The sequence below is a fragment of the Notolepis coatsorum genome (assembly GCF_963971535.1).
Source record: "Notolepis coatsorum genome assembly, chromosome: 3".
Taxonomy (NCBI): Eukaryota; Metazoa; Chordata; class Actinopteri; order Aulopiformes; family Paralepididae; genus Notolepis; species Notolepis coatsorum.
This window is the reverse complement of record NC_140167.1, coordinates 77120095-77264273: the sequence shown is the minus strand read 5'-3', so window position 1 is coordinate 77264273 and position 144179 is coordinate 77120095. Positions and strand designations below refer to the sequence as shown.

The 144179-nt window shown below is 43.0% G+C and overlaps 1 protein-coding gene across 1 annotated transcript; it reads right to left on the bottom strand.

Annotated features, from left to right (window-relative positions):
* Nucleotides 1–31232: 31232 nt before the first annotated feature.
* On the bottom strand, nucleotides 31233–132900 carry stxbp3 (syntaxin binding protein 3). The gene is made up of 19 exons (XM_084310932.1): nucleotides 132832–132900; nucleotides 130913–130962; nucleotides 126768–126849; nucleotides 120262–120338; nucleotides 98225–98297; nucleotides 90299–90399; nucleotides 84751–84896; nucleotides 84333–84426; nucleotides 75959–76083; nucleotides 74907–75005; nucleotides 74349–74406; nucleotides 66646–66711; nucleotides 65284–65364; nucleotides 62027–62162; nucleotides 58406–58512; nucleotides 55593–55691; nucleotides 41354–41439; nucleotides 34143–34291; nucleotides 31233–32969 (listed from the first exon to the last, which is right to left on the bottom strand). The coding sequence occupies exons 1-19, from the start codon at nucleotides 132875–132877 to the stop codon at nucleotides 32866–32868; spliced, it is 1779 nt and encodes a 592-aa protein (XP_084167058.1). The 5' UTR covers nucleotides 132878–132900; the 3' UTR covers nucleotides 31233–32865.
* Between the last annotated feature and the right edge of the window lie 11279 nt (nucleotides 132901–144179).

Genomic DNA, 144179 nt, shown 5'->3' with positions numbered 1-144179 from the left:
GCAAGCCACAGCGCCGCTGTCCCAGCTGAAACGTATAAAAGGGAACCTGTGTTGAAAAACCATTGTGCTCCCCAGAGAACATTTTATGCCCCCCCACTAATTTGTTTCTGCAGCCTGGTCTGAATGGTCCGCTGTCATGGAGAATCCCTTGGACTTCACCGAAGAGCAGATCTCTGCCTTTACATCTAATGGTTTGCACTGCTTTCATCTCAATGTGCGTAGCTTACTACCAAAGATGGATGAGGTACGAGTGCTGGCAAGCAAAACAAATGCCAGCATTTTGTGCTTTACTGAATCTCGGCCTGACTCTTCCATCAGAGATTCGGAACTGGAAATTGAAAACTTCTCAATTGTCCGTAAGGACAGAAACAGACGAGGAGGAGGAATTTGTTTTTGAATAATGACAACCTTGAAGCTGTTTGGATCGATATTTTACTTTCTAAAAGCAAACCGATTTTGATTGGCATTTTATATAGACCTCCCGACGAAAATAACTTTGTGGAAATTCTGGAAAATGTGTGCAAAAGCCGCCATAATTTTTAAAATAATGAAGTAATTTTGATGGAGGACGTGAATATTGATGTATTAAATCATAACGGTTTATAAAGCTGTATCTAATTTTCTGAAGATGCTGGGTCTTACACAATTGATAAATGAACCCACACGCATTACTGAGCATAGTCAAACCACTATCGATATCATTATGGTGTCTGATGAATCTAAAATATCTAAAAGTGGTGTCATCCCATATGGAATCAGTGATAATTTCTTAACATACTGTACAAGGAAAGTCAGGAGGTCCCCTGTAAATTCCCATAATTCTGTTAAATGCAGAAGCCTCAGAAGGTACAATATTGATAACTTCGAGGTTATGCTCAGGAATATTGAGTGGTATGTTAGATAGTTGTGATGTTGATGTAGGATGGAATTACTTCCAGAGAAATTTTCTCCAGGTGCTAGATAAAATAGCTCCGCTAACAGAGGTTAGGATCAAACAGAGAACTCAACCCTGGATGAACACTGAAATCCTGGACACCAAACATTTTAGAAATAAAGCACTGAGTAATTTTAGGAGAAGCAATGTACCAGACCTTTTTTTAGAATACAAAGTCTTAACTCATTGGACGCCAACCACGAGTAAAGTCGGGTTAACTCACCGACGCTTGAGCGCCAAACCCGAGAAAAGTCTGGTTTTCATTGTTATTTCTTTTATTCAATATTTCCATTCATTATCCATCCAGGGAGCCTGGTGTTATCATAGGGAGTGAGTCTGAGATCGCAAAAGTGCAATACCGGCCGCATCCTACCAGGAGGCACCCTTTGAAACTTTGTGTATTGGGCTGTGGGTCGATTATATGGGTCTGGGTCGGTAATTTTTCTCCGGGCAGGACGAGCAGTTATAACGCTCGGATTGAGAAGAATCAAATACTCCCAATCCATGTTTTGTGGTGGATTATGTTGGCGACACGATGGACATCAATACTTGGAATGGTGATCAGATAATCGGAATATTCTTTTTGTGGTACATCCTAGTCAAGGTAAGGGCTATATGATATCAATCTTGCGTTGATCCAAGAATGTCTTCATTACGATCCGAGCATATGTGTGTAACGTTAGTCCATAACGTATTCCATTGGTGAGGATCAAAGCATCAAATTTTTTTTTTTTATTGTAGCATGTGTAGGGAAGAAACGCCAATGCATTTAGTATAATGCACGTTGCAGGCTATTACCAGCCTCCCAGGAATGACCCTAGACCGCTCTAAAACCATACTTATATTCACCACGGTATAAAACGGGCATGTATGGATGAAAAAACTATTTCTTTTTCACATATTGAACGATAGATACTCGATGTCAAATGGGCCACAGTATTGTATCCATAGCTATAATATAGAATATAGTTATAGCCCTGCAAACACTGCCACATATTCGTATACTTTAGAATGCTGGCTTTTTAACCACACGCATATCGCTCCGGCGCTGATTGAGTTAAAGGGGAACTATCTTACTATTTCTTTCACTATTTGGGCAATTTTAGACAATTCTAAGTCTATGGAACACATCTGTAACATTTAAAAAAAAAAATCTAATCAAGTACTGTAGAGCAGCATTTTCTGCCCTTCAAGATTCCAAGCTGTTTTTGGCTGGGCTCCGCCCATACTCGCAATGCGCTTTGAGTGACAGTCACCCACAGTCTGCACTGCAATGCACTGGCAGATACCTTTAGGGGGAGAGAGAGAGATAGAGAGGGACTAATTAATTTCGCCGCAGGGGGCATAATCCCACGGGACAATGCATTGGTAACTTGTTTCAAATTACAATATATACCCCTGTGAATATTATTGCACAGATCGGAATACGCGCGGGAGTGTGCGCTATGATATTTTGCAACAGGTTGACATGACGCGAGAGCTGATACGAGAGAGAGCGAGAGAGAGAGAGCGAGTGAGAGAGAGAGATAGAGAGAGGGAGAGAGAGAGAGAGGGAGAGACAGATAGAGAGAGGGAGAGAGAGAGGGAGAGAGAGAGAGAGGGGAGAGATCGCTCCGAGAGCACGCGTGTGTTTCCCCCCACACACACGCAGTCGCGAGTGTGTGTAAATGCTCCGAGACGAGTCACACCTTATGAGCGCATCTCTCTCCCTCTCTCTATCTGTCTGTCTGTCTCTCCCTCTCTCTCTCTCTTTTGAGGAAGTGTCAGTGACAGGGAAACCGCTATCGCATTATTTCCACTCGCTCCGTTGTTGAGCGAATTGTTGATTGTGGGCGGTGGCTACAACCACAGAAGGAGCTGAGGTATGCAGATCAGAATCCTTACACGTCACAGGTACGCTAAATTCAGAATTTCTTAGTTCACTGGGGGAGAACCTTGTCTCATCTGAACTGGAGGAATGCGCACAAATGAGAATTTGAGACATAAACAGTGTTGATACAACCCCACAAATCTCGTTAGTTCATGCCATGCGTTGAGTGCCATCCGACGAGAAATCTCATTTTTAATTGTTATTTTTTATTGTTATCGATTTCCATTCATTTTTCATCAATCTAGCCTCACGTTACCAGTGGGGATCTGTCTGAGCTCGAACAGGGAAAATGCCGCCCCCTATCGTCTCTCCGGATTGGATTGGACTGAATGAAACGCATGGGATTTTTTTTTTCCGGATTCCACATTTTACTTGTCAGGCATGTAATCCGAGCCGATCCCATTCATTGCCCACCATCAGAACAGCGTGGAATATGTCTTTCGACCACCCAGCGTTGGATCAATAAACGCGATCAAGATTTGGAATGGCGATCAGGAATTGGAATAATCTTTTTGGAGAACATCTGATCTGAGGTAAGGAATCTATTTGACCAGTCTTGGGATAATCAGAGCTGTTTTCACCTATATATCAACGTGTCCCATATGTGTGTGTGTGGCTGTGAGTGTGTGTGTGCTGATCAGGAAATAAGATAATAGATTTTTCAGCCCGCTTCTATAGCGTGCATAAGTACACATATACTATCGATAATCTAGTGTTTATTTGAAAACGATTCATAAATAGGCTGAAAAATGACAACGTGTTTTGTGTATTACAGTAAAGCGTGATTCCTGCAGAATCTTTTGGTTTTTCTGAAAGTTTCAAAAAACGAGCGTTTTTCAAAATGGTATCAAACGGAAATGAACCGATTAAAAAACTATCCGTTTTGACAATGTTGACTGCAGACAAGTCATTGATAAGCGACGGGCATATTAGACACATAGCCATAATTTAAGATATAGTTTATGCGTTCGCAAATATGATCGCCCTCCATTGACTACAGCATTGGCACTCAAGCGCCTATTTCTGGCCCTGCTGGCACGGAAAGTGTTAAGAAATAAAGTACAAATAATGGTAGAGGAGGCCAAGAAGCTTTATTTTAAATTGAAGATAGAGGAACACAAAAGTGACTCTAAAATTCTGTGGTCAACCCTGAAACCGTTAGGGACTAAGGAAAAGCCTAAAAACAAAGAAAATAAGGTAGGTCTAAATATCAATGGCTCTATAAGCTACAGTATGATAAAGCTGAGGTTGCGGAGAGCTTTAATGAGTTCTTCACAACCATAGACAGTGACTTAGTTAAACAGCTTCCTGCTGGTACTGGTGAGTTTGGGGAATTGCAGGTGAAAAGGTTTTATGAGTCTAAGGGAATGGAGGAGGGGCCGTTCTCTTTTACTCATATAGCTAATGAAACCACCATTAAATGTCTCAGGGGCCTGGACCCAGGAAAGCCACTGGCTTGGATGCTATCCCAGCTAGGTTTTTGTGGGATGCAGCAGAGGTCATCGGACCTTATGTCACACACATCATCAACCTGTCAATCTCCCAGCCAAGAGTCCCAGAGGAACCTAAAAAGGCCAGAGTTACAACTGTCCATCGTGTCCCCAACATAATCCGGCACAACACATGCATCGGGGGCATTGGACACGTTTCAATGTGATTGGGTGAACCGCTAGACTCCCCTGACCCAAAATACTGCACCCGGAGGGAATTAAATGTAACACCTGCCACCTAGCAGGATGCGGCTGCCGGCTGGTATTGCCCTCAGCGATCTCAGAATGATTCCCTATGGTAACCCAGAGGTCCGTGTGCCTGAAATGAATTTAAAAAAATCGGAAAAAGAAATAACGATCCAAAAATGTATATATACGTTTATGGCGCTGAGTGGTTGGCGAGCAAACCCGTATATATATACGTGGTTGGCTGGGAATGAGTTAAGATGATGTTTTTTATGTTATTTATATTATTATTGTAATTGTTATGGTTAATTGAGTAGGTGTGTGATTGACTCTGGGTTGTCAAGTAGGAGGAATAGCATACTGTGCATGTCCCTCTTTTTGCTCTCCCTGCCTTATCCTGGGACCGGAATGGAAATAAGTCTAAGGACTTTCTTGCGCTATCCTGATATATTTTTATACTGTATGCACCTGTGTATTGTATTTTATTATGTCAAATAAAATCAATCAATCAATCAACAGCATTAACATCACTCACACTAACATCACTAACACCAACATCACTGATACTAACATCACTAACACTAACATAACTAACATCACTGACACTAACATCATTAACAGCATTAACATCACTAACACTAACATCATTACCATCACTCATACTAAAATCATTAACACCGACACCAATAACATCATAACACTAACATCATTAACACTAACATCATTAACACTAACATCAATAACATCACTCACACTGACATCACTCACACTAACATCATTAACATCACTCACACTGAGATCACTAACACTAACATCACTAACATCATCAACACTAACATAATTAACACTAACATCACTAACACTGACAGCACTACACTAACATCACTAACATAATTAACATCACTCACACTAACATCATTAACATCACTCACACTAACATCACTATCACTAACATCTCTAACATCACTAACATCACTAACACTAACATCTCTAACATCTCTAACATCACTAACACTGACATCATTAACACTAACATCACTAACACTAACATAACTAACACTAACATCACTGACACTAACATCAATGACACTAACATCACTAACACTAATCACTGACATCATTAACACGAACATAACTAACACTAACACCACTAACACTAACACCACAAACACTAACATCACTTTATACAACGGCATGCAAATTTTTCGATTCTGATTTGCTGAAACAGTCAACTTGCACGTGGGTATTTTTTATAACCCAACGCTCTTGGTCCCAGGACCCGCCCACAACCGCATCACTATCAATGCGCGTTCGTGGTTTTAGGAATTAAAGCAAGATGGCGGACAAGCCGGACAGGAAACATTACGAAAGGATAATGGTGATAGGGTCATAAAGACTAAATGAAAAACGATTCTGTCACGGCGAATGTCTTAGTTGCTTAAACAATGTTGGATGATGTAATTGATGGGTCATGAGTCATTGTGGAACAAAATACAAATCGCGTGAATTGATTGATTGATTGATTAATTGCAAATTTTATTTTATAAAAAATTTGTACCTACTTTCTATAGAAGCAGCCTTGTTTCCAACTGGTTAAGTTTAGGCCCTCTTTCGAAGTTGGTTAAGGTTAGAGTTTGTCTTTAGAGCAGGGCGATAGACCACCAGCCCTGATTCCAAACTCTAACCTTAACCAACTTCGAAAGAGGGCCTAAACTTAACCAGTTGGAAACAGCTAATTTTATTACTGTCCGCCTTGTTTACAACTGGTTAAGTTTAGGCCCTCTTTCGAAGTTGGTTAAGGTTAGAGTTTGTCTTTAGAGCAGGGCGATAGACCACCAGCCCTGATTCCAAACTCTAACCTTAACCAACTTCGAAAGAGGACATAAACTTAACTAGTTGGAAACAGCAAATTGTATTACTGTCCGTGTAACTGAGGGGTTACAAAACCCTGACTGTATTAAAGATTGTGATAGATTAAACCACTGCTAATTATGTACTTAGTATTACTTGCCAGACAGTACAACTAATTATGGCAGACACTCATAATAACACGGCACGGTGACAAAGAAATATCATTGAGGGTATTTATTATTATGCAGCAAATTGTACAGATATGAGAATTAAGGTCGCGCTTGTATGGCGAAGAATATGCATAAGTCAGTCAGTAGCAAAAGTCAGTGGGAATAGAATAATTCCTACGATGGGGTACTAGGCTAACGCCGCCTGGCGTAGGATGGCAATTATAGGGGGAAACGCTGGTACCGCTGGAGACAAGGGGTTTCCTCCCAGAGATGTGAGCTCTGGAGGGAAGAAGAATGTTCGGATACTCAGTCTGTTCAATTGAAGAAGAAGGGGGTTCACGTACAGAATCCAGTCCTTGTAATCCAAATGCTCAGCAACAAAGCAATAACTGTAATCCAATTGCACGATAGCAATGATGATAGCCAGCTAGCTTCGGTCCACGAAGCCAGCCCGAAGTAGATCCTCACGGTGGTTAAATCCAAACGACAGTGGGTATTAACGATGCTCTTCTCCAAGGGTAGTACGTTCCACAATCACTATAATCCAACCAATACTGGTTCTGCAATCGCCGCCGTCGGTTCCGATATGCACATGTCCAGTAGGTTCTCCGACTAGGCCCTCCTCGTGTACTGGCACCAATGTATTTAGTCCACGCACACTGGCTAAGGTTCCACTAGCTAAACGAACGAACTGCTGGGTAATGCTGCACACGAACGAACTGCTGTTGGCACGATGCACAATAATTAACAACTCTTTACATCACATTAAGCTAAGTCGAACTTGACGTTATTGCATTAAATCTGACACTTTTACTATTCACTTCGCACGTGGTTCTCAACGCTCTGTTAGACGAACTGCTTCTCACTACATTAGAATCACACTGAACTTGATGAACAGCTACTGTTCGCACCTGCCGCGATATATATACTTAAGTGGCTTTCTAGTGCCAAACCTCAGTTCTCGTCTCGAATCAATGCGCCGTCTCCAGGCATGTTCCAACATGCCTGGACTCGCCTTTGAACCTGACTTTGGGGGCTCGCCGCCTGGCACCGAGAACGTTATCCAATGAGGAAAGTGAATATTACTGGGATTCAAACGCAGGCTTAAAGGGATATAACGTGTATATATAAATAATATACAAGGTATATAAAACAACAAATGTAGATTCTCAGCTTTTAATCTGGCCCTTCACAACAGTCCGCCTTGTTTACAACTGGTTAAGTTTAGGCCCTCTTTCGAAGTTGGTTAAGGTTAGAGTTTGTCTTTAGAGCAGGGCGATAGACCACCAGCCCTGATTCCAAACTCTAACCTTAACCAACTTCGAAAGAGGGCCTAAACTTAACCAGTTGGAAACAAGGCGGTCAGTAATAAAATTTGCAATCAATCAATCAATCAATCAATTCAATAAACCACGCTCACTTAAAACAGCGCACCTCCCAGCTTCTTCTATAGAAAGTAGGTTTAAAAAAATTAAATAAAAAAAAACTCTTATAGGGCAAAGAACACTTTTTTCCCCTATAGGGCAAAGAAAACTTTTTTTAATTAGTTTTACCTACTTTCTATAGAAGCATCTAAGAATGAAGTTCTATAGAAAGTAGGTTAAAAACTAAAGAAAAGTTGGATGTGTTAGTTTGCTGGATGTCTAGTTGAAAGACAGTTGGATGTCTTAGTTTGTTGGATGTCTAGGTGAAAGACAGTTGGATGTCTTAGTTTGTTGGATGCCTAGTTGAAAGACAGTTGGATGTCTTAGTTTGTTGGATGTCTTAGTTGAGAGACAGTTGGATGTGTTAGTTTGTTGGATGTCCTACTGAGAACAGTTGGATGCACTTCCGAGCTGCTTCCACATGGAGGCAACTTCTCTTTTTTTTTTTGGGAACTACTTTTTCTGGCGGATGGTTTTTTCAATAAATCTTCAATTAATGTGTGTTTATTGTATAGCAATAAGGTTGGATGAATGTGCCAGTTGTATAAAAGCCATTACACCACACGCAGTCGTGGGTTGTGACAATCAGACCATGCCTAGGGGGGTCTAACAACCCTCGGCTGCGCCTCGGGCCTAACGACCACCCCTAGGCATGGTCTAATTGTCACAACCCACTCCTACACGTGATGTAATGCTTAAAACACTAACATCAATGACACTAACATCACTAACACTGACATCACTAACATAATGAACACTAACACCATTAACACTAACATTGCTAACATCCCTAACACTAACATCACTAACACAAACATCATTAAAACTAACATCATTAATACTGACATCACTAACACTAACATCACTAGTATCACTAAACTAACATCACTAATACTAACAGAATTAACATCACTAACACTAACACCGAGATAAATAACACTGACATCATTAACATGTGTGTATGTGTGATTGGTGAACTTAGATATTTTATTATATAATATTTTATGTGTTATTTATTGAGGTGTATTGTATTGTTTTATTGTATTGTATTGTATTGTATTGATTTTATTGTATTGTATTGATTTGTATGGACCCCAGTAATAGTAGCATAGCCTGTGGCAATGGCTAATGGGGATCCGAATAAACTAACACTAACATCACTATCTATTAGCCTCACTAGAGGCTAATCTCTCCTGTGACAAAATGGCATCCAATGTAATAAAAAAAGTCAACCAACGAACTCGATTCTTGTACCGGATCTCCTCTCTGGTAAACAAGAATACCCTGAAGACTCTGGCAGGAGCACTCATTCAGGGGTACTACGACTATGCTTGCACCTCATGGTACCAAAGCACCTCAAAGGCGCTAAAAACAAAATTACAAACATCTCAAAACAAACTGGTCAGACTACTGCTTGACCTTACTCCTAGAACCCACCTCACCCCTGCCCACTTTGACAACCTAGGATGGCTTAGAGTAGACGACAGAGTACAGCAACTTGCAATGGGCCTGGTCTACAAGATACACTACACGACCAAGGTACCCATGTACATGTCAAAATACTTCCCAAAGGTCAGTGAATACCACGATCACAACACCAGAGGGAGCTCCACAAATCATGTTAAACCCAGATTCGGCTCAAATAAGGGACTAAACACGTTTCGCAATTATGCCACATCAATGTGGAACGCCCTACCCAAAGCTGTAAAGGAATGTGGATCACTACCCACTTTCAAAACCTCTCTCAAGGGACACCTACGGGAGACTGCAATTCAACACTGGCCCCTGTAAATATCCTAACCCAACCCCCTCCAATGTACAGTCATTTACCTAGTATGGTTTTGTCAATAGTCCAATGTACAATTTTGTTTGTTTGTACAGTGTCTCCTCCCCCCCCTCAATGTACAGTTTTGCTTGTTTATACAGTGTGCCCCCCCCCCCCCCCCCAACCACCTCCAATGTAAATTACCCAGTATGGTTGTCAATATCCCAATGTACCCAACCCCCCCCCACCCAACCTCCTCCAATGTACAGTTTCTACGTCAAATGTATATACTCCCTTTTCTTGACTCCTTCTGTATCACAAACAGTACTGTATTTGCAAATCTGGTATGTCATAAATGTATAGATGTAGCAGTACTGACTATCTGTATGTCATGTATGTCATATATGTCCTGATGAATTGAAAATGGGGGACCCTGATATAAACAAGACGAAAGTCTTTCTCTGGTCTGCATCCCCTTAACAATTGTGTGTATTGAGCTGTACTGTACCCATTCTGCAATCTGTTAATAAAGTTTTCAATCAATCAATCAATCAATCACTAACATCACTAATACTAACATAATTAACATCACTAACATCAATAACACAAACATCACTATCACTAACACTGAGATAAATAACACTGACATCATTAACACTAACATCACTAACACTGACATCACTACCACTAACATCACTAATAATAATAATAATAATAATAATAATAATAATAATAATAATAATAATAATAATAATAATAATAATAATAATAATAATAATAATAATAATAATAATAATAATAATAATAATAATATATTTGATTTGTATAGCGCTTTATAATTTTGGAGCAAATCTCAAAGTGCTACATTGTAAAATAACAAAAGCTAGCAAGAGAGTAAAAAAAAGTATATAAAATAAGCAAGACTAAAACTAGTAAGGATTAAAAAGAACGCTAAAACTAGTAAAAGAGTAAAATAAAAAACATAAAATAAGAAGGGCTAAAACTGGTAAAAGAACATAGAATGTGTGGAGCTAAAACTAGATAAAAATCAACAAAAGGCTCTATTAAAAAGATGAGTTTTGAGGCCCTTTTTAAAAGCATCCACAGTCTGTGGTGCTCTCTGGTGGTCAGGGAGAGCATTCCACAGACTGGGGTGAGCCAGATCTCCCATGGTGCAGAGTTTGGTCCTTGGGCGCTGGAGGAGGTTTGCCTGGCCGGAGCGGAGATGTCGTGAGGAGGAGAGAGGGGTGATGAGTACTTTAATGTAGGGGGGGGGGCGTTTCCGTGGAGGCACTGGTGAGTGAGTAGGGAGACTTCGTACTCTATCCTGAGTGAGACAGGGAGCCAGTGAAGGGACTTGAGGATGGGTGTGATATGGTGGTATTTCCTCACTCCCATCAGGATCCTAGCAGCGCTATTCTGGCACTAACACTGAGATAAATAACACTAACATCAATAACACTGAAATCATTAACACTAACATCACTAACACTGACATCACTAACACCACTAACATTAACTCAATCTGCGCCATCCACGTTTATATACGTGTTTGGCCGACAACCGTTGAACGCCAACCGTATATATACGTTATTTGATCGTTTTTCCTTTTTTCAATATTTTTATTCATTATTCATCCGGGGACCTCAGTGTTACCATAGGGAATGAGTCTGAGTTTGCCAAAGTGCAATACCGGCCGCATCCAGCTAGACGGCGGTATCGAGCACCCTTTGAAACCTTGTATCTTGGCCTGTGGAAGGGCCAAATGTCTCCGGTTTCACTTTTCCTTGTCGGTCGAGTGGAACGGTTCTCCCGGTTCCATTGAAGCGCGTCAAATATCCCGATCCATATGTTGTGGTGGGTTATGCCGTGGACCAAATGGACATTTGATGTACCAGATGGCGATCAAACAATTGGAATATTATTTTTGGAATACTCCCGATCACAGGTAAGGACTATCTGACGTCAATTTTAGCTTGATCCTGCAATGCGTTTATACCGATCGGGCTGATAAGCGTTTTTTAGTGTTCAATACGAATGCCGTTACCGACAATCAAATAATCAGAAACGAAACACTAACATCACTAACTCTAACATCACTAACACTAACATCACTAACACTTACATAATTACCACTAACAGCATTAACACTAACATCATTAATACTAACGTCATTAACACTAACACCATTAAGAATAACAGCACTAACACCATTAACACTAAAATAATGAACACTAACATAATTAACACTAACACCATTAACACTAACATTACTAACACAAACATCATTCAAACTAACATTAATACTGACATCACTAACATCACTAGTATCACTAACACTGACATCACTAACACTGACATCACAAATATCACTGACACAAAAATCTTGCCTCTACTGAAAATCTGCGCCCGGAGACCTTTCAGTGTAACACAGGGTCTGGAACGATACTGCCACCTGGGAGAATCATTAACACCAACGTCACTCACACCAACATCACTAACACTAACATCACTAACACTGACATCACTAACATCATTAACACTAACATGATTAACACTAACATGAATAACCTCTTGAGCCATAGCCCTATTTTCTGAAAATCTGCCTAAAAATACATACCTAAGTAAAATAAAAAATAAAATACTATACAGAAACATAAAATACTATACAGAAACTTTAAATACTATACAATAAGACAATGTTACATTGTCAGCACCCTCATGAAGTGAAGTCTCTGCTGGGCCTTCTTGAAGACTGCAGTTGTATTTGCGATCCAGGAGAGGTCAGCAGATATGAGGGTACCGAGGAACTTGAAGGAGCTAACTCTCCACATCCTCACCATGCAGAGGGGGGGTGGGGTCTGCACTGTTCTTCCTGAAGTCAAAGATGAATTCCTTGGTTTTTGTGGTGTTCAGTGCTACTGTAGGTTATTCACCGAACACCACAATGTTAGTTTCAGGACCTCATCTCTGCAGACTCATCCCCCCCTGCAATAAGTCCAACCACCATCATGTCGTCAGCAAATTTGACGATGATGTTCTCAGGGTGGGCTGGAAGATGATTAAACAGAAGTTTTGTAGATACAGTACTGAAGTCTGCCATCCGGACACATGCAATTTGAAATATGATTATAGAATATAGAATATCAGGCCTATAAATTACCTTATTATAGCCAAGTCAATATATAATATATAATATAGCCAGAGTTCAATCTGGATTTAGTATCAACAGGTGTGCAGCAAACACCGTGAATGAAATCTATTGTAAGTACAGTTACTTGTTTATAATGTAGATTTTTACGCCATTTTTCATCAGATTGCAACAGTGTTTTTTTCTAGACGTTCACAGAAAGGTAGAGAAACAAACTGTGTAATTCATACCAATAATGTTCAGGTTTGTGGGAGATAATCCCGAAAAATAAGATAAATAAAAAAGTAAATCCACAAGTCAGATGATTGACAGGAGCTGGCTTGAGCTGGGTAGTGTAGTTTTTCAAAATTCCAAAGCCAATCGAAAGCCTTGGGTCTTACTTACACACACACACACACGCACGCATGCACGCACGCACGTACGCACGCACACACACACACACACACACACACAGTTGTAGGAGAGTTGTAGCAGGAGAGGCGTTGTATGCGAGGTGGTAGGAGAGTGGTAGTGAGGAGTTTGAGATGACTGGGAAACGGTCCAACAAGACCACCCGCAAGAAGCCGGGTCCAAAGCCAGGTCCGTTCCAGCGCACGTTGTTTGAGACGATGCCCGTTGCTCCGCCGCCAGTGTGCAAGGACGAGACGGAATCTGAAGTGACCTGACTCCTAGAACCCACCTCACCCCTGCCCACTTTGACAACCTAGGATGGCTTAGAGTAGACGACAGAGTACAGCAACTTGCAATGGGCCTGGTCTACAAGATACACTACACGACCAAGGTACCCATGTACATGTCAAAATACTTCCCAAAGGTCAGTGAATACCACAATCACAACACCAGAGGGAGCTCCACAAATCACGTTAAACCCAGATTCAGCTCAAACAAGGGACTAAACACGTTTCGCAATTATGCCACATCAATGTGGAATGCCCTACCCACAGCTGTAAAGGAATGTGAATCACTACCCACTTTCAAAAACACTCTCAAAGAACACCTACGGGAGACTGCAATTCGAAACTGGACCCTGCAAACTTCCTAACCCAACCCCCTCCAATGTACAGTAAATGACCATGACCAATGATGGCTTTGTCAATATTCCAATGTACAGTGTACATATATGTTATGATGAATTGAAAATGAATTGAAAATGGGGGACCCTGATGTAAACAAGACGAAAGTCTTTCTCTGGTCTGCATCCACTTAACAATTGTATGTATTGAGCCGTACTGTACTGTACCCATTCTGCAATCTGTTAATAAAGTTTTCAATCAATCAATCGAACTCTGGTCAGACTTACAATTTAAATACCAGCTGGGAATGACAAATGAAAACAAAGATGAGAAAATGAAAACAAAATATGTTTAAACAGAGCTATGAACATGCCCAGTAAACTGTACAAATTATGTAATAGGATGAAACATACTATTTTCCACCACATTCCAACCTCTTGATCAAAATAAATAGAAATGTTATCACTACAAATGGCTAAATGCTGTTAACCCTTTCACTGCCACACTACCAAACAGTTCTGTATCGTTAGTGGCTTAGCTTGGCATCACACTGCACTATCTCGCGTACGTGCACGCGTACTGAATAAACCACAAATGTACCTCTAATACCAGTATTAGTCTGACCACACCCCTCATCAGCTTACCTTCATAAGCAGGTGTGTGGTCACCTGCTCTCCTCCTTCTCGCTTTCACCACAAGGAAGAAGTGCCTCGGTAGATCCCCACACTTGACACCATGATGGAAGAAATTGGATTAGGAACAGCTTTGGGAAACAAGGATACGTTGACATCATATCTTTATTTTCTCTCTCACTATTTTTCGAGAAAATACGGCGATATTGTCTTCGTACTGGAGTGTCTAGAAGATGATGATCATTCTAAAAACCCTCCACCGGTTTTCGTATTGGGAGCACGCCGCTGCATGCTTCTCAACTGCAGTTCCTTGCTGTGTTTGTTGGGGTGAAACCTGTCAGGCCACAGCTGAACTGTCGGACATGCCGCTGTTGTGAGAAGCGGTGCGTTCCAGGTTGGGTGAGTAGTGTTTGCTGGCGGGCTCCACTTGTCTGTTAGTGCTATGGGGGCTACTTGACAAAGTTTATGGAAACCGGCCCCAGGCTAGGGTCCTTTGTTCAGCCACCTAGGCGACAGAAGGCCTTGGTCTGGAGACCATTATAGTTTTAACTAGTGGGCCGCGACCATTGACACTGGTGATCCCTGTGTGTTCTGGACGAGTGGATTCTCTCTGTCACCGTGTTAAGGCCCCATCTTTCATATCCAAATGAGAGTATTCCTTCACGAGGGGATATGTGCATGTAATGTGCGATAGCGGCAGATTCATGTTCAAAGTCAGCTACACAGGCCAGTTGGTACTGTGCTGATTTCCGTCGGATGTGGTAAAGTCACCGTTGTGAAGCGGTGTTGACATCTTGTTTTCTCTTTTCTCTTAAAAAGTGAGGAGAGGTTCAGAACGGCGGCCTGTCTGGGTGAGTGTTATGTCATTGTTTACATGTTCATAGCTTACGGTTAGCCAGTCAGCTGTTAACTGCTGCGTTAGCCTGCTGGATCGCTGCATGGCCTGCTTAGGGCCTACCATTAGCCAGTCAGCTGTTAGCTGCAGGGCTAGCATGTCGTGGTCGCTAGGTAACGTTAGCTTGCTGCTATGATAATAATAATAATAATGGATTGGATTTATATAGCGCTCTTTGTGACACCCCAGAGACCCCAGAGCGCTTACAGAGTCCATTATTCGTTCATACACAGTCATACCGGTGGTGGTAAGCTACAATTGCAGCCAGAGCTGCCTTGAGGCAGACTCACGGAAGCGTGGCGAATAATCAACGCCTACGGCCCCTCCGACCACCACCAACATTCATTCACATGCATACACATTCATACGAGGCAAGTAGGTTAAGTGTCTTGCCCAAGGACACAACGGCAGTGGGATGGACATGGGCTTGAGCGGGATTCGAACCACCAACCCTTCGATCATTGGACGACCCGCTCTACCCCTGAGCCACGCCGCCCCATGGCCTATGGCCATGGCCTGGCGCGGGGTAGCTTAGCTTCTCGCGCGCCGCCGTGGGCTCGCTTCTGATCGTTAGCTTGATGCTGTTCTGTTGAACGTGCTTTGATTTTAACATGTTTTACACTCTTGACCACGACGTCATCCTTGACAGGGGATGTTTTCGTCGACCCTGCCCTGAGCCAGGACGGCAAGGATTGCATCAACAAAGGGACCGTTGCGACGGGTAGAGCGGCGACGCTGCCCGGATCGAACAACACAGGACGGCTGTGTTTCTACGGTGTCTTGAGACTGCACTTCGCTGATCTGCGTTCCGGGTAGGAACGGGGTTGACCAGACCTCATAACACGTCTTCTGGTTTTACTTTGCTAAATGTATTGTGAATAACGGTGTTTTTCCCAAAACGTGTGTTGCTACAATGCATTTAGGATACGTTGCGGGTTATGTGTGAGCTGTTTTTGTCACTGGCAGTTAGCTTCTCCGTGCAAACGGGATGTAATGATCTGGTTGTTGTGTGAGTAACACGGCCGTGTACTCACAACTAAGGTAACTAACCTATGAAGCTATGCTTGGTGACAAGTGAGTAAAAGAATGTTCTTTCTCAGACTGTAATGACAATGAACAGTGTGTTCACACATTAACAGGTTTTCCTGTTTTAACTGGCCGTATTGAGGGTAAAATAGGAGGATTGTGTTTTCCCCCCCCGGTTCCCTGGGGACTTTATCACCTCCTATCAGACATGTTGTGCATTAATTGTGTCTTTTGTGTGGTAGGGATACGATGTAACTCTTAGCTTGATTGCTGAGGTTGTGCTAAATCTGCTGGAGAAACTTATTTCCTAAAGGGAAATTGGTTTGGTTGCTGTCATGTGTGCTTAGCAAGGCCTGTGGTCGATACTAATCAAGAATGATGTATTCTCTCATTGTGAAAAAAACGGCGTTCCTCTGTTGAGTGTTTTTGCCATTTTTTGTAGGTGATGATGGGTTGTGTGTGTCATGTGACCTACAACTGGGTTGTACTGGCCACAGAAGCACATGTGTATGTTGGACCGGGGTTCTTAGAGCCCTCTCTATTCTGTGTTTTTCCTTAGTAAAAATCAGATAGCAGGTTAGCTCATGCGCTGTGTGGAGCTGTGAAACGCTTCATAGAGCTGACTATGACTGTGTCATATTCTCTTTTTGTCGTTACGTCGTATCATGGGTGTGGGGTCGTAAAGGGGTGAACTGGTAACCTTTCCTCTCCCCATTGTTCTGTCGGTGGGGAGAGGGGGGGGGGGGGGGGGGGGGGGGGGGAGGGAGTTCCTGGTCCCACGGCCTGGTATATTGGGCGTGTGCACCGCAGGAATTCCCCCGCCATAGAGTACGTCACCGTGCGCGTCTCTGTTGGTAGGACTTCCGTGTGCTGTTCAGGTCCATGTGATGGATCTGTTTTCAGGGGGGGTGGTCAGGGCTCCTCCTCACCAAGCGCCTATTCAGGCCTTCTGTGAGTTCGGACTCCTTCTTCCATGTGAGGAAGCCTCCATCAGAGTACAGAGCCTTCCTCCTCAGATTGTCAAAGTGAGTGGACCCTCTAGAAGGGTCCTTTTCTATTGTATGTATATTCGATTCAATTCGTTTATTGAGTGTGTATGGGTTCAGTGCCTCTTCCCCGGAGGCCCTAAAACCAGTTTTTTACATGGCTCAAGGTGCAATATATTCTTTTCAATCTGTACAGCTCGCGTGGGAAGTCTCTCTGGGGATCCCCGTCTCTTTCCTATGGGAGGGTGGTGGGATGTAAAAATGTGAACATTTTTTACCCCGGCTGTGTAGACTGGGATACATACTGTTGATGCTTCCTTCTTTCTATTCCAGAAGTGTTGGAGTTAGGGAGTGTCACACCCCTCTTGTCGTTCCCCTGGGCGCCTTGGGGATTCAATGACAGGTCTAAATAGCCTGTTCATTGATGGGGGTGTGTCCCGACGCACGTATAGTGCTAGCTCGCTGTAAACAGGCGATTGACTGGCACGCCTTGGTTGCTTGTGGTTGAAACAGCGTTTTTATAAAGCAACTGAGATGGGGGTTTTTCCTCTTCCGACGACCACATCCCATGACCTGGGTGGGTTGTCGACGGATTCTCGTTCATGTCTGGGGGATGATGACGGGATGGATCTGAACATATGTAGTGGGGTCTCACGCCCTTGGGGTGGGCCACCAGGCGCGGTTCGTCCGAACGTCTGGGTGGCGCCTTCTTTTCATGTTAAGATCAACACGCATATCTGCCCTTCTCCTGGAGTAGGCATGTCGGCGTGGTTAGGGCACGGGACTGGTTCTGGTCACGCTGGTCCAGATCAGTTGAACCCGTTGTCCGCCGGGGATGCAGATCTGCTGTTCTGGTACCCTGAGGGACTTGGGCTTTTTTCAGGGGGAAAAATGCCAGGTCGGTCTGGGTGTCACAGGGTTAAGCGCTATGGAGACCCTGGTTGGGTATGTTTTTACTCAGCACTGTCGTCATGGCTTACAGCCATGCCATTCTGTACGCGCTCGATCTCGTCGGATCTCGGCCGCTACACAGGTTGGTCCTGGTTAGTACTTGGTTGGGAGACCGCCTGGGAATACCAGGTACGGTGTGCTTAGGGGCTGGTTCTCCATTATTTTTCGCTCCTCTCTCACGCATGGCGAAGAGGGGCCTGTGGGGGTGGTTTTTTGACCTCCTCTGGTGACCCTGTGCTTCCCGTACCGCCAGGCCCGGTCCGAAGTGATGTTTGCGACCCGTAGGCCTGGGTTAACCCTTTTTGGAAACTGAAACACTTGTACTGCGGTATAGCCGGTGTATACCCGCAGGTGTGTTTTGGAGTTTTTTCTTGAGGGGTTATAGGAACAACCACCGCATTGGGTAACACCGAGGTGGTTGATTCCCTGGTGTGTTGGAGCAGTGTCAACTCCCGGGTTCACCGTTTGAGGGTGCCCCTGCACGTTCATGACGTCTGCCAATCGTGTCAGCCTTCTCTGCCTCGACCCCTCTGGGTGGGGGTTTTTAAATGGAGGCTTGGTCATGCAACACCGCCAGCTTACGCTCCTTCCGCCGGGGCGGCTGTGTTCAGCTGTCCCCTCTGGCGCCTGTCTCGTCCGCAGTCTCCAGGCTAGGGTTAACAGCCTGTTGCCTGGTTTTTCCCCGGTGCGCTGCCTGCTTCCGTTGGTTAACCTTTTTTGTGTGCTTACGGCCATGCTGACTGTCTGTTCTGCAGGGTTAGTGTGCCAGGCGGTGTACTGTTGGGGGGACGGGGCCCGCTCGGTTTACGGCCATACCGACCTGAACACGCCCGATCTCGTCCGATCTCGGAAGCTAAGCAGGTTCTGGCCTGGTTAGTACTTGGGATACCGCCTGGGATTACCAGGTGCAGTAACTGGGGGGCCTTTGTCCGAATACGCTGGCGATGTGGGGGGCGGGGCACTACGTGCCCACCTGGTGGGGTCTTGATGCTGGCATCATGGACTTCTCCGGGCCCCCATTCCAGGGAGTCCAGTCCTTTTGGTGGGTCTGGGTCTTCCTTCGCGCTCCGCTGCTACGGCCTTGCCACGGGGTTGGGTTTGCCCTTGACCCCGTGATTCTGGGGGCAGTAACGAGGTTGTTCCTCCGTTCGTTCCCGGGTGGCATGCGGGTTGTGCGTGTGTGTAGTCGTGGGGTCAAGCCACGGTCTGCTCACCCTGTGCGTTAAGTTGCTTGAGTGCCTCTTCGCACGGTCGGGTCCGTCGCCTTCCCGTGAAGCCTCTAATAGGGGGGATACCCTCCATTAGGGGGGGTCGGGGGGGCTCGGCCCTCCCTGTTCTGATGGTTTTGGGGGGCTGTCAGCGGGGTGTATTTGTCAGCCAGTGGCTCCGCTTGGCCTCCCTTGTGCAGTGTGATGCCAAGCTAAGCCACTAACGATACAGAACGATAGGTTATGACTATAACCAAGTTCTGTTAGTTAGGGGCGATGCTTGGCATCAGACGGCCGCTGCAGCCCTTGACCTCACCTTGTGGTGAAAGCTTGGGAAGGAGGAGAGCAGGTGACCACACACCTGCTTATGAAGGTAAGCTGATGAGGGGTGTGGTCAGACTAATACTGGTATTAGAGGTACATTTGTGGTTTATTCAGTACGCGTGCACGTACGCGAGATAGTGCAGTGTGATGCCAAGCATCGCCCCTAACTAACAGAACTTGGTTATAGTCATAACCTATCGTTAAGTCTTTCACTGCGACAACACACAGAAGGTTAACCCTTTCACTGCCACACGACAGCAGGTTAACCCTTTCACTGCCACACTACAGAAGGTTAACCTTTTACTAACACTACCGACGGGCAGTGAAAGGGTTAAACACCACTCTAAAAAAATTTAAAACAAGAAAACCTTAAAACCTGAAATAACAAATTTAAATGTAAAATACTGATAAAACGCTGTTTAGAAGGTAATCACTGCGTACCATGCCCACAAAACACAACACTTTATTAACATCAAACAGTCAAAAGGCATAGTATGTTACGTGTGGTAATCTTAGGATGAGGAAAGAACAGAGCACTAGTTCCTAACTAGGGGCACTAGAGGGAGATCTCTGTGTGTTCAAGGTGGAACATTCCCCCCCAGGTGTCTCCTCAAGTCTGTAAGACAAATTAACAGAAAAACAGGCCAGTATCTTAAAAAATATAATTTCCAGTGTGTTTGCTTACATCACTTTGAATGTTGAATTGACATTATTACTAAAGTTAGAATTTTCACTTTGAATCTCAATAGTACTTTGATGTGTTCCTGGTTGAACTAAAATTCAAATAGAGCTGTTTGAATGACTAATAGTATTTAATTTTAACTGAGAACAGGATCTCAGAGATGTTAGTTGGAGAACTCTAATTTGCTTGGCATAGCTGCACAGCCAAGCTGTCCTCTCCTCAGAGCGGAGAGATAAGGCAAAACAAAACAATCTATAATAATTTAATAATAATATAATAATTTTGAGAGCCAAAGCTAAGAGAATAATCAAAGACGTTTTACTGTATGAAACACAATCTCAGGAGGGTCATACATAACCAAGCTTTTCATTGTAATGTACATGTGCCTTACATATGACAAAATAAAACAAAAATTGAAACTTGGCTGCATGCTATAGGCCTCTCTAATATACAATCCATCATAGTGACAAGTGCCAAGTATTACGTATAGTATTACTACTACTTATACAACGGCATGCAAATTTCTCGATTCTGATTGGCCATTAACACGTCTTTATTGGCAACAATCCACGCTGCTGGCCCAGGACCCGCCCACAACCGACCCACATCACATCACTCCGCCGGATCACAAGAAGGTGGCCAATAATCTTTACAAATGGATATGTTAATGGCGACTAAACGACTAAATATCAAGCGATTCTGTCACAGCGAATGTCTTAGTCGTTTAAACAATGTTGGATGATGTAATTGATGGGTCTTGAATCATTCTGTAACAAAAGAAAAATCGCGGATTGATTGATGGATTAATTAGCGATTTTTTTTTCAATTTCTTTTTCCTTTCGACTGTCAGCGCTCGCTCTAGTCTCCACCCACCGCCACACACCCCCCCCACACACACACACACACACACACACGCACACACACACACGCACGCACACGCACACACACACACACACTCTGCCTGCAACGCGGGGGATAGTCAGAGAGCTGGGTGCTGCGCTGTTCTAAGTGAGCATGGCCTATTGAGTTGATTGATTGATTGATTGCTAATTTTATTACTGTACGCTTGGTTTCCAACTGGTTAAGTTTAGGCCCTCTACAGTAGGTTTAAAAAAATAAATAAAAGAATAGGGCGAAGAAAACGTTTTTTTCCTATAGGGCAAAGAAGACTTTTTAATTTGTTTTACCTACTTTATATAGAAGCATCTAAGAATGAAGTTCTATGGAAAGTAGGTCTGCATTCCCTTAACAATTGTGTGTATTGAGCCGTACTGTATTGTACCCATTCTGCATCTGGTAATACAATTTTCAATCAATCATTCCAATAATACACAGTTGGATGTGTTAGTTGGTTGGATGCACTTCAAGCTGCTTCCACATGAGGCAACTTCTCTCAATCATTCCAATAATACACAGTTGGATGTGTTAGTTTGGTTGGATGCACTTCAAGCTGCTTCCACATGGAGGCAACTTGTCTTTTTTGTAGTTGTGGGAACTACTTTTTCTGGCGGATGGTTTTTTCAATAAATCTTCGATTAATGTGTGTTTATTGTATAGAAATAAGGTTGGATGAATCTGGCAGTTGTATAAAAGCTTTATACAACGGCATGCAAATTTCTCGATTCTGATTGGCTGAAACAGTCATTTTACACGTCTTTATTGGCAACAATCCACGCTGCTGGCCCAGGACCCGCCCACAACCGACCCACATCACATCACTCCGCCGGATCACAAGAAGGTGGCCAATAATCTTTACAAATGGATATGTTAATGGCGACTAAACGACTAAATATCAAGCGATTCTGTCACAGCGAATGTCTTAGTCGTTTAAACAATGTTGGATGATGTAATTGATGGGTCTTGAATCATTCTGTAACAAAAGAAAAATCGCGGATTGATTGATGGATTAATTTGCGATTTTTTTTTCAATTTCTTTTTCCTTTCGACTGTCAGCGCTCGCTCTAGTCTCCACCCACCGCCACACACCCCCCCCACACACATACACACACACACACACACACACACGCACACACACACACGCACGCACACGCACGCACACACACACACACACTCTGCCTGCAACGCGGGGGATAGTCAGAGAGCTGGGTGCTGCGCTGTTCTAAGTGAGCATGGCCTATTGAGTTGATTGATTGATTGATTGATTGCTAATTTTATTACTGTACGCTTGGTTTCCAACTGGTTAAGTTTAGGCCCTCTACAGTAGGTTTAAAAAAATAAATAAAAGAATAGGGCGAAGAAAACGTTTTTTTCCTATAGGGCAAAGAAGACTTTTTAATTTGTTTTACCTACTTTATATAGAAGCATCTAAGAATGAAGTTCTATGGAAAGTAGGTCTGCATTCCCTTAACAATTGTGTGTATTGAGCCGTACTGTATTGTACCCATTCTGCATCTGGTAATACAATTTTCAATCAATCATTCCAATAATACACAGTTGGATGTGTTAGTTGGTTGGATGCACTTCAAGCTGCTTCCACATGAGGCAACTTCTCTCAATCATTCCAATAATACACAGTTGGATGTGTTAGTTTGGTTGGATGCACTTCAAGCTGCTTCCACATGGAGGCAACTTGTCTTTTTTGTAGTTGTGGGAACTACTTTTTCTGGCGGATGGTTTTTTCAATAAATCTTCGATTAATGTGTGTTTATTGTATAGAAATAAGGTTGGATGAATCTAGCAGTTGTATAAAAGCTTTACATCACTTGCAGTCGTGATTTGTGACCAATAAACCATGCCTAGGGGGGTCTAACGACCCTCGGCTGCGCCTCGGGCCTAACGACCACCCCTAGGCATGGTTTATTGGTCACAAACCACTCCTGCGCGTGATGTAATGCTTAATTTTATTATATAGTATCAAAATAGTATTATATATTTATTATATGAAAAGGGCACTTTTGGCCTTCCCACATGCAGATATAGATTATAATAGCACTTTTTTTTTTGATCCACTTTTTCTCCTTATTTTCTATTTTTCTCCCATCCCAATTTCGTATCGCCAATTATTTTCCCGTTCAATTCTCCCATCCCCTATCTTGAACGTTGCTAGACTATGCCTCCCACTGGTCGGCTGTAGTGAGGATAGAAGCCTTGCATCACGTACGCCCTCCGCGTGTAGCTGTTTCGCAACAGTAAGTGACTTCCGGGGTAGGCCTGATTGGCCCCGACAGGCACGTGACGCGCAACTTTCTCTGCCGCGCGGCACGCTCCGCGGAGCCCTTACGGAATTACGTAACCGTCCAAATACGCCATGACTCTCATTCGGCGCTATAGCTCACCTCGCAGAGCAGCGGTCCTGCGATCCTGCGGTCCGTTGTTGGTGAGTTCGAATCCCATCAAATCTTTTTTTTTTAACGTGATTTTTTTTTTAACGTGTATTCTTTCGCCGGTTAAGGTTAGGCATGGTTAAGGTTAAGGTTAAGGTTAGGCATTGTTTCGGAGTTGGTTAAGGTTAGAACGGTTAAGTTTAGGCGCTGTTAAGGAGCTGGTTAAGGTTAGAGTTTGTGTTAGAGAATGGCAATATTCTTTCTATGGTTAAGGTTAGGCATGGTTAAGGTTAAGGTTAGGCATTGTTTCGGAGTTGGTTAAGGTTAGAACGGTTAAGTTTAGGCGCTGTTAAGGAGCTGGTTAAGGTTAGAGTTTGTGTTAGAGAATGGCAATAGACAGCCTATTTCCGCGCGACAGCTCTCAGCAGCCTCGTTGCGCGTCCTGAGTTTGCCGCGTCACGTGCCTGTCGGGGCCAATCAGGCCTACCCGGAAGTCACTTACTGTTGCGGAACCGGTACACGCGTCCCCTCCGGTACACGAGGAGGCAGCCTGTCGCATATTTTCACCAGACAGCGCGGCCTCTCAGTGGTGAGGAGTAACGCGTGGGAGGCTCACGCTGCCCCCGATACTTCCTGACTCTGCTGTACAGGTGTCACCCAACCGACCTGTAGGAGTCGCTGTCCACAACATCCAATCCCCACCCATCGACTTTCCACCCGCTACCTCTGCCAATTGAGATAGTATGACGACTGGCCCAAGCCGCAGGCAATGCTGACTCCGGGAGTCGAGACCGCAGCCTCTTGCATTGGTGACGAGCGCAATCTCCGCTACGCCACCCAGCCGCTTATAATAGCACTTCTGATGTAAAAACACAGAAATATTCCCAGTAAGCACAACCACGGTGTACCTAAATCCGTGGTTCGAGGCACTAAGAACACAAACAATGAAATGCACACCAAGACAGTCTCTGAACACAATGGTGTCTGTACATCTTTGTTCGACTATTGTTAACACACAAATTATTTTGGTATTTTTACTTGAATACAAAATATTTGGACTCAGGTCTGATTGTTATTATTCTTATTACAACCATAATAGCACTTGGCTCCTGATTTTTTTAATGTTTTAAAAAACTCTCCAATCACTAATCCAATCGGGATGTGCTGGGTTCGTTCAGTGTGCTGGGTGTCATGGAAGGGAACCTGTCTCTGGAAGGGGTTGGAACACTAACAGCTTGCCTGGAGTACTCTGCCTCGTTCGACTTAAGGATGGGTCCCTTCACTTTTCCTTTGGGAAAGTGGCAGGTGCAGATCCGTGACTGATCACTTGGTGATTTGTCAGCTCGTCTGAAACGGGGTAAACATTTTTTTGTGGTAACGGCATAATCAGTTACGCTGGGACTGTTTATGCATGGAAAACGGGGTCAGTGGTGTATTAATGTAACGTTGTAGAAATTCACAAATGCTATAGAATAATGAATCATATATAGAATACTGAACCATATAGGATAATGAATCATATATATAGAATAATGAACCATATAGGATAATGAATCATATATATAGAATAATGAACCATATAGAATAATGAATCATGTATATAGAATACTGAACCACAGAAATAGAATAATTAATCATATATATAGAATACTGAACCTTATACAACGGCATGCAAATTTCTCGATTCTGATTGGCCATTAACACGTCTTTATTGGCAACAATCCACGCTGCTGGCCCAGGACCCGCCCACAACCGACCCACATCACATCACTCCGCCGGATCACAAGAAGGTGGCCAATAATCTTTACAAATGGATATGTTAATGCGACTAAACGACTAAATATCAAGCGATTCTGTCACAGCGAATGTCTTAGTCGTTTAAACAATGTTGGATGATGTAATTGATGGGTCTTGAATCATTCTGTAACAAAAGAAAAATCGCGGATTGATTGATGGATTAATTTGCGGTTTTTTTTTCAATTTCTTTTTCCTTTCGACTGCCAGCGCTCGCTCTAGTCTCCACCCACCGCCACACACCCCCCCCACACACATACACACACACACACACGCACACACACACACGCACGCACACGCACGCACACACACACACACACTCTGCCTGCAACGCGGGGGATAGTCAGAGAGCTGGGTGCTGCGCTGTTCTAAGTGAGCATGGCCTATTGAGTTGATTGATTGATTGATTGCTAATTTTATTACTGTACGCTTGGTTTCCAACTGGTTAAGTTTAGGCCCTCTACAGTAGGTTTAAAAAAATAAATAAAAGAATAGGGCGAAGAAAACGTTTTTTTCCTATAGGGCAAAGAAGACTTTTTAATTTGTTTTACCTACTTTATATAGAAGCATCTAAGAATGAAGTTCTATGGAAAGTAGGTCTGCATTCCCTTAACAATTGTGTGTATTGAGCCGTACTGTATTGTACCCATTCTGCATCTGGTAATAAAATTTTCAATCAATCATTCCAATAATACACAGTTGGATGTGTTAGTTGGTTGGATGCACTTCAAGCTGCTTCCACATGAGGCAACTTCTCTCAATCATTCCAATAATACACAGTTGGATGTGTTAGTTTGGTTGGATGCACTTCAAGCTGCTTCCACATGGAGGCAACTTGTCTTTTTTGTAGTTGTGGGAACTACTTTTTCTGGCGGATGGTTTTTTCAATAAATCTTCGATTAATGTGTGTTTATTGTATAGAAATAAGGTTGGATGAATCTAGCAGTTGTATAACGGCTGCGCCTCGGGCCTAACGACCACCCCTAGGCATGGTTTATTGGTCACAAACCACTCCTGCGCGTGATGTAATGCTTAATTATAGATACTGACAAACGCATCGTGAGAATGATCACAACACTCCACCAGGATGAGATGCAAACCATTCTGGTGAAGCAGAAAGGCCACAGAGAGAAAGTGCCACAAGAGAAGCCATCTTGTGTGGTTGAATACAACCAGTCCATGAATGGAGTTGACAGGCTGGACCAAAACATAAGTTACTATCCTTTTTGTCAGGATTCAGGAAGTCAGCTAAGTGGACCAACACATTTGTAGTGTATCCGTTTCAGATCTGTCTATTCAATTCGTTCACCATTTACAAAGCAAAGAACCCAGATGGCAACTGTAAATGTATGTACTCATTCATTCTAAGTGTAGTCAAGTCCTGGACCACTTTGAGACGTGCCCCAGAGGAAGCAAGTGATGTCCCACCTGGCACCACACAATACCGTCCCTCAGAGCAGGCTGAATGGCAATGTTGCAGCCCATGAACTTGTCCCGATCCCGCCCCAAATGAACCGAGCAAAGACATGCAGGGTTTGTGCCCGAAAGGGGAAGCGCAGTGAGAAGAGGCTCCAGTGTAAGAGCTGTGGGGTCCCCTTATCCACTTTTCTTTTATAATTTTGTATTATGATAAAGTATTATGCTCTGAGCCAGCCAACAGTTAGCAGTAAATATGCTGCTAATTCCTGTATTTGTACTTATTATTTGATCTATTATAACTTTGAAAAGTTAAACTGAGTTTGAAATTAGCTGAACTACTGTAAGCTTGCACAAGTTGCACTTTTCTCTAATCATTTTGTATTATGATAAAGTATTATGCTCTGAGCCAGCCAACAGCAGTAAATATGCTGCTATTTCCTTATTTTGTACTTATTATTTGATCTATTATAACTTTGAAAAGTTACATTGAGTTTGAAATGAGCTGAACTAAGCTTGCACAAGTTGCACTTGAATGTGAAAAACCAATGTAAAAAAGTATGTTCAAAAGCACTTTCTCTGTCTTGTGCAGATGTCTGATGTCAGTGATGTGTCACTGAAGGCAAAAATAAAAGGGTCAAATCACCTTTATGACAGTTTTGTTTCACAAATATGTGTTCTTCCGTTTCCGTTCCGAGACAGCCGTTTTTGGTGAAAACAACCTATATTCAACTACTAATTACGAAAGAACGGAAACTGGTAGACACTCACCTTTTTTCCACTGATGAAAGTAGAGATCCTAATCTGTCTTTTGAGATATTTCATGTGTTCATAGTCATATCACAGAATATTCTGTGCGTCTTGAAAGATTAGCCAGAATTAGGGTGATTCAAATGATCCAAATGCAGGACAGCATGTCGATTTTGCGGGACAGTTGTTGAAATTGCGGGACACTAATGAATACATATGCAAGAATCATGTTTACATAATGTATTCATAATTTTGATCAAAATATAAGCATTTAATGTATTAAACACAATATTGTTGCTCTTAATTACTTACTATTATATAGAATTATATAGAAGACCATACCATGCAATCCAACATGCTGTTAAATAACCTACCGACAGCGATGGTACTGACTCTTAGAGGTTCCCGAGTCATATGGCTATAGTTAAGACGTTATGTACCCTGTGATCTCTCTTGTAAGGTGATACTTAAGTGCATACATTGTCTACACTGGCTTCCTTGATTCTAAACCGGTCCAGAACACTACAAAGTTAACATTCTTCATTCAATGATAATCTGACAAAATTGTACAATTATTAAAATGATAATACTTTTAATACTTTCTTATCATATATACATTTGATTTTTTTTTTACTTTAATTAACATGTTAAATGTAAATATATCACAGGTATATACAGGATGAATATAATAACATGAGTAGCATGAGTAGGCCTACAAAGAGTGTTATCCTGCATAAGTGAAATACATACATAAACAAATTAAAACAGCAGTGAACAATAGGAAACAACTATTAAAAAATTTGCCTATGGGGAACAGTAGGCTAAGCAAATGGCTGTAACACTAGAAATGTGCCTTTGCATTGTGCCTCCAAACACTATAAATGCGCCTCCAAGGTTTCAGCACCTTGGAGAGCACCATAGTGCACATACAGGTAGTTAGTGTTTGAGGAATCTATATATATTACTGGACCGTGCAGCTTCAAGTAGAGCCTTCTGACCAAGAGCATATTTATAAAAATCTTGACATGTTAGAGAGAAATTCGCTTTGACTTCAATTTCACTCTTCAGTTACATCAATGTCGACATTCAGCCTCGCCTGCATGATGCGCGCAGTTGTGAATGATGTGGGCCAGACAGTTTGCCTTCACAATGCTGTCATGGTCGTCGTGAAGCTTTCTGTACACATATTTGTGTTTTCCATAGTTAACACTAGCATTATCCGCCGCATATGCAGATATGCGGTCTAAGCCCAGACCATTTTGACGAAGCCTGCTCGTGATCTGGCTGTGGATTGCGTCTGCCGTTTCATTAGTCCAAGCTCGGGAGTCCAATAGCGCACGGCGAGTGGGAAGTTTGGTCGCCCCGTGATTATTAGACGCATCAGATGCGATGAAATAGAATGGCACTGGTAGGCCTAGGCATAACATAAACAGCTCGCGCCAGGTGCTATGTATAGTATATGTGCTCGCACTGGTTAGACTAGGCTTAATGAGAGGACAAAAACAATAATGATTCATATATTTTAAATAGTTTATTGAAATGCGGGACATTTTTATTGTTGCGGCATGCAGGACAGAGGGCTAAATTGCGGGACTGTCCCGCACAAATCGGGACGTTTGGTCACCCTAGCCAGAATGCTCAAAAACCCTGGCAGAGGCTGCAGACTGTTCTATAGAAACTCTGGCGGTCAATGTGTTAACCTGGGACATGTTGGATAGGGTTATCCTATCCTTAACCTGGGACATGTTGGATAGGGTGATCCTATCCTTAACCTGGGACATGTTGGATAGGGTTATCCTATCCTTAACCTGGGACATGTTGGATAGGGTGATCCTATCCTTAACCTGGGACATGTTGGATAGGGTGATCCTATCCTTAACCTAGGACATGTTGGATAGGGTGATCCTATCCTTAACCTGGGACATGTTGGATAGGGTGATCCTATCCTTAACCTGCGCCAGAGGACCAAACACTGAAACAGGAAGTAAACATGGTGTATTTAGAATGTCTCCAGGTTGAACGTGTCTCTTGTCACATAGTAACTAGTTAAGACTGTGAACTCGTCTAAACGAGAAGGGGAGAGGAGGGGATGAGAGAAGAGGAGAGGAGGTTCAGGCATTACTCCTACAGTGAAGGTCTCCGGAGGCTTTCTGCTCAGAGACTGGATGTCGTCCAGAAGGCTGGTGGGCGTGACCATGTGGGAGGAGCCTGGAGACACAGGATGAATAGGGTTATGACTGGAAGGACAGCCAATCAAAAGTCAGGGTGCAGCTTCACACAAATCCGATAACAAATCTACTTTTCCTGAATCCTGTAAAGTCTGGAGATGCAATGTATTCAGCTTCACAGCAGCAGTCACCATGGAATCATAGAATCTGTATCCAAATGTCAGCTGAGGGGCAGGGACACTAACCACCAGGTCAGCTGAGGGGCAGGGACACTAACCACCAGGTCAGCTGAGGGGCAGGGACACTAGACCTCAAGTCAGCAAGAGGTACATTATGGGTATATGAGGAAAAACTACTTTTAGAACTCATTCTGTATATAAACAGACTACTTTCAGAACTCATTCTGTATATAAACAGACTACTTTTAGAACTCATTCTGTATATAACCAGGCTGCTGTTAAGTGTGTGTGTGTGTACAGGTTCACTGATGTGGAAATGGCAGCTGGAGAAGAGCTCATAGGGGCGACAGTGGCTCGGAAGCTAGAGCAGTCGTCTGGTAATCCGGAGGTTCCTGGTTCGATTCCCGCTCCTCCCGGGCAGCGTGTTGATGTGTCCTTGAGCAAGACACCTGACCAGGGCTTGACATTAACTTTTTGGCTCACTAGCCACTGTGGCTAGTGGTTTTCCAAAGTCACTAGCCACTCAGCATTTTCACCAGCCAAAAATCACCACACTAAATAATTTTTTCATCAATACGTTCCCATTTTATAGCGTGATGATGAATAGGTTTAAAATCAAAATGCATATGATCGGTATCATGTTCCACCATGAATGCATGGCCGGTAATGCACTTTTCCGAATTGTTGTGAGAGTTGTAGTATTATGTAGTATCACTTGGATTGACTTAATTATTGCCGATGCCTTTTGTAGACTACAATGTTTTTTTTTCATCGAAAAAAAAACCGGACACTGTGGCCGGTAGAATGACAGAGTTACCGGCCACAGCCGAATTCGACCAGCATTTGGCCGGTGGTCAGGTGTTAATGTCAAGCCCTGCACCTGACCCCTAATTTCTCCCGATGAGCAGGTTGGCACCTTGCATGGCTCCGCCGTCGGTGAGTGAATGGGTAAAATGTGAGGAACAAATTGTAAAGCACTTTGGATAAAAGCTGTTATATAAATGCAGCCATTTACAATTTTAAATGATTCCCATCCGTATCTAGTCTGATATGAAACAACCACACAAGACTGAACCACTTCATTTGTTTATTAGTCTGTTGTTCAATTAGAGAGTAGGTAAAAATACTTGTGATAATACTAGAATATAAAGACAATATGAACAGTAGTAAGTAAGGTTTAGCTACAAGCTGTATGTACATCACATTCATGCCACGCGCTCCTAAGACATGTTTCCACATCAACATCCATGAAACCAGACCAAACATCTAGTTTAACCTTCACATCATCATCATCATCATCATCATCATCCATGAAACCAGACCAAACATCTAGGTTAACCTTCACATCATCATCATCATCATCATCATCATCAATGAAACCAGACCAAACATCTAGGTTAACCTTCGGTTCCTTGTGGAAGGTTGACATGGCAGATTTCAAATGGGTCTCCTCACATGACCTGATATCTGAGACCTGATATCTGAATGAAGTCTCACCTCTACAGCCAGACCTTATGCCTCTCTAATCCCAGGCAGGTTCAGGGTAAAACCATGCAGTGCATTGTCATGTAGAGATGCGTTTCTTTCCTTTTTATAAATATATTATATATTTACCAATTTCTACATATTGTGGTCCCCAAAAAGTAGTGGAATTATATCAATTTGGTGTTTGGCTGCAGAGCTGAGACTCAAATGAGTCCAGTAATATCCCTGTGTGATGATTGGCTGATGAGGAGTGGTTTGGTCTGACAGCTAAGTCGAGGAGAGACTGACCTGAGGTGAGATCTACGAGAAGAAACAGCCATGAGATTCACTGAACCATGAGAACGACTGAAGGTTAGATTTTATTACATTATTATTAAAGTGTATATTTATCTTCATATCCTGACCATGGAACCAAAACAACAAACAGGATCAGATGTTTACACGTCTCAGTGTCTCAGATAATATCAGCATCATATCATATGAGCTCATTTCCGCTGTTGCAAACACAATGGTGTTGACATGACATGAAGAATACTAGAGTATGCTGAATGATATCACAATATTAGACATACAGAACAGTAGTATTAGAAACAGGCTGTGGTTAAAAAGCTAAAACTCTAGTTGAAATCCTGTTGGCTTGTGTTCCTGAGACTAACCCTAACACTATAGCAGGGACTCAACCCCAGACTGGGTCTTTAAAACACACACTATAGCAGGGACTCAAACCCAGACTGGGTCTTTAAAACACACACTATAGCAGGGACTCAAACCCAGACTGGGTCTTTAAACACACTATAGCAGGGAATCAAACCCAGACATTTATGACCCACTGAGTTAAATTTAAAAAGGCTTAAGAGTTGTAACAGACTCATACAACTGTTGGTTTCATAGGTTGAGATCAGCCCCAGAGACAGAAGACTGACAGGATCGTTATATCTGAGCCAAGCAGCTACACTACATACAGTTCACTTCAGACCTCCTGGAGGAGAGTGCACTGTGTTGGGGGAGGTAAAGTCTCCATGGGATAACGAGGAGAGAGGAGAAAGAGGAGAGGAGAGGGAGGACAGAAGAGAAGAAAAGAGGAGGAGGAGAGGATGAGAGAGAGGAGAGGAGCAGAGGAGGAGAGGAGATGATGAGAGAGAGGAGAGGATGAAAGAGGAGTGGAGATGGAGGAGAAGAAACGAGAAGAGGAGAGGAGGAGAGGAGTGGATGAGAGAAGAGGAGAGGAGGTTCAGGCATTACTCCTCTCATCTACAGTGAAGGTCTCCGGAGGCTTTCTGCTCAGAGACTGGATGTCGTCCAGAAGGCTGGTGGGCGTGACCATGTGGGAGGAGCCTGGAGACACAGGATGAATAGGGTTATGACTGGAAGGACAGCAAATCAAAAGTCAGGGTGCAGCTTCACACAAACAATCCGATAACAAATCTGCTTTTCCTGAATCCTGTAAAGTCTGGAGATGCAATGTATTCAGCTTCACAGCAGCAGTCACCATGGAATCATAGAATCTGTATCCAAATGTCAGCTGAGGGGCAGGGACACTAACCACCAGGTCAGCTGAGGGGCAGGGACACTAGACCTCAAGTCAGCAAGAGGTACATTATGGGTATATGAGGAAAAACTACTTTTAGAACTCATTCTGTATATAAACAAACTACTTTTAGAACTCATTCTGTATATAAACAGACTACTTTCAGAACTCATTCTGTATATAAACAGACTACTTTTAGAACTCATTCTGTATATAACCAGGCTGCTGTTAAGTGTGTGTGTGTGTGTGTGTACAGGGCCCGAAATTAGAGCCCGCCACCCGCCATTGGCGGGCAGATTTTAGGTTTGGCGAGTGACATTGAGAGGTCTGTCCGCCATGTGGCGGGTAACAAAATAGTCATGTAAAATAATTAAAACTGCAGTGTGTTTTGGTCATACGACAGGCCTAATTTGTGGCTTGTTTACCGACGTCACATCCGCTACTCTTCTGTCCTGACTGCCTGTGGTGCCTGCTTGCACTGTAGGGAGCTAACGTTATGTCTGCCTGCTATAACGATTAGAGTTGTTCCGTGTGCCGCAAGTATGTCAAAAAGAAAAACAGAAACAACACGTTTGTCATCGGTAGTAAATCAATAAAGCTGGAATCCATTCGTGACCATGAACAGAGCCAGTGTCACATTGGCTGCATGTCTGTGTCCCGGATTCAATCGGAGTCTCTACTCTCAAGACGCTCTGTGGCTAGGCTAACAGCCATGTCAGAGCAGAGGTGGAAACTGAGCTACACATTCTAACAACCTGCCCACTGTACCAAGATATCAGAGACATATACTTCCCATGAATTGCAAACACCCAAAGAGAGTTTGAAAACATGACAAATAATGTGTATATATGTGTGTGTGTGCGTGTGTGTATATATTTATATGTGTGTGTGTGTGTGTGTGTGTGTGTGTGTGTGTGTGTGTGTGTGTGTGTGTGTGTGTGTGTGTGTGTGTGTGTGTGTGTGTGTGTGTGTGGACCCACCTATGATGACCTCACAGGACTTGAGGCTCTGGGTCACCTGGTAGGCACAGCGCATCTCAGAGAAACTCACTCCTCCTATGATGAAGATGAGGAGGCGAGCGCCACTACGACGTTCATCTTGACAACTAGCCTTGTGCTTCTGACGAGCACTGGAGAGAGAGAGAGAGCGAGAGAGAAAGAGGGGGGGGGAAGAGAGTAAGAGACCGATAGATAATACAGAGAGAGACAGACTGCCAGCCAGCCAGACATAAAAACGACTTTGACTGCCGAGAAATTCTCCACAACAGAGATCAGCTGTCTCTTTAAAGGAAAACTCCAACATTTTGGGAAATTAGCTTATTTGGCATCTACCCTGGAGTTAGACAAGAAGATACATACCCCTTTTCTTCTCTGTGCATGCAGTAAGAGTAGGAAGACACGCACCGTTAGCCTAGCTTAGCGTCAGTCACTGGAAGTAGGTTCCTCCATTAGCCTAGTTCCAAACGTCTTCCTACTCCTACTGCATGCACAGAGAAGAAAAAGGTATGCATCTTCTTGTCTAACTCCAGGGTTCCCAAAATGTTGGAGTGTTAAGATACATACCTTTTTCTTCTCTGTGCATGCAGTACAAGACACGCACCGTTAGCCTAGCTTAGCGTCAGTCACTGGAAGTAGGTTCCTCCATTAGCCTAGTTCCCAACGTCTTCCTACTCCTACTGCATGCACAGAGAAGAAAAAGGTATGCATCTTCTTGTCTAACTCCAGGGTAGATGGCAAATAAGCTAATTTCCCAAAATGTTGGAGTTTTCCTTTAACACATTGGACGGCAGACCCGACATAAGTCAGGTTAACTCGCCGAACGTTGGGCGCCAAACCCAAGAAAAGTCGGGTTTTCATCGTTATTTCTTTTATTCAATATTTCCCTTCATAATCCATCCATCCAGCCTGATGTTATCATTGGGAATGGGTCTGAGATCGCAAACGTCAATACCGCCACCCAACGCCTTGCGGCCGGTATTGCACATAATTGGAAAGCCTCTGGCTTGGGCTGTACGTCGGCCTAAGAAGTCCGGTCCAGGTTTTCCTTCTCGGCATGAGTAACGTTATAACACATGGATTGGGGACATTCGAGCACCGCCGGTTCATGTGTTTTGGTGGATTATCTTGGCAACACGACAGACATCAATACTTGGAATGGCGATCAGATAATTGGAATATTCTTTTTGCAGTACATCATAGACAAGGTAAGGGCTATATGCTATCAATCTTGCGTTGATCCGATAATCCCTTCCCCGCAATTGGAGCGTGTGTCTGTAATGTACTGTGTAGCGTATTCCGTTGGTGACGATCGAAGCATAGAAACCCCCTCCCCCACCCTTCCATGCATGCATGATGAAACATAATACCGATAAACGCTGTTTAGTGGCGTTTCCTGGGATTACACAGAATTACTCTAAAATCAAATCAAATCAAATGTATTTGTAAGGCCCGACAACACACGTTAATGTCCCCATGGGCCGTACACGTCTTCTTTAAACAAGTCAAGAAGAAACATAACAATAAGTCAAGAACAGAACAAGAACACCATAAGGTCCAACACATTTTAAATAAATGAACGAATGCAAGCACTCCCAGACATACCCTACGCGAAGGTAAGGAAAAACTCACTAAAACCTAACAATAGGGAAAAATGCTCCACAGGCAGTGTGGAGGAGAGAAACCTTAGAAGGGCCATTCAAGGGGGGATCTCCCTTCTTAGATGTCGGTGATAGTAGTGTTGCAGACTAACACTAAAACTATACTCATATTCACCATGGTATAAAACGGGAATGTATTGATGAAAGAAATTATCTGTTTTTTGCATCTTGACCGAAAGAAACTCAATGACAATCGACTATATTATTAGATCAATAGCTATAATATTTAATATAGTTTTAGCACTGCAAACACCGGCATGTACCCCCATTCATTACAGTGCTGGCACACACGGCCATACGCCCACAGCAACCTCTGGCGCTGAACCTGTTAATGTAGGACAAGTATGACAGGTATTGTAGGACAGGTATTGTTAAAGTGCACATTCAGGACACACCCAAAAGAGACAGGAAGTCACTGTCAACAGTCCCCGTTTAACCTCTACCTAGGGTTGCAAATGGTTGGAAACTTTCCAGTACATTTCCAGAAATCTTCCAATTTTGGAAAGGAGGAGGTGACCATTACTGACAGTTGACCACTAGGAGCTGACCATTACCAACACTGTTGACCACTAGGAGCTGCCCAGTATAACCAGTCTGACACCGTTGAACACTAGGAGCTGCCCAGGGCCAGTACAACCACAGTCTGACACTGTTGACCACTAGGAGCTGCCCAGTACAACCACAGTCCGACACTGTTGACCACTAGCTGGCAGAGGAGCTGAACTCCTTCGCACGATTCGAAGCGAGGCCGACGAAAACATCCACACTGCACATCAACGCCACCCCAGAGGCGGTGCCGACAGAAGCAGCCTCACCACACTCACCAGCAGCATCATCCTCACGGAGCACGAGGTGAGACGCACACTGAAGGGAGTGAACCCTAGGAAAGCGGCGGGGCTGGACGGTGTCGTGGGACGGGTGCTGAAAGACTGCGCTGACCAGCTGACGGGGGTCTTCACTAAGATCTTCAACCAGTCCCTGTCCCAAGGCATCATCCCACCCTGCCTGAAAACCTCCATAATCATCCCGGTACCAAAGAAGAACTCAATCAGTTGCCTGAACGACTACCGTCCAGTCGCACTCACCTGCCTACCCATGAAGGTCTTTGAAAAGACACTCAAGCCCCACATCATCTCTAGCCTCCCACCCGGACTAGACCCCCACCAGTTTGCATACAGAGCCAACAGGTCCACGGAGGATGCCATCGCCACAACTCTCCCCTCTACCCGGTCCCATCTGGAGAGGGGGGGGCTACGCACGGCTGCTCTTCGTGGACTTTAGCTCTGCATTCAATACATCCTGCCTGACAGACTAGTGCCCAAACTCATGGATCTTGGACTAAACCATCCCCTCTGCCGGTGGTCCAAAAACGTCCTGTCTGACCGCCCCCAGAGGGTCAGGATAGGCCCCCACACCTCCACAGCCATCAGCCTCAGCACCGGATCCCCCCAGGGCTGCGTGCTGAGTCCCCTTTTTTACTCTATTTACACCCACGACTTCACCGCAGTCCACCCCAGCAACACCACCATCAAGTTCGCTGACGACACCACCGTGGTGGGCTGCATCTCAAAAGGCGACGAGACCGCGTACCGCGATGAGGTAGAGCAGCTGTCAGCCCTGTGCAAAATTAACAACCTGCAGCTGAATAAGCTAAAAACCCAGGAGATGATCGTGGACTACAGGAGGAAGAAGACCGACATACAGCCCCTGTACATCGACGGGGGATGCGTGGAGAGAGTCTCTGTCATCAAATTCCTGGGCGTCCACCTGGAGGATGACCTGACCTGGAGAACCAACACCAAGGCGATCGTGAAAAAGGCACAACAGAGACTCTACTTCCTGAGAATACTCAGGAATTACCACCTCAGACAAGTGGTTCCTCAGCTGCACAGCCGCAGAGAGGAGGGCGCTCCAGAGGGTCGTCAATTCGGCCCAGAAAATCATCGGCTCCCCTCTCCCCTCACTGGAATAACTATACAACTCCCGCTGTCTTATGAAGGCAGTCAAAATACTGAAAGACCCACACCACCCGGGCAACAAACACCTCATACGGCAGGCGTTTCAGCGTCATGCCCACCCGGACTAACAGACTGAAGTTTAGTTTTTATCCCTGGGCCATATGTGCACTAAACTCAGCTAAAATTTTAAACAACAATCTCCCCTGCACCAAACCCCCCCCCCCCCCCCCACGCACACACACAACACTAAGGGATAGTGCAATTATCTTTTACACCCCCCCCCCCCTGTTAATGTTATGTCTATTTATGCCTTACTCTTGTTTTTATATTTAATACTGTGTTTAGGGCTGTGTTTTTATGATCTAGGACTGTGTGACGGCTAGCACCTAGGGCTGCATTAAAAGTTTCGTTGTAACACTGTAACAATGACAATAAAGATCATTCTATTCTATTCTATTCATTCTAGGAGCTGCCCAGTACAACCAACACACGATGTAGACCTACCCAACGGCTCCAGATACACACTAACCTGATGTAGACCTACCCAACGGCTCCAGATACACACTAACCTGATGTAGACCTACCCAACGGCTCCAGAGACATCCTAACTGACATCCACTCCCTGTCTCTCTGAGTGGATGTCTCGTGGTGATGGCCATTGATTGATTGATTGATTGATTGGAAACTTTATTAACAGATTGCAGAATGGGTACAGTACAGTACAGCTCAATACATACAATTGTTAAGGGAATGCAGACCAGAGAAAGACTTTCGTCTCGTTTACATCAGGGTCCCCCATTTTCAATTCATCATAACATATATGACACACACGACATACAGATAGACAGTACTGCTACATCTATACATTTATGACATACCAGATTTGCAAATACAGTACTGTTTGTGATACAAAAAGAGTCCAGAAAAGAGAGAGTATATATATTTGACGTAGAAACTGTACATTGGAGGAGGTTGGGTAGGTGGGGTGGGGTTGGGTGGGTGGGGAGACTGTACATTGGAGGTGGTTGGGTGGGGGGTGGGTAGGAGGGGTGGGTGGGGGACACTGTACAAGCAAAACTGTACATTGGAATATTGACAAAACCATACATGGTCATTTACTGTACATTGGATGGGGTTGGGTTAGGACATTTACAAGGGCCAGTTTCGATTGCAGTCTCCTGTAGGTGTTCTTTGAGAGTATTTTTGAAAGTGGGTAGTGATTCACATTCCTTTACAGCTTTGGGTAGGGCGTTCCACATTGATGTGGCATAATTGCGAAACGTGTTTAGTCCCTTGTTTGAGCCGAATCTGGGTTTAACATGATTTGTGGAGCTCCCTCTGGTGTTGTGATCGTGGTATTCACTGACCTTTGGGAAGTATTTTGACAGTACTTGCCAAGGTGGTGGATGTCTCATGGTGATGGCCAAGGTGGTGCCATCTTCTCTACGTCGCCCCCTTACTTCAAATGGATCAGAGTGGAATACATACACGCATACTTTCATCCAAATGGAATATGAGCTCCGAGCCTCGACATTTAACCTTTATCTTATTGGCATACTAGCGCTCGTTTCCCTATGCCTTTTCTTTTGTTGTTGTTGTTCTTAGCTCTATTCTATTTAAATCTTTCAAAAATGTTCCTATGTACCCCAGTTGCTATTGCATGTACATATGTGTTTTATTACATGTATATGTACATACATACCAACTATTCGCCTGTTTTAGTCTCCACCCATCGACCATCCATAGCAACACTCTATTATCACCGACACCCAAACTGGAGGATCCCCTTTGAATGGCCCATCTAAGGTTTCTAAAAGCCTGTGGTGCTTTTTTCCTATTGCTAGGTTTTTAGTGAGTTTTTTCTTGGGGGTATGTCTGGGAGTGTTGCATATTTGGATTTTATGGTGGGTTTTGTTCTTGATTTATTGTGATGTTTCTTCTTGACTTGTTTAAAGAAGACTTGTACAGCCTATGGGGGCATTACCTTGGAATTTCGGGCTTTACAAATATATTTGATTTGATTAACCTGATGTTGACCTACCTGCCATGGTGTAGATCTACCTAACATTATGTAGACCTACCTGACATGATGTAGACCTACCTGACATGATGTAGACCTACCTAACATGGTATAGACCTACCTAACATGGTGTAGACCAACCTGACATGATGTAGACCTACCTGACATGATGTAGACATACCTGACATGATGTAGACCTACCTAACATGGTGTAGACCTACCTAACATTATGTAGACCTACCTGACATGATGTAGACCTACCTGACATGATGTAGACCTACCTAACATGGTGTAGACCTACCTGACATGATGTAGACCTACCTGACATGATGTAGACCTACCTAACATGGTGTAGACCTACCTAACATGGTGTAGAGCTACCTAACATTATGTAGACCTACCTGACATGATGTAGACCTACCTAACATGATGTAGACCTACCTAACATGGTGTAGACCTACCTAACATTATGTAGACCTACCTGACATGATGTAGACCTACCTAACATGGTGTAGACCTACCTAACATGGTGTAGACCTACCTAATATTATGTAGACCTACCTGACATGGTGTAGACCTACCTGACATGGTGTAGACCTACCTGACATGGTGTAGACCTACCTAACATTATGCAGACCTACCTAATATTATGTAGACCTACCTGACATGATGTAGACCTACCTGACATGGTGTAGACCTACCTGACATGGTGTAGACCTACCTGACATGGTGTAGACCAACCTAACATGATGCAGACCTACCTGACATGATGTAGACCTACCTGACATGGTGTAGACCTACCTGACATGATGTAGACCTACCTAACATGATGTAGACCTACCTGACATGGTGTAGACCTACCTGACATGATGTAGACCTACCTAACATTATGTAGACCTACCTGACATGGTGTAGACCTACCTGACATGGTGTAGACCTACCTAACATGGTGTAGACCTACCTAACATGGTGTAGACCTACCTAACATGATGTAGACCTACCTGACATGGTGTAGACCTACCTGACATGGTGTAGACCTACCTAACATGATGTAGACCTACCTGACATGGTGTAGACCAAACTGACATGATGTAGACCTACCTGACATGGTGTAGACCTACCTGACATGGTGTAGACCTACCTGACATGGTGTAGACCTACCTAATATTATGTAGACCTACCTAACATGATGTAGACCTACCTAACATGGTGTAGACCTACCTAACATGATGTAGACCTACCTAACATGGTGTAGACCTACCTAACATGGTGTAGACCTACCTAACATGGTGTAGACCTACCTAACATGATGTAGACCTACCTAACATGGTGTAGACCTACCTAACATGGTGTAGACCTACCATGATGTAGACCTACCTGACATGATGTAGACCTACCTAACATGATGTAGACCTACCTAACATGATGTAGACCTACCTAACATGGTGTAGACCTACCTGACATGGTGTAGACCTACCTAACATGGTGTAGACCTACCTAACATGATGTAGACCTACCTAACATGGTGTAGACCTACCTAACATGATGTAGACCTACCTGACGGCTCCAGACCCGTTCCACGCTGCAGGACACTCCGACTGATGAGGCCACTCCCTGCTGTCCAACCTGTTCTCCACCGCATCCTGGGAGCCAAGGACACAAACGTACACATTATTCATTCAGTCAGTTGAATTCATGGTCCTCATTCCACATATATTCAGTCAACGTTTCAGTCAGGGGCCTTCAGGAGGACATGGTAGTGTGATGGTGGTGTGGGTTCTTTTGATTCTGTTCTATATTATTTTAAACTAGTGCCGTCAGGCGATTAAAAAAATTTATCTAATTAATTACAGGATTTGTAATTAATTAATCTAATTAATCGCATTTTAATCACATAACCATTTTATGCCTGATATTCTATATTCTATAATCATATTTCAAATTGCATGTGTCCGGATGGCAGAATTCAGTACTGTATCTACAAAACCTTCTGTTTAATCATCTTCCATCTATTAATTTGCTTAGATTTTTCAGGTCTGGTCAATTTGAGCATGGTGTTATTCACAGTCAAAGATTAAAAAAAATGTATTGATATTCTTATTTGGTTCATTACAATTTACTCAAAATAAAATATTCATTCAATCAATCACCGCGCAGATTGATTGATTGAATGAAAATGTTATTAATAGATTGCAGAATGGGTACAATACAGTACGGCTCAATACACACAATTGTTAAGTGGATGCAGACCAGAGAAAGACTTTCATCTTGTTTACATCAGGGTCCCCCATTTTCAATTCATAATGAATTGTAAGTAAGGGTGCAACTTGCAGTGCAATCCATTCTTTGTGGATCTAGCCCACAGTATTTCTGACACTAGGAATACATTACCTGAGATTAGAATCAGATACCAAGAACATGCAAATGGACCATATTAAAAAAGAAAGTCTGTAAATGTGTATTCTACATTCTTATGGAATGAATGATACAAAAAAATATTTAATTATTTTTTTAATGAATTTTTAGTTAATTTTCATAACGTGATAATTTGCTGTGTAATTAATTAATCTAATTAACGCGATAAACTGACAGCCCTATTTTAAACACAATGAACGCCCCTTTCTTCTTCTTCTTCTTTCTTTTCTTGTGTTGAGTGTTGTTTCTGTTTGCATGTTTTGTATTGAAAAAGAAAAAAATAGGAGTATACAAGTATGTTGAATAGTTGAATACATCATATTGAATAAAGAGTTTAACACCATGTTGAGTAAAGTTTAACATGTTGAATCAAATGTTTAAGATCATATTGAATAAAGAGTTAAAAAGTTGAATAGAGTTTACGATCATGTTGAATAAAGAGTTTACAATCATGTTGAATAAAGAGTTTAACAAGTTGAATAAAGAGTTTATGATCATGTTGAATAAAGAGTTTGTGATCATGTTGAATAAAGAGTTTATCATCATGTTGAATAAAGAGTTTAACATCATGACATGTTTACAATCATGTTGAATAGTTTATGATCATGTTGAATAAAGAGTTTATGATCATGTTGAATAAAGAGTTTATGATCATGTTGAATAAAGAGTTTATCATCATGTTGAATAAAGAGTTTGTGATCATGTTGAATAAAGAGTTTATCATCATGTTGAATAAAGAGTTTAACATCATGACATGATGTTTACAATCATGTTGAATAGTTTATGATCATGTTGAATAAAGAGTTTATCATCGTGTTGAATAAAGAGTTTAAGATCATATTGAATAAAGAGTTTACGATCATATTGAATAAAGAGTTTACGATCATGTTGAATAAAGAGTTTACGGTCATGTTGAATAGAGTTTAATATCATGTTGAATAAAGTTTAACATCATGTTGAATAAATAGTTTAATATCATGTTGAATAAAGTTTAACATCATGTTGAATAAAGAGTTTAATATCATGTTGAATAAAGAGTTTAATATGTTGAATAAAGAGTTTACGATCATGTTGAATAAAGAGTTTACGATCATGTTGAATAAAGAGTTTAACATCATTTTGAATAAAGAGTTTAACATCATATTGAATAAATATGCTAGGTGTTAGTTAACACATCTAATGCTAGGTGTTTGTAACACATCGAATGCTAGGTGTAGACTGAATGACAGAGAAAGGGAGTTTGTAATTTCTTTGAAATACTTTCATAAGGGGATTCACTCCCAGCAGCACTAACTGTTTAGAAAGTGTACATGTCCATTGCTTCTTGTTCCACATATACATATTCTATGTTGTTTCACATTCCTAGGTCACTGTTTAAAATAATCAGGGGGCTTGAAGGGTGACTTTGAAAAATAAAACATCCTACTAAACTATCAAGGTTTACTGGGGGATGTTTAGTCATAATGTCTGACCCCATGACTCCACCTTGTGGAACAACAGAGTAACAACAATAACTAGGAAAACATTATTCATCTGAATGTGTAGTGATCACACACAGTGACCAGTCTAGCCACTGAGAAGGCAAACAGAAAAACATGGTTACCAAGAGACAAAATAACATGCAGTCACTGTACGACAGGTGAGGTTGAGAACCAGGTGCACTTTCTCCTACATTGTGAAAACATGAACAACATTCGTGAGTCATTCATTTGAAAAGTTACTATATAATCCCAAACGTTTCTCTATTAAGGGAAAACGAACAAATACAAGTTCTCCTTGAGGAGCCACTGCTGGACTATCTCCCTGTATGTGTCAGTATGTGAGCCTGAGAGACAGTGGTGTGACTTCATGTCATAGCCTGAGAGACAGTGGTGTGACTTCATGTCATAGCCTGAGAGACAGTGTTGTGACTTCATGTCATAGCCTGAGAGACAGTGATGTGACTTCATGTCATAGCCTGAGAGACAGTGATGTGACTTCATGTCATAGCCTGAGAGACAGTGGTGTGACTTCATGTCATAGCCTGAGAGACAGTGGTGTGACTTCATGTCATAGCCTGAGAGACAGTGGTGTGACTTCATGTCATAGCCTGAGAGACAGTGGTGTGACTTCATGTCATAGCCTGAGAGACAGTGGTGTGACTTCATGTCATAGCCTGAGAGACAGTGGTGTGACTTCATGTAGTAGTAATAATAATAATAATAATAATAATAATAATAATAATAATAATAATAATAATTAATTACATTTATATAGCGCTTTTCTAGACACTCAAAGCGCTCCCCACAATCTAGGGTGGAAATTGCCTCCTTCACCACCACTAGTATCACCCAACCTTGGGCTACGCCGGCTCAATGGCTGCCATACACTGGCACCAGGCACACATCACACTACACAATGGCTGAACGGCTCAGGAGACAGGGATTGATATCGGCCAATTAAGGGGAAGGGATGATTAGGTGAACTAAATTTCTGGCCAGGAAAGCACATTTATTAGACCCTGAAAGTCTTCGCATTCTGGCAAATTCTTGTTTCTTGTTGCTTCAACTATGCTATCTGTTCTTGGTATGGAGGTCTGACCAAAGTTTTAAAAGATAAGTTACAGGTTTCCCAGAACAAACTCATCCGATTAACTCTAGGACTAGCCTCTAGAGCAGTGGTTCCCAAAGTGGGGGTCACGACAGGGGTGCAGTCGTAATATCAGCAGTGCCTGTACTCTGTTTAAATGACGCCACGTGCACGTGCGCTCCCGCGCACGCATACGTGTTCCCTCACGTGCAAACAGAACAGATGATTATTATGCATAAATAGTAGGAAACATGTTTGTATAGGAAATTACTAGTTTTAGTTCAGTTTTTGTAAATCTGAAAAAGGTAGCAGGATGTAGCATTCAATATATAAAGAAATTATATTGTCAACAGATATGGTTAAAAAACAAATGTTTTAAATGTAATTGTAGATACAATATTGTAGTTACAATTTCTTTAATTGAATTAACTTAAACTAGAAAAGTAAATACAAACTAAATCAACAATGTAACTTACAGTTTATAGAAGGACAGTTTCCTTCTGAAGCACAACTTAATGTCTCTCCAGTCAGGACCATTTGTCACATAGTGAACGCTCCACAGCTCAAGCAAACCCCCACAGGGCTTGTATTTTGGTTTTGCACTTCTCGTTCTTTGTTATGCTATTGGTATCCTATTATTATGCAAAGACTAGGTGATAGATAAGTGTCGGTACTTGGCGCACGGCGCGACGAGTCGAGTGAAAGTTGTGAACGCATTTTTGTGCACGTACTTCTGCTCGTAAAAGTGCTGGGACGGCGTGGTCGTGAGCCGTCGCGGGGGGGGGGGGGGGGGGGGGTCGCCAGATGATTTCCCAATTATTTTATTTTTTTAAATGATTAAAAATATATATATATTCGCACTATATTTCCTGGCCTGAATGATTTCCCCAGTCTGGCCCTGGTTAAAAGCCTCCAATGCTTATTAGTGTGTGTGCGTTTGAACGATTGCATGTTTCAACCATACATTTCCATTTATAAAAAAAAAATTACGTTTTTTCCCCCTCCTATAATAGTGGGGGTCGCGGCTCTCTGACACCGTTATTTTGGGAGTCGTGGCCTGAAAACTTTGGGAACCACTGCTCTAGAGCACATGTGGGCAAACAACACTTCCAGTTGCTGGGCTGGCTCCCTCTGGAAGACAGGTCCGTTCAATTTCAGCTCAACATAGTTCACAACAGTTATAATAATAGGGCCCCCACTTTTCTTACAAATGCATACCCATAACACCAGAGCCAGCATTGCTGACCTGCGTATTCCAAGGTTCAAAACAAATATGGGCAAATGTTCTTTTAAATTCTGGGGAGCCACAAATTGGAATTTGCTACCTTCACAGCTAAAATGCATCAGTAGCAGACAATTTTAAGGAAAAAGTTAAATCATGGCTCCTCGAAAATGTCAAAAACTAGATTTAAAAATGCATGAAAATGTTGTCTGATACATTGTTGTCTGTGGCTACGTTTGTACTGCATTTAAAATGTTCATGTCTATGTAGTTTGTTAAATTGTTATTTATGGTCATGTCTTGTATTGCTCGTCTGTCTGAGACCAAGGAACACAATGGAAATAAGTCTTGACTTTTTTGTGTAGCACCCTTTTCTGGAATCTTGTATTTTTTTTTTAAATGTCTAATAAAATCAAATGTGGCCTTGATGTCAGAGACCTGATTGGGAATTTGGCCAGGAACGTCGGGGAACACCCTACGGCACGGTGGTGTAGTGGTTAACACTGTCGCCTCACAGCAAGAAGGTCCAGGGTTCGATTCCCGCTTGGGGACCAGGTTTCCATGATGTCAGGTACCCAGGTGGGGTATCTCCCAGGCCTTTCTGTGTGGAGTTTGCAAGTTCTCCCCGTGCTCGCAAGGGTTTCCCCCCCGATAAGATAAACCCAATGGAAAAACATGCACAACAACAGATCGCTAACGCTGTGGCGTCCTTGACGAAGACGGACAGGAGCACTTGGATTGGTCCCCTGGCGCGGCTCACGTTGACGCCTGTCTGCTCCCGGCTGCCCTTGGGGGGGAAGGACGACGGGATGGGTTAATCGCAGAGACGAATCGCATCGGCGATCCTAAAGAGACAATGCATGCGTGTGTGTTCCGGTGTGTGTGCTAAACTAACCGCTGTGTGTACCGCTAAAAACATTGAGTGTCGTTGCATGCCAAATAAAGACCTCTGCAACAGGTCCTGCATTATTATTATATACCGTAATTCCTCTAATAGTAACCGGGTCTCAAATACAAGCCGGGTCTCTATTAATGGCCGGGTGCGCTCTTGAGCTAAGCAATTATAAGCCGGCCTCCTAATACAAGCCGGGTTACTAATATACTGAGCTGCATACTGAGCTAGTTACTTGATTTCACTTTGAAAATGTTGAAATGACCAGTGACCACCTGTAATTGCACTGTTTACTATTTCATACAGTACTTTGTTTCAATAAATGAACCCAGTACATTTTACTGGGTTCAAACTGACACAAAATGTTGATTTATTCATTATGATCCGTTTGAAAATTTGAAATATAGGCCTCCCTCTTATACAGGCCTCCTCCTAATACAAGCCTGGTACCCGCTACAGTTGAAACAAATACAAGCCGGGGTTACTATTAGAGGAATTACGGTATTATATTACTCTTTGCGATAAGCGCCCTGGGTTCTTTAACGACCGAATTCAGTCAGGACCTCGGTTTAACTTCTCATCCGAAGGACAGCACTCGCAGCTGTACAGTGTCCCTATCACTGCAACAGGGGCATTGTTACGGACTAGTCCAGAGTGCCCCATGTAAGCATGGCATAGCCTGAGGGACAGTGTTGTGACTTCATGTCAGCATGGCATAGCCTGAGGGACAGTGTTGTGACTTCATGTGAGCATGGCATATTGGCATAGCCTGAGGGACAGTGTTGTGACTTCATGTGAGCATGGCATATTGGCATAGCCTGAGGGACAGTGTTGTGACTTCATGTGAGCATGGCATATTGGCATAGCCTGAGAGACAGTGTTGTGACTTCATGTCAAATTCAAGATTCAAGATTGTTTATTGTCATGTTTTACAATTTAAATACAATCAAGTGCCAAAAATAAGGTACAAATATATATTTTTATTTACATTTTTTAAAGTTATAGATATATACAGGGCACTGTGAGTAACATTGCATGTTCCGTGATTGAGCTGGTAGGGACACTCTCAACCGTACTTCTATAGACATTTTAAAATTCTATAGTCTTCTTAGGAAGTACAGTCGTTGCTGTGATTTTTTGATGATCTGTTGGGTGGTCCTCGCTGATTCTGAGGAATTTAAATGTTTTCACCCTGTCCACCTCTGTCTCCGAGTATAGAGGTGTGTACTGTACACTCCTCCTCCGTGGGTCAATAATCATACCCTTGGTCTTGTTTGCGTTCAAGTCGAGATTATTGTCCTGACACCAGGCCACCAGTTCATCCGCAAACTTGATGATACTGATGTTGTTCTGGGAGGCCAGTCCACACAGTCATGTGTGAAGAGGGTGGACAGTAGGGGGCTCAGCACACCGCCCTGGGGGGTCCCTGTGCTTGGAACTTTTGTGCCTGATGTCCGGTTGCCGACTCTGACTGACTGGGGCCGGTTTGTGAGAAAGTTCACCACCCAGTTACAGAGAGCCGGTGTCAGACCCACAGTGAGGAGTTTAGCAGAGAGTTTGTGTGGGATGACCGTGTTAAATGCAGAGCTATAGTCGATGAATAATAGTCTGGCATATGTGTCCTTGCCCTCTAAGTGGGTGAGGGTGGTGTGGATGACGGTGTTGACTGCATCCTCAGTGGACCGGTTCTGACGGTAGGCAAACTACAGAGGGTCCAGTGTGTCTGGGATGGTCTCCTTGATGTGCGACATGACTATCCTCTCGAAACACTTCATCACTATTGGGGTGAGTGCAACGGGACGATAGTCATTCAGACAGGTCAGTGTTTTTCTTTTGGCAGGGGCACGATGGTGGTGGTCTTGAACCAGGTGGGCACAACAGCCTGTGCTAGTGACAAGTTGTAAATGTCAGCAAGTACGTCAGCCAGCTCTGATGAACAGACCCTGAGGGCACAGCCGGGGATGTTGTCTGGGCCGGCTGCCTTCCGTTGTCAGTGAGTGGTGAGTCATGTGTGCGCTCTGTGGTCAGAACCCCTCTCTGTTGGTTGGTGTTGGGGACCTCGAAGAACTCGTTCAGCTCATCTGGCAGTGAGGGTTGGCTGTTTGTGACCCCCCTTACTCCCCTGCTTGTAGTCTGTGATGTGTTGCAGGCCTTGCCACATGCGCCGGGAATCTGTGGTGGTGTAGAATCCCTCCCGCTTTTGTCTGTATTGTCCCTTGGCCTCGCTGATGGATCTACGCAGGTCGTATCTGGCCTTCTTGTAGTCCTCAGCGTTGCCTGAGACAAATGCAGTGGAGCAGGCACGTAGCTTGGACTGAACATCAGTTAATCAAGGGTTTTTGGTTTGGGTATGTCCTGTATCGTTTTGTAATCTGAAGGTCCCTGGTTAGATTCCGGCTCCTCCCGGCAGCGTGTCGAAGTGTCCTTGAGCAAAGAAACTTAACCCCTAACTGCTCCAGATGAGCAGGTCGGCACCTTGCGTGGTCGCCTCCGCTGTCTGTGTGTGAATGTGTGAGTGAATGGGTGAATGTGAGGCAAGTTGTGAAGCACTTTAGATAAAAGCACCATTCAGCACAATAAACCCCTATGGAACCACCACTGAGCCGACATCTGACCCTGATCTGAAACGACGTGGTCTCTTATTGTCAAACCTTCACACATGGAAAACATTGAACACAATAAAACACACAGGAAGAGGGTGGGATGTTTAGTCTCTACCCCCCGGTGTCAAACACCATACAGTCCTATAGAACATCACACATACAGATCAGATTACCTCTGAGCCCCAGAGGGTCTGACACCAGGTACACCGTACAGGCTATAGAACATCACACATACAGATCACATTATCTGGATACAACTACCTTTCAGCGCCGGGACTCATCTTTCTCACGGCTGCCATTGAGCTGGAGCCCCAGAGCTGCGTGACCCAGATCAGGGCTGTAGGGATCTGACTGACTGACCCAGATCAGGGCTGTAGGGATCTGACTGACGGGAATGTGTTTCATTATCCAACGTCTGTCTGAAGAGTTGAATGGGGACAGGGGAGGGCAGGGGAGGACAGGGGGGGACAGGGGAGGGGTTGCTGCTGCTGGCAACGCCTTGAGACTCCAAGAGGGGAGACATTCACACTGTACCACGGTGTCTGTCCCCCCTAACGTGTTAACTCTGAACCCCACAATGCCTATACTGTAGACCAGGGCTCTTTAGCCACTCTGTTGTGGCTCCCTGTTGCTTAAAAAAAAAGGAAATAAATGATGGCTATTTTTAAACGCCTCTTATTTTGGAGATTGAGGCGATACTGCGACACTGAAATAAAAAAATATTTCTTCAACTAAAGTATACGTCACACCTCTCCCTGCCGTCTGCAGGTGGCTAATCTTGCATTTACGACCCCCCAGTAAGCTAACCATGGATAAATCCAAAAAAAGGAAAGTAGAGGGTTTAATTCAGCGTGGACAGATTAATTTGCTTTCACGACTAACGATGCAGGCTTACCTGTATGCCCGACATGTGGTGAGAAATTTGCGAAGAACAAAAATTTTTATGTTGTGAAAGACATTTCCAGAATAAACACACAGCATTTGCTGAAAAGTACCAAACTGGAGATGAAAGGAAAAGAGCGATTTCGGAACTGCTGCGAAAGCTGAGCAGAGCAAACTTACTTTTAAGAAGTGGATCAAGTCTCGAAACACAACTACTGCTGCTAGTTTTGCGGCATCTCAGGAGATAATAAGGCGTGGGAAGCCGTTCACAGATGGGGAATAAATGAAGGAATCATTCATAAAAATATCTGAACATCTATTCTCGGACAAAAATAAAAGTGAAATTGTTCAGAACATTTTAGATGTGCCTCTCTCTGCAAAGAACGTCAAGGACAGGGCCATTAACACTTTGAGTGCCACGGACGCGTTTTGTCGTTAGTTCATGCCGACTGTTAAATGCCACCAACGCTATATAGCGTTTGTTTGTCGTATTTTTTTTTATTAGCGATTTGAATTCATATTTCATCAATCGAGCCTCACGCTAGTGCTGCAGACTCTCTCTGAGCTCCATTGGGAAAATACCGCCCCCTATCGTCTTTCCCTGTGGTACTGCACCCCACTGGATTAGGCTGATGGGGGGGGTCCAGTTTCCTCATTTTACTTTTCAGTCAAGCCAACTGAAGGATCGAAGTGATCGCAGAGCCGCAGAACAGCGTGGAATACATATTTACAGTCCCCTGGCGCTGAATCAATAAACACGATCGATATTTGGAATGGCGATCAGGAATTGGAATCATCTTTTTGGAGAACATCTGATCTGAGGTAAGCAATTTATTTTACCAGTCTTGGGGTAATCGGATCCGTTTCCACCTATATATCAGCGTTTGCCCCATGTGTGTGTGTGTGTGTGTGTGTGTGCGCGCTGATCAGGAAATGAGAATATATTTTTCAGCCCGCTTCTCTAGCGTGCATAAGTACACATACTATCGATAATCTAGCGTTTATTTGAAAACGATTCATAAATAGGCAGAAAAATTACAACGTTTGTGTATTCCAGAATATTCCAGTAAATGCCGTTTATCACGGAATCTATATATTTTCCTGAAACTTTCAAGAAAACGAGGGATTTTCAAAATGCTATAAAACGGAAATGAACCGATTAAAAAACAATCCGTTTCGACAATGTTGACTGCAAAGTCATTGATAAGCGACGGGCAGATACGTTTTCTATCAGTTAATTCCCCCAAAAATGTTGAATACACAAATGTAGCTGGGGGAACTCATTCACTCAGCATGAATGGACTATAGGTCAATAGAAATAATACACAAAACAAACAAACAAACTAATAAAAGAAAATGTTTTTTTTTTAAATTACCGTACTTTTCGCACTATAAGCCGCACCTGAATATAAGCCGCAGCAGCTAAATTGAATGATGTGTACATATATAAGCCGCACTGGACTATAAGCCGCAGGTGTTTTAATGTTTAATTACCATATGTAATTAGCATTGGGACACAATACTGTCGGACAAATAACAAGAATTAACTCATTTACAAGTTGTATTAAGTTTAGCAAATAAGGGAACAGATAAATAACATTTCAATGCAGTCAAAAAAGCAATATTTAGATTTTTACATTTTCGGCTTTGGTCACGTCGAGTCACATAAGCCGCACCGTTATATAAGCCGCAGGGTCAAAAAATGGGGGAAAAAGCCGCGGCTTATAGTCCGAAAAGGTATTTAGATTCTAACATTTTCAAATCGATGCAGTTGAATCGTCACATTAGGATCGATGCATTTCGATGCATCATTACACCCCTAATTCGGCCCAGTACTTTGTTGGCAGTGTGAAAATATGCAGAGAAACATTCATATCTTTGGAACTTTGTGTTAAATTGTATCTTTTTTAATTTTTTTGTTATCTTTTTCCCCCTTCTTTTTCCGTTTTTCTCCCCTCCCAATGTTAGTCGTTATGCCAATTCCCAATTCCCAATCCCCTTCCTGGTCGTTGCGCACTCTACCCCCTACCGTCGGTCTGGGAGGGCGGAGAGTATCACATAAATCAAATCAAATCAAATTTATTTGTAAGGCCCGACAACACATGTTAATGTCCCCATGGGCCGGACACATCTTCTTTAAACAAGTCAAGAAGAAATATCACAATAAGTCAAGAAACAAAACAAGAACACCATAAGGTCCAACCAATTTAAAATAAATGCAAAATAAATTAATGCAATGCAAACACTCCCAGACATACCCCACGCGAAGGTAAGGAAAAACTCACTAAAACCTAGCAATAGGAAAAAATGCACCACAGGCAATGTGGAAGAGAGAAACCTTAGAAGGGCCATTCAAGGGGGGATCTCCCTTCTTAGATGTCGGTGATAGTAGTGTTGCAGATGGACAGTTGGTAAGCATGCACTCATGTGTGTAGTGAAACACAGATGAGTGCATGCAATAGCAACTGAACATTTAGAAACATTTAAGATAGAGCTGATAGCGATAGCAACTGAACATTTTGAAAAATTAAAGATAGAGCTCATAGCGGATCTATTTGAGGCGCAGGGGCGGCGCAAAGAGGGTCGCATCCTCCCCGTCTTAATCACGGGACATGCTTCCTCCGACACATGTGTACCCAGCCCACCACTTCTTTTCACCTGGCAGCGCGGACTCTCACTGGGAGAGTGTAACGTGTGGAAGGTCACACTACCTCCCTCCAGATCCTTCCCTCTCTGTGCAGGCGCCCCGACCGAACTGTAGGAGTCGCTGTTTACAACGACCCGGACCCACCCACCGGCTTCCCTCCCGCTGACTCTGCCAATCGAGCCAGTATGACGGCCGGCCAAGCCGGAGGCAACGCTGACAGCCGGATTCGATACCAGTGGTGTCTCTTGCGTTGGTGACGAGCGCTTAGTCCGCTGCGCCACCCAGCCGCTTATGTTAAATTGCATCTGAATCGGGAGATGATCTTCTCTCCGTTGCACAAAAGCTGGCTGGCAGACGCATTGAATAATCTACTCCAGTACGCACTCCCGAAAGTCTGTAAACTTGCGCATAACGGAGTATAGAGAGAAGGATTTATAGCAGAGGTCCCCAACCATCGGGTCGCGGACCGGTACCTGGCCGTGGATAATTTGGTAGCGGGCCGCAAAGAATTTTTTTTTTTGTCCACTTTTTTCTCCTTATTTTCAATTTTTCTCCCATCCCAATTTCATATTGCCAATTCTCCCCTCCCCTGTCTTGAACGTTGCTAGACTATGCCCCACACTGGTCGGTTGTAGTGAGGATAAAAGCCTTGCATCACGTGTCCCCTCCGGTACACAAGGAGGCAGCCTGTCGCATCTTTTCACCAGACAGCGCGGACTCTCAGTGGCGAGGAGTAACGCGTGGGAGGCTCACGCTGCCCCCGATACTTCCTGTCTCTGCTGTGCAGGCGTCCCCCAACCGACCTGTAGGAGTCACTGTCCACAACGTCCAATCCCCACCCATCGACTTCCACCCACTACCTCTGCCAATTGAGATAGTATGACGACTGGCCCAAGCCGCAGGCAATGCTGACACCGGGATTCGAGACCGGAGTCTCTTGCATTGGTGACGAGTGCAATCTCCGCTACGCCACCTAGCCGCCCCTAAAGAATTAAGTTTTTTTTTAAAGAAATGTATTTTATTTTCATTGGTCTTCCGGGTATTTTACTTTGAAAAATGGCCACTTCCTGCCTGTGCCTCACTCTTTTTCGTAAAATAAGTATCCTGCCATAATGCTCCCCTTCGCGTAATTCACTAACAGCTTGCGCTGTGGTTGAGACTAAGTGAGACATGATTATAATCCAGTTTTTATGCACAGAGTCTCCCGAACACATAGACAGCGTACATACGCTGAGCTATGGTAACTTTCACACACTGTAAGCCTCTTTTATGTCATCATCACTAGGCCAATGAGAATGCTTCTTCAGAAATAGCAGCAGTATACACAAGACCAAATAAGAAATAGGTATCGGTCACATAGTTAGGGTTACTTGGATTACAGCTGAGCTCAACACAGACTCCGTTGTATAGGTCCACAAGAATGTATGACATTCCCTGCATGAACACACATCAGAATACAGGGCCAACACAGTAAATAACAGTTGATTGTACACAATTGTTTAAAGGCGACATGCATTATAAATGTCATTTTTCAGTCTCTAGCATTGTATTATAGTAATAGGAGTTAGTATCAATGTGTTTTAGTGTCTAAATAAAACATATTGGCGGATTGCTCTGATTCAGCTCAGATAATTTCCTGCTCCAGTAAATTAGGCCATCCTGATTTGAAGGCCTGAATGACGTTACTCAGGCTCTGGGTAGCAGACAGTGATGTGATTGGCTCTGTGGTTGTAGCTAATGCCCGCCCACAATCTACCTAGACTGACTGTACACAGCGAGTGGAAACCACTTCCTCATACTCTGCATGCACTCTGGAGGGAGAGAGAGAGAGAGAGAGAGAGAGAGAGAGAGATAGAGAGCACTTGGGGGGGGGGGGGGGGGGACCTGCCGTGCGGCATGCAATCTGCAGGGAGAGAGAGAGAGAGAGAGATAGAGAGCACTTGGGGGGGGGGGGGGGGGGGAACTGCCGCGCGGCACACACCCCCAAACGAGAGATTGAAAGAAAGAAAAAAAGGAAGAGAGGGAGGAAGGGAGGCCCCCCCCACAAGCTGCCGTGGCACACCCGAGAGGGAGAGAAAGGAAGAGAGGGGGCTTATCAGACAATAACGGTCTCTCTCTCTCTCTCTCTCTCTCTCTCTCTCTCTCTCATGGAATTATAGATAGATATGGTAGAATTTATAGATACTGTAGATACTTTTATGGATAGTCTTATTAGCAAAAAACCTGCTAAATCCTGACAGCACCTACCCCCTACCAGTGAATGCTTCTCACCTGCAAAAGGTGTTAGGTGGGGGAGGGGATAGGTGGCAATGGCCAGTGGGTATTTGTAGCTCTGCATGAGGCTCTGTAGCTCAAAACGGGCTATTGTGTTATCAACTTTGTTAATAAGACATATTGAAAAGTATCCGCCCGATTTGTACAAGTGATGGCTTATTTTGTAGGTAAGAACTTGTACTTTGATATAATGTAAAAAAAAATTGGAAGCTTTAGGTGGGAGTTGTTTATATTTAGGTGGGAGTTGTAGTTTATATTTAGGGGAGAGTTGTAGTTTATTTGTCAGACACTGACCTCCATGATGTCTTTGATGACTGGGGTCCACCTGGACAGGTTGTATGTTTCTTCCTGGGAACGATCTCGTCTGGGCGGCTTACGGGAAAACAGGCTCGGCTAAAAACATGAAGGCAAACAGTGACTAAATATATAATATACAGTATATAAATATAAACACACATGAAAATATTAATCATATCAAACACTGACTAAATATTAGGGGTGGGACGATACATAGATCCAGATCGATATATCGATCTATTATCAATGATCCAATAGGATCGATGCAACGTAAAAAGATCGGTTCATATTGCGATACTCTTATTTTGAAAATCCTGTGGAGTCGTATCCGCTCAACAGCACAGCAGTAGCATCTGAAACGCGTGTAGACATTACATTCAGAGCAAGGCTACATAGTGTGCCTATTTTGCTACCCAAAACAAGTCCCTGCTGTTTTATTCTGCAACGGGTCAAATGCATCTAACATGCTTTGCAATCCTCGCCATTCCCGACTCTTGGGGCTCTAGTTCCGTCAATCATTTGGCGATCTTGAAAATGATTGGACAGGGTTGTAGCCAATGAGTGTGGCTTTCCAATGATATCCTAGCCGGGGATGTACGAATCAGGAATATGGGTGAAAAGTTACGAGAGAAAACAGGACGAGAAAAAACGCAGAATGAATTTAAGTCTATGAGAAAACTGAGCTTTTCTTTTGTACACAGTTTACCAAAATCACTCCTAATCACTCATTTCTGAACGAATCTTTCTGAAATTTGGACATGTACTACATAAGACTTCAGGCTATGGATCTCGGGAGGTTTTAAGCCATATGAATGTCTGGGGAAATACTACTTCTGGACTACTAACTACTACAGAAAAACTTGAGTAACAAAGTTTTTCTACAACTCATGTTCAGACCTATGTTACTCTATTTCATTAGCACTAAAAGTGATCTTTCTTTATTGTATCATAAACTTCAGAATGTTATCTTTCAAAAGAGACTTATGCATGTGCTATAAGTATAAAGTATAGTATTTTGGTTTGCAAAAAAGGTATGCAGTCCTCAAAAACAAAAACAAAAATGGCCACTTTTCTGCCCGCATGTTAAGAGGTTTAAAGACCGAAATTAACGTTACGTTAGCTAACAAGCTAACCCTGATCAGAGCCATAGAGAGAACAGCAGAGTGGGGACTGGGGAAGGGCATTCTCCATGTGTGTGTGTGTGTGTGTGTGTGTGTGTGTGTGTGTGTGTGTGTGTGTGTGCGTGTGTGTGTGTGTGTGTGTGTGCGTGCGTGCGTGCGTGCGTGCATGCATGCGTGCATGCATGCATTTGTAAAGACCAGATGAAGTCAGACGAGTACCGTAATTCCTCTAATAGTGACCCGGGCTTGTATTTGCTTAAACTGTAGCGGGTACCAGGCTTTTATTAGGAGGAGGCATGTATAAGAGAGAGGCCTATATTTCTAATTTTCAAACAGATCATAATGAATAAATCAACATTTTGTGTCAGTTTGAACCCAGTAAAATGTACTGGGTTCATTTATTGAAACCAAGTACTGTATGAAATAGTAAACAGTGCAATTACAGGTGGTCACTGGTCATTTCAACGTTTTCAAAGTGAAATCAAGTAACTAGCTCAGTATGCAGCTCAGTATATTAGTAACCCGGCTTGTATTAGGAGGTCGGCTTATAATTGCTTAGCTCAAGAGCGCACCCGGCCATTAATAGAGACCCGGCTTGTATTTGAATACCGGTCACCATTAGAGGAATTCCGGTATATTATATTGATAGTACATTTACTGAGGATGGACAGATAATGTTGATATTTAAACAAAGAATTAGGGATGCTCGATATTGGCTTTTTTACCGATACCGATATACTGATATTGTCCAACTCTTAATTTCCGATACCTTATTCATGATCATCATGCAACATAAAACAATTATAGGAACAGTTTGGGAGAGGAAGGGGTTTTAGGTTGCGTGTTGTGAGTTGTGAGTTCCAAAAGAATTTACTTAAAGTTGAAAGCTCAATATATTAAAACGTGGCACTTTACAGTGAACAGGAGGTCTATTTGTATTAAAAACAATAGATTGTTTTTAATTTAAATGTCTGGAAGAGTTCACAAATAAAAATGTCAAATGATATTTCCGTTGCCTTTTTTGAGTTGATCTAAATGTTACCGATTGTGTTAAATGGGCATATAATAACGTCTCATATCGATCGCAGGCACCTGAATCGAATAGTATCGTATCGTGGCAGACTGTGTGATATCGGCAAATATTGTATCGTTGTCCAAAGAATCGATATCGTATCGTGATGATTTCCACCCCTACTAAATATATATAAACACACAGGAAAATATGTATCATATCTAACAGTGACTAAATATATAATATATATAAATACACACATGTGAAAATATGTATCATATCAAACAGTGACTAAATATATAATATATATAAATAAACACATGTGAAAATATGGATCATATCAAACAGTGACTTAAATATATAATATATATGTATATATATATGTATATATATAAACAACACACATGAAAATATGTATCATATAAAACAATGAGATGAATATAAACACAGATGAAAATATGTATCATACAGTTGATATGATGGGCAGATTAGTTAATGTATTCATTGATAATGGATCATACCATTGATATGATGGGGAGATTAGTTAATGTATTCATTGATAATGGATCATACCATTGATATGATGGGGAGATTAGTTCATGTATTCATTGATAATGGATCATACCATTGATATGATGGGGAGATTAGTTCATGTATTCATTGATAATGGATCATACCGTTGATATGATGGGGACACCCAGTTCCTTCCAGTTCAGAATAAACTCTCTGTCATCTTCGATCTTCACATGTTGAATCAACTTATTCAGATTCTCTTCTGTCGTTCCTATTAACAAACACACAGTTATAAATACCATTATAGTTATATTATACCAAATTAGGGCTGCAACGATGAGTTGACCATTGAATTGTGTAATTAATGTTTTCCTGGTAAATTAATCATTTTAGATGAATCGACTAATAGATTAAATGATCGACAGATTAATCAATAACAAAATCATCGTTAGTTGCAGCCCTACATCAAATACTCCACTTGAGTCTATCTAAGCAAGTATATCTAAGCAAGTCAAGTCTCTAGTCTTTGAACATAGAGTCCAAGTCAAGTCTCAGATCACAAATCAAATCTCAAGTCTCTTTTTGGAATAATAAGAGTTTAATCTGCTGTGCATCAGGATTTTTTTTCTCAGGCTAGCTGCTCCATTAATTACAGAGCAAATAACACATATGTACCGGTATGTATTCTTTCATTGTCAACCGGCATAGTTCCTAGTACCTGGAAAAGAGGTCAGGTAACCAGACCGTGCTCCCAGATTTCACCAGCATGGCACAAGATATTACACCTTGTTTACTTGTATCCTGTACAATACGGTTTCTATATGAAGCCATTGTTGGAGATCTTGCCCCTTATATCACTGCATTATTAGACTGGACCTCTGGACCTCACAATCGCTCCCATGATCATCTTACACCTCAGACCCCCAGAGTCTACACTGAACTAGAAGACATCCGCTTTCAGCTTCTGTGCCTCTGACATGTGGAACATCTTGTACCTTAAAACTCAACGTATTAGTATCCTTTTTGTTCTTTTACTTTTTATTTGTTAAATTGATTTACTTTCTCATTGTTTTGTATTTAGTTTGTGCTGCATTTCTCAACATCATCTGAAATTAGATGCATTCTATGATTTCCGAGACTAAATAAATAGGGATGCCCCGATCACGTTTTTTGCCACCGATACCGATCACCGATCGTCGTGAGCCATATCGGCCGATACCGATCGTTTTTGATTAAAAACAAATTAAAAGTTATTTTATATAATTTTATTTTTATAAAATATATATATTATATAATTAGACTTGTACTTGTATTATCTGCGAGACATCGCCACCACGCAACAAGCTCCACTGTCTGTGTGTACTCGAGTAGCCTCCAGCTACTGCCAGGATTCTCCGGAGCTGCACCTGGGCCCTATACTCGAGTAGCCTCGAGCTACGGCAAGGATTCTCCTGCGCTGCAGATGGACCCTATTGATATAACGTTACTGTGCTTTGGTCATATCACATTCAACATGCCCTCAGCTCGAATACGCGTCGAATCAGTGTTATAAAACATTGATATCAGGAGCTATCTGTAGCTACTGCTAGCCGGATATATAACGTTAATATTTAGTATATTTTAGTTCAATGGGACATTTCGTTTTGAACAGTGAACTAACTTGCGCTAACGAGAGCTAACAGGTATCATACACGTACCAGACTATTGCTGGAGCATTTGTTGATATCAGGAGCTATCGGTAGCTAGCCGGCTAGATACCGTTCGGTTAGACAATGCCTCATCATGTATTAAACTAAAAGTGAATAGTTGACTGGGTCATTTTGTAACGTTAGCTCAGGGAGACGCCGTCCTCCCGTCCCACTAGACTAGACTAGACCCGTGTTTACATGCGTGCGGGAGGGGCTGGAGGGATGAGCAGACGCCGCACCACCCGGTGTCCGAGACAGAACTGAGACAGCGAGTGAGATCGGTTTTGACGATCGGCGAAAATAAAGCATTATCACCGATCACTGATCGCATATTTATACTGATTATCGGCCGATAACGATCGGTGGCCGATCGAGCGGGGCATCCCTATAAATAAAGGTTGAATGAATGAATGAATGAACATGCACATACCTGACCTTGTGTGGTAACCCCACCCATCCGTTACTCTAAGCCAGCGGTTCCCAAACTTTTTTGGCCGTGCACCCCCTGTCACCTCCCGACCTAGCTTGCGCACCCCCAAATGGGTTTCTGTTAGAAAAAATTGTTGCTGGTCTCCGTGCACAGATTAAATTTTTAATTTTATCTCTTCCCACGGCGACTATGGATAGGGAATTTCTTTATTTAATTAAAATGTTCACGACAATACTCTGCCAGCATGTTTAATATCCATAATACTAAAGGTTTGACTAAGATTTGTATGACATTTTATTGTAATTTTTTATTTATTTTTTTAACCACCATTAGCCTTTTCATGTCACGCACCACCTAGAGGGCACTCGCGCACCCCTTGGGAACCACTGCTCTAAGCAGCATAAAACAAGCACGTATTGACTAGGCGTGTAACAATGCATCCTAAGGTGATATTTCAACTGCATGGATTTGAAAATGTTAGAATCAATTAGAATCACAATTTTAATGTGTGCAGTAAGCAGTTTGGCCAAAATAAAATATGCTTCTCTCCAGTATGCAGTCCGCTTCCATTCATTGTGCTAAGCTAGGCTAACGTGCAGCCAGATAGCCTTCTACTGAACACACAGAGAGGAAACTGGTATCTATCTTCTTGTCTCTCTCTGGAGAAGACGGTAAGCAAATGTCCCAAAATGTTGGCGTTGTAGTGCTGAAGGATAGAAGTCTGAGGCAGGGTGTCGAAAGACAACGCTAAACGTTTATTTTGCACGAGTAACAACAACACACTGTCTCGTTTACTAGCTAACGGACTAGTTTGCAGACAGGAAAGCAACATTCAATAACGTCCGGGCGGAACCCCTATTCCCAACAACAGTTCCGTGGGTGAATTATGTCTAACCACCACACAAGCCCCCCCCAGAATTCACCCATAGTCAAAATCCCCACGGAATTACAGTATTTCAATAGGCAACCCTGAAAGGATTATTTTTCTAGAAGAGCAACACTAGCCAAAACATAGGCATTGTATGCATAAAAGGGGCAAAAGCTAAAGTTAAGTGACTGTTACTTTTGTAGCAGTAGTTCAATGTCACTGCCTTTTTTATTAGGCCTAGTTGTTGGCTACAACTTTGCTACAGTAGGCATTAATCAGGTAATACATAAAATGTCTGAAATCTAAAATCTGGCACTTTTTGGGAATAAAATATCCTATTAACTTAAAGCTTTGTGTATTGTTTTTATTGACCTATAATCCATTCATGCTGAGTGAATCAGTTCCCCCAGCCACATTTGCGTATAAATTTTTTTGGGGGAATTAACCGATAGAAAATGTATCGAATCGTGGTCAAATGGAGATTTCATGATGCATTGAACCGTTGCCTGAAGAATCGTAATCGAATCGTTACACCCCTACTTATTGGCTATCTGACCCAACTCTGATGTAAAGTAAAGGGCCAATGTATGTAATTAGTACTTTCATCATTCTATACATATCCAACTGGTTTAAGGATCAAACCAAATCTCAAAACACACATGGAATCAATATGTGTGTCTGTATCACATCAACCGATGCCACTGACACAGTGAGATGACGTGGAAACACTAGTTCAGTGTTTAGAACAAGTACTTTCAGTGTAATAAATGGTTGTGGAGGGGTTGGCTTGGAGGCCTACCGTTGAGGCTGAATATGTAGAGCAGGACAGCTCGGATCTTGTCGTAGGTGCTGTAGGGGTGGAGCAGCACAGGCAGCAGCGTGCGCATCGGGTCCTTCACCTTCTGCCCGTCCACGTCTGAGCCCACTGCCAGATCCTATAGGACAACACGCAGGATTACACATTAACTACTGCATTGCCAGATCCTATAGGACAACACGCAGGATTACACATTAACTACTGCATTACCAGATCCTATAGGACAACACGCTGGATTACACATTAACTACTGCATTACCAGATCCTATAGGACAACACGCAGGATTACACATTAACTACTGCATTGCCAGATCCTATAGGACAACATGCTGGATTACACATTAACTACTGCATTACCAGATCCTATAGGACAACACACGGGATTACACATTAACTACTGCATTACCAGATCCTATAGGACAACACGCAGGATTACACATTAACTACTGCATTACCAGATCCTATAGGACAACACACGGGATTACACATTAACTACTGCATTGCCAGATCCTATAGGACAACACGCGGGATTATACATTAACTACTGCATTACCAGATCCTATAGGACAACACGCAGGATTACACATTAACTACTGCATTGCCAGATCCTATAGGACAACACGCGGGATTACACATTAACTACTGCATTGCCAGATCCTATAGGACAACACGCGGGATTACACATTAACTACTGCATTGCCAGATCCTATAGGACAACACGCGGGATTACACATTAACTACTGCATTACCAGATCCTATAGGACAACACGCGGGATTACACATTAACTACTGCATTACCAGATCCTATAGGACAACACGCGGGATTACACATTAACTACTGCATTACCAGATCCTATAGGACAACACACTGGATTACAGATTAACTACTGCATTACCAGATCCTATAGGACAACATGCTGGATTACACATTAACTACTGCATTACCAGATCCTATAGGACAACACGCAGGATTACACATTAACTACTGCATTACCAGATCCTATAGGACAACACGCGGGATTACACATTAACTACTGCATTACCAGATCCTATAGGACAACACACTGGATTACACATTAACTACTGCATTACCAGATCCTATAGGACAACACGCAGGATTACACATTAACTACTGCATTACCAGATCCTATAGGACAACATGCTGGATTACACATTAACTACTGCATTGCCAGATCCTATAGGACAACATGCTGGATTACAGATTAACTACTGCGGGAGGGTCATCAAAGAGAAGTCGCCTATTCTCAGTCCTTGCCCCACAATGGTGGAATGAACTACCCACCCCAGTTAGGACAGCCGAAACACGTCCAATCTTTCGCCGTCGACTAAAGACTCACTTCTTCAACCATTATCTGAATTAAAAAAAAAAAAAAAAAAAAAAAAAAAAAATCTAACCCTAACTAACCATACTGTCATGCACTTGTCCTAATAAACTAACCTACACTGTAGCACTCAACACTTTGATGAACATTGTTACTCAGCTGATAGAGTTGTGCTCTTCCTGATGGCTTGTCGTACAGAACTTGTAAGTCGCTTTACAACATGCTGGATTACACATTAACTACTGCATTACCAGATCCTATAGGACAACACGCTGGATTAGAGATTAACTACTGCATTACCAGATCCTATAGGACAGGGGTGTCAAACTCATTTTCACAGAGGGCCACATCAGCATTATGGTTGCCCTCAAAGGGCCAAAGACCGTATAAATGTTAATGTAATGTAAAATAAATGTAGCTACACATTTACATATTGTTAAACATGGTGTTTCTGTATTTATTACTTATTCAAGTTATACATATTGCATATTCATTTGCATAAATGTAAAAATATATGTTAGCTTATGTTATTTTAACAAATAATTTTAGTTTATCAGTACCCCATATTACTCCATCAATCAATGATCAAACCATTCAAGTAAATAACAAAGAAGAATATCATCAAATACAAGCTATGACATTAAGTTTGTTCAACACCTTTTTGTCACAGTCAAGAGGGGCAGAACTAACAACTGTGAGCTGCAAAGAACACGTGGGACAGATGTAGCAGATGTTACAAAAACAAATGGCTGCACACAACCTTGCAGAGGCCATACAGTACATCCAACTAATGGAAGATAGTTTAATTAACTTTAATTAACAGATTGCAGAATGGGTACAGTACAGTACAGCTCAATACACACAATTGTTAAGGGGATGCAGACCAGAGAAAGACTTTCGACTTGTTTACATCAGGGTCCCCCATTTTCAATTCGTAATGAAATTGCTATTATGTGTCTGCATGAACACACAACTGTAACTGTACTCAAAAATAACAAAATAAGGGTTGTCTCAGTTCACAACTATATTGGTCAAGTTTTGGGTGGGACTTGTTTGCGTCCCTACAGCTTCTTATTCAATTGAGCGAGATGCTCGGTTATGTCACACAGCCAGTTTGCATCTGACAGTTCAGACAATATTTCTTCAACCCTTTGTTACCTATTCCGCCTGGATCTTTTTTGTATTTTGGGCTGTAAAATTGTCAAAGAATGTCTGAGGAGTAAGTGCTTTTGGCTTTTTTCCTTTGTTACCTTTGTTTTTTTTTTACCTGAGCTCTTGGGGGGCCACATCAAATGACGTGGCGGGCCGGATTTGGCCCGCGGGCCGTGAGTTTGACACCTATGCTATAGGACAACACACTGGATTACAGATTAACTACTGCATTACCAGATCCTATAGGACAACACGCTGGATTACAGATTAACTATTGCATTACCAGATCCTATAGGACAACACGCTGGATTACAGATTAACTATTGCATTACCAGATCCTATAGGACAACACGCTGGATTACAGATTAACTATTGCATTACCAGATCCTATAGGACAACACATTGGATTACAGATTAACTATTGCATTACCAGATCCTATAGGACAACACGCTGGATTACACATTAACTATTGCAGAGGTGAATTACCACATTACCAGGTCCTATAGGATTAGGTGAACTACCACATTACCAGGTCCTATAGGATTAGAGGTGAACTACCACATTGCCAGGTCCTATAGGATTAGAGGTGAACTACCACATTGCCAGGTCCTATAGGATTAGAGGTGAACTACCACATTGCCAGGTCCTATAGGATTAGAGGTGAACTACCACATTGCCAGGTCCTATAGGATTAGAGGTGAACTACCACATTGCCAGGTCCTATAGGATGTATACCACTCTACCTGTTCAGCTTTACACAGCTTCTCCACATTCTTCTGGAAGTGGTTCATACAGTCCTCTGTTAGGTTCAGGTGGACCGTTTTCTGGAGGGGGAGGAGGAACTTTATTATTTCATACATGTAACCCTAACCCTAACTCTAACCCTAACTCTAACCCTCTAACACAGGGCTGTACATAAACTTTTTTTGCACATAGCACTGGTGCTACAGAGGTTGATAGTTTTGTAGCACAGGCCAAAATCTTGTAGCACAAGTATAAAACGTCTCTAAAATCTCTCAAAACAACCACAAGTAGTGCAGTTCATCACTTAAATAGGTATGTGACTGTCAAAGGACATGACTCTTGCATACAGGGCACATAAAATCCAAACCTTAACAAGAAATGTTTTCAGACAATCGATTCACTTCACAGGCACATTTCCCCCCTCACACATAGGCTATCGCACAGGTGCTACTGCAGTAAATTCATTCATCGCACAGACTGATGTTTTTGTAGCATGTGCAACATATATATTGCACTGTACAGCCCTGCTCCAACACCACCCATCTAACCATAACCCTCTAACCCCAACCCTCTAAACCTCTAAACCTAACCATCCAACATCACCCAACTAACCATAACCCTCTAACCCCAACCCTCTAAACCTCTAACCCTAACCATCTAACATCACCCAACTAACCATAACCCTGAAACCCCAACGATCTAAACCTCTAACCCTAACAACCCTACTACTATTCTCCTCACTACTAGTTACTACTATTCTCCTCACTACTAGTTACTACTATTCTCCTCACTACTAGTTACTACTATTCTCCTCACTACTAGTTACTACTAGTCTAGTCTCCTCACTACTAGTTAATACTAGTCTCCTCACTACTCGTTAATACTAGTCTCCTCACTACTAGTTAATATTAGTCTCCTCACTACTAGTTAATATTAGTCTCCTCACTACTAGTTAATACTAGTCTCCTCACTACTAGTTAATACTAGTCTCCTCACTACTAGTTAATATTAGTCTCCTCACTACTAGTTAATATTAGTCTCCTCACTACTAGTTACTACTAGTCTCCTCACTACTAGTCTAGTCTCCTCACTACTAGTTAATATTAGTCTCCTCACTACTAGTCTCCTCACTCCTAGTTACTACTAGTATAGTCTCCTCACTACTAGTCTCCTCACTACTAGTCTAGTCTCCTCACTACTAGTTAATATTAGTCTCTTCACTACTAGTCTCCTCACTCCTAGTTACTACTAGTATAGTCTCCTCACTACTAGTATAGTCTCCTCACTACTAGTCTCCTCACTCCTAGTTACTACTAGTATAGTCTCCTCACTACTAGTATAGTCTCCTCACTACTAGTTACCTGATCCAGCTGCTTTCTGAATGAAGGCATCTTCTTCATCAGCTGTGAAAGCCCACTGATGGATATCTGCAACAGAGAAACAGAGACTGTGATCAAGCATATTAGTCATAACCTACTAGACAGACTAGTCAACGGTCATAAACACAAGACAACAGACTAGTCAACGGTCATAAACACAAGACAACAGACTAGTCAACGGTCATAAACACAAGACAACAGACTAGTCAACAGTCATAAACACAAGACAACAGACTAGTCAACGGTCATAAACACAAGACAACAGACTAGTCAACGGTCATAAACACAAGACAACAGACTAGTCAACAGTCATAAACACAAGACAACAGACTAGTCAACTGTCCCTTTCAGCATGGCTGCCTGTAAACATTGATAAAACATTTTAATATTGATCAATTATATTACTGTTCCACTGTGACTTGTCCACATGATCCAGAAATAAGACATACATATATCATATATCAACACATAGCAACCATTTGTTCTTCCAACATAGAGGACAAACAGGCATTCTAAGAATTCTGTGAAAAGCCTCGGTTGTCAAATTCCACGAGTGAAGCCTATTGGTAACAAACCTCCCCATCTGGCTGCTTCTTATTAGAAATATATTCCATGACTGAAACCCATTAGAATTATAATAAAACACAAGATACTTGTGGCCTAGCAGAACAGATGGCTAACGCTGTCCCTGACGAAGACGGACAGGAGCACTTGGATTGGTCCCGGGGCGCGGCTCACGCTGCAGCCCATGTCTGCTCACGGCTGCCCTTGGGGGGGAAGGACGACGGGATGGGAAAAGTGCAGAGACACATTTCATCTGCGACTCAGTGCATGTGTGTGTTCCTGTGGGTCACCCATCTTGCATGTGTTAATCTGCGTGACAATTAAAGACTTCTTCCCTAATGATAAGGATAAACTCTCAATGAAGAAACCCAATGTGATTTAATGCTCTTCTATTTTGCTGCTATCTATTTTATGCTTGTTGTATATGTCTGCACTTTATGCATTGATCTGCCAATTTTATGCCCGTCTTTTTTTTACTGCTGTGAAGCACTTTGAGCTGCAATTCTTGTATGAAAGGTGCCATACAAATACCGGTAGTTATTATTATTGCCTCTTGCTTTGAAGCTTTGAGCTGCCCTCCCTTTCCTTGACTGAACATTCCTAGGGGACATGCATTGCTATTCCTTGCACTATTTTGGGCAACTTTACACAATTCCTGAGAGTCTATGGAAGACATCTGTAAGTAAAAAAAAAAAAAAAAAAAAATTCATTGTTTTATATTTCTAAAGTATAGTATTCAAAAGCATACATTTTCAGCCTCAGAATTTCAGGCTGTTATTGGATGGGCTCCGCCCATAAGCGCTTTGACAGTCACCCACACAGCGTGATACATACGAGAGAGAGAACGAGCAAGCGAGAAAGGAGAGATGCGTCCCCGACGCTTGAAGCCTTTTTACAACGCATCCGCGTTTCCGGGTTCCCGTTTTGCGCTCTGATTGGCCAGGTCATGTGACATGAGCGCCAATCGTGGGACGGCAAGTTTCTACACTGGTTAAGCTTAGGCACTCTTCGAAGTTGGTTAAGGTTAGAGTTTGTCTTAGAGCGTGATGGCAAGTTCTTTCGCCGGTTAAGCTTAGGCACTCTTTCGAAGTTGGTTAAGGTTAGACTTTGTCTTAGAGCATGGCGATAGAACGCCAGGTAGTTTGCAGGCTGTTCGACACGGAAATGGGCAAACACGCTATTGGGCGCACATGTCACATGACCTGGCCAATCAGAGCGCCGGAAACGCGGATGCGTTGTAAAAAGGCTACACGCGTCCCAGACACACACACAAGTCAAGTTTGTGTGTAAATGCTCCTCCGACGAGGGAGAGAGAGAGGAGAGATGCGTCCCGACACACACGCAGTCAATTTTGTGTGTAAATGAGGGAGAGATGGCGCACACACATTTGTACACACACTTCTGCACGGTCCCGCCGGTCCCTCTCGCTCTCTCCCTCCCTCGCTCATTCTCTGCCTCTGTCAAAACCTGTTTGAGGAAGTGTCGGGTTACACTATGCGCTACAACCATAGAGGGGGGCGTTACTGCAGATCAGCTACTTGCTACGTCGCATTGCGAGTCAAATCAGAACAGCTTAGTTGAGTGAGGGAAGATCTCATGAACTCGAGACTAGACTGATGAGTAAATATGATAATTAACGACAGACCACATTGATATAATCCCCAATTGCTAGGAAACAATGCTAAACACTGGAAAAGGCCATTTATAATGCATGGGACCTTTAACACACGTATATGGATCTTATAAAATGCTGTGCTGACTCTCTCCTTTCTCTTCCTCCTAAGTTGTTCTGCCCTCCTGAGTTCTGCTAACCGACTTCTTAGCTCTTCCTGCAAAACATGAATTCACTCTCTCATCTACTGATGCCTTTCTCCACTGCTTTCTTAGCCGTCTCCTCTAATTCATTAAATTCTCCATTTCATTCTGCAATCTGGACCAAACTGACTGCAATCTCTCCAACCTTTTTCTGTCAATGATTCCAAATCTTTTAGCACATATTCATAAATAATGTCTTCCATCGTCTCTAATGTATTTACTTACCACTGTTCTTTTAGGGATGCACCGAATGGGAAATTCGGCCGAAACCGAATACCGAAAATAGGAAACAGTTGGCCGAAAACTGAAAGGCTGAATATGATTAATATAATTAAAATATATATATATAATGTATCTTTTTTTTACCAAAGTTGTTCAGCTACCCGATTATGGCAAAATACATGATAATGGCAAAACGTAACTTAAATAAATAATATTAATAATCACTATTATGGGTCCATAAAACATTTATTCAGCACTTTTTAATGGATACATTAATTCCAGACTGACTGCTGAAAGATTGTACAATTTAAACATTTTCTCTTTGCATACAACAAAATGTGCATTCAAGTCAAGTGCATTTTCTTTTCATTGTAGGATAACTACAACAAAGTGCATTCAGAACAAAGCAAAGGTGCTTTAAAACTGCATAAAGATCTAGGCCAGTAGATTATAGAAAATAATATCTCTTTTCAAGTCTTACTGGACAAAATAAATAACAAAAAAAATATGAATTAATGTTCTAAATAATACCCCTTCTGCATTAGAAAATCCAGCATTAAAAAAGATATATTTTCAATGTAATGTGTTATGTATTGGGTTAGGTTTGTCCCAGTGCTATTGCCATACTCACCTCGAGTTGGCACGTTGCGATTGCGCACCTGTCAGGGCTCTACAGTGCGACCATATTGCTCGCATATGCCCCTAGAAATATGTGTGTGCGAACCGGAAAAATCAATTACTTATTATTAGAAGATTACAGCCTCAGTCGTGCTTTTTTTTTCTCCGCTGATAAATTGTTAAAAAACTACAAGTCCCACATTGCACTCAAGCCAACGGTCCAATCACAGTAGAGTGACGTGACTGGTTTCAAGGGAAAGAAAGGAAATGACCAATCGGAATCTCTCATTTGCTTGTTTACTTCCTGAAAGTCCGCCATTGCGCTATGCGAGACTTTCCCGAGACAGTAACATTAAGTTTTATGTAACTTATTCTAGTCTTACCAATAGCAATAGATTTTAGAACACCTAGATTTATCGATAGCAATAGTAATATAACGTTAATGCAACAAAACGAATGCCTTGCTTTGTTAATCATAACGTTGATGCAGTAGCGTATGTCATTGTGTTGGCTGTAATCGACCGTCAATCAATGGTCTACCTGACACGCAAACTCATAAACAATGTTTCTGTACTGGAGGTGTACAGTATTTCAATAGGCAACCCTGAAAGGATAATTTTTCTAGAAGAGCAACACTAGCCAAAACATAGGCATTGTATGCATAAAAGGGGCAAAAGCTAAAGTTAAGTGACTGTTACTTTTGTAGCAGTAGTTTGATTTGATAGTTTATTTGATAGGGACAGCACACTTGCCTCAACGACTACCGCCCTGTAGCCCTCACCTCCATAGCCATGAAGTGCTTTGAGAAGCTAGTGAAGGGCTACATCTGTTCCTCCCTCTCCATCAACCTGGACCCTCTGCAATTTGCATATCGCCCCAACAGGTCCACGGAGGACGCCATAGCCCATGTGCTGCACACAGCAGCATCACACCTGGACAAGAGGCAGGGGAACTATGTGAGAATGCTGTTCATCGACTACAGCTCAGCATTCAATACCATAGTCCCCTCCAAACTCATAGCCAAGCTCAGGGACCTGGGCTTGAACTATGACCTCTGCCAGTGGGTCTTGGACTTCCTGACGGGCAGACCCCAGGTGGTAAGAGCCGGCAACTGCACCTCCTCATCCATCACGCTCAACATAGGGGCCCCCCAGGGCTGTGTTCTGAGCCCCCTCCTCTACTCCCTGTACACACATGACTGCGTAGCACAGCGGAACAACAACACCATCATCAAATTTGCTGATGACAGTAGTGGTGGGCCTGATCTCTGCCAACGACGAAAGGGCCTACCTGGAAGAGGTAGAGAACCTGTCACAGTGGTGTCAGGAGAACTGCCTCTCCCTGAACGTCAGCAAAACAAAAGAGATGATTGTGGACTTCAGGAGGTCGGGGGTCAAGGACTACAGCCCCCTCAGCATCGACGGGGCACCGGTTGAGAGAGTGAACAGTTTCAAGTACCTCGGAGCCCACATATCCGAGGACTTGACATGGACCACACACATTGACAGTGTTGTGAAGAAGGCACGACAACGCCTCTACTTCCTCAGGCGCCTAAGGAAGTTCCAAGTCAGTCAGAAGATCCTTAGGAACTTCTACTCATGTACAATAGAGAGCATCCTGACCGGCAACATCACCTCCTGGTTTGGGAATAGCACTGCACAAGACCGTAGCAGACTACAAAGAGTGACACGTTCAGCCGAACGCACAATTGGAGGGGGGCTTCCCACCCTCCAGAACATTTACAACAAGCGGTGCAAGGGGAAGGCTAAGAGAATTATTAAGGACTCGAGCCACCCGAACAACTGCCTCTTTGAACTGCTGCGGTCAGGCAAGCGATACCGGAGTCTTAAGGCGAGCACAGAAAGACTCAGAAGAAGCTTCTATCCCCAGGCCATCAGGCTGCTAAACGAACAATAATCACTATGCAACAACCATCAAATGCACACAGCACACACACCCACACGCACACACTCACTCACTCAAACAAACAACACACTGCAGCACCCACTCTCCACACTTTAGATCACATAAACACACTTACACTTTATATTTATTGATAAAGGATTTGCACTACAACTCGTACACCTACTGTGAATTGTACCTAAATTGCACCTCGTCCCATTTCTCCATTTCTGCCTTGCACTATATAGTATTGTATATTAGTACACTGCACAGTATTGTATATTGTATGGTAACTACGTCTATTCTGCATCGAACATTGTACATATGTCTAAACTGAACACTGTGACCTCATTTTTTTTACTTCTAATTTTACTATGTTATTTTATTTCATACTTATCTTGTCTTGCACAGTCTCTGGAGCGCAACAGTAAGAAGCATTTTGTATAAAAGTATTCTGTACTTCTGTATGACAACTATTAAAGAAACTTGAACTTGAAACTTAATGAACATCAAGTACAAAATACAAAATGTAAACATGCAGGGTTGTAGCAAGAGCTAATTTACACCAGGAGACAGCAAAACTCTTTCAATAAATAAATAGCCTGCTTAGGGTAAAAGCATTGTGACAATCAATGATAAAAACAACAATAAAAACAATACATAAACTAAATCAGATTAAAAATGATCACAGTTCTGGTTTGCCTTAAGATGCAGTTTAAGATGGGTCTTGAACATAGAGTATGTGGGGCACTCTCTAATCACAACTGGTAGGCTATTCCAGTAGTTATCACCTTTAACAGAGAACACAGTTTTAGCAAATGTAGTATACCGAAAAGGCACCTTACAGTCCCCTCTACTGATGGCCCTGGTGGTAATGCCAGTGTCTCCTTTTTGTTTAATGTCCCTGCCTTTTTTATTAGGCCTAGTTGTTGGCTACAACTTAGCCACAGTAGGCATTAATCACTTAATAGTTCAAATGTCTGTGTCCCATTCCCGTTTGCACACACAGATACACACACACAGTGGGCCAGTGACTTTGGTGGTATGTGCTATTGCACAGATGTGTGTCCCGTTCGCGTTTTCCTTAATGCCAAGCAAGCAGTGCAAAAATGCTTCCGCATTCGTCACCGCACGCTAGTGCGGTAAAGCGCCCTTCTTTTCAGACAAATGCTACCGTGCGTGCACCGGCGGCGGCGTGCTCGCTCAGGTGCGTGCGTGCGCCGGCGTGCTCGCGCGAGGTGCCCGCGCATGCGCATGAGATCCCGCCTTGGTTCGACACGAGCGGAGCTCAATATATATAAGTCACCGCCCCTTATTCAGTATCTAGCAATAGCTCAATTGGCAAGGCCACATGGCTGTGGATCCTATGGCTCGTTTGCTGGCGAGTTCGAATCCCATCGAAAATATTTTTTAACGTGATTTTTTTTAACGTGTATTCTTTCGCCGGTTAAGGTTAGGCATGGTTAAGGTTAAGGTTAAGGTTAGGCATTGTTTCGGAGTTGGTTAAGGTTAGAACGGTTAAGTTTAGGCGCTGTTAAGGAGCTGGTTAAGGTTAGAGTTTGTCAAAGAGAATGGCAATATAATTTCTATGGTTAAGGTTAGGCATGGTTAAGGTTAAGGTTAAGGTTAGGCATTGTTTCGGAGTTGGTTAAGGTTAGAACGGTTAAGTTTAGGCGCTGTTAAGGAGCTGGTTAAGGTTAGAGTTTGTCAAAGAGAATGGCAATATAATTTCTATGGTTAAGGTTAGGCATGGTTAAGGTTAAGGTTAAGGTTAGGCATTGTTTCGGAGTTGGTTAAGGTTAGAACGGTTAAGTTTAGGCGTTGTTAAGGAGCTGGTTAAGGTTAGAGTTTGTCAAAGAGAATGGCAATAGACAGCCTATTTCCGCGCGACCTGGGCGCTGGGCGGCGGAAAATGAAAGGCGCATTACTGCACGCCACTACGGTAAATTTTTGCACTGCTTGCTTGGCATAAAGCTACACGCGTCCCGTTCCCGTTTGCACATGCACGCACAGTACAAATATACATTTATTTTTGAAATACTTGAATATACTTGAAATATTTTCACTGTGCTCCTAAATATTTTTGTGTGCTCCTAAATTTCTTTGTGTGCTCCTAAATTTTTTCATTTAGGAGCACATGTGCTCCTTGGGAAAAAGGTTAGCGTAGAGCCCTGTGTTCTCTATGGTTCTAGTTCTCATCTAACTCATAGTGCTGTTCTCTATGGTTCTCATCTAACTCATAGTGCTGTTCTCTATGGTTCTCATCTAACTCATAGTGCTGTTCTCAATGGTTCTAGTTCTCATCCAACTCATAGTGCTGTTCTCTATGGTTCTCAAGTTCTTTAATAGTTGTCATACAGAAGTACAGAATACTAGTTCTCATCTTACTCATAGTGCTGTTCTCTATGGTTCTAGTTCTCATCTTACTCATAGTGCTGTTCTCTGGTTCTAGTTCTCATCCAAATCAATCTTGTCCGTTCCATGGTTTGTAACCATGTGATCTGCCTGTGAGCCCCCCCCCCCCCAGCTGCTCCTGTATTTGTCATAGCTTATTGGTAACAAACCTTCCCATCTGGCTGCTTCTTATTAGTAGAGATCTCCTTCACCAGCTTGGGTATCGTCCTGGAAGAAAACACAGAACCATCAGGAATAATGGAGACAGATCAGGAATGATGGAGACAGATCAGGAATGATGGAGACAGACCAGGAATGATGCAGACAGATCAGGAATGATGCAGACAGATCAGGAATGATGGAGACAGACCAGGAATAATGGAGACAGATCAGGAATGATGGAGACAGATCAGGAATGATGGAGACAGACCAGGAATGATGCAGACAGATCAGGAATGATGCAGACAGATCAGGAATGATGGAGACAGATCAGGAATGATGGAGACAGATAAGGAATGATGGAGACAGATAAGGAATAATGGAGACAGATCAGGAATGATGCACAGATCAGGAATAATGGAGACAGATCAGGAATGATGGAGACAGATCAGGAATAATGGAGACAGATCAGGAATGATGGTGAAATGTTGTTAGCACTTCTCAGTTAATGCCTGCCTTGTTGATAAGGTTGCCATGGTTACATAGTCTGACCAAGGCCTTCTACTCACTCTGTGACCTCAGCGATGTGCATGTGGCGCAGTTTCACCCAAAGCATGTCATCATCATTCAGCAAGGCCTCCTTCTCTGAGCCATCCTTAGATTTATACCTGCAAAAACACACACACACACACACACACACACACGTGTAATGACCTCAAACAGTGACCTCTAGGCAAAAGTACCCTACTAGGAGATATTAATAGTAGATGTGCGCGTTAAAATGGTTCTTACTTGTCTGTGTTATTGTGGATAGGGACAAGGTCCTAGGTTAGAGTATTACTAGTAGGAGATATTAATAGGTTCTTACTTGTAAGTGTTATTGTGGATAGGGACAAGGTCGTAGGTTAGAGAGTATTACTAGTAGGAGATATTAATAGGTTCTTACTTACCTACAACGTCTAAACCAGGGGTTCTCAAACTTTTTCATACCGCAACCCCATTTTATTTTTGGGGATCCCACACGTAATGTATTGCGTAATTTCAACGTGGAATTAAGGAATATCAAAAATAAAAGCACACGTTGTTGAACTTGATCATGCATATTTATTAGAACATTGTATTACAGCACTATGTTATCAATACAAATTTATAAAACGAGGCATATTTAGCCAAAATGTGTTGCCAGAACATATATATAAAAAAAAAAGGTATTATTAATTTTTTACTTGCCAATGCGCCGTCACCTACCCGCCACCCCAATTTGGGTCACGACCCATAGTTTGAGAACCACTGGTCTAAACCATGCCTGCTCTACTTCATTGCTGGGCTAAGTACTTCTATTCTATTCATATATGCTTATTACATGTATTTATTGCTCCTATGTCCGCCCACTACAAACACGGGAACTCTCCCTGTCCCCGTCTCTCTGTCTCTGAGTGGATGTCTCTACGTCTCGTGGTGATGGCCAAGGTGGTGCGATCTTCTCTACGTCACCCCCATACTTCAAATGGATCAGAGCGGAATACATACATACATTCATCTAAATGGAATATGACTGATATTTTGAGCTCCGAGCCTTGACATTTAGTATTACCAGTAGGAGATATTAATAGGTTCTTACTTGTAGGTGTCATTGAGGATAGGGACGAGGTCGTAGGCCATGGCCTGGTAGGTCAGCTCATGTAGAATGGGACTAACAGGATCAAAGCCTCTCTCCACTATCAGCAGCTGAGCCTGGGTCTTCCCCTGCCCCAGAATAAAGACACAAATCACACATCAGCAGCTGAGCCTGGGTCTTCCCCTGCCCCAGAATAAAGACACAAATCACACATCAGCAGTTGAGCCTGGGTCTTCCCCTGCCCCAGAATAAAGACACAAACCACACATTAGCAGTAGGGGTGGGAATCACCAGTTTCATCACGATACAATATTGATTCTTTGGACAACGATACGATATTTGCCGATATCACAAAGTCTGCCGCGATATACGATTCGATTCAGGTGCCTGCGATCGATATGAGATGATATAAAATGAGATAAGATGATCCTTTATTAATCCCCTTGGGGAAATTCAGGTGTCAAAGCATCATGGGGGGGGGGGGGGTACAGAGCTTCACAGACCTATAGTCCATTATCTATATATACTATAGATGCAATATAAAATATAAATACAATATAAAAAGTACAAAAAACAAGATAGTCCAGTGAGTGCACGTGGATATGAGTCTCGAGTTCTCACATCCCGAGTTCTGACAATGCTAGCCCATTTAACCTCATAGCGGGCATCGGGACGTATATGTCCCCGGTGCGCACTGGCGCGGTTCTCGAGTTACATGGCGATATGTCAGGCGGGGGTCTTTTTACGCGCTGCGCGCCATGATGACCACACCACATCTCTGGAGCAAAACAGAAAGAAGCATTTTATATAAAAGTATTCTGTATTTTTGTATGACAACTAATAAAGAAACTTGAACTTGAAACACCGGACTCTATACGCTCCAGAATTGACCAATCACAGCTGATGGCGAAAATGATTGGTCAGCGCTGTAGCCAACGAGTGTACACTTCCAACGATACCCCACGTGGGGGGTGGGGGTGCAAATATAGGAAATAGGTGAAAGTTAACTATCGAAAACTAGAAGTGACTCAGAACGCACGGCGGTGGATGGCACAAATGGATTTTCTCTTATTTCTTTGCTGTCGGTTTACTAAAACATCTCTCAAAGACCCATTTCTGAATGGATATTTTTTTTATCAAATTTGGACCTGTACTACATAAGACTTCAGGCTATGGAACTGCAGTGTTTTCCAGCTCATACCTCTATGCTGGAATATTGGAATCTTGCAACCACTACAGAAAAATGTGAGTACACAAGTTCAACTCAAGTTCAGACCTCTGTTACTCTATTTCATTAGCACTAAAAGTGATTATCCTTTTTTACATTAGTAGAGACCAGGCTCATGCATGTGCTATAAGTATAAAGTATAAAGCTAAGCTTTGCAAAAAAAGTATGCAGTACTCAAGTTCAAGTAAAACAAATGGCCACTTGTCTACCTGCCTGTTAACTCATTCAGTGCGAGGGATTAGCCGGGTCCCGTTCTAGCTATGCCACGCTTTAAAGATAGGAGTGTGTCACCTTGTTTGTAGAGCTATATCTATATTCTATATTATAGCTATGGAGACAATACTATAGTCATTTGACAGTGAGTTTCTTCCGTCGAACATGCAAAAAAGAGATAATTTTTTCATGCATACGTTCGCGAGTTATCCCGTGGTGAATATAAGTATAGTTTAGGAGTGATCCGGGATAATTCATGAAACGCTGAGTTATAGGGCGCTACGTGTATTCTACTATAAGCGTTGGTGTTTCTTGCCTGGACACGCTACTATTTCCAAATCAAATGTATATAATAGTTTCATCATGACTGCATGAAAAGGGGGGGGGGGGGGGGTAGTTTTTTTATGCTTTGATGGCCAGTAAAGGCATTCGTGTTGAACACTACAGACGCTGATCAGCTGGATGGATATGAAAACATTGTTGGATCAAGCTAAAGTTGATGTCAGATAGTCCTTACCTTTGGTCGGGGGTATTCCAAAAAGAATATTCCAATTGTCTGATTGCGATTTCCAGTATTGGTGTCTATCTGGTCCCGGACATAATTCGGCACAATTTATGGACAGAGTGTGCCAGATGCGTTTCGAAGTGGTCGGATGAAGCGATTTACTCTGCTCCGTCTAAATTTAGCGGTTTAAACGTAACACACGGTCTGGAACAGGGTTTACTGCACTCTCGATACTGCCACCTAGCCGGATCTGGCCGGTACTGCACCCTCGGGGTCCCAGTATGTCTTTTAACGGCAGCATACAGGTCCGTGACATTGAATAGAATATAAAAAATCTGGGAAAAAAAGAAACTGACGAAATAACGAGTTTACTCGTTGTTGGCGCTCAACCGCTGGCGGCCAATAAGGGGGTAAACTCGTTGGCGCAGAAAGTGTTAAGAGGTTAACACAATCAGTAACATTTAGGCCATGGTTACACAGACTGTTTTTGTTTTTGTTTTGTTGCTGAATGAATACGTTTGCTGTCCCCGTTAAATAGAAATGCCGTTTTGGAAGTGAAACGCGTTGCCCTAGCGCAGGGGTGGCCAACCAGTCAGAGACTAAGAGCCACACAAATTACTGTGGTACCACAAAGAGCCACACCATATACCAGCGTTTCTCAACCTTTTTTTTCAGTCACGGCACCCTTCGTGTGTTTATAGGTCTCACCCTCTGGCCTCTGAAGTTGCTGATGTCTTTTTTATTTGGGCCTCACAGGGTTAAAAGTACCCTGTGAGACCCACGGTTGCAAAATTACAAAATCACTTTTAGCCATTTAAAAAAAGAATGTTTATTTAAAAAATGTTAAGCACATGTATAGTCAATTGGTCTTGTTGTTCAGCCTCACAATGCTATTCGATAGTAAATGTATTTATATGTCCACCCTCTGGCCTCTGAAGTTGCTTAATGTCTTTTTAATTTGGGCCTCACAGGGTTAACCTCTTAAGCCCGAGATATACAGTAAAAGTGTATCATTTCAGCATTACGTTTGTTTACCAATTATTTTAACTGTTATTAGTGAAATATAAGATTATAGAAATCTCAGGGCATTGAGTCGGAAACCGGCGCATATTGACAGGAGGAAGTGGCACAGCTAAAAGTGAGTGCAGTCTTTTGAAGGAAGAAACTCTGGGCTTTCAAATTTAGAAAAACTACCCTACCCAGCTCACAATCAATCATCCGACTTCTGGATTTACTTTTTTATTTCTCTTATTTTTTGGGATTATCTCCCACAAACCTGAACGTTATTGCCATAAAACAGAACAGTTAGTTTCTCTACCTTTCTGTGAACGTCTTGCAAAAAACGGTGTTGCAATATGATGAAAAATGGTGGAGAAATTTACATTATAAAAAAGATGGCAGAATTCAGTACTGTATCTACAAAACCCTCTGTTTAATCATCTTCCCTTTATTAATTTGCTTAGATTTTTCAGGTCTGGTAAATTTTAGCATGGTGTTATTCACAGTCAACGTTTTTTTAATTTTTATATAATTGATATTCTCCTTTGGTTCATTACAATTTACTCAAGCCTAGTAACAGACACACTATTTCTGACACTGATCCATATATGTCCATAGATTCAGATACCAAGAACATGCAAATGGACCATTTAAACCGTTTATTCTACGTCCTTATGGAATGAGTGACATAAAAAAAAGGAGTAAAAAGAAAAAGATTTTTTTTTCTTTTTTTTATGTCACTCATAAGGACGTGACTGAGTGACTGAGTGACAAAAAAAAAAGGTAAAAAAAAGGTAAAAAAAAAATGTTTTTGGATGGAAGAGCCGCACATTGACGGGCAAAGAGCCGCATGCGGCTCGCGAGCCGCGGGTTGGCCACCCCTGCCATAGCGGGAACGCTGAAAAGGTGTTTTCGTTTTGGATACTCGCCAAAACTCGCCGACAACGTGTCGTGTAATCTGTGCGGAGCCGTTGTTGCTCAACGCCCATGCGCAGTAGATACCGACATCTGCGTGCCCTCACCAACGTCCGGTGACAACAGAGCTGTCCCAAATAGCTGCAGCTACCATGTGTTGTCAAGTTATTGTTATAAGGACCCCAGTCCAAGCTACAACACTAACAGTCTGCATTCCCTTAACAATTGTTTGTATTGAGCCGTATTGTATTGTACCCATTCTGCAATATGTTAAATAACGTTTACATCCATTCATTCTGCTAGCATTAACGATTGCATGAGCAGCTGGCTAACGTGAGCTAACGTTAGCTATCAGACCCTGTTAGTTCAGAGCTCCTCTTTCAATCTTAACAAGCATTAAACAAAATGGCCCAGTCATCTATTCACCTTTGTTTAATACACGAGGCATTCTCTAATGTTATCTAGCTACTGATAGCTCCTGATATCATCAGTTTGTGCTGGCTGGCTAACTAACGTGAGCTAACGTTAGCTGCTAGCCACAATGCTATACTGTTATACTGGCATATTCCATTCACGTTAGCATGTAAGCTAACAAAATCGGCGCAGATGAGACTAAACTCCGCTCTTGGTGGTCAATTGTGTTGATGTTAGTTTTGTTTCATCAACAAATGAGAGGCAGAACACACAGTGAATGTATCCGTTTTGTTTATTGCACTTTAATTGCTAAAAAATAAGTGCTACAGTGGCTAAATAGCACACGGAGGCATTTAAAGATGGCGGCTTGTTGATATTTTTTTGCAGGAAGTGTATTGGCACATTAAAGTTCTGATTGGTTGAAAATTGCCTTCATGTTCGCCACTTACTGCCACCTACTGCTTTGGCATTGTACTACATCACTGTGCTCAGGAGGCAAAACGAATGTCTAACTCGGCTGCCACTACGTTGCGACCGGGAAAGCGAAACTCATCTTGAAAACGAAACGAAAACATCAGGCAGTGTAACTGCAGCCTTAGATCAACTCAAAAAGGCAATGAAAGTATCATTTGACATAATTTCTGAGCTCTTCCAGACATTTAAATGAAAAACAATCTATTGTTTTTAATACAAATAGACCTCATGTTCACTGTAAAGTGCCACATTTTGATATATTGAGCTTACTTAAATTTACTTTAACCTCTTAAGCCTGGAGCCCTATTTTCAAAAAATTTCTACATTTTTTTTTTATCCACTTTTTCTCCTTATTTTCTTTTTTTCTCTCATCCCAATTTCGTATTTCCAATTCTTCCCTCCCCTGTCTTGAACGTTGCTAGACTATGCCTCCCACTGGTCGGCTGTAGTGAAGATAGAAGCCTTGCATCACATGTCCCCTCCGGCCTGTCGCATCTTTTCACCGCAACAGCTCGAACTCTCAGTGGCGAGGAGTAACGCGTGGGAGGCTCACACTGCCCCCGATACTTCCTGTTTCTGCCGTACCGGCGTCACCCAACCGACCTGTAGGAGTCGCTGTCCACAACGTCCAATCCCCACCCACCGGCTTTCCCACCCTCATAACACTGCCAAGCCAGTAGCAACGCCGAGAGCTGGGTTCGATACCAGCATCTCCTGCGTTAGTGGCGAGCGCCTTGCCCACTGCGCCACTCAGCCGCCTGCATTTGAATTTTTTAATATAGCGTGTATAGGAACGAAACGCCAATCGATTATGTGTAATATGCGTCGGGGCCTATAACTCGCGTTCTAGGAATTACTGCTATACACTCCAAAAACCTACTTATATTCACGACGGTACTAACACGACAATGTATGAATGGAAAAATATAACGTTCCCACATCCGGAACGATAGATACCCGATGTTGAATGGGCCATAGTAATGTCGATATAGCTATAATATTTAAAAAGTTATAGCCCTGCAAAGAAGGTGAGCGACTCCATAGGCTTACAGCACTGGCAGAGAGTGGTATATGATGGGCAAACTGTGTGGCACAGAATGTGTTAAACAGAAGGTTCGGTAGATACAGTACTGAATTCTCCCATCTGGACCAATGGAATTTGAAATATTATTATAGAATATAGAATAGCAGACTTATAAATTACCTTATTATAGCCAATTCGCACATTTATATATATACATATATTATCTTTCAAATGCTTTTTCAAACTTGGGTTCAATTTGGATTTAGTATCACCAGGCGTGCATAAGAACAGATAATGAAATCTACTGTAATGTACAGTAGCTTTTTTATTTTTATCAGGGTGGCGCCATTTTGAAACTATTTTCAAATCTAATTGTTGCTACATGCTAAAAATAGGGAAGAGAAACTAACTGCGCTTCAATATATAGCAATAAGATAATAAAAAAATATTCATAACAAGCCATTTGCTTGCCGGGACCTAGAGGCTTCTGGGTAGGGTGTTTCTGAAAAATGTCAATGCTCATTGACGCGTGTATACCAAACCAAGCCGCATTTCTCGGAGACGCTCTCTGATTGGCACTGACTGACGCTCTCCGATAGGCCACTGACGTGTTTGGCCAATCCGTGACGAGCTGTGTCTTTGCCCATTTCCACGTCAAACAGCCTGCAAACTTTCTATCGCCATGCTCTAAGACAAACTCTAACCTTAACCAACTTCGAAAGAGTGCCTAAGCTTAACCGGCAAAAGAACTTGCCGTCACGCTCTAAGACAAACTCTAACCTTAACCAACTTCGAAGAGTGCCTAAGCTTAAACAGTGTAGAAACAGGCGTCGGCCAATCAGAGAGCGTCTCCGAGAAATGTGGCTTGGTTTGGTATTCACGCCTCATTGACAGCTGTGGCTGTCCTCTACAAAATGGCAGCAAAAAAACCTACAATTCCCGACTTCAGATTTCCAAGATGGTGGACTTTCGCGACCAACTCAATAGAAAAACTAAAAGTAAAATCTATCTAATAACACTTTAACCTATTGTTAAACTAACGTATTGATGATAATATACATTATAAATGCTGTTATGATGTTTATACTTGAATACGTTTGAAAATAAAAACGATACTTTTGTCAAACAGTCTGGAGACATTGATTTATGACACAATGTCATTTTGGGACCGGTACCGGTCCCATCGGGTGGAAGAGGTTAAATATCAACATTATCTGGCCATCCTCAGTAAATACTATCAAAGTCCTCTGACCTCATCTGGTCTTTCCAAAGACCAGAGATGCGAACGGACGGACGGGCGGGCACACACCACACACACAGAATAGCTTATAGCAGACTTAATGATTTTAGAATATTTCATCTAATGAAGTTAAATGTTTACCATCATCAACTATCCAGTTCATTTTTTATAGTGTAACGTTTTGCTACTTAAAATCATTGAGCGTAGAGAGAGGGAGATAGGCTCAGGCTCAGCCCCCCCCCCCCCCCCATTCCTCACTAATGGAACTCCGCTGTACTCTGTGCCTCTGAGCAGGGTTAGCTTAGCATTAGCAGGAATGGCGAGGATGCAAAGCATGTTAGATGCATTGGACCCGTTGTGTATTACTAGTTATTACAGGTGACTCACCTTGTATTACAGGTTATTGCAGGTGACTCACCTTGTATTACTAGTTATTACAGGTGACTCACCTTGTATTACAGGTGACTCACCTTGTATTACAGGTTATTACAGGTGACTCACCATGTATTAGTAATTATTACAGGTTATTACAGGTGACTCACCTTGTATTACTAGTTATTACAGGTGACTCACCTTGTATTACTAGTTATTACAGGTGACTCACCTTGTATTACAGGTTATTACAGGTGACTCACCTTGTATTACTAGATATTACAGGTGACTCACCTTGTATTACTAGTTATTACAGGTTATTACAGGTGACTCACCTTGTATTACTAGTTATTACAGGTTATTACAGGTGACTCACCTTGTATTACTAGTTATTACAGGTTATTACAGGTGACTCACCTTGTATTACTAGTTATTACAGGTTATTACAGGTGACTCACCTTGTATTACTAGTTATTACAGGTTATTACAGGTGACTCACCTTGTATTACAAGTTATTACAGGTGACTCACCTTGTATTACAGGTTATTACAGGTGACTCACCTTGTATTACTAGTTATTACAGGTGACTCACCTTGTATTACTAGTTATTACAGGTTATTACAGGTGACTCACCTTGTATTACTAGTTATTACAGGTTATTACAGGTGACTCACCTTGTATTACTAGTTATTACAGGTTATTACAGGTGACTCACCTTGTATTACAGGTTATTACAGGTGACTCACCTTGTATTACTAGTTATTACAGGTGACTCACCTTGTATTACTAGTTATTACATGTTATTACAGGTGACTCACCTTGTATTACTAGTTATTACAGGTTATTACAGGTGACTCACCTTGTATTACTAGTTATTACAGGTTATTACAGGTGACTCACCTTGTATTACAGGTTATTACAGGTGACTCACCTTGTATTACTAGTTATTACAGGTGACTCACCTTGTATTACAGGTTATTACAGGTGACTCACCTTCTTCTTGCCGTTGTCGTCCAGGTCATAATGTTGGACCAGTTTGTTGTCCACCAGCTCTGCCAGCAGCTTTGCATTTTCCATGTTACCATCCCTGTCACATTCATTACAGTTAGTACACAGCATGTTTTGTATGTAGATATCTCCAAAATACTGCAAATCACACCACAACGATCTGGATAGATAGATAAATAGTGACCTGGGATCTCGATCAATAGGTAGGGAGGTAAGTTCTGAGTGATAGGAGAAGAGAGGAGAGGAAAGGAAAGGAGATGAGAGGAAATGACAGGAGAGGATGAGAAAGAGAGACAGAGAGAAAGAGACAGAGAGAAAGAGACAGAGAGAGAGACAGACAGACAGACAGACAGACAGACAGACAGACAGACAGACAGACAGACAGACAGACACAGAAACATACTTCCTGTATCGTATGCCTGGGTATTCGTCCAGCGTGGCACAGAGTGTGACGATCTGATCAGCCAGTGACTCCAAGGTCCTCCTCCTCTCCTGACTGTGAGGACTGTAGATGCTGAAGAACGCTCCTGGGTTATCACAGCTGAACACCTGAAGGGGTTAACATATGACACTGATGACACTACACCACACTGATGACACTACACAACACTGATGACACTACACAACACTGATGACACTACACAACACTGATGACACTACACCACACTTATGACACTACACAATACTGACGACACTACACCACACTGATGACACTACACCACACTGATGACGCTACACACTGATGACACTACACCACACTGATGACGCTACACCACACTGATGACGCTACACCACACTGATGACACTACACCACACTGATGACACTACACACTGATGACGCTACACCACACTGATGACACTACACACTGATGACACTACACCCAGTGTTTCCCCTATATGCATTCAGCAGCGGCGCAATTAGGACCGCCGCTGCTATGAACTTTACTAGACTATTAAAAAAATAATAATAATAATAATATATATATATATATTTTTTTATCATTTCATTTGGGCTGTGGGGGGGGGGGGGGTGCTTAATGTAAAAGACTGACCTGAGGAAAAGGCTGCATGGAGAAAGCACTGCAGTCTAGTCGATTTTGTGTTTTAAGCACAAAGTTCATCATAGATCTAGCCTCTTTATTTGTGCACCAGATTGATGCATTTAACTTTAAAATGTAAAAATAAAATAAAAAGTTCAGGGGGGGGGCAGGCCCCCGGACTAGTGCACTGCAACCTTGCCCAGGACCGACGGGGCCCGGCCCGGCCCGGCGGGTTCGGGCTGGGTAGGGCTTTTTTTTTAATAAATAATTCGGGCTCGGCCGGGCCCGGGCACCGCCGTTTTTAATTTTTTTTTTTTTTTTTTTCATATAACTAGGGTTATATGATAACCTTCGTTTTAAGATTCGCTTTCTCTTTTGCGCCAGAGAAACATTTGGATGTAATTACTGCAGCGCGCAGGGAGAACTCAGGGGACAAGTTCAACTCGATTGGTTGTGTTGGAATATAGCCAGTTGGCGAACGTTTTAATTTGTTCTTGGGATGTATGTAGCCGGTTTTGTTAACGGTGTTCAACGCGTTGCTGACGTTGTGGTGAGTGATGTTTACTATTTGCTGGGTCGCGACTCGCTACTTGTTGTGTTGTGATTTTCATTACGTTGCTCTGCTCGAAATCTGATTTCTGTTTTCTGTTTGTTTGTTTGACTGAGTAGGCTATTGTGTGTCGTGTGTGTGTGTGTGTGTGTGTGTGTGTGTGTGTGTGTGTGTGTGTGTCAAAGAAGATTCTATAGCCTTCAATACGTTTTACGAGGCTGATGTGTGAGTCAGTCTATATAACAAAAAATCATCAAAAGACATATCTTTTCTCTGACATCACAATACCTGATTAGGTCATATTGGACCACAGGGTGATTGACATGTCAAACTGAAACCTTTCCATAACGGCCTATACCAGACCTGGGCATTGTACGGCCTGCGGAAAGATTACATGATAATAAAAAAAAATTAAAAAAAAATATTTTCATGTCAACGTTCACACGCACAATATACGCTTACCTAGGATTTGACTTGATTCAACAACAAAGCAGTCGGGGCAAGCCGAAAACGGTGGAAAGTGTGGTTATTAAAGTTTGGATTTCTTTTTTCACAACTGAGGTAGGTAGATTACATTTTTTGAGACTAAAGTACAGAAAAAAGGTACCGTTGGGTACCGGTATCAATTCACAGGTACCGGTACCGTATCGGTTCAAATGTGAACGGTACCCATCCCTACTGAACACACAACTGCAGGGCAAGGGCATTTTTGCTCATGAAATGCATAGCCATGTGAAAGCCTTCATGACAAAGTTGCAATTAATTTCAAGGCAACTAGGCAGCAACAATCTCAAACACATGAAAACCCTGAAAGAAGTCAAACCATCAGCTGATCACCGGCACAGGAACTCATCCATGTTGGGAGCACTGCATGATGAATTTTCAAGGCGTTTTCAAGATTTCAAAAAGGTTGAGGATGAAATGCAGCTGGTTTCCTCTCCCTTTACCTGCAGTGTTGATAGTGCACCCACTGATGTTCAGCTTGAACTCATTGACCTGCAGTCTGATTCACTACTGAAAGAGCACTTTAAGTCAGCATCACTGCTAGAGTTCTACTCTGCTCTCAAGGAGGAGAACTTTCCAAACATGAGGAGACATGCTCAGAAGATGTTGGTTCTCTTTGGATCCACCTATGAACAGACATTCTCAGTCATGACGTTTACCAAGTCCAGGTACAGATCCTCTCACACTGATGAACATCTGGCAGCTGTGCTTCGCATCTCCACCTCAGACATGCAACCTGACTTTGATGGACTTGTTAAAGCTCAACAGAGACTGGATTTCTCACACTGAATGAGAAAAAAAAGAGCTGAAGAACACTAAAATGTGGAAATACAAGTGACAAGTGAAATGAGACACTTGATCTTTTTTTTTTCTTTTTTTTGCACAGTTCTGAAAACATTAAATGTTTAATATAGGCATGTAAAGTAAAAAAGGCTACTGGGACACTTTTCTTTACACAGTTCAGTGACATGTCTTGTTTATTTTGGCTATAAGATGATGTGATGTCTTTAGAAAGCTAAGAAAATCCTTGTTTCAATAGTATATGAAACTCAAAATAATAACTTTATTTGTATAGCACTTTTTCATACATGCCCTTTGTTATTAATGTTTCACATTTTGTTTATCATTTTGTAAATAAATTCTATTTGAATAAATGATATTTTTGAAAGCTAACCTCACCTTTTAATTGCCAAATAATAACATACACTATTACCAGAGGTCAAAACAATGCCATTTACTGCTTTTTATATAGAAATAAAATGTATATTATGCATAATTGAGTTTGGAATTTTGGCCCGGCCCTCCAACATATTTTCAGTTGCTCATTCGGCCCCCCGGGAAAAATAATTGCCCACCCCTGCTCTATACTGTAGGTGATGAGATAACATGTTTACATAACTAACTTGTAGAGAACCGTATATTAGTGAAATGAGCTTCCATGGGATCACCTCAAGGACCCCACTTTGAGAAGCAGTGGATACTTAGTATTTGACTGAAAGTGTTCAGAGCAGACAGAGCAGGCGTTCATGGAGAAGATCAGGGTGCTTCTGTGGTCTCGGCCTCTATTGCAGTCCTCAAGGTGCCAGGCTGTTACATGACACATGGTTGTGCTTTTTATTTTGTTGTTGATGTTCTTAGCTCTATTCTATTTAAATCTTTCAAAACATTTCTTATGTAGCCCAGTTGCTATTGCATGTACATATTTGTGTTTTATTACACGTATATGTACATAAATGCCAACTATTTCGCCTGTTTTATTGTCCACCCATAGCAACACTACTATCACCAACATCCAAGAAGGGGAATCCCCCCTTGAACGGCCCTTCTAAGGTTTCTCTCCTCCACATTGCCTGTGGTGCTTTTTTCCTATTGCTAGGTTTTGCATTTATTGAGTATTGCATTTATTTATTTTACATTTATTTTGGATTTCATGGTGGGTTTTTTGTTCTTGATTTATTGTGATGTTTCTTCTTGACTTGTTTAAAGAAGACTTGTCCGGCCCATGGGGACATTAACTTGTGATTTTGTGCTTTACAAATGTATTTGGTTTTATTTAGCTGCAACAGAAATTCGGCTTCCTGTGCCGAAATAGATCCAGCTTTCCCATGATTAGTAGAAAAGGATTGTTGATGTGATTTATAGGCTGCAGCTTCAATTCTTAAATCACTGGATATCTACGTCTATCATTCTGCCCTCAAATGTATTACTGGTGACAGGTATGATACCCACCACTGCGTCTATTATGAAAAGGTTGGATGGCTTTTTCTGGTTGAAAAGCGTAACTATCATTGGTATTTGTTTATTTTTAAAGCCTTAATTGGTAAACTTCCCTCTTACATCACATCACTGTTGGAATGGAATCTTGCAACCTATTCTACATGTTCAAATGATTCTTAGGGTTCTCTAGTTTGCTCTGGACTATGAAAAACTGCTTTTTCCTTTGATGCTTCCAACACCTGGAATGCCCTCCAACTGACTCTGAAGCTTCTTCCTTCTTTTGCTGCATTTAAAAGTATGATCTCAGACCACTGTGTGTCGACTTTTACCTGTCTTCGCTGATTTTCGATTGTTTATTCTTAATTATTGTGCTTGTATGTATGAAATTGATGATAAACTATGTCTTGTTTTGTAAGCTTGTTTTTGCTGTAAATGAGGGTAACCTCCGTGTCTTGCAATCTCCTCATCTCTTTTCTCAGGCCTCAACTCCTCCTCTCCTTCCCTAGGCCTCTTCTCCTTCCCTAGGCCTCTTCTCCTTCCCTAGGCCTCCTCTCCTTCCCTAGGCCTCCTCTCCTTCCCTAGGCCTCCTCTCCTTCCCTAGGCCTCCTTTCCTTCCCTAGGCCTTCTCTCCTCCTCTCCTTCCCTAGGCCTATTCTCCTCCTCTCCTTCCCTAGGCCTTCTCTCCTCCTCTCCTTCCCTAGACCTCCTCTCCTTCCCTAGGCCTTCTCTCCTCCTCTCCTTCCCTAGGCCTATTCTCCTCCTCTCCTTCCCTAGGCCTTCTCTCCTCCTCTCCTTCCCTAGACCTCCTCTAACCCAGTGTTACCTGATCTTAAAACCCAGTGTTACCCGATCTTAAAACCCAGTGTTACCCGATCTTAAAACCCAGTGTTACCCGATCTTAAAACCCAGTGTTACCTGATCTTAAAACCCAGTGTTACCTGATCTTAAAACCCAGTGTTACCTGATCTTAAAACCCAGTGTTACCTGATCTTAAAACCCAGTGTTACCTGATCTTAAACCCCAGTGTTACCTGATCTTAAACCCCAGTGTTACCTGATCTTAAAACCCAGTGTTACCCGATCTTAAAATCCAGTGTTACCTGATCTTAAAACCCAGTGTTACCTGATCTTAAAACCCAGTGTTACCCGATCTTAAAACCCAGGGCGGGATCCACAAAGAATGGATTGCATGGTGCTAATTGCACCGTTACTTACAATTCATTATGAATTGAAAATGGGGGACCCTGATGTAAACAAGACGAAAGTATTTCTCTGGTCTGCATCCCCTTAACAATTGTGTGTATTGAGCCGTACTGTATTGTACCCATTCTGCAATCTGTTAATACAATTTCCAATCAATCAATCACCGGCGTTCACCGCGCAGGTGATTGAAGCCAGTGTTACCTGAGCTTCCTGTGGCAGGAAGGAGATGTTGATCTCTTTACAGACTCTGATGTACTTGGCACAGTAAAGCCAGTGTTACCTGAGCTTCCTGTGGCAGGAAGGAGATGTTGATCTCTTTACAGACTCTGATGTACTTGGCACAGTAAAGCCAGTGTTACCTGAGCTTCCTGTGGCAGGAAGGAGATGTTGATCTCTTTACAGACTCTGATGTACTTGGCACAGTAAAGCCAGTGTTACCTGAGCTTCCTGTGGCAGGAAGGAGATGTTGATCTCTTTACAGACTCTGATGTACTTGGCACAGTAAAGCTTCATGTTGTTGAACAGGTCATCGGGACAATCTGAAGGAACAAAACAACCAGTCGTAATGAGAAACCAACTTGCTACAGTCTACAAACGTAATTCAGTACAAAGTTCTCAGGGCAATTTTTTTTAAACATTTCAGGAAAATAAATAGACCTCAGATGCTAGTGTGGTGTTTTAGTCAGACATGCAGACTTTAATGGGTTTAAGAGCTGTAAACTCTTTAGCCCAAGCGATCCATCGGCGGACCGCAAATGACATCACGTCATAAATCCATCTCTCCAGACTGTATGACATTAAGTAGAGTTTTCTTTTCAAATGTATCTAAGAGTAAAGACCATGTCACAACAGCAGTCGGTGTATATATTCAGCAATACGTTTGTTTATCAATAGGTTAAAGTGTTATTAGTGAGATTTTAGTTCATGGAATGTCTTAATAATTTTGCGAATATCCGCCATTTTGAATTAGCGAAGAGTCATACGAGTACAGGGCGCGTGTAGTCTTTTACCAACACACTTGCAGTTCCGCGTTCAGGTTCCGCGATCTGATTGGCCAGTGACGTTTCTCTCTGCACCAATCGCGTAGCTGCCGCCTCGCAGGTTCTCATTCAACTACTGTCCAAGTTGCTGTATAACAGCAGCGTGATTATATGTTAGCGTAGTAATATATATACTTTTCAAGAAAACAAATGCTGTATCTTGTCGGTCGAGAACAAAAAGACACGTAGCCTTTGCTTTAAAATCCTGTCAAAAGTCTGGGAGAAGCCGTTTTCCTTAAAGCAGTGTTTTCTCTCTCTCTTAATGGTGTTGTGTGTAATGCTGTTGCCCGTTTCGAGCTTCCTCGAAGTGTTTCTGGCTTGCGGTGGCTATTCTGAAATTAGGCAATACGATTATGTGAGCATGTGCTATCAAGAAAATATATGAAAGTTATTACTTCAACCCTAAATCCGTGGATCTTTAAAAACGAAACACAAGTCAGTTAACTCTGCTGGCACGATTCATATCCAAAAGATATCCATTATGCACGATCAATTCCGTGATGGTGAAGATGATGACAACATCATTCAGGATGTAGGAACGTTATATTTTTTCATTCATAGATTCATACGAAAATACCGTCTAGAACAGTGGTCATCAACCTTTTTAAGCCCAAGATCACTTTTTTTTTTTGGCGAAGGCAAGATCTACCTATTGAAGCGTTGAGAGAAAAAGACAGCCAAGATTGTACTTTAAACTAAATGACTTTTATTTGCCTGTATTCTAATTACATGCAATGCTTTGGTAGAACTATTTAAGTAGAACTATTATGTACTTTCTCAATCAGTGCTAAGTGCAGTCATCTTATGCAGCATCACTTTTCAAATCAAAACAAAAGTAGAACTGTAATGTGGACTTTCTCATATTATTAACATTGACAAACATATTTACAATTAGCATTTTATAAAGTAGAACTGTAATGTGTACTTTCTCAGTCAGTGCTAAGTGCAGTCAGTGCTAAGTGCAGCATCAATTTTCACATCAGAACAAAAGTAGAACTGTAATATGGACTCATATTATTAACATTGACAAACATATTTACAATTAGCATTTTATAAAGTAGAACTGTAATGTGTACTTTCTCAGTCAGTGCTAAGTGCAGCATCACTTTTCACATCAAAACAAAAGTAGAACTGTAATGTGTACTTTCTCAGTCAGTGCTAAGTGCAGCATCACTTTTCACATCAAAACAAAAGTAGAACTGTAATGTGGACTCTCAGGGTTCCTTATTTTTTTTCATGGAAAGATCTACAGGGACAGTCTCAAAGATCGACCAGTCGATCAAGATCGACGGGTTGGTGACCACTGGTCTAGAATATCGTTTTCTGCAGTAATTCCTAGAACGTGAGTTATAGGCATAAACGCATATATAGATTATCAACTGCCGTTTGTTGGCGATACACGCTATATAAAAAATTTCAACTGTACATGATCCTAAGCGTTATGACTTATCATGCGCGGATGAACGGGGGGGGGAGGGGCTCATTTATAATTCCGTGATAGTCAGTAAATGCTTTATGTAGTATGGGTGATATATTGATCAGAGCAGTTTGCATTGATAATAATAAACAAACACGCTGAAAATGATGTCAGCGTCCTCTTACCGTTCGCCGATGAGACTGGAGGAAAAAGATCCCACTTATTTGACGGCGATCTCCTAAATCCATTTCCGATTTGTATAATCATAATAAACGCCCAAATCATATCGATTATTGCGTTATGGCAGCGATCGCTACACACGGACGTGTGTCTAGAGTCCCGCAACAATATGCGAGTGCCGGACGCATTTGCCAGATACACAGAGATCTCCAGAGATCCATTTCCGGTTGTAACTCGCAGATCATCCACCAGGCGGCAGTATTGAAGCGTTGCAGAGTTGTGCAGGCTCCCACTGCATCAGACCAGGCTCCATGAGGGAATTATGAATAACATGGCGAAAAAATTAAATATGATCTCAATAACGTCGTACGCCATGGAATGGCAGAATTAGCATGACCTTGAAACACGTTGTACGACGTTTTTGGCGCATGATGTGTTAAGGAAAACAGCTTCTCCCAGACTTTCGACATGACATTTTTTATTTCTCTTATTTCTCGGGATTCTCTACCACAAAACTGAACGATATTGGCATAGATTGGAGTTCTGACACGCAGTTAGTGTGTCTACCTTCTGTGAACATTTAGCAACAATCCGCGTTGCAAACGGATTCAAAATGGCGGAGCCATTACCATTTTAAGAATGGAACTGTACATACAGTAGATTTTATATGGCCCGATCCATAGATGTGCGAGTTGGCTATAATAAGGTCATTTATAGGCCTGGTATTCTATATTCTTTTTTTATCCACTTTTTCTCCTCCTGTTTTTCTGTGTTTTTCTCCCATCCCAATTTAGTCGTTATGCCAATTGCCCCCTCCACTTCCTGGTTGTTGCTCGCATGTGCGCCCCACTGGTCGGTCTAGGGAGCCCTGAAGTCTACCAGATGCTTCCTCCGAGACATAGGAGACAGCCAGCAGCCTCTTTTCACCTGCCAGCGTGGACTCTAATTGGTGAGGTGTAACGTGTGGGAGGTCACACAACCCCCACAGGGCTGTACGCTAAGCTTTTTCACTAGGGGCACACTTGCCCCTAAATGAGAAATTGTGTAGTGCTCCTTGAATGAGATAACCACAACACACACACACCATTGCATTAATCAGGAGGACAAGAAACTCTGCATACCTTTGTTTCACAATGAAAAGTGCTTTATAAATAAAATGAATTATTATTATTGTAAATAACCCCATGAAAGGTTTATTATCTTTATGGGTAATTACCTGCTTCATATTTGTGATGTTACTAGTTTCAGGGTGTGCCTAAAGTGATCAATGTGTTGGGCCATTTATAGAGATCTATGTCAATGAATGTTTTATGTATATCTGGGACTTTTTTTTGTATAAGAATTGAGAGGCCTACTACGGTATTTGTTATGTCAAAATGCTCGCTATCTCCACTGTCTGTGTGTATACTCTGCTTTGGTCAAATCACATTCAGCATGCCCTCAGCAGGGTATCTGCGGCTCTGCAGATATACCCTACTCCCTCAGCTAGCCCCTTTCGTGACTGCGATACAAGCCAGGGGCTCGAATACGCATCGAATCAATGTTATAAGACATTGATATCAGGAGCTATCTGTAGCTACTGCTAGCCGGCTAGATAACGTTAAGACAACGCCTCAGTGAACTATTTAGTTTAATGCAGACCTGGGCATTGTACGGCCCGCGGGCCGGATCCGGCCCGCGGGATGATTCTGACCGGCCCGCGAAAGATTACATGATAATAAAAAAAAATAAAAAAAAAATAAAAAAAAATATATTTTTTTAATATTTTTTTTTATTTTTATTTTTTACTTTTTTTTTTCATGTCAACGTTCACACGCACAGTATACGCTTAGGAGACATGCTCAGAAGATGTTGGTTCTCTTTGGATCCACCTACATATGTGAACAGACATTCTCAGTCATGACGTTTACCAAGTCCAGGTACAGATCCTCTCTCACTGATGAACATCTGGCAGCTGTGCTTCACATCTCCACCTCAGACATGCAACCTGACTTTGATGGACTTGTTAAAGCTCAACAGAGACTGGATTTCTCACACTGAATGAAAAAAAAGAACTGAAGAACACTAAAATGTGGAAATATAACAAGTGAAATGGGACACTTGATATTTTTTTTTCTTTTTTTTGCACAGTTCTGAAAACATAAAATGTTTAATATAGGCATGTAAAGTAAAAAAGGCTACAAAACTGGGACACTTTTCTTTACACAGTTCAGTGGCATGTCTTGTTTATTTTTGCTATAAGATGATGTGATGTCTTTAGAAAGCTAAGAAAATCCTTGTTTCAATAGTATATGAAACTCAAAATTCCCTTTGTTATTAATGTTTCACATTTTGTTTATCATTTTGGAAATAAATTCTATTTGAATAAATGATATTTTTGAAAGCTATAACCTCACCTTTTAATTGCCAAATAATAACATACACTCTTACCAGGGGTCAAAACAATGCCATTTACTGCTTTTTATATAGAAATAAAATGTATATTATGCATAATTGAGTTTGGAATTTTGGCCCGGCCCCCCAACATATTTTCAGTTGCTCATTCGGCCCCCCGGGAAAAATAATTGCCCACCCCTGGTTTAATGGGACATTTGGTTTTGAACAACGAGCTAACGGAGGTATCATGCACTACTACTAGACTATTGCTGGAGCATTTGTTGATATCAGGAGCTGTCAGTAGCTAGCCAGCTAGATACCGTTAGACAATGCCTCATGTATTAAACTAAAAGTGAATAGTTGACTGGGTCATTCTGTTTAAACAGTAACGATAGCTAGGTAGCTATCGTTAGTTCACGGCCGCATGCACCAGACTATAGCAGACTATTGCCCCGGGAGGGGCAGTGGAGGAGGAGGAGGGGCCGTGCGCTGCTGCAGCTCTGTGTGCTTGAGAGAGAAGTCAGCGACAGCGAGTGAGATCTCCGCTAAGAATTGGATCATGTTTTTCGGATCGGTTTTATATAATTTAGGTTGCCCCCAAATATTATTTACCACTCGCACGGGCCAAATTAAGGGGCAATTTGCGATCATCTCGTCGCAGTGTACAGCCCTGCCCCACCATCTCCCTCCCTCGCTGTGCAGGCGCCCTGACCGACCTGTAGGAGTCGCTGTTTACAACGACCAGATTACCACCCACCGGCTTCCCTCCCGCTGACTCTGCCAATTGAGCCAGTATGACGGCCGGCCAAGCCGGAGGCAACGCTGACAGCCGGATTCGATATCAGTGTCTCTCGCGTTGGTGACGAGCGCTTAGTCCGCTGCGCCACCCAGCATTCTATATTCTATAATAATATTTCAAATGGCATGTGTCCGGATGGCAGAATTCAGTACTGTATCTACAAAACCTTCTGTTTAATAATCTTCCCTTTATTAATTTGCTTAGATTTTTTGTACACGTGATCTCAAGAAGGTGCTGAATGAGCTCATGTCTGGTAATTTTTTTCATGGTGTTATTCACCGTCAAAGATGCAAAGAAAAATCATAATCTATATTCTCCTTTGTTTCATCACACTTTACTCAAGCCTAGTAACAGACACAATATTTCTGACACTGGGAATACATTCCATGAGATCCATAGATGTCCCTAGATACCAAGAACATGCAAATGGACCTTGTAGAAGTGGAGCAATCTCCATTTACTTAGGTATGTGTTTTAGGCAGCTTTTCAGAAAATAGGGCTAGGGCTTAACAGGTTAACTCACATTTTCAGACATATTGGAGGCCAACGGCAGTGGTGAATCAGTAAAAAATAACTTGCCTTAACCTCTTAAGCCCTAGTCATATTTTCAGAAAATCCTCCTAAAAGTAAACTACTCCACTTCTACAAGGTCCATTTGCATGTTCTTGGTATCTAGCTAAACTCATATTTAGCTAATAACACTTTAAATCATTGGTAAACAAACGTAGTGCTGAAAATATACACTTTGACTGCTGTTTTGATAGGGTTAGGGTGTTTACTCTTGGCTATATTTGAAAAAGAAATGCAAGATTAATTAATACAGACTGTATAGATCTATTTATGATGTGAAATAAAATCAGGCTTAAGGGGTTAACCAGGATATTAGCTAGTATCTGGAATATTAATGTATAAACACCTTATCCTTAACACATTCAGCGCCAGACCAGAGATATCCCGGGTTAACACGCCATGCGTTGGTCGCCAAGACCCGAGATTTCTCGGGTTTTGGTAGTTTATTCCTTTTTTTATCGCTTTATTACTACTGGGCAGTCCAGTAGGGAGAGACAGGAGAAATGGGAGACAGAGTGGGGGGAAGACATTCGGGAAATAACGACGGATTCGGCTGAGCGCTGAGCGTGCTATGTGGTTCGCCACTGGGGCGCCCCGGTCCTTTATTCCTTTATTCGATATTTGTATTCATTATTCATCCACGGACCTCTGTGTTGCCATAGGGAATGAGTCTGAGGTCGGCAAACTGCAATACCGGCCGTATCCCGCTAGACGGCGGTATCCAGCACCCTTTGTACCCTTGTATCTTGGCCTGTGTAATGGCCAAACGTCTCCGGTTTCATGTTTCCTTGTCGGGTGAGGGCAGCCGTTCTACCGGTTCCATTGAAGCGCATCAAATATCTCCAATCCATATGTTGTGGTGGATTATGCCGTGGGCCAAATGGACATTGGATGTACCAGATGGCGATCAAACAATTGGAATAGTATTTTTGGAATACTCCCGATCACAGGTAAGAACGATCTGACGTCAATTTTAGCTTGATCCTGCAATGCTTTTATACCGATCGGGCTGATAAGCGTTTTTAGTGTCGAATACGAATGCCGTTACTGACAATCAAATAATCAGAAACAACCCTCCACCCCCCCCCCCCCCCTTTCATGCATTCATGATGGAACATAATACCTATGATATAGATTTGATTTCGGGATAATAGCATATACAGGCAAGAAATGGCAACGTCTATGGTGGAATTGACATATAGGGCTATACTGTAACTCAGCATTTCATGAATTACCCTAGACCGCTCTAAAACCACTTATATTCACCACGGTATAACACGGGAAAGTATGGATGGAAAAATGTATTCTTTTTCAAATTTTGAACGATAGATAGGTGATGTCAAATGGGCCATAGTATTGTATCCATAGCTATAATATAGAATATAGTTATAGCTCTACAAACAAGGTGACTCAGTCCTATCATTTAAAGCACGGCCTAGCTACAGCGGATCCTAACTACCGTAATTTTCGGACTATAAGCCGCGCCTTTCCCCCCCATTTTTCAACCCTGCGGCTTATATAACGGTGCGGCTTATATGTGACTCGACGTGACCAAACCCGAAAATGTAAAAATCGAAATATTGCTTTTTTGACTGCATTGAAATGTGATTTATCTGTTCCCTTATTTGCTAAACTTAATAAAACTTGTAAATGAGTTAATTCTTGTTATTTGTCCGACAGTATTGTGTCCCAATGCTAATTACATGGTAATTAAACATTAAAACACCTGCGGCTTATAGTCCAGTGCGGCTTATATATGTACACATCATTCAATTTAGCTGCTGCGGCTTATATTCAGGTGCGGCTTATAGTGCGGAAATTACGGTAATAGCTTTTTAATAGAGTTAAGACCTTAATCAGGATATTAGCTAGTATTTGGAATATAAAATGTCAGTCTTTTTAAATAAGTTACTGTTATTTACTATTACAATACTATTATTGAAAGATGTTTAACAGATGACTGATAAAGCGTTGATACTTACAATCGGTGAAGTAGACATATGCTGCTTTGTATTTGGGTTTCAGCTTGAAGTCTGCGATGAAGGCGTCCACACACTAAAGTAGAAGAGACATCAAACATATGAACCATCGAAAACAAGTCAAACCAAACAGGAGAAACAGGGGGACAATACAACACCTTCATATAACAAAGAATGATTTGTTAGTTCAATGCAACATTTAATGGGAAAAAAATCGCGATCTCGATTCATAGACCTATGCAATCTAATTAAATAAAAAATTGACGATTTCTTTTTATAAATGTTTTTTTATTATTATATATATATATGTAACGGTTGTGACAACGTCACCTCAAACTTCGATGCCCCGAGTGGGAGTCGAACCCTGGTCTCCCACACCGCGGGCAGCAACACAGACCGCTATACCAAGAGGTGAATTCACTTCTAACTAATGGGTCTATGCGTCTTTTTTTTTGAGGATGTGAGAGTGAGTTTAACCCATAGCACCGCTACTCACCCCAGCCCTTTCTTGACTGCGCTTCACTATACCATCCGTTACACTCACCCTCTCAACCTCACTCCACTCCACCCAAGGCATCCGGGTCAATCGGCACCATTGTAACGGTTGTGACAACGTCACCTTAAACTTCGATGCCCCAAGTGGGAGTCGAACCCCGGTCTCCCACGTCACAGGCAACAACACAGACCGGTATACCAAGAGGTGAATTCACTACTTCGCAACGTGTCTATCTGTCTTTGAGGATGTGAGAGTGAGTTTAACCCATAGCACCGCTACTCACCCCAGCCCTTCTTGACTGTGCTTCACGATACCATCCGTTACACTCACCCTCTCAAACTCACTCCACTCCACCCAAGGCACTTCGCTTGCCCCGAGTGGGAGTCGAACCCCGGTCTCCCACGCCGCAGGCAACAACACAGACCGCTATACCAAGAGGTGAATTCACTTCTAAGTAATGGGTTTATGCGTCTTTTGAGGATGTGAGAGTGAGTTTAACCCATAGCACCGCTACTCACCCCAGCCCTTCTTGACTGCACTTCACGATACCATCCGTTACACTCACCCTCTCAAACTCACTCCACTCCACCCAAGGCATCCGGGTCACGGCACCATTGTAACGGTTGTGACAACGTCACCTCAAACTTCGATGCCCCGAGTGGGAGTCGAACCCCGGTCTCCCACACCGCGGGCAGCAACGCAGACCGCTATACCAAGAGGTGAATTCACTTCTAACTAATGGGTCTATGCGTCTTTTTTTTTGAGGATGTGAGTGTGAGTTTAACCCATAGCACCGCTACTCACCCCAGCCCTTTCTTGACTGCGCTTCACGACCCCATCCGTTAGATATATATATATATATATATATTTTTTTTTACTTAACTTTTTTAAATGATGACTATTCTGACTTGAGTTATTTTGTATGTTACAAGAGACCTGACCTCTTTAGCCCGGAGCCCTATTTTCTGAAAATCCGCGTAAAATCCATACCCAAGTAAATGGAATATTGCTCCACTTCTACAAGGTCCATTTGCATATTCTTGGTATCTAGGGACATCTATGGACCTCAGTGAATGTATTCCCAGTGTCAGAAATATTGTGTCCATTACTAGGCTTGCTTAAATTGTGATGAAACAAAGGAGAATATGAATTGACAGTGAATAACACCATGCTAATAATGACCAGACATGAAGAACTGCCACTGATCTCGTTCAGTACCTTCTTGAGATCATGTGTACAGAAAATCTAAGGAAATTAATAAAGGGAAGATGATTAAACAGAAGGTTCTGTAGATACAGTACTGAATTCTCCCATCCGGACCAATGCAATTTGAAATATTATTATAGAATATAGAATAGCAGGCTTATAAATTACCTTATTATAGCCAATTCACACATTTATATATATATATATTATATACATATATTATCTTTCAAATGGCCGAGTTCAATTTGGATTTACCATCACCAGGCGTGCATAAGAACAGATAATGAAATCTACTGTACTTTTTTATTTTGATCAGGGTGCAACCGTTTTGAAACTAATTTCAAATTAGGGCGGCTGGGTGGTGCAGCGGTCTAAGCGCTCGTCACCAACGCAAGAGACACCGTATCGAATCCGGCTGTCAGCGTTGCCTCCGGCTTGGCCGGCCGTCATACTGGCTCAATTGGCAGAGTCAGCGGGAGGGAAGCCGGTGGGGTGGTATTCTGGTCGTTGTAAACAGCGACTCCTACAGGTCGGTCAGGGCACCTGCACAGCAAAGAAGGGATATGGTGAAGGTAGTGTGAGTGTTATTTCCAGTGTTTACAGCAGAGCTGTCCCAAGTAGCTGCGGCTACTATGTGTTGTCAAGTTATTGTTATAAGGAGCCCAGTCCGGGCGGTTAGGTGGCCGAGCGGAGATTGCGTTCGTCACCAGCCCCGGAGCTGTGAGCTGGATTCGCCTGTTCGAATCCAGCTCACAGCTCCGGGGTTGTCACCAGCTTGGCTGGCCGTCTGCACTAATACAATTGGCTGTATTAGAGGGTGGGAGAAGCTGGCGGGGTGGGTCCGGGTCGTTGTAAACAGCGACTCCTACAGTTCGGTCGGGGCGCCTGCTAAGCGCGGATAGGACTCGAGGGGGATAGTGTGGTCCTCCCACACGCTACGCCCTCTCGATGAGAATCCGCGCTGCCAGGTGAAAAGAAGCGGTGATTGGCTGGACGTGTGTCGGAGGAAGCACGTGGTAGCCTCCACTCTCCCAGATGATCTGACTGTGGGGGGTAAGTGCGCAGCGACCAGGAAGGGACTGGGAATTGGCATACGACTAACATTGGGATGGGAGAAAATCGGAGGAAAATGGAGGGGGAAAAAGACCAAAAAAAAAATAAAAATAAGGAGCCCAGTCCAAGCTACAACAGTCTGCATTCCCTTAACAATTGTTTGTATTGAGCCGTATTGTATTGTACCCATTCTGCAATCTGTTAAATAAAGTTTACATCCATTCATTCTGCTAGCATTAACGTTACCAAGCCGCTAGCCACAATGCTATACTGTTATAATGGCATATCCCAATCACGTTAGCTAACAAACTTTGCTGCTAGCCACAATGCTATACTGTTATACTGGCATATCCCAATCACGTTAGCACGTGTCGTGAATTTATCTAAATGAAACATGAAAATAGCAACTGAACTGTACAAAATGATAAGACGGAAATGCTGATTTGACAGAAGGGCCACTTGGAAATCCCATATTGGTATCCTCTGTGGCACCAGGCTAAAGAGGTTGAGAGACAGTGACTCCCCCCGACCAGGTGGCCAGTACCATTAAGGTCATAAACAGACCTCTCAAGACTATATTAAGATAGGGCAGGAAGGAGTGGTATTTACTTTTAGCAAAAGAAGAACAAAAGCTTACTTAAAAGGACCCATTTCCCCCACCGGGCGAACCTATTTGGTAAGAGACTAAAGAGGAAGGAGATAATTATCTTTGAAGAACAGGAACCAAACTGAAAATACAGTTGGGGTCAAAAGGTCTTATTTACACTAGCTAAGCAATTTCAGGTTACGACACGGCGGTCAGGAAACAGAGTAAACGGACTGTAAACAGAGCCCTCGAGCCTGAAGATAGATGACTCAGTTTGCACCCAAGTGAGACCAGGTGTTCAGTGCATCAAGATTTAGAAATTAAGCCCTGCCTAGCAGGGGCAAAGAAGGAATTAAATTAGGTGAAACAACAAGCTGAGATTAGCACCAAACTAACTCAGAACTGTGAAAGCTGTGTTTTGTTAATAATTTGAGTAACTGGATATTAAAAACTGGTTCAAAACGACCAAGGATAACAGTAAAACAATAAGAATGCATTTAATTGGTAAATATCAGAGGTTAAGGGTTAGACCATTTGCAAAATGTGGTGTTTCAAGGAGACTAGAAAATGGTCCTACACTGTGAAAATCAAATAAAGTAAAATGTGGACAGAACTGAAGAAAAGACTGTTAGTCACCGTTTAGACAATAAAGAAATAATCATATTATTCTAAAAGCAATTAAAGTATGGTAAAGTGTTTGTAGATGGAAACAGCTCATGTTCTATTCTCTGTGCCACGGAGAGAAGGATCCCCAAATAAGGTAATATAATAGAATGGCTAACAGGGAGGTGGAGACAGCAACACAGGGCGTTAGCCAATGAGAAGAACGCTGGAGTCTTTGAGACGTGACAGCACGTTTCAAGGACTCGACCACGGGGGGAAGGGCCTTTTCTCCTATATAACACAGGTATGAAACAGAGGAGAGAAGGAGAAGCGCTGAGACGAAAACTGACACAGAGGATCCTGGAGATGGACTGAGACACAGACCTGGAGCGACACACACACCGGCTGACAGAAGGAACCTGGAGACTGGAGCACTGGAGACTCACCAACCTGAGAGCCGAGCCGGAGACACACAGAGCGATGAACACAGACGATGATAGACGATCGCCTCGCAGCAGGGGAGCCAGACTCCACCGAGCGTAGACGAAACCAAGCGCTCCCAACCCGCTGAGGATCCGAAAGCAAGGTTGCCCTGGCGACCACCAACCACAAGAGAAGCCGCGTGTTGTCATGGAACCCGAGAGACAACAACACCACCACCGGAGAAGAACGCTCTGATCGGCCCCAGCTGATCAGATCATGGACAAAACTGCCACACCAAAGAGACGATTAGATTACAGTAAAGATCTTGTACTTGTTTGATTCATAGCTGTGGTTTTATTAAGAATGGAATAAACACACCAGTTGTTTTATTCAGATCACCTCGTCAGCGTTTTTCCTTAATAGAAACCGAACACCTGAAATACCAAACAATGCAGAGAGAAGAGTAGACTATACGATCACAGAACTTAGATATAAATGGAGTGAAAGATACTTCAATTGGTCCGTGACCCGTGCTGTATTCGACCAAAGCCGGGTGAAGATGACGAAAAGCTACTTCTGGAAAATGGACCGAGAGATTCTCGCCCTCATCGAAGCCCCTGCGACTGATTGGATCCTTCACCTTTTCAGCCAAGGACAGGAGGATTGAAGGTAAGTAATAATGGTGTGTTTAAAATTGGTAGAGGTCGAGCGGTCTCAAATTGGGGTGTTGCTATGGGGAAAAGTGAAGGCTAATGGACCAGGAAAAATGGGTTGATGTCGGAAGAACACCAGAGACCAGGATTCACGACCTACTGTCTCTGGTTTCGGCCGCACACCAACGCAGCACTTAAGGTTAGGGTATTGAGGGGTGTTCGGTTAGAATGCCTAAAGATTGGTACAATGCCAGATGTGGTAAGACTAGTCTGGGTAGGATCGATACTGATGTAATGAAGAAAAGGGGCGCAATCCGAGTGAACGGTACAGTAATGAGGCGAAAGGTGAAGTGTTTATAAGCAACTATGGAGATATAAATAAGGAATTGTTCAGGGAAACAATTGAAGGTCTGGGGATAAGTGACGTTTTTGGTTGATGAACGGGTTAAATGAGGCACTGTTTTCACTCGTCAGAACCGGGCCCGCTCTGGGAAACGGCTGACGGAGGAACAAGAGTACCATTGTGGATTTTCAAGCCCTTCATCGAACAGTATGGTGACTACCAGTGAGGAGAGGATATAGATGTCTGTATTTAGTTCAGATCGTGCACAGCCGAGGGTTAGGGATTCGCGCCAGTTTGCTTAGCGGGATTAAGGAACTCTTAGAATCGGTACGACTGAGCAATGGACTTTGGAAGACGTTCCATAAGCGAATTGCCGAGACAAATCCGACGTCATTTAGGCTCAGATTGGCTATGGTCCAGATCTGAAGAACATCGAACTCGTGGAGGAATGAGGAAAGTAGAAAATATGGAAATTAGGGTTAAACAAACGATTTGACATCTAAACCTCCGATTCAAGCCGACAGGTGGCTCTACAAGTAGGAAATATGGAAATTATGGTTAAACAAACGATTTGGCCATATAAACCTCAAATTCAAGCCGGCAAGAGGCGCTACAAAAACTCTCCACGAGCTACTATACATGAATGGAGTGGGTTTCTCGGGGTATAGCAAGGCGGATTTACTTGAACTCGGTAGATATATGAAGCACTTTGAAAGAAGGAACTGCGCTTGTGATTAGAGCATAGGAGAGAATTGTGTGAAATGGGCAAGGTGTAGGTTAAGAAATGCGCTTAGGATGAATGTGGCCAAATGAATAGTATGCTTATGAATAGGACATTGTTTTGCTAAGTATATATGTTGGGATGGATGTATGTTAGAGGCTATGAGTGAATGCCAATGTATTTTTTGTATTATTATGGAACACTGGTGACCGAGACGGCAGCGGAGAAACCTTAACATTGTCCCTGGGATCGGGCATTTATTTAGCTGGCTCCGTTAGCCGCGGGACGACAGCAGTAACGTATGGACGCTGTGTTGCGATATCGAGTGAATTGAGTGAATGGCAAGAGTGATGGAACCAAAATGATGTGTGAAGTTCGTGGAAATTTTTTAAATCGGTGGTATAAAGGTCTAAATTTAATGTAGTAGGGATCATAATAAACGGAGTTTTGGGAGCTGATGACGTCACTAGGAACGTCTGAACATTGGGAGCGTTGGATTTAAAATACTGTGTATTTCGGCCAGGCGGGGCCAAACGGGCGAGCGAACTAGAATAAAGATAATGATATATGTTCTGTAAACTGGGGCTAAATAGGATTAATGTTATGTTGCGGGGTATAACAGGGTTGTGCAGACGTCGCGATGTGTTGTGCCGCTCGGATCAACAGGATAATGGGCCGTATAGGAGAAGTTAAGGTGGTGGCTAAACTGGGCTAACGAAGCTAGCAGTACTGAGCTAACGAAGCTAAAATGCTAAGCTACCTGTGCTAACAATGTAGCATGATTGAACTCTCGGGGGATATCGCGTGTTGCTACTCTTGGTGGCTGGCACGGGACTATAGGGAGGTGCGGACAGGAACTTCCGGTATAGAGGAGTTCTGGGGATTGTGGTTTATTATTAAGGTGAGACGTCGAGTTGACGTCGAGTGGTGAGGTGCTGCGTGATGACGCACTTGTGTGGGAGGGTGAGGGCGCCTCCTGCAGGACGTTGTGAGTACTGTAGTACAATAGTGGTGATGTACTAAACATTACAGCAGGGGGCGGTGTTGCCTCTTTGATTGTTACACCTCTCCTTCACGTGTAAACGGGGAGTAGTAGCGGACATTTTGTAGTTTTTATAGGTTTTTTGGTTTTTGAGTAGCGACCATCTTGGAATTTTGTAGTTCTTTTTATCGGTTTTTCCTGTTTTTAATGACGGATGTATATACTTGTTCAGTTATCGATCTATATTTGTTGTGGACCCAAAATGATGGCGCTAGTGGGGTAGGAATGTGATGGATGTGTGGGTTTGTTTGTAACTCTACATAGGATGGTTTGTTCCAATAATAGGCAGCTGTTGAGTGTCTGGTGGTTGGAACGTGTAGACGGTAGGTGTCAGTCTGCGCATGCGCGCCGCGGTCTGTCGGCGCAAGGGGGATGGACTATGGGCTTTTGTTAAGGCAGTAGACAGTGAAGGGCTATAGGGGGCGATGTTGGTCGAGACTAGTTGGGGTGGAAACAGCGACGTGGTGTGCTGTGACGGGACTTGCGTGAACCCCCCCCCCCTTTCTCCTCTGTCTCTTCCTCCCTCTCTCTCACTCTCCCCTCCCTCTCTCCCTCCCTCCCTCCCTGCCTCCTTCCCTGCCTCTCTCACTCTCCCCTCCCTCTCACTCTCCCCTCCCTCCCTTCCTTCCTACCTCCCTCCTTCCCTGTCTCTCTCTTCTATATCCCTCTCTCCCAGCTTGACTTTGTTGAAATGACAGGTTCGCAAAGGAAGTTTTGTTCAAGGTAGATTGCCTTTATGGTGAGGCTTGGGGCATTGGTTATATTATTGTAGTGTTTACTTTATAAATTAGGAGTACATAAGGATAAATTAATCTCTCTCCCTCTATTTCTCTCTCCCTCCCGGTATCTCCCCTTCCCATATCCCTAGCTCCCTGCTTGATGCTGTTGAGCTGCCAGGTTTTCAGAGGTGTTTTAATGCAGGTTGTAGTGCCCCGGCAGTAAGATTTAAAGGGGAACTATCTTATAAATGGCCTTTGAGTGTTTAGCATTGTTTCCTAGCTATGTGAACTTATATTAATATGATCTATGTCTCAAAATTCTCATATTGGCGCATTCTTCCAATTCTCCTCTCACAATATTCACCCTCACTGAACTGAGTCATTTGAAAATGTGCGCGATATGTGATGTCAGAAAGACACCGCTGCATGATAATGGAGACGTGCATGATGAGCTGCACACAGTTCTGCTGACCACTCCACACAGTCAGCTCAAAACAGCTCGAGATCTTGAGGTAGAAAAATGCTGTTTTTGAGGACTTGATTAGAAATACAAAACAATGAATAAAAAAAATATATATATTACAGAGGTGTTCCATAGACTCACAGGAATTGTGTAAAAGTGCCCAAATAGTGAAAGAAATAGTAAAATAGTTCCCCTTTAAAGTATAGTGTTAGATATTAGGAACTCCATGCAGACTCTGTTAGTCTGATTAAAGTAGAGTTTGATTTAAGTTAAAGTTGGCAGCAGATGCTGTGGATAGTGTTTGAAGTCCTGTGGGTTAACTGGACCAGGCAATACGGTAAAGTCTGCTAATTGATTCTAGAAAGTACTTGATAAAGTAAGGTCGATTGGGAGCCCCCCCCCCCCCTTTTCCTCCGTCTCACAATCCCGTTCTCTCTTCCCTCCTTCCTCTGTCTCCCCCCCTCCGTCTCTCTATCCCTCATCCCTCTCCCCCTCCCTCCCTTTTCTCTTCCCTCCGCCCCCCCCCCCCTCTGTCTCTCCTTGTATTTCTCCCTGTGATTCTCCTTCCCTCCCTTCCTTTCTCCACGTGTGCCCCCCCTCAATGGCTTGCCTGGGAATGGATTATGGGTGTGCTGCGGACCATTGCTGGGTTGGGTGGTGGACCCGTGTTGGGGTTCTTGGAAGCAGGTTTAGCTTTGCGGCATGTTGTGTGTTATTGGGTTGGATGTTTATTTGGACTGCGTTGTTATTGTGTATGTGGGATGCGTACCGGAGGAGCGCTGGCCTGTCTAGGTACAGGTGATGGTAGGATGAGTTGTAATATTCCTTGAGATAAGGAGCTTGGGGTGTTTCCGTTCAGGTTCGAAACTGAAGGGGAAACGTTTTGGGCTGTGAGAGGGCGGTTCTTTGTGAATTCAAGGATCTGGGAGGATATTGCAGTAGGTATAGTGCTGGTGTCCATGGGTTTAATAACATGAACAACTGGGCTATATGACGGTCAGGGTTTTAGTGATCTAAATTACTAAAAATTAATTTTTTTCCCTGGATGGTAGTTGGAAGCAGTGACAACACTAAAGGATTTTTTTAGTGTTGTGAGGGGGAAGTGGAAGTGTGGAAGTGTGTGCGAGAAAATAAATGAGAATAATGTTGTATGAAAGGTGTGAGGCAAAGTTAATATTACATTTATACATAGTCAATACGCTAAGCGGTCATTTAAAGTATGAAATAAGATCAGAATGACGGATTCATCAAAGCAAAAAGAAATTGGAACGGATGGCTAACCAGGTTTACCAAGATTATTAGACAATTGAGAGGCGGTGTGGGACTAATGATTATGTTCCCCAGAGAATCAGGTGAAGAGAACACACAAGGGATTGGAACCTCCAGTTTTTCCTGTTGGAGGAACGGACAAAAACAAGCTAAGCTGTATCGTTGTATTCAAACAGATCACACCAAATCTCTCTAAAAATATTAGTATAGTGTTGCCCGACATTTCCAATGCATAACAAAATAGTGGAAATAACAAGGGAAATGCCACTGATGTTAAGTTTGGGTCTTTTTGCTTTCTTTCTGCACAAGTGCGCGGCAGGACAGTTGGGGCTCTGACGATTTCGATAACCAACTGGGGAAACGGCTATATAAGCCTTGGTATAAGTATGAATGATAAGCCAGTTATCAATCCTTGTCTGCACAGTAAAAATTTGACAGTGTGAGTGTTTTAACTCAAGTAAGTAGAAATAGTTTTAGAGACGGAGGAACTTGTTTTTTCAAACGGTGATTGCAGGAGTGTTTGAAAGTGGAGAGAATGTCGGTTACACAGGAAGTTCACCTTAGTGGAACATTGATAGGAACAACTGAAGCGTTAGATGCAATAACAGTAGAATAACAAAAACGAGAGTAAACAATCAGTCTGTTTCAAAAACCTGTAGTATTAAAAAAAATATATATATATAGAAATGGCCCACAGTAGTCATGCCGATGGTGGGAGAAAGCCGAGAGCCTCTGCAGACATTTCCCAGATAGACTTTACCAGTGATGATAATCTGATTGATTGGAATAGGATGGACTTCTCTCATGTGACCAGTACGATAGGACTTGAAATGTTGTCTTTGACTTCAATACAGGAGGTCTTACAGGAGAAAGAACCAGAGACAACTGTATTACTCCAACCAGAACCGATCCGTGCTGGAGTGTCCATTGCAGGCGACTGCAGTTTAACCAAGGGACAGAGAAAGAGACTGAGAAGAGCGGCGTTGTTACAGCAGTCCCACGAAGTCCACTCTGGCCGTACGGCTGGAAAAGAGACAGACAACAGGTATGGACATAAACATGAGAGATTGTCTCAGCCCTCAAGTGCCCCATGCCCAGATCTTCCCCGGCGCCAGAGCCAAGATGAGAGGCGGGGCCCAGAGACGGGAAGTCGGTCCGCCAGCGCCGAGGGGGAGGAAAGGGGGCAGATCTACAAGCAAAGGAGAGCGTTTATAGAAGCGTTCGAACGACATGAGGCGGTTCATCGAGACTTGAGGAAGACAGAGCGGGCGTTTGGTCAAGCCGCACACGAGATGCAGAGACTGGAGCAAGAACTGGCTAAAAAGAATGTACTGTTGAGTGGTACAGTTCGTGATGTCATGCTTCGGGCGTCAGACCTAGGCGGCCGTGATCAAGGAGTGCCCTGTGCTCCGTTGCCCGGACAGGGAACTGGGCCGCGACAGGGTGAACAGAACCGCAGGAGGGGTGAGTTTCCAGGCCCCTCCCAACAAGAAAAGGCCCGAGGAGAGGCAGCAGAAAAGGACAGGTATGCCCCTCTCTCCTCCAGGCAACAGGACATGCAACCAGAGGACCGGAAAAGGGTAGACCTGGCGGGAGCTGTGGGATGCCAGCCGAGAGACTGCTGGGGTCGTGGTAAACTGGGACCGCCTGGATGGCCGGCATCGGCTGAGTGCTGGAATTGTGGAGAAATCGGCCATCTCGCTCGATCGTGTGGCAAAGGGTGGCGGGCTCAGCAAGGGTCCAATAGACGGCGAGAGTCCAACGGACAGCATGAGTTCATCAGAAAATAGACCTGCTGGGCTTGCGGAATGTTGGGACATTCTCAGAAGGAGTGTAAAGAGGTTGTGTCTGCAAAGGTCATAGATTAAGAGCGAAGCGGAAATGCACAAACAAAGCTGAAAGTGCTCGAGAAAGTAGAGTTATTAATAATTGAAAATGGAAAATGCGGCTGATTGGGATAAGAGTAGAAACGGAGGTACATAAATAGATTAAAAGGTTTGATTAGGTGTGCAAGTTACTAAAACGGTTTGGAAGACTAACAAGGGTAAGTTGGGGCTATAGAGGGATGAAGTAACTGGAAATTGCATGGGCTAATCGTACTAACAAAAATGGTTTTAAACAGGAACAATGGAACATTTGATATTAGACAGAGTTAAAAACAAGGGACTGTTTATAGTGGTGATTACATACTTGATCCAAGGGTGGTCAAGGAGACTAAAAAAAAAAAAAAAAAAACATTATTATTTCATTACTTATTTTATTTCTTTTTGGATTTTTAAATTTTCTGTCTTAGTTTTTACAGGGGTAATTATGCCTCTAGATGATAGTTTAATTCTGTTGGATGGGTGTGTTGCATGAAGACACTCACAATTTTTTGTTTGTTTGAAATTTTCTTTGTTTTTGTTTTGACACTCTGTTTTGTTTAGGAACTGGCTGGCTGGGAGGGATCTCTCGCCGGTCAGGGATAGCAGGTGGTGGTGACACAGCGAGACTGGTAGGAATGTCTGATATAATGGGCTGGAAACTAAGAGTGGACGGGAGCTGGTTCGTGGTTTGTTTTCCCGCTCATTGAGAGTCCAGATGTAGAATCTGGGGGGTTGTGTCACGTTTTGGGATGTGGTAAGTGTTGGGGAAACGTGTTTCTCTGTCTATAGGTAAGCTCTGTAGGTTTTGGTCGCAATTGGCCAAATAGTGTTCATGTAGGGTGCAGACATGTGAATTTGATGATTGACTTATGGGAGACTCTGCACCGGCTTGTTGAAGGCTGGCGGAGTGTGTGGGATGTGTGTTTAAAGGGACTGTGGTTTGTTGCCATGCACATAGGTTCTGTTGGTGATTGGCCTCGTCTAGAGCTGGCTGTCCGGACCGAGGAGGCTGTCTGGAAACAAGGTATTGATAGTGAAATATAATGGTTATTCCACTCTCAAAGGGTGGAAGTAGTATTGTGTTGAATTTGAGATATTTGATCTAGTAAAATAGTACAGCACAAAAACAAATGAGACAAAGGTGATTTGATTGAATGTTAACATAACTAATTTGGAGAAAAATTTATTGCAAAATGCAGAACAGTAAAGATGTATCTGCGAAAATAAGTTTCCAATCTATTGTGTGTTTGTAAATAACAATCCAAAAATGCAAAAAAGGACAGAGGGAAAATCGTTTCCTTCTGTGGAAAATCGGAGCAGTACCAAAAACTGCCCACAACAAAGAAGAGGCTGTGGTTAGCACAAAATACAACAAGAAGAAAACAGTAAAAACGAGTTAGCAGTAAAGACCTCAGGAGGTTTGAACAGGGATAACTGACAGGGATGAAAGTGAAGAATAATTGAGGCCTCAGTGGTCTTTTCAAGGAGAAGAGAGGATTTATATTTCCCTCAATGTTTAGAGTGTTAATCTTTTATTGGTATGATGTATTAATCTTTTCTTGCAGAGTCAATTACACAAAACAGACACATTGAAGCTAATTACATGGATAATGTATAGTCATAAACAAAAAAGCTGATAATGGTACGATGTTCTTTTTGTATAAAGAAACGGACCTAGACTGGATGTCGTATTAATAACTGATAATGTGTATAACTGTGCAAGAAGAAAAGGTAGGTGAAATGATGAATTTTGTAACTGTACAGATGGAAATGGGTTTGGTAGTTCGATTTGTGTAAATTTTGGATTTTTTTTGAAATTTTTGAAAATATTAGCAAAAATGGTAATTATAGTTTTAACATGTTTAATTTAGAACATTGGTGCTATATAGTGGGTTATGAAACCCACTAAGGGTGGATTGTCGTGAATTTATCTAAATGAAACATGAAAATAGCAACTGAACTGTACAAAATGATAAGACGGAAATGCTGATTTGACAGAAGGGCCACTTGGAAATCCCATATTGCAGGGGTGTCAAACTCATTTTCACAGAGGGCCACATCAGCATTATGGTTGCCCTCAAAGGGCCAAAGACCGTATAAATGTTAATGTAATGTAAAATAAATGTAGCTACACATTTACATATTGTTAAACATGGTGTTTCTGTATTTATTACTTATTCAAGTTATACATATTGCATATTCATTTGCATAAATGTAAAAATATATGTTAGCTTATGTTATTTTAACAAATAATTTTAGTTTATCAGAACCCCATATTACTCCACCAATCAATGCTCAAACCATTCAAGTAAATAACAAAGAAGAATATCATCAAATACAAGTTTGTTCAAAACCTTTTTGTCACAGTCAAGAGGGGCAGAACTAACAACTGTGAGCTGCAAAGAACACGTGGGACAGATGTAGCAGATGTTACAAAAACAAATGGCTGCACACAACCTTGCAGAGGCCATACATCCAACTAATGGAAGATAGTTTAATTAACTTTAATTAACAGATTGCAGAATGGGTACAGTACAGTACAGCTCAATACACACAATTGTTAAGGGGATGCAGACCAGAGAAAGACTTTCGACTTGTTTACATCAGGGTCCCCCATTTTCAATTCGTAATGAAATTGCTATTATGTGTCTGCATGAACACACAACTGTAACTGTACTCAAAAATAACAAAATAAGGGTTGTCTCAGTTCACAACTATATTGGTCAAGTTTTGGGTGGGACTTGTTTGCGTCCCTACAGCTTCTTATTCAATTGAGCGAGATGCTCGGTTATGTCACACAGCCAGTTTGCATCTGACAGTTCAGACAATATTTCTTCAACCCTTTGTTACCTATTCCGCCTGGATCTTTTTTGTATTTTGGGCTGTAAAATTGTCAAAGAATGTCTGAGGAGTAAGTGCTTTTGGCTTTTTTCCTTTGTTACCTCAGATGTTCAACATACATGTATGTGTAAGAATGTGTAATAACTAAGGCTGTCAAAGTTAAAGCTTTATTAACGCATTAACCCACAATTATTTTAACACTGCTATTTTTTAACCAAATATTAATGTAAAAAAAAAAAAAAAAAAAAAAAAAAAAAATTTTATTTATATTTTTACCTGAGCTCTTGGGGGGCCACATCAAATGACTTGGCGGGCCGGATTTGGCCCGCGGGCCGTGAGTTTGACACCTATGCCATATTGGTATCCTCTGTGGAACCAGGCTAAAGAGGTTGAGAGACAGTGACTCCCCCCGACCAGGTGGCCAGTACCATTAAGGTCATAAACAGACCTCTCAAGACTATATTAAGATAGGGCAGGAAGGAGTGGTATTTACTTTTAGCAAAAGAAGAACAAAAGCTTACTTAAAAGGACCCATTTCCCCCACCGGGCGAACCTATTTGGTAAGAGACTAAAGAGGAAGGAGATAATTATCTTTGAAGAACAGGAACCAAACTGAAAATACAGTTGGGGTCAAAAGGTCTTATTTACACTAGCTAAGCAATTTCAGGTTACGACACGGCGGTCAGGAAACAGAGTAAACGGACTGTAAACAGAGCCCTCCAGCCTGAAGATAGATGACTCAGTTTGCACCCAAGTGAGACCAGGTGTTCAGTGCATCAAGATTTAGAAATTAAGCCCTGCCTAGCAGGGGCAAAGAAGGAATTAAATTAGGTGAAACAACAAGCTGAGATTAGCACCAAACTAACTCAGAACTGTGAAAGCTGTGTTTTGTTAATAATTTGAGTAACTAGATATTAAAAACTGGTTCAAAACGACCAAGGATAACAGTAAAACAATAAGAATGCATTTAATTGGTAAATATCAGAGGTTAAGGGTTAGACCATTTGCAAAATGTGGTGTTTCAAGGAGACTAGAAAATTGTCCTACACTGTGAAAATCAAATAAAGTAAAATGTGGACAGAACTGAAGAAAAGACTGTTAGTCACTGTTTAGACAATAAAGAAATAATCATATTATTCTAAAAGCAATTAAAGTATGGTAAAGTGTTTGTAGATGGAAACAGCTCATGTTCTATTCTCTGTGCCACGGAGAGAAGGATCCCCAAATAAGGTAATATAATAGAATGGCTAAGAGGTGGAGACAGCAACACAGGGCGTTAGCCAATGAGAAGAACGCTGGAGTCTTTGAGACGTGACAGCACGTTTCAAGGACTCGACCACGGGGGGAAGGGCCTTTTCTCCTATATAACACAGGTATGAAACAGAGGAGAGAAGGAGAAGCGCTGAGACGAAAACTGACAGAGGATCCTGGAGATGGACTGAGACACAGACCTGGAGCGACACACACACCGGCTGACAGAAGGAACCTGGAGACTGGAGCACTGGAGACTCACCAACCTGAGACTCGAGAGCCGAGCCGGAGACACACAGAGCGATGGACACAGACGATGATAGACGATCGCCTCGCAGCAGGGGAGCCAGACTCCACCGAGCGTAGACGAAACCAAGCGCTCCCAACCCGCTGAGGATCCGAAAGCAAGGTTGCCCTGGCGACCACCAACCACAAGAGAAGCCGCGTGTTGTCATGGAACCCGAGAGACAACAACACCACCACCGGAGAAGAACGCTCTGATCGGCCCCAGCTGATCAGATCATGGACAAAACTGCCACACCAAAGAGACGATTAGATTACAGTAAAGATCTTGTACTTGTTTGATTCATAGCTGTGGTTTTATTAAGAATGGAATAAACACACCAGTTGTTTTATTCAGATCACCTCGTCAGCGTTTTTCCTTAATAGAAACCGAACACCTGAAATACCAAACAATGCAGAGAGAAGAGTAGACTATACGATCACAGAACTTAGATATAAATGGAGTGAAAGATACTTCACACGTAAGCTAACAAAATCGGCGACGATCTTTTTGTGAAACTAAACTCCGCTCTTGGTGGTCAATTTTGTTGATGTTGGTTTTGTTTCATCAACAAATGAGAGGCAGAACACACAGTGAATGTATCCGTTTTGTTTATTGCACTTTTATTGCACTTTCTTTGCTGAAAAATAAATGCTACGTTGGCTAAATGGCTCACGCGAGGCATTTAAAGATGGTGGATTGTTGATTTTTAGCAGGAAGTGTATTGGCACATTCAACTTTTCTGATTGGTTGAAAATTGCCTTCATGTTTGAACTACATCGCCACCTACTGCCACCTACTGCTTTGGCATTGTACTACATGTATATACATCACTGTGCTCAGGAGGCAAAAATGATGTCTAACTTGCCTGCCATTACGTTGCGTTCTGAAAAGCGAAACTGACCCTGAAAACAAAATGAAAACTGGCCATAGTGTAACCGCAGCCTAAATTGGGATGGGAGAAAATCAGGAGGAGAAAAAGTGAAAAAAAAATAAAAAATCAAATCCAATCGTTACTGCATGCTAAAAATAGGTAAGATAAACTAACTGCGCTGTCAATATGTCAATAACGTTAAGTGTATAATAATATAATAAGAGAGAAGAGAATAATAAGAGATATTAAAAAGATTCATACAGAAGTATGATGCTTGAAACCCCATGGAGCCTTTTGGGAAGTGTCGTTCTGAAAAACGCAGATCGATAGCTAGCTATGTCCTTTACAAAATGGCAGCAAAAAAACTACAATTCCCATTGTAAAACATTTCCAAAATGGTCACCTCTCACGAAATAAACAGACCAAATCGAAAAGTAAAATCTATCTAATAACACTTTAACCTATTGCTAAACTAACGTATTGATGATAATATACATCATAAATGCTGTTGTGACATGGTTATGTTTATACTTGAATAGGTTTGAAAAAAAAAAACTATACTTTTGTCAGTCTGGAGAGATTGATTTATGACATGTCACTTGCGGTCCGACGCAAAGTCAAGCACTTTCATATGTTATGTTTAAGTCAAGCACTTTGATATGTTATGTTGTCTGTTTAACACATTGGGGACGAAGCACGGATATCTCCGTGTTTCGATTCCACCCGTTGTGGACAGAAGGACGGATATATCCGTGGCAAGTTGTTTTGGCTTTTATCCCATTTTAATAACCTATTCAAGGTCGCCGAGCTGCACTGCAGATGTACCCTACTCTTTGAATTCGCCAAAGTGCAATACCGGCCATATCCTCTTAGGGGCGCTATCGCGATAATAGAGTGTTCCCTGTGGCAGAAGTTGTCTTTTTTTTTTTGGATCTCTAATGTAGTTTTCTACTCATCTGAAGCGATAGCTATTGTCTGTTCCACGGAATACCTTTTGGAGCGCGGATTTCACTATTTATCATCAGCCAATGGACATATCGATCTAACAGATGGCGATCGATAACGGGTAAATGCTCGGGGGATCCAACCGGCTCATGGTAAGATCTTTTTCACGTAAAATACAACCCGATTGGGCTTTTTTTTGATAGCCATCCAGGCGATCGGCCTATGTGGCTACTTAGACGAACACGGTTATTGGTAATCAATAATAAGAAACGACGTCCCCCGCCCCCCCCCCCCCCTTCATGCATACATGCTTGAGGACCGTGCCGATCATATGCAGTTTGAGTTTTAACTGTAGCATCTGTATAACGGAAATGCCATTGGATATAACGTTAGTAGCTATTAGCCCTTTATCTAGCCTTCCAGGAAATATACTAGACCAAATGCTGTATAACGCTTATATCCACAGCGCTATAAAATGAGAACGTATAGATGAATTTTTTTTTTCTTTAAGGCATTTTGAAGGGACGGTTTATGGACTCAATTGACAATGAGAATGGACAGATAGCAATACTATAAAGTATAGATTTAGCTCTACAAACAGCCCCACGTCTGTTTACATTTGCTGGTCCTTTATTAGACTCATCCCAGTGGCCGCAATTGTGTTAAACACCTAGTTCCACGGTTTGTTATTGTTAGTGACTATAAACACCTTGTTCTAAGGTTTGTTATTGTTAGTGACCATAAACACCTTGTTCTAAGGTTTGTTATTGTTAGTGACCATAAACACCTTGTTCTAAGGTTTGTTATTGTTAGTGACCATAAACACCTTGTTCTAAGGTTTGTTATTGTTAGTGACTATAAACACCTAGTTCCACGGTTTGTTATTTTATCTGTAGTCTAGGAGCGGATTAGCTACGGAGCTTACAGAGTGTACCATCCATCTGCGACGCAACGGTGGCAGCAACACTGGAAACGGAGTAACGTTAACCCTTTAATCGCCATTGACGCTGAAACACGTCATTCCCGGCCATGCTTATTCTGCCGATGACGCTGGGCAGCGTCTTTGATATCAATATTTAAAAAATCTGTGATCGAAATCATATTTCTCCCCCGGAGACATTATATGTACTGGTGAGCCCCTGTCAACTCTCTAACGGTTCAAGAGTGCCATCTGGTGGCCGATCGGCAGGTCGCCCAGGGAAGAAACAGGGAAGTTGAAGCTGGTGCTCATTTCAATTTGGTCCGATCACTCGCTATAGGTCCCGGGACTCGAGCTCGACACAATGGATATCGATCCGTTGCCAATAACTCGATAAACAACATGATTTGGACGTATATACTATTATACAACCTGGAAATGGATCGGGTATTTCTACATCCCATAATAGAAAAAATTCTGTTCCACGCTCATCTCCCAACGGCGAGAGGAAGCTACAGTGAGTTTCAGCGTTATTTTGTAATGTCTTCTATACTAACTGCTCCAATGATCATATCACCCACACTAGATGAATGATATAACGTTGCCCACGGAATTATAAACGACCCCCCGCCCATCCGGTCAACATCAGATCATACGTAGTAACTTCTAGAAGTACGTCGTGCAGTTGAAATTTTTTATCTCGCGCCAATTGCTATCAAACTGTATACAATCATCAATATAATGCATTTAGGGCTATAAATCACGTTCTGGAGAAAGCTGCAGAAAACGATAAAAACATACTTATACTTTAGACGGTATTTTAGTATGAATATGTGAATGAAAAATAATAACGTTGCTACACCCTGAACAATAGATATAGGACTTTGAATGGGCCATGGTAATGTCAATTTAGCAATACAATTTAAAAATGTCGAGTTCATACTACACTACACGTATGAACTCGACATAACGTTAACGTTACTCCGTTTCCATGAAGTGTTTAATTAGCAGCAATCTGTTGGTGAAAATGTAACGTTAAAAATATGTGCATTGCACCGGAAACGCGAGGACAGGAAGCAGGCATGAAATCGTTGTAGTCATATTGTAGTCTTTTAGTCTTATTTACTAAAATATTTTAACAAAATAAAAAGCAGCAGCACTATTGGATAACTGAGTCATGTTTGCTATACATTTACATTTAGTCATTAACTGACGCTTTTATCCAAAGCGACTTACATGTTCTGTACGACAAGCCATCAGGAAGGGCACAACTCTATCAGCTATGTATTTCTTTCTTTAGGGGAGTGTGACATTTGTTTCACAGTTTTAACATGATATTTTATAGATGGCTAGGTTAAACACAGGTTTGTGTTTTTAAGAGGGGGGGTTTGATTTGATTGAAGTTTATTTCAAATATGCAACACAAGAATGTAAATGTTATTAGTTGCTCTTTGAAGAGAAAAGATGTAACGTTAGATATTTATTTGTTTGGTGTAGAAGTATGGGCACCTGTTAGACGGGTGTAACTGGGTTTACTAAATTCTCAAAATGTGTAAAAAAAAAAAAAAAAAAAAATTTATTTGTTGAGGTCCTAGTCTGGGGGAGGGGAGGGGGGGTCTGGCCTAGAGGTTTTTATTTAAATTTTTTTTGTTTATATTGATTTTTAATTTTTCTTTCAGGGGGGGGGGGGGGGTTATTTTGTATCTATTTTTCTGTAACTCGGGGAGGGGGGAGAGGGGGCAGTTGGCAGCATTTCCTTTTGTATGGTTGTTGAACTGTTGAACTGATGCTGTAAAACTGAAGAAAAAAAAATACCAATAAACATATTGTTTAAAAAGAAATATGCAACACAACAAACAAACATCAAGTACAGATATAGCCTTAAGCCGTTCAAATAATAAATGTATAATTTTTTTTTTAAATAATAATAATCTAAAAGAACCGATAAGAGTATCGATAAAGTACCGAACCGTTAAGCAGTATCGATAAGAGTAGTAGTATCGATAAAATCCTAATGATACCTGTAACTGAGGGGTACAATTCCCTGACTGTATTGATAAGTATGGTATCATTAAACCACTACCGCTTTATGTACTTTAACTACTGGCCATACAGTACACAATATATGAATATGATGAACACTTCCCACAATGAAATCGGTTCCAGTCAAAGGTATTAATCAAGTATTTAATGGAGCAAAAGGTACATATGATACTTATATTACATTTGATTGCACTTGTAAGGCAAATGAGTATTCGTAGGCAAATCAACACTGAATGTCCATTCTCTGGTTACGCAGGAGGCAAGTATACAACCTGGCTCTTAGGGAATTATATCTATGGTACACTTAATGATATAGCGGGATATACTGGAAGGGGTCCTCCCGGTTGTAAGCCGGCAGGGGGGGTAGGAGAGCTGTCGGTAGTAGAACGTCTGGTCAACGATATCTAGGGAGACTTCGAGTACAGAAGACAGTGCGATAGACTCTTGATCCGCAGACGAATAGAGCTTGGTTCCCTTGTAGGCTGTAGCTCCACAGTGAAGAAAGCTAGGCGGCCTCAGGCTCTCTGAGCGCCGACTCGACCTTGACTCCTCTCAGGGGTAAATCCAACACTCACAGGCGTCGGCGATTATCCGCTCCACAAATCACAGTACCAAAGCAAATATATATTCCAGCCGCACAGGGCTATGCAGACGTCGGGTAGGTAATCCAGTGTACATGTCCATTCGGTCCTCGCCTAGATCTCCTCGGATGAAAGCGCCATGTGGTCGGCCCAGCCTGGATAAGAATCTAGCTAACACGAGGAAGCGTTGGAGATGCTGGTCACTTTAGAACTCTAACCGCACGATGCACCATACACAATAGACTATTATTAACTTAATAGAAATACGTCGCACTCGACGGTACAGTGCCAAACTCTGACAATTCAGTTATTAATTCGCACGCGGTCTCAATGCTATTCTGGGGCCAAACAGGCCATACTTCACCGCACGTCGTATCGTGGGTGAGGCTTCACGTTGGTTACTAAGTTTCTGACTAAGTGCCTCTGTATTCACTTGCGCCATATTTATATGCACGGTGAACAAATAGTGCCACTCTCATTTCTGTCGCCGTATCCCTGGGCAGGGCCGGGGCTAGTACAGACATGTCTTGTCGGTAACTTTGAACTCGACTCCGGGGGCTGGTCCCCTGGCGCCTGGTCCTTTGTCCAATAGGAGAATGAACTATTATGGGCTATAGTAGGCTAAAGGGATATTCCGTGTATATGTACAAGGAATATACAAGGGATATCAAACGATATACAAATACTATTCAATATATATCAACAAATAAATATATATACTCGGTTTAATCTGATCCTTCGTAACAATACCCATCCCTAATAGTCACTAACAATAACAAACCTTAGAACACTGTTTATAGTCTGAGTCACTAACATTAATAAACCGTGGAACTGGGTGTTTATAGAGGCTGAGGAACAAACCTTGGCTGTTGGCGACATGAAATAAATGGCCTTCATCTCAGGGACTGGCTCTCTGCTTTTATACAGGTCCTCCACGACTAACAGAAAGACAAAGTAAATTTATATTTCACAATTAATTTATATTATATATACATTTCATTCACAATGTTATATAGAATAGTTCATAATATATACAGTTCATTTATATTGTATATAATTTTGTGATATTTTTTATTTTATTTAGTGCACAAGATCAATACAAAAACAATGGTCAATTTTAAGAAAAGTAGAAAGAAAAAAACAATAATCAAAATATACAACAAAGATATTTATATAGAAAATAGAAAAAATAAATTAAAAGATGACTCCATTCAGACTGAGAACCCATACATAGTACAGTACACGGCTCCGACTAGTGGACGCGTGTTCCATCACAGCCGGGGATAATCCGTGAGAGCGAACAGAATACGTCATCGCTCCACATATTCCTACATGTTGTCTCTTGTGTGCGACACTTTCTAAAATAATTAACCTGCATTGGGTCAGAGTTGTCAGCATTATCCCCAAAACTAAAACCAATGCTCCACCATTGAGCGTCTCCCGATGTTAACCTCTTCCACCCGTGCAGTGCGGTACCGGACTGCAAATGACATCACGCCATAAATCATTCTCTCTAGACTGTCTGACATAATTATAATATTTTTTTTCAAACGTATTCAAGAGTAAACATCATGTGTTATTCACTGTCAAAGATGCAAATAAAAATCATAATTCATATTCTCCTTTGTTTCATCACAATTTAAGCAAGCCTAGTAATAGACACACTATTTCTTAGGTATGTATTATAGGCGGATTTTCAGAAAATAGGGCTCCGGGCTTAAGAGGTTAAGCAAGCCTAGTAATAGACACAATATTTCTGATACTGGGAATACATTCACTGAGGTCCATAGATGTCCCTAGATACCAAGAACATGCTAATTTAGGTCAGAAAACACATAGTAATAATACTTTGAGTACTTTAACAAGCCATCAAACTGAAATAGCTTATAGATTGTCAACAATAGTCTTTTTGACGACAAAAACAATTGAAGGACATTTTGTAAATCAACATTTAGGAAAGAAAAGATCCTTGGCTCCATGAGTTCTGTGGAAAAGGTTTGTTATGTAAATCAGTTAAGAGCCTTCCGTCCACTCCATCAAACGTGGAAGATCATGTATGTAACATTCCAAGACCCACAGCTACACATTCAGATCTTCATTCATGTTTGATGAACGCTCTCTTTAGATCTTCATTCATGTTTGATGAACGCTCTCTTCAGATCTTCATTCATGTTTGATGAACGCTCTCTTCAGATCTTCATTCATGTTTGATGAACGCTCTCTTCAGATCTCCATTCATAATGTTTGATGAACACTCTTCAGATCTTCATTCATAATGTTTGATGAACGCTCTCTTCAGATCTTCATTCATAATGTTTGATGAACGCTCTCTTCAGATCTTCATTCTTAATGTTTGATGAACACTAGGGCTCTCTTCAGATCTCCATTCATAATGTTTGATGAACACTAGGCCTCTCTTCATATCTTCATTCATAATGTTTGATGAACACTAGGGCTCTCTTCAGATCTTCATTCATAATGTTTGATGAACACTAGGGCTCTCTTCAGATCTTCATTCATAATGTTTGATGAACACTAGGGCTCTCTTCAGATCTTCATTCATAATGTTTGATGAACGCTCTCTTCAGATCTTCATTCATAATGTTTGATGAACGCTCTCTTCAGATCTTCATTCATAATGTTTGATGAACACTAGGGCTCTCTTCAGATCTTCATTCATAATGTTTGATGAACACTAGGGCTCTCTTCAGATCTTCATTCATAATGTTTGATGAACGCTCTCTTCAGATCTTCATTCATAATGTTTGATGAACGCTCTCTTCAGATCTTCATTCATAATGTTTGATGAACGCTCTCTTCAGATCTTCATTCATAATGTTTGATGAACACTAGGGCTCTCTTCAGATCTTCATTCTTAATGTTTGATGAACACTAGGGCTCTCTTCAGATCTCCATTCATAATGTTTGATGAACACTAGGCCTCTCTTCATATCTTCATTCATAATGTTTGATGAACACTAGGGCTCTCTTCAGATCTTCATTCATAATGTTTGATGAACACTAGGGCTCTCTTCAGATCTTCATTCATAATGTTTGATGAACACTAGGGCTCTCTTCAGATCTTCATTCATAATGTTTGATGAACGCTCTCTTCAGATCTTCATTCATAATGTTTGATGAACGCTCAAACGGTGGTCCATCCCATATGGCGTAGAAAAACACATAACTGGCAAGTAGAGCATAAACTGTTCTCTCTTGGCTTCATACAGGAAACGTTTACACTCTGAAAAAGTACTTCTGCGTTCCTGGGTGTGTTTGTAAAAGTCCTGATAGAAGCTGGTTTATTTTTTCCCCTCACCAACTAATTCTGTTGATATCCTGATAATCTGATGACAAAAGGTCTTGGAGGTGCGTGTGTTCCGTGAGCTCTTTCTAGCAACAGTTCACCTGTAAATTCTTCGCCAAGAACCTCAGGAACCATCTTCTTCAGGAACCCGATAGGATATTTCTCTTCTACTCCCTCTGGGAAACCATATCCGACACGTCTGTCTGTCTCTGTCCTCTTGCTCGGCTAACTTTGCAGTCAATCTCTCAATTTCAGTTTCTTCAGCCAGCGGTTCCTTTCTCCTCTCAGTCTCCAAGAAGACACTCTAAAATCTATACTCGAGAGATATTCCTTCTCGACGGCCAACTTTCATCCGGAGCATGATTAATGAACCTTGTTTGCTCTTCAGCCATCTGCTTGAATTTCCTCTTTTGATCCTCTGCCTTCTTTTTCTGTTTACTGGCCAGTTTATCAAACATAGTCTCCCTTCTCCCGTGTGACATGTTTTCTACCGTCTTTGCACCATGCATCACACAAGGTGACTTATTCTTAGATTCTTGCAGTGTGGTAATCTTTTCCTTCATTAAAACGTTTACTCTTGACTTATTTTCACTAGTTTGATAGAAAGTTCACTCTTGACTTATCGTCACCAGTTTGATAGAAAGTTCACTCTTGACTTATCGTCACCAGTTTGATAGAAAGTTCACTCTTGACTTATCGTCACCAGTTTGATAAAAAGTTCACTCTTGACTTATCGTCACCAGTTTGATAGAAAGTTCACTCTTGACTCATCTTCACATTTGATAAAAGGTTCACTCTAAAACAACTTTAAAATAAATCTGGTATGGAAACAAACATCATGCACATTAACATGCAAGTATAGGCCTAGTGACATGTTTAGGACGGGCCCTAATGCTTCAGTACCTAGGCCTAGTAACATGTTTAGGACGGGCCCTAATGCTTCAGTATAGGCCTAGTGGCATGTTTAGGACGGGCCTTAATGCTTCAGTATAGGCAGGGCTGTACACTGCGATGAGATTATCGCGAATTGCCCCTTTAATTGGCCGTTGCGATTGGTAAATAATATTTGGGGGCGGGCTTGCGAGTAGTGATTTCAAGCCTTGCATTCGCATTTCACTCCTAAATTATCCAAGGCTGAGCACTCACTCTGATAGACTGGCTGACTGTCTGATTTAGCTATGAAGAAAAGTAAAGTTTCTTCATAGCTCATTTCTTCATAGAAAGTCACAGGCACCTGGAATCGCGTGCCTGTGACTTTCAATTCCCTTATCGCTGCCAGGTTTTCCCGACCGTTATAACGTTAGCATGTTATCATGTAGCTAATGGCAGACTATTTGATTCCTTAAGGCAAGCCAAGGGCTCGAAATTGCCTGGGTTTTGGTTATATACTCCCGAAATGCTCCCGCTGTTTGGCTACTTCTATGTGCAGTGAAAACTACTCGAAATGCTTTAGAACCTAGTCATTGATTTAGTTCAGGGTTAGCCGCGGAGCTAACGTGAGCTAACGCTAGCTAATCAAGCTCACAGAGAGAGATAAACAGCTGACAGCAGGTAGTACAGGTACAAATACAATAAAACAAGGGGTGGGGGCTGTTGTGTAAACCTTGTACTCTTTAGTTCACATAATAGACGGAATGTTTGTTTACTAGTCTGTATCTATGGTCTGTACTCTGTAAGCCAGGAAGTACCATGGTGCAACATACAAATGTGTCCGTGTAGCAACACAAGCCAATACCTTACAGGGGCCCGGGGAGGGAGCTCTCTGTGTGTGTGTGTGTGTGTGTGTGTGTGTGTGTGTGTGTGGAAGAGAGAGGGAGAAAGATAAACAGAGAGCATGATTTAGTGTATGTCTTAGAGCTGTGTTGCAGTGTGCAGCAGATACTGACTATGAACACTGTTAATACACCGTTATCAATGAAAGAAGAAATGTTTGCAGCTGTGGTAATACGAAGTTCAGTTGGTTCATTATAAAAGATACAAACCTGACAACAAAAGCACTTAAATGTTAAATAAAAGGACCACAGTAATGAGGCAGGAGGAACATATTTTTTTTCACTATAATGGTAAAATTGTTATTAAAAAATTTGCCCCTAAAAAATATTTTTTGCCCCTAAATTTCTCATTTAGGGGCAAGTGTGCCCCTAGTGAAAAAGCTTAGCGTACAGCCCTGATAGGCCTAGTGACATGTTTAGGACGGGCCCTAATGCTTCAGTATAGACCTAGTAACATGTTTAGGATGGGCCCTAATGCTTCAGTATAGGCCTAGTAACATGTTTAGGACGGGCCCTAATGCTTCAGTATAGGCCTAGTAACATGTTTAGGACAGGCCTTAATGCTTCAGTATAGGCCTAGTGGCATGTTTAGGACGGGCCTTAATGCTTCAGTATAGGCCTAGTGACATGTTTAGGAGGGGCCCTAATGCTTCAGTATAGGCGGCCTAGTGGCATGTTTAAGATGGGTCCTAATGCTTCAGTATATGCCTAGTGACATGTTTAGGACGGGCCATAATGCTTCAGTATAGGCCTAGTAACATGTTTAGGATGGGCCTTAATGCTTCAGTATAGGCCTAGTCACATGTTTAGGATGGGCCCTAATGCTTCAGTATAGGTCTAGTGACATGTTTAGGACGGGCCTTAATGCTTCAGTATAGGCCTAGTAACATGTTTAGGATGGGCCCTAATGCTTCAGTATAGGCCTAGTGGCATGTTTAGGACAGGCCCTAATGCTTCAGTATAGGCCTAGTAACATGTTTAGGATGGGCCATAATGCTTCAGTATAGGCCTAGTGAAATGTTTAGGACGGGCCCTAATGCTTCAGTATAGGCCTAGTCACATGTTTAGGATGGGCCCTAATGCTTCAGTATAGGCCTAGTAACATGTTTAGGATGGGCCCTAATGCTTCAAAGCAGTTATTCTTAGACAAGGACATTCAGAACATATAGCTCCCATCTACCTGCTGCATTGAAACTGGATGAATGAGGCGTCAATTATTCACGGATTTAGAGATTTTGAATGAATACAACAGAACTACAGGAGGAGGAGCAGACAGGGCAGGATCTCCTCCTGAGTGGAGCTTAACTCTGTGATCCAGTAGGACTAACAGTAGCGTTGGGTACATTTGAACCGATACCTGGGAAATGGAAATCGATACCCGACGGTACCCTTTTTTGGTACTTTCATTATAAAATGTGTATTTCTGTTGTAAAACTAAACTAGTGTAAACTTCTCAATTTAAACAACATTTAAACACACACACACACCTCATAGCAGACTTAATGATTTTTGAATATTTCAGATAATGAAATTAAATGTTTATATCATGAACTATCCAGTTAGTATTTATAGTGTAACGTTTGGCTACTTTAAATCATTGAACGTAGAAAGAGAGCGAGAGACTCCGCGTGTGGTGTATTAGGTTTGAGTTTGAGCCTCTTGGATACCGTACTTGACTCGAGTGATGTCACAGTCACTAGGAAGTCAACACACAGAGTTGTATGGAGGGCGATGCATGAAGCGATGTATATAAATGAACAGCCAATAAATGTGAAGTTCTCTTTGAACCTCGGTTGTCAAGCCTCATCAATATAACACCCAACCCCCTTTCCTCACTAATGGAACTGGTGTCGTGGAGTCACTCTAGTTAGCTTAGTGGCTAACGCTAGTTAGCTTAGCGGCTAATGTGGACATGGCAAGGATGAAAAGCATGTTAAGACACATTGGACATTGCTCGCACTGGTCTGTGTCTATTATGAAATGACAATTGCATGTCGTTTAAGGTCCACGCTGGTCTGTGTATTATGAAATGACAATTGCTTGGCATTGAAGGTCCGCTCTGGTCTGAGTCTATAATGAAATGACAATTGCGAGTCATTGGAATACGGATTATTTTCTAACATGGTGGGTCTTAGGTATCGAAATGTGGCACTGATTGATCTAATGTGAATCGATACTCGGTAGTACCGACGTAATTCGGTCGATACCCTTAAAAGTACAGAGTTCGGTACCCATCCCTAACTAACAGTGAACAGTGTTCCGCTGAAAACAATGTGTTTTGAACCTACTGGTGATTCCCTCAGACATCAGGTCAGACATCCTGCAACATGACGACAGCAGCTTGGTGGTGAACGGGTCCAGGATCAAGATCTGAGGAGGATGAAGAGAAAATAAAGATCTAGGCTATATAAATACTAGGGCTGTCTTAAATACTTCGAAGCTTCGTTCGATGGGCATGGGATTCGAATGGGAAAATAAAATTTGAATATAAAAAAAATAAAAGTATATATTTTTTTTACCTGCAAAATCAACTCTACCTCTCTTTGTTAACTACAACAAGCAATGCCGTTTGTTATTTAAGATAGATGAGGTCGGACTCGGCACTGACAGATTTGTGTTCATTGTGCTGCTTTTATAAAGCCTCAAATGACTGCTTACAATATTTCATGAAAGCAAAGTGTTTCGTTTGTCTAAGATTTCAACTTTACAGCACTGACAATTTTTTATAGTGTCCCGACCCATATAAAAACATGTCTTAATAAGTTGCTAAGTCATTAAGTCGAATTCTGCCTTTGTCTCTATTAACTACATATAAATATTTATATAATTGTTTGCTATATAGACGAAGGTTGCAACATAATTATGTAATGTAATGTTGTTGGCTGTGTAACGGCGAGCAGCCGCCCAGGCAGCCTGATTACTTTTACCAACGGATTTCCAGTTCCGCGTTCGCGTTCTGCGATCTGATTGGCCACTGACGTTTCTGGTCGTGTGACATCTGCGCCAATCGTGTGACGCCTAGTTTATCACCAGTTAAGCTTAGGCACTCTTTCGAAGTTGGTTAAGGTTAGAGTTTGTCTTAGAGCAGGGCGATAGAACACCAGCCCTGATTCCAAACTCTAACCTTAACCAACTTCGAAAGAGTCGCCTAAGCTTAACCAGTGATAAACTAGGCGTTAGGTAGTTTGCAGGCTGTTAGAGGGGGAAATGGGCGCATCACGCGAATGGGCGCACATGTCACATGACCAGAAATGTCAGTGGCCAATCAGATCGCACCAGAAACGTCAGTGGCCAATCAGATTGCAGAACGCACAACTGGAAATCCGTTGGTAAAAAAACTAGACGCGCCCAGGCAGCACAGCTCCCGACTCATTATTCATTTAATTAATTAATCGAATCCACTTTATTTATAGAGCGCATTTAAAAACAACAAAGTTGACCAAAGTGCTGTAGAAGTCCCACAACATAATACAAAATAAAAAAAAATTTAAAAAAAAATTATAATATATATATATATATATATATATATATATATATATATATATATATATATATATATGTAACGGTTGTCACAACGTCACCTTAAACTTCGATGCCCCGAGGGAGATTCAAACCCCGGTCTCCCACACCGCAGGCAGCAACACAGACCGCTATACCAAGAGGTGAATCCACTTCTAAGTGCTGGGTCTATGCGTCTTTTGAGGATGTGAGAGTGAGTTTAACCCATAGCACCGCTACTCACCCCAGCCCTTCTTGACTGCGCTTCACGATACCATCCGTTACACTCACCCTCTCAAACTCACTCCACTCCACCCAAGGCATCCGGGTCAATCGGCACCATTGTAACGGTTGTGACAACGTCACCTTAAACTTCGATGCCCCGAGTGGGAGTCGAACCCCGGTCTCCCACGTCGCAGGCAACAACACAGACCGCTATACCAAGAGGTGAATCCACTTCTAAGTGCTGGGTCTATGCGTCTTTTGAGGATGTGAGAGTGAGTTTAACCCATAGCACCGCTACTCACCCCAGCCCTTCTTGACTGCGCTTCACGATACCATCCGTTACATATATATATTATTATTTTTTATCTCAAAGCTTCGAATTAAAATCTAATCTCAGCCCCGAAGCTTCGAATGCCAATTTTTTTTTCGAAGGTCAGCTCTAATAAATACATAAAGATCTAGGATATATAAATACAAGAGATAATAAAGATCTAGGATATAAATACATGAGATAATAAAGATCTAGGCTGTATAAATACATGAGAAAATAAATATCTAGGCTAGGATGTATAAATACATGAGAAAATAAAGATCTAGGATATATAAATACATAAAAAAAATAAAAATAAAAAAAGGTCATGTAAAGACAAGTGGGCTGTATAGTGGACTCTTTAGAATAGTAGTTTTCAATCTATGAGACAATGTCAGTAGAGACATGTCCTACCAGTCTGTCAGTAGAGACATGTCCTACCAGTCTGTCAGTGGAGAGACATGTCCTACCAGTCTGTAAGTGGAGACATGTCCTACCAGTCTGTAAGTGGAGACATGTCCTACCAGTCTGTCAGTGGAGAGACATGTCCTACCAGTCTGTCAGTAGAGACATGTCCTACAAGTCTGTCAGTGGAGACATGTCCTACCAGTCTGTCAGTGGAGACATGTCCTACCAGTCTGTCAGTGGAGACATGTCCTACCAGTCTGTCTGTAGAGACATGTCCTACCAGTCTGTCTAGAAAGTCTGTAGTCCTTCCAGTCTGTATGTAATCTGTATTCCTACCAGTCTGACTGTAGTCTGTAGTCCTACCAGTCTGTCTATGTATTCCTACCAGTCTGACTGTAGTCTGTAGTCCTACCAGTCTGTCTGTAGTCCTACCAGTCTGACCGTAGTCCTACCAGTCTGACCGTAGTCCTACCAGTCTGACTGTAGTCCTACAAGTCTGTCTAGAGAGTCTGTAATACTACCAGTGTCTATAGTCTGTAGTCCTACCAGTCTGTATGTAGTTCTCCTACCAGTCTGTCTGTAGTCCTACCAGTCTGTCAGTGGCTACATGTCCTACCAGTCTGTCTAGAAAGAGGCGGTAGTCCTTCCAGTCTGTCTGTATTCCTTCCAGTATGTCTGTAGTCCTTCCAGTCTGTCTGTATTCCTTCCAGTATGTCTGTAGTCCTTCCAGTCTGTCTGTAGTCCTTCCAGTATGTCTGTAGTCCTTCCAGTCTGTCTGTAGTCCTTCCAGTATGTCTGTAGTCCTACCCAGCGTTTCCGTTAGCCGGTAATTACCGGTATTTGACCGGCAAAATCTGTTGAAGTCCGACATATTTAATCTCTCCGGTCATAGTGTCCGGTGAAAATAGTTCCCTCTGGGCACAGTTTGATTATTTGAATTGTATTTGGATGGGCTGGAGTTGGGTGGCCTATGCGATAAACGAAACAATCATTGCGTTTGTTGTCGTTGCTTCGCTCAGCGAGAGCTTGCTGCTGGATTTGCGGAAGGCATGCAGCTGCAGACCCACAGAACCCACCAGCTTTGCTGGCACAGTGCGGTCCCCAGACCTGGAAAGCTGCTCTGCGGGTCTGCAGCTGGATGCTTCTTGCAAACTAACTGCGGCCGGCTCGCGCTGATAACAGCTTTCATTGTTGGACCGGCTGCTTGGTGGAGCAACGATGAAACGAATGTAATGAATCGTTCGTCGCATGGGCTATTTAATTTTGGCCTGTTTTGGTACGGTTCGGGTGGTCAAGTTGTGCTTGGAGGGAGTTGTTTTCACCGGACATTATGACCAGCACCAAGTCGTTGGGAGGTGGAGATATACATCACGCAAACCCACGATAATGTTGCCGTCTCTCTCTGCAAAATTTCTCAGTTCTTCGCTTGATATAATTAATACAAATGTCCAATATAACGGAATTCGTTAGCTCATACAAATGTGATTATAACAGACTGCTGTTTAGTGTCGGACCGACTGCCCACATACGCGGTCTATTTTATTTCAAGTCAGCAGCAGCACGGAGTATCGAGGGACTTATTTTATTTGGAATATATTAATGACTGTATACGCAAAAGTAGCCTATAGTTTTAAGTAATAATATTATAAATCTACATGCCTTGAGGATGACATTCTTTATTCAATTGTTTTAAAGCTCAATAAACTATGACCGGAATTAATCTCATTTGTCCGGTAGATTGAAATCTTGCAGGTCACGGAGACCGACAACAATTTTTTCTAACGGAAACCCTGGTCCTACCAGTCTGTATATATTCTGTAGTCCTACCAGTCTGTCTGTATTCCTACCAGTCTGTCTGTAGTCCTACCAGTCTGTCTAGTCTCTGGTCTGCATCCCCTTAACAATTGTGTGTATTGAGCTGTACTGTACCCATTCTGCAATCTGTTAACGTTTTCAATCAATCAATCAATCAATCAATATCTGTAGTCCTACCTTCCATACTTCAGACTTCCTGCAGTCTGTGATGATAGTATCCTTCAGTCCTGTGAGCCAGAACAGACAACATGAACAAACCCTATTATTATTATTATTATTATTATTATTATTATTATTATTATTATTATTATTATTATAACAATACAAATAATAATAATACATTCGATTTATATAGCACTTTACTCAAAGTCACTTTACAATATGGAGTGGTGTTAGTGAGACAAACAACAGACAAGCAGAACACAAACACACAAGGGTGGATTGGGGGGATAAGAGAAGGCAGTGGAGAAGAGATGGAGGACCCTCTTCTGCATCCTCGTAGCAGTTGTGTGTATTGAGCCGTACTGTATTGTACCCATTCTGCAATCTGTTAATAAGGTTTTCAATCAATCAATCATTGGGAAAACTGAGAGAGACTGAGTCTCTAATGTCTTGGGGGATGGAGTTCCAGAACCTGTGAGCTGCCCTGGAGAAGACCAACCAAAACCACAGAGGTTGGATTTGGAATTGTCTTTTTTGGTCACATATATTGGTCCTTTACAACTACTGACAACTAACTAGCTGATATAATTTACAACTACTGACAACTAACTAGCTGATATAATTTACAACTACTGACAACTAGCTAGCTGATATAATTTACAACTACTGACAACTAGCTAGCTGATAATGATATCCTGTACAACTACTGACAACTAGCTAGCTGATATCCTGTACAACTACTGACAACTAACTAGCTGATATCCTGTACAACTACTGACAACCAACTAGCTGATATCGTGTACAACTACTGACAATTAGCAAGCTGATATCATGTACAACTAGCTAGCTGATATCCTGTACAACTACTGACAACTAGCTAACTTAGCTGATATCCTGTACAACTACTGACAACTAACTAGCTGATATCCTGTACAACTACTGACAACTAACTAGCTGATATCATGTACAACTACTAACAACTAACTAGCTGATATCCTGTACAACTACTGACAACTAGCTAGCTGATATCCTGTACAACTACTGACAACTAACTAGCTGATATCCTGTACAACTACTGACAACTAGCTAGCTGATATCCTGTACAACTACTGACAACTAACTAGCTGATATCCTGTACAACTACTGACAACTAGCTAACTTAGCTGATATCATGTACAACTACTGACAACTAGCTAGCTGATATCCTGTACAACTACTGACAACTAGCTAGCTGATATCCTGTACAACTACTGACAACTAGCTAACTTAGCTGATATCCTGTACAACTACTGACAACTAACTAGCTGATATCCTGTACAACTACTGACAACTAGCTAACTTAGCTGATATCCTGTACAACTACTGACAACTAACTAGCTGCTATCCTGTACAACTACTGACAACTAGCTAGCTGATATCCTGTACAACTACTGACAACTAGCTAGCTGATATCATGTACAACTACTGACAACTAGCTAGCTGATATCCTTTGCAACTACAGTACGGACAACTGTTGGGCCGATCAGGGTAACCAGTTTATATTATAAAAAAAAGGCAGCAAATTGTTATCTGAAATGGCTTGGTGGTGTTGTTGGTATCCAGGGAGATGGACCTCAAAGGACATTAGTCGTCATATTCACAACATCATAATATATATTAACAAGTTAATATAGGCGGGAGGCTCATAACAAACACATGACCCGGTTATTATCATATATGAAAGTGTTTTTATTAAACTTCAATAAAGTTGTATAAAGTTCTCGGCTACATGTTTTCATTGTAAGCTGTCAGACTTCCGCAGCAGAAAACAGTTGCTCGGTGATGTTGTTCTTCCGTTTGGAGAACATGGACATTATCAACTCCAACGAGACAGTAACGTGATGATATCTTATCTGTTACTTCAGATTAATGTTACAACATTACAGTCAACTTACTTTGCCAAACGACTCTTTTCAGTCCGTGTTCTGAACCAGTTGCCATTTTGTTGCTTTTCTTTTCCGCTCTCTTCGAGTGTCGCGTGTCTCTGACGTCATCGGTGTCAACAATAAGCGGCGCCGCCCTGTTTTCATTTGTTTGTATTACGTCAGACATAATATATTTCATAGATCAACCCAAAAAGAAAAAAGAAAATACAGACTAATAACTATTATTAAAGAGATAAAAAGACAGCATTTTAAGATTGTACATTAGACATCACCAAATAATGTGTTGATATGCGGTCGGGTTTGATTAATTGATTGAAAACGTACATAACTTAATCACAGACTGCAGGAAGTCTGAATGAATGAATGAATGAATGAATGAATGAATGAATGAATGAATGAATGAATGAATGAATGAATGAATGAATGAAAACTTTATTTAACAGATTGCAGAATGGGTACAATACAGTACGGCTCAATACATACAATTGTTAAGGGGATGCAGACCTGAGAAAGACGTTTGTCTTGTTTCCATCAGGGTCCCCCATTTTCAATTCATATAGAAGTATGGAAGGTAAGACTACAGAGATTGATTGATTGATTGATTGATTGATTGATTGATTGATTGATTGATTGATTGATTGATTGATTGATTGAAAACTTTAATGAACAGATTGCAGAAAGTACAGCTCAATTCACACAATTGTTAAGGTGGTGCAGACCAGAGAAATACTTTCGTCTTGTTTACATCAGGGTCCCCCATTTTCAATTCATAATGACATTATGACATACACAATATACAGATATACAGATATAAAAATCGAATCGAATCATCTAATCTAAACTAATCATGACGTTTATGACATACATGACATGACATGCAATACTGTTACTGTAACTGAGGGGTACAATTCCCTGACTGTATTACTAGATATGATACTTACTACCACTACCTTTGTACTTAATATTCGGCCACCCAGTACTCGGCATAAATATATTATGATGAACACTGTCACGTAGATGAAACGGATCCAACACAAATGTACGAATTAGAAATAGGTCTTTATTTCTACACAGCGATGGTGTGTAGAGCAAGCACTTAATCAAATCAATCACATTTATGAATGGGAATTAGTATGCACTTTTATGGCAAGAGTATTCGTCGGTATATCAATAGAGAATGTCCAATCTCTGAAGGCGCAGGTGGTACATATACGACCTGGAATAGTTTAAGGAATAACAGCAATGATACTTTAATGATTATAGGCTGGATACACTAGGGGGGGTTAATCCGGTCGCTTGTAAGCCGACAGGAGTAGGAAGGGGGGGGGGGTAGAATCCGGCTGCCTCATCCGGCCAAGGGTATCCCAGGTGAACCCACTGTAGTGCCGTTCAATGCGCCGGCGATCCTTGGACCACAGATGAAAGCAGGTGGACTCTTTGTGGGCCGGCGTCCTCCGGTCCACGGAGGAGAGACGTGAAGCGACCTCGTCTTGCAGAGCGTCTCCTCACCTTGCGTCCTCTCCAGGGGGGGGGGTTCCAACACACGGCAGTGTCGGGGGTCTTTATCCATGGAATAATCAACGTATACAAAGCATAATCCGTGCCGGGGAAGGCGGGCTGTCGTCGGTAGAATAATCCGGTATACAGGTCCACTCGCTCGTCGGCTCTGGGGCTCCTCGGGTGCAGCTTCACGTGGTCAACCACCCTGGATAAGCAGCCAGTTCTCTGCCCGAAACGATGGGGTACTGACTACGGTAGTATTCTCACCGCACGAAGCACTATATATTAACAGACTATTATTAGCTTAATAGACTACGTCCAACTCGACGATATAGTGCCAAATATGACTATTCAAATATTAATATACACGATGTCTCAATACCGATGGTAAGCCGAACTTGGCCTTACTCCCACACGTGGCGTCGCGGGGAGGCTTTACGTCTGTGACTCTATTGGAGGGTAAGAAACTGGACTGAAAAGGAAGTCCTACTTTAGTAGCGCAGTATATATACGCACTATGAACAAATAGTCCCATTAGTGGTGCGGTAGCCAGATTCCTACGCGGAACTAGGACTTGTTCGTACATGTTGAGCGGTACGTTTGAACTGGGTCTGAGGGGTATGGCAGCCTGGCACCAAGGTCTCGACCAATAGTAGAATGGAGACTATTATGGGATGTTCAGTAGGCTAGAATGGATATTCAATGCATATTGTACAAGGAATATACAAGGGATATCAGGGAATATTAGAGAATATACAAATACAATTAAATATATATATATAAATAAATATATATATTCGGTTTAATCTGGCCCTTCACAACAGCCACCCCCTGATTGGTCCCAGACCTAATCAGTTAAACAGAGACAGATTAATCGCGTTGTCTATTTACACATAAGGGTTTGCTGTAGGGGTCAGTCAACTTCACAAAGTCATAGGGTTATAGGGTCATGGTCATCATCGATTGTGTCTGGGAGTCGGGGCAGTTCTATGAGCCTCGCCACGGGACGGGTGTAAGTGCGACCCTGGACAAGCACTTCAGCTGCTCGGACCTTGCCGTCGGCACCGGTGATCACTTTGCTTACGCGGCCGGCCGGCCACATAGCTCTGGGCAGTGATTGATCAACAATCATGACGACTGTTCCTTCCGTCAAACCGTCTCTCTCCTCCACCCACCCCTGGCGGGTCTGTAGAGACGGCAGGTAGTGCAGTAGGAAACTGCTCCAAAACTTGTCGGCTAATACTTGACTGTACCTCCACATTCGTCGGCCGTTCGCTTCTTCAGGCCGGTACATTGTCTGGGGTAACGCAGGATCTAGCCGCCCCATCAGGAGTGTGTTGGGGTCTGCGGAGATAACAGTGCTCAATCCACAGAACACAGGCTTCTTATTCTCAGCCTCCTCCTGACTGGCTTCCCTCGGGATAGGCGTGGGCCACTCTCCTTCCGGGAGCTTTAGGAATGCTGGGCCGTCACTGTAGACATTGCGACGGGTGAGGTCATCCAGGGGCATCCCCCGGGTGATGACGTCAGCTGGGTTCTGTTTTGTATCAACGTAGCGCCACTCTGTTTCTCCGGTTAACTCTTCGGTTAAGTCTTGAATCTCGGTGACTCTGACTCCCACGAAGACTTTGTACTTGCATGAGTCCGATTTGATCCAGGCGAGTACTGTCGTGGAATCTGACCACAGGATTGTTCTAGACACCGGTATGGTGAGCTCACGTTGGATGAGCGTGGCTAGGTGCGCTCCGGCTAGGGCTGCGCAGAGCTCTAGACGTGGGATAGATTGTTGCTTGCGTGGGGCTATTCTCGAGCGGGCGAGGACAAATGCTGTGTAGATCTCTCCCCCCTTTTCTTGGGCCCGCAAGTAGGCTACTGATCCGTATGCGACCTCTGAGGCATCACTGAAGACGTGTAAGTCCATTTTACATGTCTCTGGCCTCACCGTGGGTGGGAAGTAGCTTCGGCGCATATTAACGCCTGGGAGTGAGTGGAGCTCCATCTCCCACTCTCTCCAGGTGGATGCAAGGTGTGCGGGAATGGGGTCGTCCCAGCCCTGGTCCTTGTCCCACAATGCTCGTACAATCATTTTTGCCCTGGTGGTGTACGGTAGAATACATCCTAGCGGGTCATATTGTCGGGCGAGTGTTGTGTACACACTCCGTCTGGTGGTCGGCGCCGCCGCCGGCCTTCCCTGCTCCGTAGTCAGGGGCTTGTGTCTGTAGTGAAGCGAATCTGTTTTGAATCGCCACACCAATCCCAGGGTCATCTCCTGGGCTTCTCCCGGGATTGTAGCCATCCAGGTCTCGCTGCTGGCTGCCTTGTCCTCGGAGGAGAGGCTGCGCAGTACTTGCGGATCGCTGCTGGCCCACTGCCTGAGATCAAAGCCGCCTTTGATCAATGAGGCGCGGAGTTTAATCAGGAGAGCCTCGGCTTCTTCCTGGGTTGAAAGGCTTTGTAGACAGTTGTCTACGTAGAAGCTGTTCTTTACGCTGTGTCGGACCTCTTCGTCCGCTGCTGGGTCCTCTGCTACATGTTTCTGTAGTGCAAATGTAGCACAGCAGGGGCTGCACGTCGTTCCGAAGGGGAGGACTTCCCATTGGTAGATGGCTGGGTGCTCATCTCCTGGCTTCTCTCTCCATAGGAACCGTAACAGGGGCTTGTCCTCCTCTACTAATCTCACCTGCAGGAACATTCCTTTAATGTCCCCGCTGATGGCCACCTTTTCCTGGCGGAAGCGGAGTAGAACGCAGAGTAGGGAGGGGCCGAGTGTGGGACCGGGCAGTAACTCTTTATTCAGATTTTGGGATCCGATCTGGTAGCTGCAGTTAAATACTATGCAGTCTTTACCGTTGTGATGGACCTTGTGGTGAGGCACGTACCACGATTCAGTGGTCTGGTCAGCCTCTTTAATGTCCATCTTTGTGACGTGTCCCGCTGTGATGAGCTTCTCAATCTCAGCGCGGTATACACTCTCTTGGGCGGGGTTCTTGGCTAAGCGCCACTCCGTGTTCAGCAGGTACCGTTCTGTGGCGTCTGTCTTGGCGTGGAAAGTAGGCATTCCTTCTCGCCGCAGGAGTGGCGTGGCGTATCTCAACACGCCGTTGACCGGGACTCTCTTGGTCCCTGTCTCGAGGAGGTGAATGGCGTAAATGTCATCTTTAGAGCGAATGTCTTTCTTTCCGTTCTTAAAGGGCATTTGTTCCAAGGTCCATAGCCGCTCTACGTGTTGCAGGAGTGCGGTATCTCCCTCTGTGACTCGGGAGTGGAGACATCTAGTGGCTGTACTTCGGTTGAGAGATTTGGCGAGCGGGCCTTGGAGAGTCCATCCCAAACGGGTCTCGACTGCTGCAGGACAGCCTCGGGGTCCGGTATGAACCCGGTCTATCGGGACAATGAGGTCTGCATGGTCGGAGCCTATCAACAGGGTCGGCATAGCATTGTCTATGAGCGGGATCGGTAACTTGCGCAGATGTGCATATTTCTCCATCAGCTTGGCGACGGGGTATGTGTACCGCGACAGCCCTATTTCTTGGCTGGTGAAAGCGTCTGTAATCTGGTACCGTCGCTCAGGCTGGCCGCTTGCTGCGATAGAGAATGAGACATTCTCGCCCTTTATCGTCTTCAAATCTCGTCTTATTGTCCGAATTGTCATTTGGGTTTCGCTTCCCCGCAGCCCTAGCTGGGCCGCAGCGGAGGCGAGCAGCAGGGTCTTCTCTGACCCGTCATCGAGGACGGCGTAAGTGTCCAGGACTTTATTCTGGTAGCTTAGTGTCACACGCACTACTTTTAGGAGTACTCGGGCTCCACTGCTGCTGGCGGGATCGATGTACATGACGCTCGCTTTGCTGCTGGATGGTGCGGGTGAAGGGCGCCGTCTGTTACTGTCGTGAAGTATGTCCAGATGGGCTCCATCGCACTTGGTGCACCTTTTCTTTAAGTGGCATTCGGCTGCCATGTGTGAGCGCGCACAGCGAAAACAGCGCTTGTTGGACTTTATCCATTGACTTGCTTCCTCCGCGTTCAGCTTGGGGAAGGAGTCACATTGCGCTAGCCAGTGTTCTTTCTCACAGTAGGGGCACACTATCTTCCACTTCTCCGTTCTGGAGGGGGTACTGTGGCTCCTGCTGCTCGGTACTGACTCCGATTGGTGCATCACAGTCACCGATCTTCTTCCATCATTTAGTCGTCTGGTTCCTTCTCTGGAGCCAGGGGTGCTCCGTCCGAATGTATCTAGCCGTAGGCTGCTGACTTCTCTCGCCAGGAAGTCTGCTAGATCGAGGAGGTTCGGTTCGGGGCCATTCGGGTCTCGGTGGTCTCTCTGCCGCCTAAAACGCTCCTGTCGAGCGGGCGGCAGCTTCTCCAAGATCCTTTCCACATTTGAGTTGGCGTAAAGTTCATGCCTCCCCTTCTCTCTCTGCGCTCCCAACATCCCTACCAGGGACTGCACTCTGATGGACAGGTCGTCCAGTGCTCGATTGTCTATTGCTGGGGGTAAGCGGTCGATGTGTCGGATCTCCTGGATCACGTAATCCCATATGCGCCCATACCTCTGGTCCAATGCTACCAGCGCTGCTGTGTGTGGGGTGGTGGAAGTCGCGTAGGCGAGCGCTATATTATGTGCGCGGGGTACCTTTAAGTGCTTCAGTAGGATGGCGTATTTGTGGCGTTCATCCAATACATCCACCAACATGGTCTCCAGACACATGCGGAGTTCTGTATACTGGGCCCGGTTCTCTTGGGTGAAGTCGGGTACCATAGGTGTGCCAATGTATGACGCTGACTGTGGATACATCGGCGAGCGTTGGGGGAGAGGCCTCCTAGGCGAGTCTCCTCCCGCTCCTTGGTATGGGCTGGTACCGGCAGTGTACCATGGCCCGCTTGTCCAGGTGCTGTTCCTCGGTGCGGGTCGTGCGTCGTGCTCACCCGTGTATAGAGTCGGGGGTCTGTAGCGCAGCTCCGCGGGAGTATAGCCTGGGCTGTACCGGACCTCCTGGTCCGGTAGAGTACTGTGCTGTCGTCGGGCGTGGTTCTCCTCCTCTTCCTCTTCGTCTTCAGTTAGGTCATCCAGTGCTTGTAGTCTCTGGTTTAGCCTCTCCACAGGATATGCTGCTCCTTCCCGGTTGCTAGGTCTCGCTTGGACCGGTGGGGGGAGGTGGTCTGTGGGGGGTATAGACCTCGTCTGTTGGTCAAGTTCAGGGTTGTTTACTCGGCTAGGGGATGCCGCCCTGGAGGTGTGTCTAGACGAGTTCCTGGAGCCTCTGGCGGAGGGAGAGGGTGTTGTCCGTCTGATCAGCTGTTCTATTAGTTGCGCTTGCTGTCTGTCGCGCTCTGCGTCCCGTAGAGCACCAGCAGCTGCTCGCTGGCTGTCTGCTCGGTCTCGGGCCACATTCTCTTCCCTCTGAATGCGTCTTATTTCTAGACGTATATGCTCTTCTTCGCTCCGCTGCTGGATCTGCAGTCGGTCGCGTTCAGCAGCGGCGTTCAGGCTGATGAGGAAGGCCTGCTGTAGGGTCCTCTCTGCCTCGCTGGGGGAAGGCGGTTGTATAGGGGAGCCTTCCCTCGGGGTACTCCTTGCGGAGCCTTGGAGCTCTATCTCCACGGTGCTCTCCCCGTCTTCTTCCGTGCCGAGTTCTCTCTCGGTAGCGCTGTATTCCTCCCGGGACTCATCGGGGACTACTTCTTCAGTACTGGCGGGGTGTGAAGTCATGTCTGGTTCCCACTGGTCCCCACCGTGAACTTGGTCAGTTACATTAGAACCCGTAGGGGCCTCTATGGTCGGGGTAGTCTGGGCGTTGGGGTTAGACATACTTTTACTTTCTAGTTTTACCGCGTTTACTGTTAGTAGAAGACTAGGTTGTTGACTGACAGCGTAAGCCTCTAAGTACTGAGGGAGCCGTCGTTCGCGCTGCGGGCGTTGGTTAGGAGGATCGTTTCGTGGAGTGTTCATCATAGGCCATTTCAATATTAATAACACTATATTAATATTACACTAATTACCATCCGGCTCGAAGGACCAATTGTAACTGAGGGGTACAATTCCCTGACTGTATTACTAGATATGATACTTACTACCACTACCTTTGTACTTAATATTCGGCCACCCAGTACTCGGCATAAATATATTATGATGAACACTGTCACGTAGATGAAACGGATCCAACACAAATGTACGAATTAGAAATAGGTCTTTATTTCTACACAGCGATGGTGTGTAGAGCAAGCACTTAATCAAATCAATCACATTTATGAATGGGAATTAGTATGCACTTTTATGGCAAGAGTATTCGTCGGTATATCAATAGAGAATGTCCAATCTCTGAAGGCGCAGGTGGTACATATACGACCTGGAATAGTTTAAGGAATAACAGCAATGATACTTTAATGATTATAGGCTGGATACACTAGGGGGGGTTAATCCGGTCGCTTGTAAGCCGACAGGAGTAGGAAGGGGGGGGGGGGTAGAATCCGGCTGCCTCATCCGGCCAAGGGTATCCCAGGTGAACCCACTGTAGTGCCGTTCAATGCGCCGGCGATCCTTGGACCACAGATGAAAGCAGGTGGACTCTTTGTGGGCCGGCGTCCTCCGGTCCACGGAGGAGAGACGTGAAGCGACCTCGTCTTGCAGAGCGTCTCCTCACCTTGCGTCCTCTCCAGGGGGGGGGGTTCCAACACACGGCAGTGTCGGGGGTCTTTATCCATGGAATAATCAACGTATACAAAGCATAATCCATGCCGGGGAAGGCGGGCTGTCGTCGGTAGAATAATCCGGTATACAGGTCCACTCGCTCGTCGGCTCTGGGGCTCCTCGGGTGCAGCTTCACGTGGTCAACCACCCTGGATAAGCAGCCAGTTCTCTGCCCGAAACGATGGGGTACTGACTACGGTAGTATTCTCACCGCACGAAGCACTATATATTAACAGACTATTATTAGCTTAATAGACTACGTCCAACTCGACGATATAGTGCCAAATATGACTATTCAAATATTAATATACACGATGTCTCAATACCGATGGTAAGCCGAACTTGGCCTTACTCCCACACGTGGCGTCGCGGGGAGGCTTTACGTCTGTGACTCTATTGGAGGGTAAGAAACTGGACTGAAAAGGAAGTCCTACTTTAGTAGCGCAGTATATATACGCACTATGAACAAATAGTCCCATTAGTGGTGCGGTAGCCAGATTCCTACGCGGAACTAGGACTTGTCCGTACATGTTGAGCGGTACGTTTGAACTGGGTCTGAGGGGTATGGCAGCCTGGCACCAAGGTCTCGACCAATAGTAGAATGGAGACTATTATGGGATGTTCAGTAGGCTAGAATGGATATTCAATGCATATTGTACAAGGAATATACAAGGGATATCAGGGAATATTAGAGAATATACAAATACAATTAAATATATATATATAAATAAATATATATATTGGGTTTAATCTGGCCCTTCACAACAGTTACATTTGTGACATACAAGATATGCAAATATACAGTGCTGTTAAACAGAGCTCCTAACAGTAAATATACGAGGGGGAGGGAACGATAGGTTATGTAGAACCTAGTTATATTAGTATTGGCTGAGCGTCCCGCTCTGAGCCTTATTGAGATACCCCTTATCTCCTATGATACCTACTGTATCTCCCACGAACAAATACATGCACCCCACCTGTATGGGGCCCCGCCCCCATGGTGGCACCGCCCATATAACTGTGACTCTGGTCACCAAACACTCTTCCTCGCCAAATCCCGTCCCAGGAAAAGATCCCTCAAGAGGGAACTCAGGGCCGCGCAGAGCGGGACGCTCAGCCAATACTAATATAACTAGGTTATCTACATAACCTATCGTTATATATCGTATTTGCTTCGCGTCCCGCTCTGAGCCTTATTGAGATATGGGGAAGAGCGGACGCGAGGCCCGACAAATGTACCCCCTGAGGACCCGTAAGCCCACATCAAGGGGTGCGGGGAGCCCTGTCACCCCATCCTTCCTAATGAAGGGGGGGCGCAGCCAACTCCACCTGAATGCGAACAAGAGGGAACTAGAACCCCTTGAACACACCGTACAGGCGGAACCACGTGTGACCCAACACACTGTGGCCCATACCCATACACTCCTGCTACCCGACCAAAGGACGGGAAGCAGGAAAGGCCACAGACCCCAGAACCGCCTGGGAGACAGAACCCCCGGTCATGTCCATGAGGTAAAACCTTACAAAGGGGCCCGGGGAGGACCATGAAGCTGCAGCACAGATGTCCTCCACCGAGGCCCCACCCAGGAGAGCGGCAGAGGCAGCCACCCCACGAGTGGAGTGCGCCCTGATGCCCCCAGGGGGATTCTGCCCAGCCAACGTGTAGCAGAGGGTAATACCCTCGCACAACCAATGGGACAGGCGCTGCTTCGACAGTGCCTTACCAACACGAGCCCCACCGTGACAGACAAAAAGCTGGTCGGTAACCCTGAAGCCCTGAGTACGGCTGAGGTAAATCCCCAAAGCACGGACTGGACATGACAGGTGAAGGCCCGCATCCAACTCACTAGCGTGAGGAGGAGGACGAAAAGCCTGAACCACAATATCCCGGGAGCGGAAGGAACTCCGGATATTCTTAGGCACGAAAGCAGGATTAGGTCGCAGAGTGGCACCGCAATCGGTCCGAAAAGACAGGCACTCTGGACGTACCGAGAGAGCACAGAGCTCACCTACGCGTTTAGCGGAAGTGACAGCCAGTAGGAACGCGGTCTTGAAAGACAGCTGTCCCAAAGGCGCCTGCTCGAGAGGCTCAAACGGGTCCAAGGACAACCGACCGAGGACCAACTGAAGATCCCAAGTCGGAGCCAAGGAGCGTTGCACCGGCTTAACGCGTCGAGCGCCAAGCAGGAAACGCTTCACAAGAGGGTGGCTGAACAAAACAGTCCCCTCAAAACCCTCATGATAGGAGGATATAGCTGCCGCATATACCCTCACCGTCGAAGCCGACAGCCTACCAAGAAGAGACTGGAGATAACTCAGAACAGCATCCAGGGGGCAGGAGACTGGGTCCCAGCCCCCCCCCCCTTACACCACTCTTGGAACGCACGCCACCTGCCCGTGTAAACGGCGACAGTGGAGGGAGCATGCGCACACCGGATGGTATCAACAACCGAGGGATCCATCCTCTCCAGACTCACCCTCCCACCAGCCACATCACCAGGCGTTGACCCAACACCGGAGGCCGGAAAAACACTCCGTTGTGCTGTGACAGGGCCGTCGCTGACCACGGAATGACCCAAGGAGGAGCGACCAGAAGCTGAATTAAGACCGGGAACCACACTGACGTGCCCCGGTTCGGCGCAATCAGGATCACCGTCCTGCGCTCCCTCCGTATCCGCTCCAACAGCTGACTCAACAGCTGTTCCGGAGGGAAGGCGTACAGAAGACCGGGCGGCCACGGAAAGGTCGAGAAAGCATCCACCCCCAAAGGGGGGATGATCTGCTCGACTGAGCGAGAACCACAAGGGGCACTTGTGAGAACGTCGACACGCAAACAGATCCACCGAGGCCTCCCCGAACCGATCCCAGATCCGTCTGACTATGTCGGGGCGGAGTTCCCAATCGTCGCGACATTATATCCGCCCCCACGTTCTCCATACCAGGAACGTGGAGCGCCCTCAGACTGAGGAGCCTGCGGGATGCCCATAGCAACAGTTCGCGCGCCGCCCGGAGCAGGCGGGCGGAACGAGTCCCACCCTGCCTGTTGATATACGCCGCCGCCGTCACATTGTCCGTCCTGACCAAAACGTGTCTGCCTACCACCAGGTGGTGGAGCCGTTTGAGGACCAGAAAAACCGCCTTCAACTTCAACATGCCGAAGCCCTGCAGTGAT

Coding starts and splice junctions, on each gene's coding strand:
- stxbp3 (XM_084310932.1), bottom strand. CDS start 132,877: ATGGCAACTGGTTCAGAACACGGACTGAAAAGAGTCGTTTGGCAAA. Junction 76,084..84,332: donor ACGACAACGGCAAGAAGAAG/GTGAGTCACCTG, acceptor ATTCTGGGGCAG/GGGAAGACCCAGGCTCAGCT. Junction 74,407..74,906: donor CACATCGCTGAGGTCACAGA/GTGAGTAGAAGG, acceptor GTTTTCTTCCAG/GACGATACCCAAGCTGGTGA.